Here is a 102,264-nt window from a genome sequence, read left to right as displayed (position 1 = left end):
GTAGTGATGAAGGTGTTTTTGTTGGTTATTCCGACCATAGTAAAGCCTACAAAGTTTATAACAAGAGAACCATGAAAATGGAAGAAAGTGTTCATGTAATATTTGACGAATCTAGTCTCTTTGTTTCAAACACTCAGGTTAATGATGAAGATGATGAGGATGACGATGATTTCGAAATTGGAATGATACGTCATGACATGGATCTAGTCGTGGAAGAGGCCGAGCAACAGTTGGAGCCACTGTTGCTTGATGAGGCTGGCCAAAATTCAGGGGGAACTAACCCTCCCTCATCTCAAAATGGAGCTAGCTCATCCAGGGGGAATGAGGAGTGTAGTGAACCAACCACTAACCAAATTGAAACCAACCCACAAACACCCTCACACAATATTCCCCATGCAACATCCATCAAATGTTGCATCGTAACCAACCGAAACAAATGAGGCCTCTAACACTCTTGTTCCAAAGAAATGGAAGCATCAAGGTTCCCACCCTCTATCAAATTTAACCAGTGACCTTACCTCTGGAATGAAAACCAGATCATCTCTCCAAAATCACTGTGCTTTTGAAGCATTCATATCACAAATTGAACCCACAAATATCACAATGGCGCTATCCGATGAATATTGGGTCACGGCTATGCAAGAAGAATTGGAGCAATTTGAGAGAAACAAGGTATGGCATCTGGTCCCTAGACCATCTCAACGTCATCGTAATTGGTACGAGATGGGTCTATCGCAATAAGCTTGATGATGTTGGAGAAATCGTAAGGAATAAAGCTAGACTAGTGGTTCAAGGGTTTAATCAACAAGAAGGGATTGATTACGATGAAACCTTTGCACCGGTAGCTAGGCTTGAGGCCATACGTATGCTCATAGCTTTTGCATCTCATGTTGGCATAAAACTTTTTCAAATGGATGTTAAAACCGCTTTCTTAAATGGCTATCTTGAAGAAGAAGTTTTTGTCGAACAACCTCCGGGCTTTATAAACAATGAGTTCCCCAATCACGTATTTAAACTTGACAAAGCACTTTATGGTTTAAAACAGGCTCCCCGAGCCTGGTATGATAGGCTTTCCAAATTCCTATTAGAAAATGGTTTTATACGTGGTTCGGTTGATAAGACATTGTTTATCAAGTCACAGTCAGAGGAACTGTTGCTTGTGCAAGTTTATGTTGATGACATTATTTTCGGTGCAACTAACAACATTCTTTATAAGTACTTTTCGGATCTTATGACCTCTGAATTTGAAATGAGCATGATGGGAGAACTTGGATTTTTCCTTGGTCTTCAAATTAAGCAAGATGAAAAAGGCACCATGATCCACCAACAAAAGTACTTAAAGGAAATGATAAGTAAGTTTGGGTTAACTAGCTCGAATCCTATGCCTACACCTATGATTGCCAAGCTTAATCTTGACAAAGATGAAAATGGTAAGAGTGTTAGTGAAAGGGTATATCGAGGTATGATCGGTTCATTGCTTTATTTAACCGCTAGTCGACCCGACATACAATTTAGTGTGTGTGTGTGTGCTCGTTTCCAATCAAATCCTAAAGAATCACACTTCAAAGCCGTTAAACGGATTTTTAGGTATTTGATTGGAACGCAAGGTTTATACCTTTGGTACCCAACTCATTATGACATTGATCTTGTAGGATTTTCGGATGCGGATTATGCCGGGAGTTCGTTGGATAGAAAAAGCACCTCGGGTATTGCCACCTTCTTAGGACCGTGCCTTATCTCATGGGCTTCCAAGAAGCAAAATACCGTTGCTCTATCCACGGCCGAAAGTGAGTATGTAAGTGCCGCTCTTTGTTGTGCTCAAATTCTTTGGGTACGACAACAATTGCGTGATTACGGTCTTATTTTCGAAACTACTCCTATATTTTGTGATAATACAAGTGCCATTAACATCTCGAAAAATCCGATACAACATTCTAGGACAAAACACATTGACATAAGGCATCACTTTCTACGTGATCAAGTGGAAAAAGGAAATATATGTCTAACCTTTTGTAGAACGGAAAATCAAATTGCGGACATTTTTACAAAACCGTTAGAAAGGGAACAATTCGTAAAACTTCGGTTGGAAATTGGTTTGTTAGGCGACATGTGACATAAATTAAAATTATCTTTCCTACATGATTGACTAGAGACGAAATGATGTATATGTGTTCTCAAGTCTAAAGATGTCTAAATTACCATATAACAAGTGTACCGAAAAAATTGCATTGGAACTCCACATTTTGCATTTGAATTATTTTGCATTGAGCTTTGCACTACTTTATGTCCCATCTAGCACATCCTACACCTAGCCGCCCCCTATGCCATCATTACCCTCATTTAACACTCCACCTCAACCTTTAACCACTCCCTCCTTAATACTCCAACCGTCCATCAAACAAAACCCCCATGTAATAACCCCACTTTCCCATTTACCCACAACTCACTTCAAAATTCAAAATTCTCTCAACCTCTTTCATCTTCCAAAACCGTCAAACCCATCACCCACAAAATGGCTCCCAAAAAATCAACTAGAAGAGAACTTCAAAACCTTAGAAATACATTCAACCCCAAATATATTGCCCAACAAAAAATGGCTTCACAATCCGCTGCAAGTATTGAAAAATCTAACAAACTCACCCCGTCTCCTTCCAAGCCGCCAACAGTCAAACCAAATGTTGCACGAAAGAAATCCATGGCTGTCAAAGGCAGAGGCCGTGGTAGAGGAGGCCGTGGTGGATTGAAACGAAGCCCACCAATCTCTTTGTTGTTGGACTCAAATGTCGATGTTGATTCTGAGGAAGACGAGCCCACGCTCAAACAAATAGCAAGCAACATCCAAAAAGACAAAGAAATTGATGATGATGTGATTGTTGCTTCTATTGTTGAAGAAGAAAAGGATAACGAGGTTGTTGGTGATGTTGTTGAGGAGGAAAAAGAAAAAGAATCAGAAAAAGTGAATGAGAAAGATGTTGAAAAGAAAAATGAAATTGAAAAGAATGATGATAAGGAAGAAAAAATGAGTGAAAAAGATGAGGAAAAAGAGAAAGAGAGTGAACTCGAAAAGGAAAAGGGAACAGTGAGTGAGAAAGATGCTGAAAAAATTGATTCCCCAAATCAAAATTCAGAAAAAGAAATCCTTCATGAGGAGGAGGTCATTCCAAACATTGAAACCACCAATGAACCCACCAATGAAGACACGGTAGCTGATGAATTTGACCCTCTTTCCACCGAAAAACCCAAAACAAAATCCCAAATCAAAATCACCGAACTGTTTGGTGATGATGATGATATTATCATTGAAACTCCCACCAAATCAAAGGCAAAATCTAAGGCCGGTCTCAAAAGGAAGAAGGAATCAAAACCAAAAGCGGCTAAAAAGCCGAGGTACCCACGGAAGAAGGAGGTGGTCCTTCCAATGGAAGATGATGATGTTATTGAGGATAAAATTCCTCTCAATACATGCACGGAGTTGATGGTCACCATTCACGATGAGGCATTCAAAAACGAGGTTCTTGCTCATCTCAACTCTCTCGACCTTCCGGATGACACCCTCAAGCTATGTCACGGCATGCTTGCATGTTGCTTCCACAGTGGGAGGCGTTACAAGAAAATATGGTATGATTCTTCCCCGGCTTTTGCATTCTTCAAAGCTGCTATTTTTGGTCAGGGTTGGTTTAATCTCCTCGACAAATACTCTCCGGTTTACATGTCGGAAGTAATTCAGTTCTATGCAACAGTCAAGGTTGATGTTGCATCAGGAACCCTCTCGGCCTTTATAAATCAAAAACCCTTTGTCTTGACCATTGACCAACTTGCCTCTTACCTTGAGGTTGAAGCCGTGGGTCTTACCACCTTTCCTAAATCCACTTGGGGTGATATTGATGAAGCTATGGCTAGTGAGGTTATGAGAACCCTTCGACCCGACAATGAAAGTGGCACCACCAACATATATGCTCATGAACTTCAAGCCCCCCACCGTTTTACCTTTAACCTTGTTCACCGAGCCATCTTACCAAGCAATAACAGTAGGGGACGATGTTCCCTCCTTGAAATGCTCCTCATTCACCACATTCACAAACGCCGTCCCATCAATCTTCCCCAACTCATCTTCCACCGTATCAATGAGATTGCCCCCGACCTCCAAAAGGGGAAATTTGACAAGAAAACCGTGATCCCATATGGTATGTGGTTGTCCATTGTCTTCATGAAACGGAAGGTAGTCATGAAAGGTAGCCCCGGCATCGAAAAACTCAGTGATGACATGACCATGGGTTTGCTCTCTCAAATGACTTTGGCCATCAACAATGGAAAATTGACCCGCAAGTTCTCGGGTAGGGGTAAAGCGGTGCAAACAGTTGGTTCAACTGTTGAAATGGGTGTTGTTCTTGGTAAGTTAGACAAGCTTATGAACATGGTGTCCAAATTGGTCGTGGACAATGAGACTCTTAAGGAAGATGTTGCTGAGCTCAAAACCTTGAATGAAGATCTTATTGAGCGTGTGCAAGCTCTTGGTGGTCATGTGTCCGATGATGAATGAGGCATCCGTACCTACCCTTGCCCTCCTATCCTTTTGGCTCTTTGTTTTTAATTCTTATGCAAACTATGGGCTGTTTCTTTTCTCTTATTTTGAACATTTGTCTTTGGTTTAATTATGTACTACTTGAACATGTTTATGTCCTTCTCTTGATGATGTCAAGAGGGGGAAGTAGTTAAATTATGTGTTTATGTGTTAACTAACAACTCTTCGGCTAACGTTCACCGTGAATTTGTCTTAGCTATGATGATTAGATGTTCTACTTAGGCCAAGCATGTTGACCCCCATTCACCTTGATCATGTTTAATTGATGTTCTTATTATTTGGTTTAAAGACCGACTCACCATGGGCTTAGGGGGAACTTCACACATATTTAAAACTTGCCATCATCAAAGGGGGAATTTGTTAGAACACACTTGGTTGATGATGCCAAGTTTCATTATGATTTAATTGTTTGCCTCTTAGTAAATGTTTAGCAAATTGAAGCATCCCATGATTGTTCAAAGAAGTTCAAGATGATCAAGATGAAGGACAAGTCAAGCATGCCCATAGTCTAGAACAAATGTTGTAAACGAGGTAGTTCAACATATTTCTTTTACGCATAAGTTATGGCAAAACCGTGCAACAGTTCCTGAGACTGTTGCACCATGGTTTCTGGTACTAACGAATGGAGAATTTTCGGGAAAATTTACAAGTGTTTGAAATTCTTTAAAAAGCTTTTATATGTTCAAGAGGAACATTATTTCAAAACTGAAGAACAAAAAGAACAAAAGAATATGCTTGCACAATAATTTAAAAGATGCCAATCCCATTTATGCAAGTTGCCTTTCATGCTAAAAATGGGTCTTATGCTTTTTCCATTTGTGGCAAAATTGTGAGTTCCCATATTTTATGGGAAACACTCTTTCTCTTTGGAAAAACGCAGCCCCTTGAGCCTCTCAAACCTGACTGTTCTTTTATATTTTTTAAATGAAAATGCATGCTACTAACTTGTGGATATTAGATTAAAGTAGTGTTAAGAACCTTCTCTTACACACTACCTTTCTCTATAAATAGCCACTTCATTTTTCATTTATTGCAAGACTTTGAAAGAGCATTCATTGTAAACACTTTGCAAATCTTTTCAGCATTAAAAGCTTTGTTCTTCAATCATTTGCAAAACCGTTTTTCTGTTTTTCAAAAGTCTTCAATTGTTTTTCAAAGCTGTAAAATCTCCAAGTATCGATTCGTTTAATCAGCTGTTGCATAAACGAATATGTTCAATGATTCTCGTGTTTAGGTCTTAATTGTAATCTCCATGTTCTTAAGTGAACCACCGAGATTCGACTCAGTAAACCGTTGAGATAGAACCTTAAGTCTTGAAGCGGAGTAGCTTTGAGCAAGAGAAAGTCTTGAAGCGGAGTAGCTTTAAGCATTGCAACCGGAGTAGGTTGGCGAGTTGTTTCATTGTAATGGTTTAGTTAAGTTTGAGTAAATTTCTAAACAAGCAATAAAATAACGGTTGGACGTAGGCTCCGGAGTAGGAGCTGAACCAATTTTTAAACATCGTCTTGTTTGTTTATTTACTTTCACGTTCTCTTATCATTCTTCTTTTACACGTTAATCTCGCTCTCAGTGCTGTGCAACAGTCTCTCATACTGTTGCATAGACCTGCTGTACCGTTTGTGAACTTACAATCCATTAAGTTTCTCAAACTCGTTTTTAATAGATCTTACTTGTGTTAGTCATTAATCAAGTAAGGGAGAAAATTTTTAAAGGGTACACCTAATTCACCCCCTCCCCCTCTTAGGTGTCTATCGTTCTTAACTCTTCAATTGGTATCAGAGCCTCGTGCTCTTGATATTGGTTAAAACCAAATAGTTGATCCCATAGTTATGGACGATTCAAAACACACCAAGTATCCCATCTTCAAGGGTGAAAACTATGCCTGGTGGAAACATCGCATGGAGCACTATGTTAAAAGTACGGACTATGAATGTTGGTTAATCATTCAAAATGGTCCCCTCAAGATTGAGGTGACTAATGCCGATGGCACTAAGTCTATCAAAAGTGAGGACAAGTATGTTGAGGCCGATTATAGAAAAGTCGAGAAAAACTCTAAAGCCATGTCCATCCTTCAATATGGCATCGGTGAACAAGAGATCAACCGGATATCCGGATGTGACTCGGCAAAGGCAATTTGGGACACCCTAAATCTTGCTTATGAGGGAACGTCTCAAGTCAAAAAATACCGTGTTGATCTTCTCATGCAACAATATGAGATGTTCAACATGGGAAAAGATGAGTCAATTAATAGTTTGTCTTCTCGTTTCTCTAGTATTGTTAATGACCTCAAGAGTCTAGGTAGAAACTTTGAATCCGAGGATTTAGTACGTAAAATCCTTCGTAGCCTATCTGAAAAGTGGCAACCGAAGGTTACGGCTATTGAGGAAGCTAAAGACCTTTCTTTGCTATCCCTTGATGAACTTATGGGCTCACTCATGGCTCATGAGTTAACTCTCATGAAGCGTTCCGGTGAAAGCTCTAAAGGGAAAGGACTTGCTCTTTATGCTCTCTCAAGTGATGAGGAGGATGAAGATGACGAGTTTGCAATGTTCACTAAAAACATTGTTGGCATGATTAATGGTCGAAACTCACAAAGGTCTAATAACTATACTAGCAAACGACGCTTTCCCAAAAGAAAGTCTACCTCCACTATTGGTTGCTTCAAGTGTGGTGACAAAGGTCACCAAATCAAAGAATGTCCAAAGTGGAATGACATTAAGTCTAAAGAAAAGCGTGAGTTTGCTAAAAGAGAATACAAAAGCAAAGTAATGACTGCCATTTGGGGAATGTCTGATTCTGATGAGGACGATGTCCTTGAGGAAGAATTGGATGCCAAACTTAGCATCTCGTCTCAGTCAAGCAATGATGTTCCAAAGTCAACAAAGAAAGAAAGTGTCAAATGTCTCATGGCTCATTCCGTGGACTCAGATTCAGATTCTGACATTGAGGTAAATAAGCTCAAGAAAAAGGTTCGATCTTTCTCTAAAGACAAAATTTGTCATCTCCTAGACCAATTCATTGATAAGTGTCGTGTCCAAAGTAATAAATTAGAGGCTATGCAAACTGAAATTGAAGACATAGCCGAAGAAAATGTTGGTCTAAAAGAATGTCTAAATGAGGTAGATCAACCTGGTTCATCATCGAGTCTTGAAAAGGAGATTAAAAGGCTCCGAAAACATAATCTGTTTCTTGCTAAAAGAGTTGATGAAATACATGCAACAGATCAATGCAATGTTGCATCTGCGTCCAACAAGGGAGAAGAGTCGTTTGACAAAACTGTGTCCTCACTAACCAAAGAACGTGACCAACTGTTGATTGATCTTGCAACATGTCAAAATGAAAAAGAGGAACTTGTCAAAATTGCTGAAATGCTAAATGATGAGTCAAGTCATGTTAAAAGTGCATTAGATCGAGTGCAAAATTCAAATGAGGATCTTCTCGTTCAAATTGAAAGTCTGAAAAAGGTTGAACAAATCCATGCAACAGATGATGCAACTGTTGCATCTGATTCTATGAAGGAAATTGAGACTCTCACAAAACATGTGTCCTCACTAACTAAAGAACGTAACTCTCTGTTAACTGACATTACCTTGTTCAAAAGAGATAACAAGCAACTTGAGCAAATTGGCTTATTGCTTAGTGATGAAGTGAGACATGCTAAACATGCGTTCGACAAAGTAGGTCAACTAAATCTTAACCATCTTGCTAAAATCGAAAAACTAACCAAAGAGCTAGATGAGGCTAAGATGTTCTATTTGAAATGGGAAGGAAGTCAAAATGTCTTGGAGTTTCTTCTAAAACAATCTCAAGAATATGAAAACCGTGCAAAAAATCTTTGGACTTGGTTTCAAATGCAACAGTTCTACGACTTTGTTGCACTCGAAACCAAGACCCAAGCCGTGAATCGATTTTCGAAGAAGAAAGTATCTTTGGCCTTCCGAGTACATTATTTGCAATTCTTTGTGGTAAAACTGGTCATGAATTTAATGGTTGTGAAAAGAGAGTCCTTGACCTAGAAAGAAGTACCAAAGTGGCTAAACATGTTTGGATTAAAAATAAAGAAGTCAAAAAGGTTGTTGTCAAGAAGGAGCCCAAACTTGTTTGGGTTCCTAAACTAACTGTTTGATTTCTTATAGGCATTAGCGAAAGGCAGCAGCAATTGGTACTTAGACAGTGGATGCTCTCGTCACATGACGGGAGATGAAAACCAATTCCTTTCGCTAGAAGCCTACGATGGTGGCATGGTGACTTTTGGTGACAACAAACGAGGTGAAATCGTTGGTATTGGAAAAGTTGGTAAGTCAAAGTCACTATGTGTCGACAAAGTGTTGCTTGTCAAAGGTTTGAAACACAATCTTCTAAGCATATCACAATTGTGTGATCGAGGTAACATCGTTGAATTTCTTGCTAGTGAATGTAGAATAATTGATGGAAAAACTAGAGAACTCATTCTTGAAGGTGAACGTGTCAAAGATGTTTACATGACTAACTTACACTCATTGTCAAGTCAAACACTATCATGCATGAGTGTCCAAAAGAATGACCCTTGGCTTTGGCATAAACGACTTGGTCATGTGAATGCTAAAACACTTAACACTCTTAAGAAGCTTGATCTAGTTGATGGCATTCCTAACATCAAATTTGAATTCAAATCACTTTGTGACGATTGTGTTAAAGGTAAACAAGTAAAATGTTCTTTTAAATCCAAAAAGATTGTTAGCACTTCCTTACCTCTTGAGCTAATTCACATTGACTTATGTGGACCTATGCGTATTGTCAGTAAAGGTGGAAGTCGCTATATATGTGTCATTGTTGATGATTATACAAGATTTGTTTGGCTTCTCTTCTTAAGTTCTAAAGACCAAACTTTTGATGAATTCTTAATTTGGGTTAAAAAGGTCCAAAACAAATTTGGTTATAAACTTGTCTCCTTGAGATCCGACCATGGAACCGAATTTGAGAATTTATCATTTGAGTCCTATTGCAATGAGTACGGTATTAGCCATAATTTTTCAGCCGCAAGAACCCCTCAACAAAATGGGGTTGTGGAACGAATGAACCGAACTCTGGAAAATATGGCTAGGACAATGCTCATTAGCTCTAAAGTGCCAAGAAACTTTTGGGCCGAGGCCGTTAACACATCTTGTTATATCTACAATCGAGTCATGATTAGAAAAATCATTAACAAAACTCCTTATGAAATACTACGAGGAAGAAAACCTAACATCTCCCATCTAAAGTGCTTTGGTAGTAAATGCTTTGTACATAATAATGGAAAAGACAACCTAGGCAAATTTGATGCTCGTAGTGATGAAGGTGTTTTTGTTGGTTATTCCGACCATAGTAAAGCCTACAAAGTTTATAACAAGAGAACCATGAAAATGGAAGAAAGTGTTCATGTAATATTTGACGAATCTAGTCTCTTTGTTTCAAACACTCAGGTTAATGATGAAGATGATGAGGATGACGATGATTTCGAAATTGGAATGATACGTCATGACATGGATCTAGTCGTGGAAGAGGCCGAGCAACAGTTGGAGCCACTGTTGCTTGATGAGGCTGGCCAAAATTCAGGGGGAACTAACCCTCCCTCATCTCAAAATGGAGCTAGCTCATCCAGGGGGAATGAGGAGTGTAGTGAACCAACCACTAACCAAATTGAAACCAACCCACAAACACCCTCACACAATATTCCCCATGCAACAGTCACTGAAACTGTTGCATCAGAACCAACCGAAACAAATGAGGCCTCTAACACTCTTGTTCCAAAGAAATGGAAGCATCAAGGTTCCCACCCTCTATCAAATTTAACCAGTGACCTTACCTCTGGAATGAAAACCAGATCATCTCTCCAAAATCACTGTGCTTTTGAAGCATTCATATCACAAATTGAACCCACAAATATCACAATGGCGCTATCCGATGAATATTGGGTCACGGCTATGCAAGAAGAATTGGAGCAATTTGAGAGAAACAAGGTATGGCATCTGGTCCCTAGACCATCTCAACGTACTGTAATTGGTACGAGATGGGTCTATCGCAATAAGCTTGATGATGTTGGAGAAATCGTAAGGAATAAAGCTAGACTAGTGGTTCAAGGGTTTAATCAACAAGAAGGGATTGATTACGATGAAACCTTTGCACCGGTAGCTAGGCTTGAGGCCATACGTATGCTCATAGCTTTTGCATCTCATGTTGGCATAAAACTTTTTCAAATGGATGTTAAAACCGCTTTCTTAAATGGCTATCTTGAAGAAGAAGTTTTTGTCGAACAACCTCTGGGCTTTATAAACAATGAGTTCCCTAATCACGTATTTAAACTTGACAAAGCACTTTATGGTTTAAAACAGGCTCCCGAGCCTGGTATGATAGCCTTTCCAAATTCCTATTAGAAAATGGTTTTGTACGTGGTTCGGTTGATAAGACATTGTTTATCAAGTCTGATCAGAGGAACGTTGCTTGTGCAAGTTTATGTTGATGACATTATTTTCGGTGCAACTAACAACATTCTTTATAAGTACTTTTCGGATCTTATGACCTCTGAATTTGAAATGAGCATGATGGGAGAACTTGGATTTTTCCTTGGTCTTCAAATTAAGCAAGATGAAAAAGGCACCATGATCCACCAACAAAAGTACTTAAAGGAAATGATAAGTAAGTTTGGGTTAACTAGCTCGAATCCTATGCCTACACCTATGATTGCCAAGCTTAATCTTGACAAAGATGAAAATGGTAAGAGTGTTAGTGAAAGGGTATATCGAGGTATGATCGGTTCATTGCTTTATTTAACCGCTAGTCGACCCGACATACAATTTAGTGTGTGTGTGTGTGCTCGTTTCCAATCAAATCCTAAAGAATCACACTTCAAAGCCGTTAAACGGATTTTTAGGTATTTGATTGGAACGCAAGGTTTATACCTTTGGTACCCAACTCATTATGACATTGATCTTGTAGGATTTTCGGATGCGGATTATGCCGGGAGTTCGTTGGATAGAAAAAGCACCTCGGGTATTGCCACCTTCTTAGGACCGTGCCTTATCTCATGGGCTTCCAAGAAGCAAAATACCGTTGCTCTATCCACGGCCGAAAGTGAGTATGTAAGTGCCGCTCTTTGTTGTGCTCAAATTCTTTGGGTACGACAACAATTGCGTGATTACGGTCTTATTTTCGAAACTACTCCTATATTTTGTGATAATACAAGTGCCATTAACATCTCGAAAAATCCGATACAACATTCTAGGACAAAACACATTGACATAAGGCATCACTTTCTACGTGATCAAGTGGAAAAAGGAAATATATGTCTAACCTTTTGTAGAACGGAAAATCAAATTGCGGACATTTTTACAAAACCGTTAGAAAGGGAACAATTCGTAAAACTTCGGTTGGAAATTGGTTTGTTAGGCGACATGTGACATAAATTAAAATTATCTTTCCTACATGATTGACTAGAGACGAAATGATGTATATGTGTTCTCAAGTCTAAAGATGTCTAAATTACCATATAACAAGTGTACCGAAAAAATTGCATTGGAACTCCACATTTTGCATTTGAATTATTTTGCATTGAGCTTTGCACTACTTTATGTCCCATCTAGCACATCCTACACCTAGCCGCCCCCTATGCCATCATTACCCTCATTTAACACTCCACCTCAACCTTTAACCACTCCCTCCTTAATACTCCAACCGTCCATCAAACAAAACCCCCATGTAATAACCCCACTTTCCCATTTACCCACAACTCACTTCAAAATTCAAAATTCTCTCAACCTCTTTCATCTTCCAAAACCGTCAAACCCATCACCCACAAAATGGCTCCCAAAAAATCAACTAGAAGAGAACTTCAAAACCTTAGAAATACATTCAACCCCAAATATATTGCCCAACAAAAAATGGCTTCACAATCCGCTGCAAGTATTGAAAAATCTAACAAACTCACCCCGTCTCCTTCCAAGCCGCCAACAGTCAAACCAAATGTTGCACGAAAGAAATCCATGGCTGTCAAAGGCAGAGGCCGTGGTAGAGGAGGCCGTGGTGGATTGAAACGAAGCCCACCAATCTCTTTGTTGTTGGACTCAAATGTCGATGTTGATTCTGAGGAAGACGAGCCCACGCTCAAACAAATAGCAAGCAACATCCAAAAAGACAAAGAAATTGATGATGATGTGATTGTTGCTTCTATTGTTGAAGAAGAAAAGGATAACGAGGTTGTTGGTGATGTTGTTGAGGAGGAAAAAGAAAAAGAATCAGAAAAAGTGAATGAGAAAGATGTTGAAAAGAAAAATGAAATTGAAAAGAATGATGATAAGGAAGAAAAAATGAGTGAAAAAGATGAGGAAAAAGAGAAAGAGAGTGAACTCGAAAAGGAAAAGGGAACAGTGAGTGAGAAAGATCTTTGAAAAAATTGATTCCCAAATCAAAATTCAGAAAAAGAAATCCTTCATGAGGAGGAGGTCATTCCAAACATTGAAACCACCAATGAACCCACCAATGAAGACACGGTAGCTGATGAATTTGACCCTCTTTCCACCGAAAAACCCAAAACAAAATCCCAAATCAAAATCACCGAACTGTTTGGTGATGATGATGATATTATCATTGAAACTCCCACCAAATCAAAGGCAAAATCTAAGGCCGGTCTCAAAAGGAAGAAGGAATCAAAACCAAAAGCGGCTAAAAAGCCGAGGTACCCACGGAAGAAGGAGGTGGTCCTTCCAATGGAAGATGATGATGTTATTGAGGATAAAATTCCTCTCAATACATGCACGGAGTTGATGGTCACCATTCACGATGAGGCATTCAAAAACGAGGTTCTTGCTCATCTCAACTCTCTCGACCTTCCGGATGACACCCTCAAGCTATGTCACGGCATGCTTGCATGTTGCTTCCACAGTGGGAGGCGTTACAAGAAAATATGGTATGATTCTTCCCCGGCTTTTGCATTCTTCAAAGTTGCTATTTTTGGTCAGGGTTGGTTTAATCTCCTCGACAAATACTCTCCGGTTTACATGTCGGAAGTAATTCGAGTTCTATGCAAATGTGATCAAGGTTGATGTTGCATCAGAACCCTCTCGGCCTTTATAAATCAAAAACCCTTTGTCTTGACCATTGACCAACTTGCCTCTTACCTTGAGGTTGAAGCCGTGGGTCTTACCACCTTTCCTAAATCCACTTGGGGTGATATTGATGAAGCTATGGCTAGTGAGGTTATGTGAACCCTTCGACCCGACAATGAAAGTGGCACCACCAACATATATGCTCATGAACTTCAAGCCCCCCACCGTTTTACCTTTAACCTTGTTCACCGAGCCATCTTACCAAGCAATAACAGTAGGGGACGATGTTCCCTCCTTGAAATGCTCCTCATTCACCACATTCACAAACGCCGTCCCATCAATCTTCCCCAACTCATCTTCCACCGTATCAATGAGATTGCCCCCGACCTCCAAAAGGGGAAATTTGACAAGAAAACCGTGATCCCATATGGTATGTGGTTGTCCATTGTCTTCATGAAACGGAAGGTAGTCATGAAAGGTAGCCCCGGCATCGAAAAACTCAGTGATGACATGACCATGGGTTTGCTCTCTCAAATGACTTTGGCCATCAACAATGGAAAATTGACCCGCAAGTTCTCGGGTAGGGGTAAAACTGGTGCAACAGTTGGTTCAACTGTTGAAATGGGTGTTGTTCTTGGTAAGTTAGACAAGCTTATGAACATGGTGTCCAAATTGGTTGTGGACAATGAGACTCTTAAGGAAGATGTTGCTGAGCTCAAAACCTTGAATGAAGATCTTATTGAGCGTGTGCAAGCTCTTGGTGGTCATGTGTCCGATGATGAATGAGGCATCCGTACCTACCCTTGCCCTCCTATCCTTTTGGCTCTTTGTTTTTAATTCTTATGCAAACTATGGGCTGTTTCTTTTCTCTTATTTTGAACATTTGTCTTTGGTTTAATTATGTACTACTTGAACATGTTTATGTCCTTCTCTTGATGATGTCAAGAGGGGGAAGTAGTTAAATTATGTGTTTATGTGTTAACTAACAACTCTTCTTGCTAACGTTCACCGTGAATTTGTCTTAGCTATGATGATTAGATGTTCTACTTAGGCCAAGCATGTTGACCCCCATTCACCTTGATCATGTTTAATTGATGTTCTTATTATTTGGTTTAAAGACCGACTCACCATGGGCTTAGGGGGAACTTCACACATATTTAAAACTTGCCATCATCAAAGGGGGAATTTGTTAGAACACACTTGGTTGATGATGCCAAGTTTCATTATGATTTAATTGTTTGCCTCTTAGTAAATGTTTAGCAAATTGAAGCATCCCATGATTGTTCAAAGAAGTTCAAGATGATCAAGATGAAGGACAAGTCAAGCATGCCCATAGTCTAGAACAAATGTTGTAAAAACGAGGTAGTTCAAAGATATTTCTTTTACGCATAAGTTATGGCAAAACCGTGCAACAGTTCCCGAGACTGTTGCACCATGGTTTCTGGTACTAACGAATGGAGAATTTTCGGGAAAATTTACAAGTGTTTGAAATTCTTTAAAAAGCTTTTATATGTTCAAGAGGAACATTATTTCAAAATCAAGAACAAAAAGAACAAAAGAATATGCTTGCACAATAATTTAAAAGATGCCAATCCCATTTATGCAAGTTGCCTTTCATGCTAAAAATGGGTCTTATGCTTTTTCCATTTGTGGCAAAATTGTGAGTTCCCATATTTTATGGGAAACACTCTTTCTCTTTGGAAAAACGCAGCCCCTTGAGCCTCTCAAACTCGATCGTTCTTTTATATTTTTTAAATGAAAATGCATGCTACTAACTTGTGGATATTAGATTAAAGTAGTGTTAAGAACCTTCTCTTACACACTACCTTTCTCTATAAATAGCCACTTCATTTTTCATTTATTGCAAGACTTTGAAAGAGCATTCATTGTAAACACTTTGCAAATCTTTTCAAAGATTAAAAGCTTTGTTCTTCAATCATTTGCAAAACCGTTTTTCTGTTTTTCAAAAGTCTTCAATTGTTTTTCAAAGCTATAAAATCTCCAAGTATCAGTTCGCTTAACTGTTGCATAAACGAATATGTTCAATGATTCTCGTGTTTAGGTCTTAATTGTAATCTCCATGTTCTTAAGTGAACCACCGAGATTCGACTCAGTAAACCGTTGAGATAGAACCTTAAGTCTTGAAGCGGAGTAGCTTTGAGCAAGAGAAAGTCTTGAAGCGGAGTAGCTTTAAGCATTGCAACCGGAGTAGGTTGGCGAGTTGTTTCATTGTAATGGTTTAGTTAAGTTTGAGTAAATTTCTAAACAAGCAATAAAATAACGGTTGGACGTAGGCTCCGGAGTAGGAGCTGAACCAATTTTTAAACATCGTCTTGTTTGTTTATTTACTTTCACGTTATCTTATCATTCTTCTTTTACACGTTAATCTCGCTCTCAGTGCTGTGCAACAGTCTCTCATACTGTTGCATAGACCTGCTGTACCGTTTGTGAACTTACAATCCATTAAGTTTCTCAAACTCGTTTTTAATAGATCTTACTTGTGTTAGTCATTAATCAAGTAAGGGAGAAAATTTTTAAAGGGTACACCTAATTCACCCCCTCCCCCTCTTAGGTGTCTATCGTTCTTAACTCTTCACATCCCACTTCCGGTATTCTCATGTTTGTTTACAAATTAAATGATTCTGCTGTTCTACTACTTCTACCTGTTATTACAAAAATATCATTATGAATGGCTATACATACTTGATATGGATGTTTGGAATGCATCTAATTTTGACTCTTCAAACGTAAAATTGGGTTTACAAATTTGTTTGATATTGAGAGTATGACACTAACTAAGAAAGGTCTTAGGAAGACAAAAATACTTTTCAACTCTTCTTACTGCTTAAAGTACCATCTTCTTTTCCAAAATAAGATGAACTAACACTAAACTCCACTAAAAATGGGTTTACAAAGTTTCTTTGATATTGACACTAATCCCCTTAAACTAAAAGAATAAGAGATTCTCAAGTTTTCACGCCTAAATGAGTTGCTCTATATTGAGCTTTGAGCTTCATTATATCCTATCTTTGACTAGGTCATACTGATTTATTTCATACAATAAATAATTCTATGACATTTAATAAAAATGGAATAATATTTTTTCAACTTGCATTCCCCTTTTTATTTACTACTAAGAGAATAAAATATTGCAATAGTTTATAAATTGAAATCATTAGTTTTGTGATGAAAAATTTCATTAAAATATATATTTCATGAATTTACTTAATTCTTTTAATTAATTTTCCATTTCAATTTTTTATTCTTATATTAAAATATGAAAAATTAATAATACGTCAATTTTAAATCTTAAATAATACATTATAAATTAAGTAAAAGATCTATGGATACCGCGCATGTATGCGCGGGATCCATACTAGTTAAGTAAGAAAGGTCTTAGGAAGACAAAAGACTTATCTTTCCCAAAATAAGATGAACTAACTCTAAACTCCGTATGAAGTGGAACTCTCTCTTGTCGCTGTGGACGTGGCAAAGGGTCTTGGAAGTCATTACTCAGTGATGTTGTCTCGTATATATGAATGGCTATAAACACTTGATATGGATGTTTGCAATGCATCTAATTTAGACTCTTTAAACGTAAAATTGGGTTTACAGAGTATGACACTAAGTAAGAAAGGTCTTAGGAAGACAAAAGGACTTTTCAAACTTTTCTTACAGGCATAAGTACCATCTTTTTTACCCAAAATAAGATGAACTAACACTAAACTCCACTAAAACAGAAAATTCAATCTGATTTCCACTTAGTATAATGGCAAGAATCTCGTTTCTGTTTGTCATTCTTCTTTTGCAAATATTCCAATCCTCAGTACGTGTACATGCCAATGAACTTGAATCATTAGGCTTCATAAGGTGCAAAAAACATGAACTTGATGCATTGTTAAAGTTCAAACAAAGTTTCACCCAAGATCCTAAGAAGCTCCTTTCTTCATGGGTTGGTCAAGATTGTTGTCAATGGCACGGAGTCACCTGCGACAATGTTACTCATAATGTTGTCAAGTTGAATCTCCGTAGTCAACCACAACACTTCTATGACGTTGTCGGTTACTATATTACTGGTTGTCTGCCTGATCCTAAAGTTTCCATGGTATCTTCTGGAGTTAGTTTGGCTTTGCTTGAACTTAAGCTCCTAACTCACTTGGACTTAAGCGGGAATAACTTTTCGGCAAGTCGAATTCCAAAATTTATAGGTTCTTTGAGGCATTTAAGGTATCTAAATCTCTCTTCGGTTGGCTTTTCTGGCCCCCTTCCCCCTCAACTTGGCAACCTCACCAATCTCGTACACCTTGATCTTGGTCAGTGCGATGAAAAAAGTCTTGTATATGGTGAAGATTTAGGGTGGGTATCTGGTCTTTTTAAATTGCAGTCTCTAGACATGAGGGGTTGTGACCTATCCCGAGCACACGACACATTTAAAGTGCTCAATACACTTCCTTCTCTTTCAGCACTTGGCCTATCTTATTGCGTATTACATAACTCGCATTTATCAGAGGCATTAATAGGGAATACTTCCAATTCATTTTTCCCCACTCTTCAACATCTTGATCTTTCGTCAAATGCCTTTGAAGGCCCACTTCCATCTATTTTTAAAAATATGGTTTCTCTTCGATCCCTCTCTCTCTCTCAAAATAACTTTAAAGGATCAGTTCCACTCTGGCTTAGAACCATAAGGCATCTCGAAGTTCTTGATTTGAGTTACAATAGGTTTAATTATGTGGAAGGTGGGATTATGGGGATTATGGGAAATCCTTGCAACTTCAAATACTTGGATTTGTCCGAAAATATTATTATTACCCAAGGAGATATCATAGAGCCTTCTATGAGTTTATCTGGTTGTGGTGCTTTTGACTTAGAATACCTTGCTCTATCATATGATTATATGTTGGAATACATTGATCCACCTCATCCTAATGATATGAATATTAGTTTGCCGTCTTCATTGGGACAACTCACAAACTTAAATTACCTCGATCTTTCACGTAATGAGTTTAAAGGTCAAGTTCCAACATCTTTTGTGAATTTGTCAGCATTGAAATATTTGGATTTGTCAAACAATCAGTTGAGTGGATTGATTCCGGATGATTTTATTGGACAATTAAACGAGATAGCGCATATAGATATTTCGTCAAACTCCTTCCAAGGTACCGTTTTCGGTATTGGTAACCTCTCGAAATTGTCGTATTTGGATATGAATTTCAACCATCTCAATCTCAATCTTGACGCGAGTTTCAATTGGCAACCTCCCTTTCAACTTGGAGTTTTTAACGTTCATTCTTGTGGGATAAACACGGTGTTTCCTCAATGGTTAAGGAATCAAACTCAAATTAAAAAATTGGATCTTTCCTATACCAATATCTCTGGAGAATTGCCCGGATGGCTATGGAACTTGAGCTCTATTCAAGAATTACATCTTTCTGGCAATCAACTAACAGGTTTAATGTCAAGTTTTTCTTTAATCCATAATATTAAAATCGGTATTTACGCAAAGTAACGGCCATTATGTAAATGCCTAAAATTTTTTAAATTTCCACGCCAATGATTTATGATCTATAAAAATTGTCTTATATATAACCGATATGGTCTATAATTGCTAGATACATAGCTGATACAAGAACAATAAAGCCAAAGCCTAAAACTAGATCAATATAAAAAAAACGAAATGCTATTCGTGACTGATGCCACTATTTATTACTCCCTCCATAGTTATTTTCACCTCATTTCAATAAAATACTCCTCACATATATTTGAGAAATGAGATGAAAACAAATGTACGGAGGGAGTAATATCCTTGAAACCTAGGATGATTTTTCAACAAAATTCTCATAGTAACTTATCTTATAGGATCCTTGCCGCAACATGTAGCTTGTGATGGGCTTTATGGTTGTTTCTTCTGGCTGGACCTTTACAACAACTTTCTTACGGGGACAATACCTAAATGGGTGAGCAATTTACAAAATATTGTAGTGATTGATTTATCTTCCAATCTGCTAACTGGGGCAATTTTTGATGGAAATAATGCTTCATCACTTTTTAATATTGGATTCAGCTCCTTGGTGCTTGACCTCAGTGACAACATGTTGTCCGGAGAGATACAATTTAGAATGGTTCAACCGGATACTAATTTGGTAATCCTCAGTCTACGAGGAAATCATTTTAATGGGCCCATTCCCTCACAACTTTGTGATTTTAGGTCTCTTCTAGTATTGGAACTTGCTCAGAATGGTTTGACAGGGCACATACCTCGATGTTTAGGCTCCGTTGGTTTTAACAATAGTGAATTTGATTTTAGTGATACAAGGCTACAAATTGAAGAAATTGTCAAAGGAATAGTTGAAGTGTCCACCGGAACAAAAGGGGGTTCTATCATCGACCTTTCCAGCAATTATTTAGTCGGTTCAATACCCGAGGAGCTCACAAACATATCCGCCTTGTTTGCGTTGAACTTGTCGTATAATCATCTTACAGGACACATTCCAGAAAATATAGGCAACTTGAAGACGGTCGAATCTTTAGACTTGTCGAATAACCATCTTTCAGGGACTATACCAGATAGCTTGTCTTCCATACCATGGCTAAGCAAGTTGAATTTGTCCAACAACAACCTACATGGCCGAATTCCGACAGGTACACAACTCCAAACTCTTGACGACCCATCTATCTATGCGAACAATTCTGATTTATGCGGGTTTCCCTTGAACAATTGCACTGAATTTGACTCGCCATCAAGGCATGCTGCCGGAAAAGATAATGTTGAGAAAGAAGATAAATATGATAAGATGTGGTTCATCCTAGCCGTAATGTCTGGTGTTGCTACCGGATTTTGGGGCGTGGTTGGAACTTTGGTGATAAAGAGGAGTTGGAGAGAAGCTTATTTTCGGTATGTCCAGGATCTTGGTGATCGAATGTATGTACCAATCAAAGTGAGAGTAAACAGGTTTAAGAGGAGGTCTGACGAGAATTCCTAAAAATAGGTTGGTATGAATTGAGATACACAAGAGAACTCTGATGCATATATAATTGATCTTGTTAATGAATAGTGATTTGTATTATATTCCTTCTCTTGTTATATTGCATTATGTAACTTAAACTCTGTTTACTACGTATGTAATATACGGACTTGATGCTGTTGTAATATGCATTTTAGTGTTGTTTTCAATTTCAGATGAGTGGGGTGCTCTTGTTAGAATGGAGTTTTGGTTTTACGATGTAGTGACAATGGAGGAGGCCGTAAAATTGGTGATGATCCTATATATGCGCCTGCTGAAATGAAAGAAATAGTAGTGTGTATCATATCATTTCGGAATTGGGTTTGAATCAAGGTAGGTACTGGCACTGCTGGATGGTGCTGCTAGCTACTGCCTACTAGAATGCCTTTGCGTTAGTTCGGGACAGTCGGGAAAGCATTTTTGTCCTTTGAACACAAAACCAGCGATACGGTGATAGAGGCTGTGGTCTTGGTGTCATAGTTTGAAATCACAATGGGTGTGTTGAGGGCACACGAATTCAGCGAGGGAAACTTGGGACTTTGGGAAGTAAAACCAGCAGAGTGGATGATTAGAGTTACACAAATTACCATAGACGTGTCATTATTAACAATCCAAATCCTTCAAAAAAAAAAAAGTAAACAAATAGGAGTTATCCGCGTACCCACTTTCATCTCCACACTTAATTAAAATACTTCTCTGGTGAAATAAAAGAGTAAACAAATAATTTTGACGGAGGGAGTATAACAATAACATGAGCTGCGCGGCTAGGAGTGTTCATTCACGGTTCAGGCCGCTAATTTAATTCGGTTCGCACACGATTCGGTTTGGCAAAACTCCGAACCTAAACCACACCGTTTCTAACCTTGACCGAACCGTTTCCATAATAAAGTTAACGGTTCGGTTCTCCGAACCGCTTTATTGAAATAGTTCGGTTAACCGAACCTAAAATATGCACGGTTTTTCGGTTCGGTTATTGTCCGATTCGGTTTATTCTTAACACCCCTACCGGAAACCATAACAAACTCAACATTCACATTGTATTGAATTATTGATTAATATTGTCTTAACTTAATTCAACACCACAATTAGACCTAAAAATGGGTAAAACATGTTAAGTCAATTCAGGTTTACAAGAATTTAGATAAAAATCGAGTCATTTTAGGCTGACGCGTTTTCACATGTGTTATTATTATCAAATTATTTAGAGAAAGTACTCAAAGTAGTCTATATCTCTATATGCAACAATTAACATTCAGATTAGATCGGATATGGTCAGAACGATCCGGTTTCGACTTAATTTCGGAATGTAGTCGGGTTATTCTTAACGGGCGAGTTAATACAATTCTTACATGACGAAGTAAAGGAGACAAAAACAAATTCACGATTCTTCGTCACTGGCCATCATCATCATCATCATCATCATCATCATCGTCAAGATGAAAACCTTCCCAAAAATCTGTAAGTATAATTCTTCTTCACTACGATCTTATTCAACACACAAAACCCTTGATTTACCAAAACCCCAATTTACAATCTCCTATTTATATCCAATCTACACTTTTCATCATACAAAAGATGCAATTTCCCGACTGTCCCGAACAAATATGCTATTGATGTTAAAAATTCAACATTTATCTGCATTGGAATATTATGAATCAGCTGCCTGAAAAACAGTCTGGGTTGAATGCTAATGTTGATTCTTTATGTGTTTGATTTTGAGGAAATCAGTTGGAATTAAGTAATGCCCTGATGGCGGCCTGATGCTATAACTATGATTAATTGTGTTATTGATACTGGTTAAAGGTTTTTAATTATTTGTTGGTTTGTTATGCGAATGCTCGTAGAATTAATTTTGCAATTAGTTGTTTTAATTGGATGATTGAGAATGATTATGATGTATGCTTGTTACATGTCAATTTCCTGTTGAAAATGATAATTGGATGGTTGAGAATGAATTTAGTTGCATTTGCAACTGAAAGTGGTCTTGCGGATTGTATGAAGAAATGCTTGTGAGTGGTCTCTCTTCAGATGAAGTTACTTCTGGACTTTTGGTTGCATTTTATAGAGGTTGCATTTGCTAAACTGTTTGCTGGAAGCAGCTAATTTTCGACGATGAAGGCTGCAGCTTCCCTATAATGTACGCTTTTTCCCTGCTTCATCACAGGTAATTTCCTCAATATTTATGCATACGAGTACGACTCCCCCCGTTCCATTTTTATTGCTCCCTTCTAACGATTAACTTTTGGATAATATCATATTGTACGAGTTTCGTAGGATACTGTGAATAATTATGAATCCACTCGTCTGCACTGGACTAATGAAATATTAGAGGATAATGTTTTTAACATTATAAACTCTGTAGGCCTCAAAAGATGTTTCCCTACTTTATTTAAAAATTCATTTTAATTATTATGTTTGGAAACTTTATGCTTATAAATTACTGTCAAATAGTGGAGAAGCAAGTCAAGGTTGACAACTAAAGTGAAAGAGAGACGTTTGGAACTTGGCTAACTAGACAGACGTCTACACTCAACACTCTTCACTAGTTTGTTGAGGGTAATTTTCTTGTTTTTTTTTTCCATGGAAAACAACACCCACTTAATTACTTAACTACACTTGCGGCATTCGAAGAAAAAAAAACAATACTAGTAATAATTAGTTAGTTTATGTTCCATTTTCATGGAAATATTGCATAGTAAACTAGTAACCTTGATCCAAGGCAAAACCAATCTAACCCTCTGTTTCAACTAATAATTTACACTTTTTTTTTTTTTTTACTCCATAGAACGATCTCATCGTGTAAATCGTACATCTCACTTGTACCATACTGATTTAAGGATTTAGCACCCAAAAAAACAGTTTCACTTATACTGAGAATATGTTATTTTAATAAGGCAGCTTAGATAAAATAATTTCACTACTTAACTTGAAAGATATTTAAACAAACGCATCGGTGATTGACGCTTGAGGAGATGAGTATTCCTTGTTTTATCGTAATATGCCGAATTAGGCCCATAATGCTTATATCGAATTGGTTAGACTTGTAAAATTATGTGCAATAAAATATCAAAACTCTCAAGTATACCACAAAGCCACAAACTCATAACAGTTAGTCTTGCTGAAGACGGGTCGGAGCAAGTGACGGATAATGCCACTCACAAAACGGATAGGGGGGACAAGGTGGGGACACCCCCATGTGCTTCCCTCTCTCCTCTATTTAGGTCATTTGTGAGGGAAAATGATATCGGTCACTCCAAAGTGGCGGATACGTGCCGTCACAAATGAGATTTTGTGAACTCATAAATACCCCCCACCGAAACGGGTTTCAGATTATTATTGACTTTTATATTAGTATATCAAATCTAAATTTTTAAAACCTCGTATAAGTGTGTATTTTTCACTTTTGTAATTTTATCAACTATATATTCTTTTACAAGAGTAATCAAAGGTAAATAAATGATATTGTAGAAACGATGGAAATAGTAATAATCTAATGTGACCAAACCCAAATTATGCATGGAAATAATATGGATAGGGTATACAAAAGAAAAAGAAGAAACGGAAATAATAAGGAGCTATACGCTCGACTATGGGTTTCCGGATAATCTCAAGACATTAAACAAGCAAGCAACAACAGCTCATATCTAGCTATAAATAGTGATGCATAAATGATGTTACTGTTTGATACATATCCAATTCTACAAAACTTTATAGAAGATGATTTTACATGCCAGACCATCCCATTAACCGAATTTAGATCCTCTCTATTACCTTCTCTCCATTTCCTCTCTAATACAACCATATTTTAATATATTTTCTCTCACCTTCCATTAAACCTTTATTTTTATAAAATGATTACAAGCGTTGGATCATTACAATATTTGATCCGGACCGTTGATAAGAAATGGATGTCCATTTATTTTGAGGAAATGGAGAGAATCCGGACCGTATAGTTGGTGGTAAATAATTTGAAACTTGGCTTATTTCCCGTTCAGCAATTTTACTTCATGCGGAATAATACAGAAATTGCAATGCATCGTATTTGTTGGAGATCCTCTTATCACTAGCAAATCATTTTAAGACAGAGTATTACTCGGCATCGATTTTTACGACACTTGAAATTGATGCATAATGTTATAAATCAATTATCTGCACTTCAAACTTGATGTTACATTGCAATGCACATGTACGGTTCAAATTTCATCAGGTAAATAATCAGTTGGTTTTACGAGGAGAACTCTTTTCCCTTTGTGAAATTTTCCCCGACTCTTGTGAGTGCCTTTACAAAGGTGTATAGGAAAACAGAAGACCTTGACTTGTTAGTACTTATTTTATATGGATGGTCCTCGACGTCGGCAGCGCGTGAGTGGGTGGAAGAAGGGGGTGGGTCCATAGTGGCTGTGGTGTTTAGTGGGTCCATGGGTGGTAGGTAAAGAGAAAGAAGGGGAAAGGGAGTTTTAGTGGGGAGTTCTTTACTTATTTTATTTGCCTTGGTATATTTCCCGGAAATGAAAAATGGAGAAAAAAATATAAAGGAATTGATGATGGTTTTACTTTTAGTCGAGTAGTTTAAAAAGTTAACAATTATCCCCTTTTACATATCAGTTTTCTAAAATAAGTGTCTTTCATAAAAACAAAAAAAAAAAAAAAAATTACTCCCTCAAAATGCACTTTTATCTAAAATTGCTTAAAAACTCGAATTTAAGTGACTTATTCCGTCTGTTTTTGAAATTATTATCCATTTATATCTTTCAAAGTATAAATTGGTTAAGCCACAAACGTAATAAGTTCATAAAACCAAAGGCATAAGTGACTTAGTTGGAGTTTTTAGCAATTTTTGATAAAAGTGCATTTTGAGAGATTAATTTTTTAAAAAAAATTATAAAAGGGTTTTATTTTAGAATATTGATATCTAAAAGGGTGTAATTGTTAATTATCTATTTCAAATTGGAAAATGAGTTAGCGCCGCCCGGTGGCGCCCAATCTCGGCGCCACCCTCTCACATGCAATAAATGGAGACCCACAAAATAATGGATATAGACCATAGAATAAGTGGGAATCCCAATAACAAGGGGTGCATGTGAGATGGTGGCGCCGAAATTGAGCGTCATCCGGTGACGCCGTATCATTATCTTTAAAATTTTAGATAGGATATGAATATGTTAACTTTATGGATTATAGCTTGTAACCCTCGTAAGTGTCCACCACCACGTGGATACCCGAATTTGTTGAACATTTGTGTTGAAATGCATTTTATATTTGGCCTTGTTACATTGCAACGTTAGAAGGGGTTTAGGAAAGACAAAAGACTCATCATCTTTTCTCACATTATAAAGCACTAAACTCCACTAGAATTTTGAAGAACTAAGTCACAAAAACAAAACAAAAAATTCAATTTGATTTGCTCTTACTATGATGGGAAGATCCTTCTTTCTCTTTGTCATTGTTCTTTTGCATGTGTTCCATTTATCACTATGCGAACATGGCGAAGAACATGAATCCTTGAGCTTCATAAGGTGCAAAAAACATGAACTAGATGCTTTATTAAAGTTCAAACAAAGCTTTACCCAAGATCCTATGAACCGCCTTTCTTCATGGGTTGGTGAAGATTGTTGTCAATGGCATGGAGTTATCTGTGACAACGTCACTCACAATGTCGTCAAGTTGAATCTCCGGAGTCCGTCTCCAAATTACTATTACCATGATTTTATTTCTCTGCCTGATCCTCAAGTTTCCATGGTATCTTCTGAGGTAAGTTCGTCTTTGCTCGAACTAAAGCTCCTAACTCACTTGGACTTAAGCGGGAATGACTTTTCTAGGAGTCACATTCCAGAATTTATAGGATCTTTCAGGTATTTAAGGTATCTGAATCTCTCTTTTGCTGGCTTTTCTGGCCCCCTTCCCCCTCAACTTGGCAACCTCACAAATTTAGTTCACCTTGATCTTCATGTTTCTGGTCAAATAGGCATGAAGATGAGCGGCTTATATGGTGAAAGTTTAGGATGGGCATCTGGTCTTTTAAAAATGCAGTCTCTTGACATGAGCAGTTGTAACCTATCCCGAGCACATGATACTTTTAAAGTGCTCATGGCGCTTCCTTCTTTTTCAGCACTTAGCCTGTCTAATTGTGATTTATATAACTCACACTTATCTGAGTCTTTATTCTCGAATACTTCTAATGCACCTTTATCCACTCTTCAACATCTTGATCTTTCGTCGAATGCCTTTGAAGGTCCATTTCCATCTCTTCTTAAAAATATGGTTTCCCTTCGGTCCCTAAATCTGGCTGCAAATAATTTTAATGGGTCGGTTCCCCTCTGGCTTAGAGCCATGAGGCGGCTCGAAGTTCTTGATTTGAGGGAAAATGGCTTTAGTTATGTGGAAGGTGGGACTATGGGAATAATGGGAAATCCTTGCAACTTCAAGCATTTGGATTTGTCCAACAATAATATTTCCCAAGGAGATATCCTGGAGCCTTCTATGAGTTCATCCGGGTGTGGTGCTTTTGACTTAGAATACCTTGATCTATATAATAATAAGATGAACGGCAGTCTGCCGTCTTTTTTAGGACAACTCACAAACTTGAGTTACCTTGATCTTTCCTACAATGGGTTCAAAGGTCAGGTTCCTGCATCTTTTGTGAAATTGTCAGCTTTGAAGTATTTGGATCTGTCGAAAAATAAGTTGAGCGGAATGATTCCAGATTTTATAAGAAATTTAGCCGTGATAGAGCACCTAGACATCTCATCAAACTCCATTCACGGCACTGTCATCGGCATTGGTAACCTCTCAAAGTTGTCGTATTTGGATATGAATTTCAATAATCTTAATCTCAATCTCGACTCGAGTTTCAACTGGCGACCTCCCTTTCAACTTCATGTTTTTAATGTTCATTCTTGTGTGATAAACATTATGTTTCCTCAATGGTTAAGGAATCAAACTCAGCTCATGCGGTTGGATCTTTCCTATACTGGCATCTCAGGAGAATTGCCAGCATGGCTATGGAACTCGAGCTCTTTTGGGGAATTACGTCTTTCTGGCAATCAACTTACAGGTTCAATAATGCCAAGCTTTTTCTTGAAACTGTGACATTATGTTTGCCAACTTGCCATACATAAAACCATTTTCAACTTTTCTCACAGATATAAATGATTGCCAAAAAATTAACTTGCCCGATTACTAAAACTTGGGAGAGACGGTCTTTCAATAAGTTCTTGAGAGACTATTTTTTCGTACCCTTTTATTTGTATTTCGTGCCCCTTTTGTTGTTGATCGTGACATAGTAATTTTGTACCTATTTACATAATAAATGTACCTATTTTATCTTTAATCATGATTTGTACTATATTACTCCCTCTGTCCCGGTCATTTGTTGTCCTTTTCCATTTTGGGTGTCTCAGTCATTTGTTGTCCTTTCTATTTTAAGAATGAACTTGATGAGTAATTTGATCATTCTCATTCAATTTGTTCCACTTGTCATTTAGTTATTGGCCCTCTCCTCTTTCCTTGGTCTTTGTGCCAAAACGAAAGGACAATAATTGACCGGGACGGAGGGAGTATTATCTTTAGTACCACTTTTTCTTAAAATTATAAAATAGTCTCTCAATAAACTTATTAAGAGACCGTTTGTCAGGAGACCTACTCATGAGTCATGACTTAAGTTTCTACGTTTTTCTCACAATCACTCTTTTTTATAGGATCTTTGCCGCAAGAAATTGATTATTATAACCCTAACTTGTGGAGGCTGGACCTTCACAACAACTTGCTTTCCGGGACAATACCTAAATGGCTGGGTTTATCAGATATTCAAGTGATAGATTTGTCCTCCAATCTTCTGACAGGGGAAATCTCTGATGGAAATAATGCTTCATTCTTTTTAACTGGTATAAACGCCGTAGAGGTGCTTGACCTCAGTGACAACATGCTATCCGGAGAGATACGATTTGGTAAGGTACAAGAGACTTCTTTTTTGGAAATCTTTAGTCTGCGAGGAAATCATTTTAATGGGCCCATTCCCTCACAACTATGCGACCTTGGGTGGCTTTTAATATTGGAACTCGCACAGAATCGGTTTACAGGAGACATACCTCGTTGTTTAGGCTCTATTGGATTTGACAATAGTGGAGGACCCATTAGTGATACAACTCTACAAATTAGTGAAATTGTCAAGGGAATAATAGTTGAAGTGTTCGCCGGAACTAAAGGGCCGGTCATCGACCTTTCAAGCAATTATTTAGTCGGCACAATACCCGAGGAGCTCACAAATATGTCAACATTGTTTGCATTGAACTTGTCATTTAATCGTCTTACAGGAGACATTCCAGAAAATATAGGCAACCTCAAAAACGACTCGAATCATTAGACCTCTCGAATAACCATCTTTCAGGGACTATACCGGAGAGCTTGTCTTCCATATCATGGCTAGGCAAGTTGAATTTGTCCAACAACAACCTACATGGTCCAATTCCAACAGGTAGCCAACTCCAAACTTTTGTTGACCCATCTATTTATGCGGGCAATTCGGGTTTATGCGGATTTCCTTTGCCAAACGATTGCACTGAACTTCACTCGGCATCAAGTTTGACCAACAAATATAAAAAGACATGGTTTATCCTAGCCGTCATGTATGGTGTTGCTACCGGATTTTGGAGCGTGGTCGGAACTCTGGTGATAAAGAGAACTTGGAGACACGCTTATTTTCGGTTTGTTGAGGATCTTGCTGATAGAATTTATGTGCCGGTGAAAGTGAGAATGAACAGGTTTAAGAGGAGGTTCAATAAGAACTACTAAAAATAGATTGTATGAATTCCCTTTTAAATTCATTATGTGATGTTTTTATTTATGGAAGTTTTAACATTTAACTTACGCAAGAAGTGTTACTAGAATTAACAGACTTGTGTCATACTGTCATTCCATTATTTAAGCCGCGACTGATGAGAATAGCTTTGTATGGCACTAGTCTTTGTTTAGCCTTTGAGCTGCTTCACCCATGAATACCATCTTCTCCTGAAACCATTTCACAAAACTAAGCAACATTTTTTAACATGATCTTGACAATCATAATAATCGCTGTTGCCAAAAGCTCGATCATTTAAAACGCTAGAGGCAATACTTAAGCACCTCGCTCAGTCGTGAAAGAGTTAAGACAGATACCTGCATAACTTCACCCCTTTATAGCACTCAGTCACCCTTAATCCTCTAAACAAGCACAAATTACGCAAGTGCCCTCAAAAAACAGACCTCATAGCTCTAAACTGAATCTACTGATTGACTGTGTGTGAGCGCCTTACACGCGCTTGTGTACATGATACATAGTACAAGCGTACAGCATACGGAAAAAAAAAAAACATACGTTGAACCTCTATGGCACACTTCGGTAGTGTAGTCCGTGCCCAATCCATTCTCACCTATGGCTCGAAATGTTATAGAGTAGAGTGCCCCTGCAACACCTTGAACACCCAATTTCACGACCGGTACTGGCCCCACGGGAGGACTATCCTGTTAAACCAAAAACAGGATGCAAGGTATAAGTTATTTTGAAAGACGTAAAGAATCCAATTGGAACGGAATATTGTTATAAGGCCGAACATTAAGATTTATACTTGTACCATCTTATGTTTATGTGTATCCTCCGCCATTTTGTTAACAATACGTTGAGCCTCTATCCAAAAAGGATCATTGCGGCCGGCCTTCCAAATTCCCCCGACACTCTGCCTCGCAGTCCTCCTACTCATTTTAAAAGAGACGGAATAAATTGCACATAAAAAGACACGGATATTTCACCAGTCTAGGGTTCATACTTTAGTAGTGTTAAATAAAATCTCAAACGGTAGCGTAAATAATAAATGACACACCCAGATAAGTAAAATAACGTACAGAAATTACATGACTTATGAGGTAGAGCCGTAGAGAGTACTATATACAGATTTTGTGTAACTCGGAGAAATCTGCAAATTGCCATTTTATTTTATCAAATGGGCCACAACTTTTTTACGCCCACCTTTATAACTATCCACTTTACTTAGAATTTTTTTTTTTTTGGGTTTTCTATGGAGTATCCCTGAACTTTTCATGTTTCTAACCTATACTCTCGCGTTTTTCAAATTATCAGTTGTACCTCTAAACTCCATTAATTAGTCTCAAACATGACCCTTACTTTCTAAACCGTCAAATAAGGACGTCAACTGCTTATATGGCGTGATGATTTGGACGACTTATTTTATGTGGGTTGATGACTGAGCTATGACTAGGATAAGTAAGACTTCCTCTATACACTTCTCAATTCTCATATAAGTTTGATCAAACTTAACCTAACCTAATTAAGAAAACTCTTAAACTTCCTCTGCTTCTCCCTCATTCAACTTCATCTCCCTCAATCAACTTCATCTGCATGCCCTAAATTTCGTCTCACCCTCTACTGCTACTTCATCTATAACAAGGGCACACTAATTTCATCATCTAAAAGTAAGTTTTTTGTTCTTATTTTGTATTGTTACAATGGTTTTATGCCTTTTTTTTTATGGGTTTTTAAATTTTCTGGATTTTTTAGTCAAAATTTTTTTTTTTGGGTTATCCGTTTAGATTATATTGTTTTTTAATCCAAAGTTTTGTACTTTTGTAAGTTTTCATTTGTTTAACTGTGTTATTTTTATTTTATTCAATTAGTTTTGATGTTTATGTGAATTTTGTGGGAGTTTTTTTTTTTTGAGGTGGATTATGATTTATTTGCAGGATGCAGAATGTTAAGTTAAGGATGAATTATATGGGTCAATCTTTTAATCTTATGATAGAAGATACCGATAGGGTTTTATTAATTGATCTGTTGAATGATATGGTTGACGAGGCAAAAAAGCAGGGGATACCTCTGCCAACTTATCCTATTTTAACATATAATTATGTGTTGAGGCATGTGGAGATAACTGATGATAAAGGGCTTTTGAAATGTTTGATAGATTAAAGGAGAGGAGGGGATTTATCAATATTTTCATTGCTAGTCTGAGTGCTCCTAACCATGCTTGGTTAATGGCTAGACAAGTTGTGGCAAATAGGAATGCTGATGTGAATGCAAGTATTGGGGATGTGGGTATGAAATATGAATGCTGTTACCACAGAGAATGTTGTTAATAAAGGAAAGGAGAAGTTACCAATAAGGAGAGCAACAAAGGCAATACCTAGTCATGTGACTTCTCAAGTAGTCCTTAAGAGAAGTCCAAGGAAACCATTAACCCAATCATCAGAAGTTCAAGGCCCTAATCCTTCCCCAACAACCCTAATTGTTGTAACCCAATCCTCAGAAGTCCATGAAAATATTCCAATCCAACTAAGTCGTCATTAAGACTTTCCTTGCTTGAGACTTCATCAACTTCCCACTTGAAACCTTAAAAGCTCTTGTTAAAATGACATGCTCTTCCCCAACCCACCTTACAAAGTAGTCACATTCAAGACACTTGAAATATGCTTTCCTTGGATTGTTTGTAGATCCAGATATCTTAATAACCGTATTTCTGTCCCAACGAGTACAAGCTTGTGTCTTAAATTCAAGACCCGCAATAGGAGTGTTCCTCAAACTAGTCGAATAAGACATCAAAATTTGGTGGAAGGTAGTATGCAAATAAGATTAAGAGAAAAGAGAAAGGAAATGAAAATAGTTGAATATAGAGAGAATGAGAAAGTAACATATAAATAGGAGATTGGAGGAGGGATTTATAAAATTGAAGTATAGAAGCGAAATTTTCAGAAAAAATGGAGGGAAAAAGGGAGGGAAGAGGGAAAAAGGGAGGGAAGCCAAAGTTATAGTCACATAGGATAAGTAGTTCAAGTCATAAGCCAAGTAAGCACTTAACGAACCTATTTTGACGGTTTAGAAAGTAAGAGTCATGTTTGAGACTAATTAATGGAGTTTAGGGGTACAACTGATAATTTGAAAAACGCGAGGGTACAAGTTAGAAACATGAAAAGTTCAGGGGCTCATTATAGAAAAACCTTTTTTTTTTTTCAAAAAAAGATGGTTTTTTCTTTAAAATCAAAAATATATAAGATTTTGTCTCTTGAAATACGGTCTCTTAATAAGTTTATTGGAAGATTATTGTATAATTTTAAGAAAAAATGGTACTAAAGATAATAAAATAGGTACAAATCATGATTAAAGATAAAACGGGTATATTTATTAGGTAAAGAGTTACAAAATTACTATGTCAAGATCAACATTAAAATAAATTATTTTGGAGGGAAAACTTTAGAGAAGTTTATTCTCTTAGTATATAGGGAGATTATGTATACATTAACTATTAAGGTAACTAATAATTATAATAATTTATTTCATTAACTTATTATCTTTTTAGTAAAATTAATCTTTTCACTAAGTTTTATTTTTTGACTAAACTCTAATCTATATTCTTTTAATTAAAATATTTTAATAAAAAAATTGTATCAAACCATGATTTACTAATATTTTACTGATTCTATTATTTGAGAATGAATTGACTCATACTATATACTCCACAAAACAAAATTATAAACCGTTTTAATTACTTTCGAGACAAAAAAAATTGAGAAAATAGAATAACTTTGTCGTATAAAAAAATATTATTTACAAAAATACATTTCAACATACGACTCAATTCTTTTAATTAATTTTCAATTTCAACTTTTTATTTTTCAAAACAAAATGTGAGAAAAATGAACAACTTATGAGATACCACTATTATAAATCTAATCTAATTTAGTAGAAATTAAAAAAAAAAAAAAAAAAAAAAACTTTATAAGCCGTGCATTATTTAATACACGAGGGTTAACCTAGTTGAGAATTATTTAGGGAGAATGATCAATATTCGACCATCAATATTTAGATTAGATCGGATGTGGTCGTAAAAATTCGGGTCTAGCTTACCTTCGGAATCTAGTCGGGTTATTCGGACGGGTGAGTTACTGCGATTCTTTGATGACAAAAACAAACAAAAAACACAGATTCAGGATTGTTCTTGACAACCCAGAATCATAAATTATTCAGAATCATCATCGTCATCAAGATGAGAACTTTCCCAAAATTTGCAAGTTCTCCTTTTACAATCTCCTTTTTATAACTTCCCAATTACAAATAATCATCCAAAAACAAACCAATTTCTGTAAACCCTCCATTTTACAATCTCCTTTTTTTATAATTTCCCAATTACTCACTTCAAATAATCATCAAATAAATCATCTTTCTTTTGAATTAGATGATATAATTGACATGGTTATTGAAATTAAAGAATCAACCTTTAGCTGCAATTGTATTGGAATGCCCTGATTTTATAAAAATGATTGATAGTGGTAAAAGGGTTGATTTTGCGATTGATTCTAGGGAAATGTGCTGGTTTCAGAGGAAATTAAAAAAGGGAATAAGATGATCAAATTAATGTCTCTGACAAGCAGGACTGGAGTGCTCTCGAATGTTTATACAGGTAAAACATCCCACTTCCGATATTCTCATGTTTACAAATTAAACATCCCAATTACTCACTTCTACCTGTTATTACAAAAAATATCAATATGAATGGCTATACATACTTGATATGGATGTTTGGAATGCATCTAATTTTGACTCTTCAAACGTAAAATTGGGTTTACAAAATTTGTTTGATATCCAGAGTATGACACTAACTAAGAAAGGTCTTAGGAACACAAAAAGACTTTTCAACTCTTCTTACTGGTTTAAGTACCATATTCTTTCTCTAAAATAAGATGAACTAAACACTAAACTCCACTAAAACAGAAAATTCAATCTGATTTCCACTTAGTATAATGGCAAGAATCTCGTTTCTCATTGTCATTCTTCTTTTGCAAATATTCCAATCCTCAGTATGTGTACATGCCAATGAACTTGAATCATTAGGCTTCATAAGGTGCAAAAAACATGAACTTGATGCATTGTTAAAGTTCAAACAAAGTTTCACCCAAGATCCTAAGAAGCTCCTTTCTTCATGGGTTGGTCAAGATTGTTGTCAATGGCACGGAGTCACTTGCGACAATGTTACTCATAATGTTGTCAAGTTGAATCTCTGTAGTCAGCCACAACCATTCTATGACATTTATGTCGGTTACTATGTTACTGGTTGTCTGCCCGATCCTAAAGTTTCCATGGTATCTTCTGGAGTAAGTACGGCTTTGCTTGAACTCAATCTCCTAACTCACTTGGACTTGAGCGGGAATAACTTTTCTGGAAGTCGTATTCCAGAATTCATAAGATCTTTGAGGCATTTAAGGTATCTAAATCTCTCTTCAGCTGGCTTTTCTGGCACCATTCCCCCTCAACTTGGCAACCTCACAAATCTGATACATCTTGATCTTCATGATAGATATCAATGCTTTGAACACACTCTTTTTTATGGTAAAGATTTAGGATGGGTATCTGGTCTTTTAAAATTGCAGTCTTTAGACATGAGCGGCTATAACTTGTCCAGATCACACAACACTTTTAAAGTGCTCAATACACTTCCTTCTCTTTTATCACTTACCCTATCTCATTGTGGATTAGATAACTCGCATTTATCAGAGGCATTAATAGGGAATACTTCTAATTCATTTTTCCCCACTCTTCAACATCTTGATTTTTCGTCAAATGCCTTTGAAGGTACACTTCCACCGGTTTTTAAAAACATGGTTTCTCTTCGATCCCTCTCTCTCTCTGACAATATCTTTAATGGATCAGTTCCACTCTGGCTTAGAACCTTGAGGCATCTCGAAGTTCTTGATTTGGGTAGCAATCAGTTTAATTATGTAGAAGGTGGGTTTATGGGGATTATGGGAAATCCTTGTAGCTTCAAACACTTGGATTTGTCCAACAATAATATTATCCAAGGAGATATCCTAGAGCCTTCTATGAGCTCATATGGGTGTGATGCTTTCGAGTTAGAATACCTTGATCTACATAATAATAATTGGATGAATGGTAGTTTGCCGTCTTTGTTGGGTCAACTCACAAACTTGAGTCACCTTGATCTTTCAAGTAATGACTTCAAAGGTCAAGTTCCAGCATCTTTTGTGAATTTGTCAGCTTTGAAGTATTTGGATTTGTCGAACAATAACTTGAGTGGATTGATTCCGGATGATTTTATACGACAATTAAACGAGATAGAGCATATAGATATTTCATCAAACTCCCTCCAAGGTACCGTTTTCGGCATTGGTAACCTCTCTAAATTGTCGTATTTGGATATGAATTACAACCATCTTAATCTCAATCTTGACTCGAGTTTCAACTGGCAACCTCCCTTTCAACTTCGAACTTTTAATGTTCATTCATGTGTGATAAACACGGTGTTTCCTCAGTGGTTAAAGAATCAAACTCAAATTGAATACTTGGATCTTTCCTATACCAACATCTCTGGAGAATTGCCCGGATGGCTATGGAACTTGAGCTCTTTTCAAGAATTACATCTTTCTGGCAATCAACTAACAGGTTCAATGTCAAGTTTTTCTTTAATCCATGATCTTAAAATTGGTATTTATGCAAAGTAACGACCATTATGTAAATGCCTAAAAAAAATTTCAATTTCCGTGCAAATGATTTCTGATTTATAAAAATTGTCTTATATAACCGATATGGTCTATAATTGCTAGATACTTAGCTGATACAAGAACAATAAAGCCAAAGCTCAAAACTAGATCAATATAAAAAAAAACGAAATGCTATTAGTGTGACCGATGCCACTGTTTATTACTCCCTCTACAGTTATTTTCACCTCATTTCAATAAAATACTCCTCGCATAAATTAGATAAATGGGATGAAAATAAATGTGCCGAGGGAGTAATATCCTTGAAACCTAGGAGGATTTTTCAACAAATTTCTCACTGTAACTTATCTTATAGGATCCTTGCCTCGACAGATAGTTTGTGATCGGTTTTACCGGGACGATAACTGTAACTTGGAGTGGCTGGACCTTCACAACAACTTGCTTACCGGGACAATACCTAAATGGCTGGGCCTTTTAGAAGATCTTCAAGTTGTAGATTTGTCTTCCAATCTGCTAATAGGGGAAGTCTCTGATGGAAATAATGCATCATCACTTTTTAATATTGGAAACTCCTTAATGGTGCTTGACCTCAGTGACAACATGTTGTCCGGAGAGATACAATTTGGAAAGGTTCAACCGGATACTAATTTGATAATCCTCAGTCTGCGACGTAATCATCTTAATGGGCCCATTCCCTCACAACTCTGCAATTGTCGGTATCTTCTAGTATTGGAACTTGCTCAGAATGGTTTGACAGGGCACATACCTCGATGTTTAGGCTCCGTTGATTTTTACAATGCTGAAAGTGATATTATTAATGCAAGCCTACAAATTGAAGAAATTGTCAAAGGAATAGTTGAAGTGTCCACTGGAACAAAAGGGGGTTCTATCATCGACCTTTCCAGCAATTATTTAGTCGGTTCAATACCCGAGGAGCTCACAAACATATCCGCCTTGTTTGTGTTGAACTTGTCGTATAATCATCTAACGGGAAACATTCCAGAAAATATAGGCAACCTGAAGACGGTCGAATCTTTGGACTTGTCGAATAACCATCTTTCAGGGACAATACCAGATAGCTTGTCTTCCATATCATGGCTAAGCAAGTTGAATTTGTCCAACAACAACCTACATGGCCCTATTCCATCAGGTAGTCAACTCCAAACTCTTGATGACCCATCTATCTATGCGAACAATTCTGGTTTATGCGGGTTTCCCTTGAACAAGTGCACTGAATTTGACTCGCCACCAAGGCATGCTGCCGGAAAAGATAATGTTGAGAAAGAAGATAAATATGATAAGTTGTGGTTCATCCTAGCCGTAATGTCTGGTGTTGCTACCGGATTTTGGGGAGTGGTGGGAACTTTGGTAATAAAGAGGAGTTGGAGACAAGCTTATTTTTGGTATGTTGAGGATCTTGGTGACAGAATTTATGTTCCGGTGAAAGTGAGGGTGAACAGGTTCAAGAGGAGGTTTAATAAATTCTAATTCACAAGAACGCTATGTAATGTGTACCGTATGGACTTTATATATGTTGTAATATGTATTTTAGTAATAATTTGGACAAAACTATTCTTTGTTTGACCTTTTAGCTGCTGCTTCAACCATGAATACAATCTTCTCCTGAAATCATTTCACAAAACTCAGCAACGTTTCTAAATATGATCTTGACAGTCACAATATTAATAAGAGCGACAAGCGGTTTCAAAACGAGAATTTTGACCTCCACAAGCTACTCGGGATACAAAAATCATTGCTTGGTTATCCTTAAGATCACCGCAGCAAAACAAACTCATGGCGCCAAACATAAGTTAATTGCAATTCGACATATTATGTACAAGCGAATACGTGTGAAATAATTTATGTAGAAGTTAAACTTACAGGGGCTTAGCAGACAGTATACAGGAGATACAACTCCTCATATCTGTAAACTGAATCTAGTGACTGTGTGCGAACGCTTCCACGCGCTAGTGTTTGTTTTACAGGTAGACAGTGCAGCGTTAAATTGTGCACCAATTAATGCAACTATCAGTGACAACTATTATATATACATATACATGTAACTTTGCATTTAGTGTCCCCAAGACCAAAATTTGTGTTGTATCTCCTTGAGCCTTTGATTATAATTTCTATTTGCTTCAGATTACGAACTCTGGTACATGTGCAAAAGACATGGATTAATACTGTAAAAGTCTTAGTCTAGTGATTGAGACGAAGGTACTATGGACAATAGGCCGTAGGTAACTTATACTCACGACTTTGAGTAAAGACTGAGTACAGCATATGAAAAAACAACTTACATTTTCTGAAAAAAAAAACATTAACGAATTCAGGAAACAAGTCATTATGGCGGATTTGATCATCAAGGTAACATTATTACTGACCAGTGTTAAGATCAAGTCCCTCCTTTCCCTTACTCGACTTCTTTTCTTCAAATATCTCGCTGCTACCTGTCTCTAAACCTTTTCCCTCTCTTCAAGCAACAAATATCGAATCTCTTAGCAAATTGTATAATATATATACAGAATACGAGATAAGAAAAACACACAGAAAAGACTACCAGGTTTATAGCCTTCAGTTGGAAGAAAACTAATGCTTAAGGTAAGAATTCAATAGAAAACGGCTGCATTTATCCCGTACAGACGCTACCATCCAATGGTAAAGCGATGAATTGTTAACTTGAGCCCCTAACTTTGGCAAAGGGGCGGATTTCAATGCCCTCAGAAGCAGGTTTACTCCACACTTCGGTACTGAAGTCCGTGCTCAAACCATTCTCACCTATCGCTCGAAAAGTTATGAAGTAGAGTGCCCCGGCAACAGGTTGAACACTCAATTTTATGACGCTTACAGGTCCCACAGGTGGACTATCCTGTTAAACCAAAAACAAGACGAATATTATTATAACTTATAAGATTAAGGACGAACAACAATACGAATAATGTTAAGGAAAATTGTACCATCATGTCTCTATATGAATCCTCGGCCATATCGTTAACAATACGTTGAGCGTCAATCCAGAAACCACCATTGGGGATAGCCTCACGAATTCCCCCGCAGCTCCGTCTCGCAGTCGTCCTAGTCGTTTAAAAAAGACGAAACAAATTCAACATAAAAAGAGACGAAATAACTTGCACACATAAAGCATTTAAACATGCGTAGCGCTTTTAATTATAATTTTATCAGTCTAGGGTTCATAATTTAGCAATGTTAATTAAATAAAATCCCACACAATCGCTTAAAAAAATGAATGACGCACCTTCGCACCCAAATAAGTAAAATAACGTATAGAATTAACAGAAATTACGTGATTTATGCAAGTTAACTAACAACAATGATTGATGTAACGAATATACGTAACTTCAACTAACACTTTTCCTGTGATAAAATCGTTTTACACAAGGTTAATTGATATAATAATCTTATAAAATCGATAACTTACTAAACCGCCAATAATGAATTTATGTTGGTGTATGGGGGAGTATAGGAAGTAGAGTGGAGATTAGTTGTTAGTTTGGTTGATTAGTTGAAGTTTAGTTTGAAGGAATTAGTTTGTGTATTATTTGTTTGTGAAATTCAGGATACACCTTGTTCCACTTGGGTTCATAGAAATGGGAGGGGAGGTCCTCTATTTATAGAGCTCCTCCTCCTTCTCATACATCCTAAGAACACTCTAGATTAGGACATTCTAGAGTGGCCTAGACACGGAACTCTCTAGAGTTCCTTACCACTTATACACACGTCTAGAAGGTTCTAGGTTGTTCTACATAAATCTAGGACATACATGACTCTTCTAGATCCTTCTAGACTCTTCTAGACTCTTCTAGTTGTTTCTACATTATTCCAGGACATTCCGGATAAGTCTAGAATATTCCGGAAGCTTCTAGAATACACTAAAAGTCTCATACTTCAACACTCCTCCTTGAGACTTTTGGTGTAACACTTAGCTTGATCATTCCTCTTCTTTTTCTTTTTTCTTTTGTAACGCCATACTCGGAGGTTGCTCGATGTACGTCTCCTCCTCGAGATGGTAGCATGACGAACAACTGGAGCAAATGTATCTTCGTAGTGAATTCCATCTTGTTGGGAATATCCTTTGCCGATCATTCTTGCTGTGTGCTTGTTGATAGAGCCATTAGGATTCAACTTAGTTTTATAAACCCATTTTACACCAATTACCTTTCGATCTCTTGGCTTGTCAACCAACTCCTTTATCATATTTATCTCCTTCTCCATAGGTTCTTGCCACTCCTTGTGTTTGAAAGCCTCATCAAAGTCTTTTGGCTCCTCAAAAGTGAAGTAGCATCTTTCGCACTCTTCTGTATCTTGAATGGAGGGACATTCTACATAAATTTCAGATAGATTTCTCTTACATTGTGCTCCTGTAACATTCTCCACATTGTCATTCGAGGATGGAGAATGTGCTTTAGGAGTTGATGGAGGAATAGGAGAATCATTGTTGTTGGTTGTGTCAGCATTACCTTGTGGATGCTGGGGATGATCAGGGAGTAAGGTCACATTTCTTTCAACCCTCTTTTCTTCCCTATTCCAGATTGCATCTTCGGAAGAAGATTCTTGAGTCTTGAATTTCTGATCCTGGGCGTGTAAGAGTCCAATTAGCTCCGTCAGAGTGAGTTTCGACAGATCCCTTGATTCTTTAATAGCATTGACAATCATGTCGAATTTTTTTGTCAATGTTACGAAAATTTTCTGCACAATCCTCGTATCGGCGACATCTTCACCATATATTTTCATTTGGTTAACTGTTTCCATTACTCTCCAAGTGTAGGTTTTTATGTCTTCATTCTCCCCCATTTTCAAATTTTCGAAATGTTTTCTTAAGGCAATAAGACGTAATGCCCTTATCCTTTCATCACCATAGAATTCTTTTTGGAGTAAATCCCATGCTTCTTTTGCGGTAGAAGCCCACATTATTTTTGGAAAAATGATCTCCGAAACGGTATCAAAGATGAAACACAGGGCTTTGGCGTCATTTATTTCATCCTCTTTTATTTTCTTTAAGGTGGCTTCGGTGGTTGGAACACCTTCTTGTTGTTTTTGGGGACCATTTTCCACTATCTCCCATAGTGCATTTGCTCTTAAAAAGAGCTTCATTTTAATGCACCAATGGTCGTAATTTTCTCCTCTAAATAAATCTAGAAAATCTAGAGGAGCGGGCAATAGAGTGTTTGATGCGGAAGCCATAGTTTTATTTTGTTGCCGTAAGATCTTTAGAGCTCTTGATACCACTTGTTGGTGTATGGGGGAGTATAGGAAGTAGAGTGGAGATTAGTTGTTAGTTTGGTTGATTAGTTGAAGTTTAGTTTGAAGGAATTAGTTTGTGTATTATTTGTTTGTGAAATTCAGGATACACCTTGTTCCACTTGGGTTCATAGAAATGGGAGGGGAGGTCCTCTATTTATAGAGCTCCTCCTCCTTCTCATACATCCTAAGAACACTCTAGATTAGGACATTCTAGAGTGGCCTAGACACGGAACTCTCTAGAGTTCCTTACCACTTATACACACGTCTAGAAGGTTCTAGGTTGTTCTACATAAATCTAGAACATACATGACTCTTCTAGATCCTTCTAGACTCTTCTAGACTCTTCTAGTTGTTTCTACATTATTCCAGGACATTCCGGATAAGTCTAGAATATTCCGGAAGCTTCTAGAATACACTAAAAGTCTCATACTTGAACAATTTAAATACCCTAAAAACATACAAAAGTTACCAAGCATGTTGTGATCAATTACCTATGCCTTCCCATATATGGTGCGGGTATTTGCTCCGTCCCAAACTCCCAATGTAAACAAATGACTGAGACTAAAAAATCGATACTAGAAACTTGGAATATATGGGAAGTTTGAAACTGTAATAGTTTTCTTTTAGGGTAGTGCCGGAGAGACTATATATAGATTTTGCATAACTGTAATCGATCGAGCCACGACTTTGTTTGGGCCTAGATAAAAGATGTAACGTGGAAAAATCTATAAGGCCTTCTTACTGACATCATGTCAATGCGATTTTAATCAGTTAATAAACTTATACCCTCTGTTGTTTAGTGTTATTATACAATTAAGGGTACTTTAGTCTTTTTCTTTTTATAATTTTGGGTTTTTCTACATGTTAACCCTATATTTTTTCAAATTCTACTAACCATACTTTTCAGAGAACACACATGGTAACCCTTAACTCTGTTAATACGCATTGCCGTGACCCTTAACTTTTTTTCCGTTAGTTTTATCCGTTAAGTATGTGACGTGGCCAATTGAATTTTGAGATTTTCTATAAGGTAATCCTATATTTTTAAAAGTTCTACAAGTTAATTTCATATCCTTTTTATTTTATTTTGATTAAAACATTATAATTATAATTTAGAATTTAATAAAAAAATCATCATGCTTTAACTAAAAGATAATGGTTTAATGATAAAAAATGTGGTAAAACTGAAAGCTCAGCTGCGCAACTCTCTAATCAGAAATTCAGAGAATGGTGGCGGACCCAAATCTGCCACAACTGCGCTGAAGTCATCACAGCTTTCAGAATGCACCAGCCGGGAATCAAACCCAGGTCTGTACCGTGGCACGGTACTATTCTACCACTAGACCACTAGTGCTTATTGCTTTCTCAATGCAAGTACCTCTATATATTGCTTTCTTTTAATTATTTAACTTATTGGAAAGTATCTTTGAATCTAAATGCCTTGGCTAGTTGATACTTCATAGACAATAAGTCACTCTCTTCACTGTTTCGAGCCGATATTTTCTCGACATGAACTAGGAGATCGCAACATATAGTGCGCTTTTACATTGATTCAATCTCATGTACAAAAGTCTAGGCTCAATGAGAGAGCTACAAATGATTTTGTGAGTTAAACCCGCTCATCTTGTAGATGTGCATCCGCTCCTCGAGTACAATAAAGTGCAAGCCTATAATTCTTGAATCGACCTAAAATGAACCATCTCGTACAAGATGGATATATAATCAGATATAGAATCACTTGTAAGTTATAACTCGTGGAGTAAGGGTTCTCTCAATTTCTAAAGAACAAGACATCTATATACAGAGTATACAATTATACAAAGAATCTAAGAATGCAATGTACCTCAAGTTTGATGCAACACATAATAATAATAATAATAATAATAATAATAATAATAACTACTGTTTGTTTAGCCTTTTAGCTGCTTCACCCATGAATATCATCTTCTCCTGAAACCATTTCACAAAACTCAGCAACAATTCTTTTTAAGAAAAGATCAATTCATTAATAAAACGCTAAGGCACGTAACAGTCATAACTCATAATCCCCTGTTGTTGCCTTCCTTCAAAACAATCTTAATAAGAAGAATCACAAGCGGTTTCACTATGAGAATTTTGACCTCCACGAGCTACTCCGACTACTCGGAAGGATGGCATTCGCGAGAAAATCCCATTTAGACAAACAGGCAGATTACAGCATACGAAAAAAGAAACTTACATTTTCTGAAAGTTTTCTCCAAGAGGTTGACGCCCACTTCCTCGCCTGATTTAATGTGAAAACAAATTAGCGAATACAACAAACAAGAATAAAACATGGCGGATTTTTATCGTCTTACTAACCATGGCATATTTCAAGCTAGGTCTCTGGCTCCTGATTTGCTCCCTGCAAGTTTCGAATAATAAGCTAAACATTAAGTGTCACACACAAAACAGAGAAAATTCGTGTCACGTACAATAAAATGTGGAAGCCATGGATACGAAGTTTGCTGGACTCGTTGTTCCTGACAACATTAACACTGTGGTGAGTAATCAGTATGACGACAAGCATTACTGATTGTTTCTACGAAAATATAACCTACCCCTGAATTACATCAGTGTTACCGGTTTGAACTGGTGTGCTTAGTCCCTTGAACAGATCAAGTCCCTCCTTTCCCTCACTCGACTTCTTTTCTTCAAATATCTCGCTGCTAACTTCCCTCTCTTCAAGCAACAAATATCGAATCTCTTAGCAAATTGTATAATGTATACAGGATACGAGATAAGAAAATATAACACACAAACGACTACCAGGTTTATAGCCTTCACTCGGAAGAAAACTTACAATACATTCACCCAAAAGACTACTCGATTTATAGCCTTAACTCCGACACAAATCCAATTAAATCACGTCTCATCGTAAAAGTTCAGGACTTTCTCGAGAAAATAATGCTTAAGGTAAGAATTCAATAGAAAACTAATGCTTAGCTGGTATACCAATCTAACCTGAGCCCTCAACTTTCGCGAAGGAGCTGATTTTTATGCCCTGAGAACCAGGTTTACGCCACACATCAGTAGTGTAGTCCGTGCTCAATCCGTTCTCTCCAATTACTCGAAAAGTTATAAAGTAGAGTAACCCTGCAACACCTTGAACACTCAATTTCACGACCGATACAGGCCCCACAGGAGGACTATCCTGTTAAACCAAAAACAAGATGCTAAGTATAATATGTTCAGACGAATAATGTAATGAATATTGTTAAATGTCCTAAAGAATCCAAGGTTAAGGAATATTGTTATAAGTTATAAGATTATTAAGGACGAGCAACAAGACGAATAATGTAACGAATATTGTACCATCTTGTCTTTATGTGAATCCTCGGCCATATCGTTAACAATACGTTGAGCCTTGATCCAGTACCAACTATTGCGGCTTGCCTTAACTATTCGCCCGCAGCTCTGTCTCGGATTCACCCTGCTCATTTAAAATACACAAAATAAATTGAACATAAAACAAGCGCTTTTTTTCTTCATCAGTCTAGGGTTTATAATTTAGCAATGTTGAATAAGATCTCACACTGAATGACGCACCCAAATAAGTAAAAAAAAAACGTACAGAATTTATATGGCTTGTGATTCCCCTATATACTAAAAGATTAACACTTCTTGGAAATTCCCGCTCAAAATTCCCGCCCATGTACTGAAAAATTGCGCTCGATGTTATATTCTGGCTAATTCTTATTCTCTAAATATATTCTAGCCAAATCTTTCTAAATATACTCACCCTTAATTGACTCCACTAATTAGCTACACTAAAAAATATACCATAAATAAATATATGCTGAAATGATTTACACAATATTTATCAATCTTTACCTTCTTAATATATGTACATATATTATTTTTACCGGTGAACAAAAAAAAGTGGAGGGAGTATAATAATTCCAAGCTCCTTATTTTCTCAATCTCTACCATAAATACATATGTACATATATTATTTTTACCGGTTTTCTTTACGAGCCTAATACGCGTTTAATTAGATATTACATCTAACTTAAATGTATTATCAATGTCAAAAAAAATTCTTAATAATAAACTACAATAATATTAGTACTGCAAAAATAACTTAACTTAAATGTCTTTTAACGGTAGTTATTTTCTTTTCTACCTCTTACTAATATTATATTAGTACATTATAACATTAAATTGAAAGTACAGTTAATTTATACAAATAATTTTTATTAAGAGCGCCTCTTTATAAATCAAATCTATAAAATATCGCGCTGTAGCGCGGGATCTATACTAGTATTTAGCAAGTTAATTAACAACCATGATTAATGCAACAAATATACACTAATTAGATTTACACTTGAAGTAAAACGGTTTTACACCAGATTGATAAAATCCAGAATTTACTGAACCGCCAATAATGAATTCAAAAACCCTACTGAAAATACAACTATGCATTGTTGTGATCAAATACCTAATTCTTGCCATATATTGTGCGGATACAGGCTCCGTCCCAAGGTAAACGAATGACCGAGACAAAAATAATAGAAGTTTGAAACTGTGATCGTTTTCTTTTGGGTAGAGAGACTAGTGGCTATATATATACGGAGTATATATATAGATTTTGCGTAGCTCAAAAAATCAACAAATTGCAATTTTATCAAATGGGCCACGACTTTGTTTGGGCCCAAATAAGATGTAGCCATGTAAGGTGGAAAATCCTAAGGCTTTCTTATTGACATCTTGTCGAGGCGATTTTAATCAATTAAATGTGGATTTAGGTCGGATATGACTTATGAGTCGACACGAATAGATTTTAAGACTGATATCATTCGGGTTAACGGATATAAAATGGGTTAGTGGATTGTACTATTAGGATTCTTTGAAACATATTACTCTTGTTTGCCTCCTTGGTGAGTCGAGTTAATATGATTTGTTGACTAGTGGCGTAAGGGGTGTGACTGTACTTAGAGCTAGCAAGTCTGACCCATTCTAAGAGGACCTGAAAATATTGCGACCCGAAACCCACCCAACACGACCCGATTATCAGTGACCCGAACCCGACCCAAACTCAATCCGATTAAATGGATATAATCTTTTGTAACTTATTGATAACAATTTATTGACTTTTTATGATAAGAAGTTGCGGCTAAAAAATATGATATTAGTAAATATTTGATCAAATTCATTGACTTTTTATAATAAAAATTTGCAGCTAAAAAATGATATGTTATTAGTAAATATTTATAAATTAACATCATTAATTTCTTGGTAAAAAAACAAAAAAAAAATTCAAAAAAAAGTAAAAAAAAAAAAACAAAAAAAATTCAAAAAAAAATACTCATTTTCTCACTTCTACGATTTAAAATTGTATTTATTTCTCTAATCAAAATACATTAAGGAGAAACATGAAAATTAAGTGAATTGTCAATTTAAATTCTATAAATAATACACAAAAAAATATAAAACTCTATAAATACCGTGCATATATTGCATATGGTCTATATTAGTAACTCTATAAATATCGCGCATTCATTGCGCGAGATCTAAATTAGTGAAGTAATTAAACCAAATAATAGGTTAAAAACTAAATTTAATAGTCAAAAATTGTAGTAATGCAATTAAGTAATCGGAACCGATAATGACCCGACCCAAACCCAACCCGACCTGATACATCATTTGACCCGAAATGGCCCGTGATGCAGGAGCCAGGGGTTCACTCAACTACACGGGAAACCACCAAGAACCAGTTCTGACCCATCAAGAGAATTGGCCTGAATCCTTAAGGCAACTGTCCAACCAAGAGCTCCAACTTATTTTTCGTCCATGATAAGGTCCTAAGCTATAAAAAAAGTCCAGGAGAAGTTTTCTAAATAAAGTTCAGAAGGTCCTCTAATCAGCCTCACAAATCTGAGTACTTGTCAAGGGGTTAGCTGAAATGAGCATACAATGTTAATGCTAAAACTCTTTGCTTTTGTATGAGTTTACTCCAGGTTAAATAAGGAGGTTGAGAGGTTCATAGTAGTCCCTTTCAAGCCAGGAAACAAGCATCTTAGAAGCCAAGCACAAACCCCAAGGAGCCTGAATTGCCTAGCCATTTCAGGAAAAGAAACAAAAGTACTTTATGCTGTTTTTTCTGATGTTGTTTCAGCCTGTGTGTATCAATCTTGTATCCGTCCTCATTAGGAGACCGTTGTGATATTTTCAACCACTTTTGTAAGTCCTTTTGAGCCCTTAGATGTTAGCTTAAATCAAGGGGAGGGATCAGAATTGTAAGGTCTATATAAAGAGCCTTTTGTCCATTGTAAAAACCAGACTTGAATGAATGAAAACCCTACTGCTCTTTAACCTGTTAACTTGTGCTCTGCTTAGTTAACATCCCTCAACAGCTTGTGCTTTGCTTAGTTGTTGGCTCAAGTTCAGTTGAATCCCTTGTGCTTTGCTTTGCTTGAGACTTTAAGTTCAGGGTTTATCTTGTTTCCATTGTTAAATTTTCTGTGAGTTCCACACAAACAACATTGACCCCTAGGTTGGTGTATCAACCCGACTCGACCCAAAAGGGTATGTTGACCCGATATGACCCGAACCCGATATAACCGACCCGACTTACCCGATTGTCACCTCTAACTGTACCTCTTTATGTTAATTTTGTACCATTTATTATTGATTGTACGTGACTCAAAATATCTTTTATGACCTTCATGGGTAAAAGTCTAAAAATTGACATACCAAAACTATGCCAAATCGAATACATTGTTCATAGACGTCTCCAATTTGAGTTCGAGTCATACTTGATATTCCATCCTAAAATGGCTTAACTGAACTAATGGGAAATAAACGGAGTAAGTAATAACTAGTCTTTGTTTAGCCTTTGAGCTGCTTCAGACATGAATACCATCTTCTCCTGAAACCATTTCACAAAACTCATCAACATTTCTTAACATAAGCTTATAATCCCATGTTGCCACCTTCCTTCAAAACAATCTTAACAAAAAGCTAAGAACGACATACGGTTTCACTACGAGAATTTTGACCTCAACGAGCTACTCCAACAACTAAAATCATTGCTTAATAGGTCATTAAGATCGTCACAGCAAAACAAACTCATGATGCAAAACATAAGTCTCAATTCAACATATACAATCAAATGAAAAAAATAAACTTACATTTTCTGATAGTTTTCTCCATTTGGTTGACGCACACTTCTTCGCCTGATTAAATGTAAAAAAACATTAACGAATCCAGGCAAAAAGAATAAATATAGCGGATTTGATCATCAAGGTAACAACATTACTAACCATGGCATATTTCAAGCTAGGTTTCTGCCTCCTAATTTGCTCCCTGCAAGTTTACAGTAAATGTAAGTAACTCCGCAAAAACAGAGAAAACTCTCCTCCTATAGAACATCTATTAAATCGTGTCACGTACAATAAAATGTAAAAGCCATGGATACGAAGTTTGCTGGACTCGCTCCTGACACAGTTAACATCAGTGTTACTCATCTGAACTGTTGCGCTTTGTCCCTCCTTTTCCTTACTCGAGTTACCGTTATCAGAAATCTTGAAATCTTTGACTTCCCTCTCTTCAAGCCACAAAATGTATACACGATACGAGATCAGAAAACATAACACACACAAAACTACCAACAGTTCATAGAAACTCTGTCAATCTAACCTGAGCCGTCCACTTTCGCAAAGGAACGGATTTCAATGCTCGAAAGGTTATAAAGTAGAGTGCCCCTCCAACACCTTGAACACCCAATTTCACGACCGGTACTGGCCCCACGGGAGGACTATCCTGTTAAACCAAAAACAGGATGCAAGGTATAAGTTATTTTGAAAGACGTAAAGAATCCAATTGGAATGGAATATTGTTATAAGGACGAATAATATTAAGATTTATAATCGTACCATCTTATGTTTATGTGTATCCTCCGCCATTTCGTTAACAATACGTTGAGCCTCTATCCAAAAAGGATCATTGCGGCCGGCCTCCCAAATTCCCCCGACACACTGCCTCACAGTCCTCCTACTCATTTTAAAAGAGACGGAATAAATTGCACATAAAAAGGAACGAATATTTCAGCAGTCTTGGGTTCATACTTTAGCATTGTTAAATAAAATCTTAAAACGGTAGCGTAAATAATGAATGAGACACCAGATAAGTAAAATAACGTACAGAAATTACATGACTTATGATCGATTTATGCAAGTTAATTAACAACCATGATTGATGTAATGAATATACATGAATTCAATTAACACTTTTACCGTAATAATACAGTTTTACACAAGGTTAATTGATGTGAAAACCTTATAAAATCAATAACTTACTGATCCGCTAATAATGAATTCAAATACACTACAAAAATACAACCATGAATATTGTGATCAAATACCTGTGTCTTGCCCTATATTGCTCAGTCCCAAGGTAAACAAATTACTGAGACGAAAATAGTAAAACCTCGGAATATATTGAAAGTTTGAAATGTAATAGTCGTTTTCTTTTTGGCTAGAGCCGTAGAGACTATATATAGATTTTGCGTAACTCGGAGAAATTATACAAATGGCAATATTATCAAATGGGCCACGACTTTGTTTGGGCCAACCTTTATAACTATCCATTTTACCTTGAAATTTTCTTTTTTTTAAAAAAAAAAGATGGTTTTTTTTATTTAAAACTAGTTTTGGAACCCGTGAAAATCACGGGATCGTTAACAATTGACTGTGTTTAAGTGTTTAATTTGTGAATAACTTATATGGAGTAGTCCCCCTCTCTCAATCATTTGTTTAATTTTAATTAAAAAAAAAGTAAATAAATGAACATAACTGAGGGAGCGGTATTTAAAAAAAAAGTTTTATACACTCCAAATTTTTGATTCGGGATGATACACAAACCAAAATGTGAATAGGTTGGTTGTCTTGAAGCGAGGACACAATCCCTCAAATTGAATTTTCTGGTACTTCTGGTCTTATGGACAATCTTGACACCATAGAAGTATTGAAATATGAATTTACGCTCTATTGTCGTCCCCTGTTTTCAAAGGATTTAAAAATATAAAAACAAGTTGCTACCAATAAAACAAAACATTAAAAGAAGTCATCCTTCCATATATGAACAAATTGCATTAAAATTTATTTTCTACTTCATATGCAGTTAAAAACCTCCTAACTTCGTAATATATAGTGTGATTACTTTTCATTCATTATCTTTTCTTTCTCTACAAAAATATAATCTTCTTATTACTTCACTTATAGTAAGTACACATATAGATATAGAATTTAAATAAATACTCCCGTCAAAATCTTAAGACTCGTACGATATGGATAATTATGCTAGTCTCGTAAAAATATTTCTTATTGGGTATGCAAAATAATTACGTGAAGTTCAAAGCACATCCATGTTAGAATCACATTAACATATACATACCTCCTACAATAACATCATTAATTAAATTATCAAGTTAATTAATTGAATTGACACCTCTAATTAAGACTATTAAATATAAATACATGAACAAAAATAAAAGGAAAAAGGAGACACAAAATTCCAATAAAATACTCTAAATTACAGAGAGAACAAAAAAAAAACTAACTTTTGTAAGGACGGGTAATGTTGGTTTGGACACCTGGTATCAAATAAAACAATATGAATTTGTATTTTGATGAGATTTTATAGAAAGAAAATCAATGTCTCTCAATTTTCTCGTTTGAGTTGCCAATGATTCTTCAATTGCCTGTTTAATTAATGGTTCTTCAATTGCCTCTTTAATTAGTGATTCTTCAATTGTCTCTTTATTATTTGACTATTGCTTTGATCGACTTAAAGATTATAGAATATGAATGGTTTTCTTCACCAACAAACATTGCAACTTACCTCTTTATTGCTTGAATGAAGATATTGTTTTTATTGTCGTTTTGGTGCATTTTAAAGTATTTGGCCCTATGTTTATCTTGCAAAGAAACGGTCGTGAACTTTTATGTGAGCAACTTTAACAACTATTCCGAATAATTCCAAGGAAATGTTACATATATTTAAAATATCACATTTTTTGTTATAATAATATATTCTGTAGTATATATAAGATTAGATTTGGGACAAAAAGTAAGAGAGTAATGTAAGAATCAAAACTTTATAGGTGAACTCTAATAATTGTTATTAGTAGTATAAGATGAGCAAAACTCATTACACATTTATCGGAATCGCGCAATAAATAGAGATTTATGCATATACGATTCTAAACATAGCTTCTTCATATTCGATCATTCATCAAAAATTATAACCAAAACAATACTATTATACTTCATACGAAATATTAGCCTTTCCTAAATCATGAAAAAATAAAATATAAACAAATCATTCAAAAAATATATTTATCCAAAAAATATTATGAGTTATAGAATAGTATATTTGATAGAAAACAAAAAATTATTTAAAGGCTTGAAAGCATTGGAATTGGGACAATGAATTGGAGAATAAGAATCGGTTTCTAATTAATTACTATTTATGCATATTATAACACTATGATAAGATCAAATTGACATATGTGCATCGTACTTTAACAATTTGGCTAAGCATTTTGATTTGTAACCTGTTTGACAAAATATAAATAGAACATAAGTGTTACAAAAGAGACTAAATTGTAGGAAATTAAAGAGTGAAGGACAATAGTGTAACAACATGTCAACAACTTATTAAAGATTTGCTACCATTCGATATTTCAAATATACCATTGTAGAAAAAAGAAAAACTGACAAAGATGAAAGAGTCATCCAAACCAAGAAAAAATTCTGTAAAGAAGATTCATAGCCATTATTTCGAATCTCGTGCATTGTTATTGATTTGTGAGTATGTCATTCTCCTATAATATTAATACAAACACACACACAAAAAAAACTAATAAAATTCTAATTAATTCAAAACATAATAAAAATAAAAAGTGAATTAATTAATCTAGTTCTCTATAGTTTAGCTACCAATTTTTTGAATAAAGTTGAAAATTCATTCTTCTGCAATATTAATATAAACAAAAAAAAATAACTAATAAGATTCTAATTAATTCAAACTATAATAAAAATAAAAAGCGAAATAATTAATTTAGTTCTTTAGCTATACCTTACCTACGAATTTTTTGAATAAAGTTGGAAATTCATTCTCCTGCAATATTAATACAAACACAAAAAATAATAATAAATTAATACAAAATATAAGAAAAATAAAAAATGAAACAATTAGTTTACCTTTCTATGTAGAATTTAGGTGCTATTTTTTTGAATAAAATTGAAAATTAGGGTGAATATAATAGTTTTATATATGAAAAATTCTATTAACAAATTCTCTCAAAATTTTATGAATGAAAGAAAAATAAAAAATATGGTACATAAATACGGAGTATATATAGTAATGATGAAAGGAAAGTTAAAAGTTTATTTCATTAAATAATGGTTAAATAAATAACAAAAATTATGAGAGGAGATCAATGGTTTACCATTCTTTTTTCTTTCTTTTTTTGTGTTTATACCTTATATATTTTAAATTTTTTTACCTTATATTTTAAAATTTTCTTAAATTGGTAATCCATTTCACTTTTTTTTTTACCATGTCACATTAAAAGCTGCCACATCACAACTAAACTTGCCATGTCACATTTCTTAGGTTAGCCTTTTAATAAAATTTTATAGACATAAACTATTATAGGTATTATAAGTTTTATAGTCATTATACAACCATAAATTCCAATATTTTAATTTTATTTTTAATTTATTTTGTGGTATTATTTAATTAGATAATTGATTGCCGAGAAACTCAAGAGGTAAATTAAATAGGAAAAAATGTTAATGAAAATTATGGGTGTTAACTGTTAAGTAATATAAAGAGTTTTAATCAATTTATTAACATATTATATTATAAAAATTAATTAAATAGGAAAAACTTTTAATTAATTTGGTGGGTGTTAAGTATTATGAAGAGTTTTAATCAATTTATTACCATGTTTAATTAAAAAAAATGAATTAAATAGGAAAAAATGTTAATAAAAATGGTAGGTGTTAAGTAATATGAAGAGTTTTAATTAATTTATTAACATGTTTAATTACAAAAAAATTAATTAAAATTTAAATTTTAATTATAAATTATAAATTTTATTAACATGTTTTATCACAAAAAATTCAATTAAAATGTCAATATTAATTATAAATTATGAATGTTTGCGTGACTTTTTTTATCCTACGTGGCATTGTCTACATGGACTTAATTGATTATTTTAGGGTAGCTTTTTAATAATATTTTATAGATAAAAAAAATAGAGAAGATTTTGAATATGACGATAACATAATCAAAGAAATCGTAACCATGAATTTACCAAATTAAACCAATCGTTTGTTACGAGTTTTTGCAACTTCCAATTAAGACAGTTTTCATTATGTTGGCCGATGAGCTAAACAATGACGACGTAAACAATGATCAAGATAGTAACGATGTTGAATAAGTACGCCTGCGTTGAAATTACGTTTGAAATAAGTTACGTAAAATTTTTTAAAAAAATGACGATATAATACATGTCGAAACCTAGGCTTGGATGTGTACTATTCACGTCTGGTCCTAACATAACAAACTTAACCTTCACTTTTTATTGATTAAACCATCCTAAGTCGACAATAAACGACACTTACCGGTTACACCTAGATCTGAGAAATGGGTAAAACGGGCGGGTTGGTTTAGGTTTACAAGAACTTATATCGGATCGGGTCATTTCGTGCTGAAATATTGTAGACAATTTGATGTAATTTGTCGACGATATTTAGTAATCCCCTATCTACTAGAAGAATAGGTGTATTATCAATTTTTGAACTAACTAAAAGTTCAAAAAACCTCCATTATCATGTCATGAATCATAACAGATGTTTTTAATAGTAGTTGCCGCTTATTTGAAAGTTATTTGTGATGTTTCTCATATAGAAGGGTGATACAACATTAATAAGTCAAGATAAAGGTCACAGACGGTCGTTTGATAGTGATAAAGTTAATGAAGAGTTAAACAAAGTTATGATGGAAAAATAAGTAAGAAGTTTAGAGATACAATGTAGAATTAAAAAAAAGGTTACAACATAGAAACCGAAAAAGTCAGGATAAGCCGTAGAATATCCCAAAACAAAAAAGTAAAGTAGACAAAAACAAAAAATCACAGATTCACGATTCTTCTTCACTACCCAGAATCATCATCGTCATCAGGATGAGAACTTTCCCAAAATTTGTAAGTATGTTTCTACAAATCAATTTCTGTAAACCCTCCATTTTACAATATCCTTTTTATAATCATAATTCATAGTCAAACCACGAAGTCATGCTCATGTGAACTTAGATTTATTAATAATTCATAATATTGCTCTTAGATACATACAAACTCGAAAACTTTGTTTGTAAGCTCATAAATTTTTTTACAGAGCTCGTAAAGTTTCTTACACTACTCGAAAAAAAATTCGCGCAAGCTCGGCATATATCTTCAAAAGCTCGAAAACGGAGAGAAAGAAATGGAGAGAATCCTAATTGTTTGGTCACCTCTATGATGTTTCGCCAAGGCTCTACTCTATAAATTCTTCCGCTAGTTTATTCATTTGTCACAAGTAAATAAGTAATCCGTAATCTCCCAAAAAATAGTCTCTTGAGCGAGTGATGATGAATATACGATCTAAATTTTAAAAAAGTAGAAAATAAAGGAAGTGTAAACATCTCACTGGAACGGAGGGAGTAAAAAAGTGAGGTAAAATAATGAAAGCTCAGCTGCTCTTTTCTCATCTCGAAAGTCAGAGAACAGTGGCGGACCCAAATCTGCCACAACTGCGCTGAAGTCATCACAGCTTTCAGAATGCACCAGCCGGGAATCGAACCCGGGTCTGTACCGTGGCAGGGTACTAATAATCAATACTATATATTAATTCCAGAAACCAAGGGACTTCAATGTAATTAAAGAAAATTATACAAATTAATTATACTATATAGTTTTAAATCGATAGCACCGTGTGATGGACCTGATAAAGGGACCTCAATGTAAATATTATATAGTTTTGGTTAAAAGTATAATATAAAGATGTCTTGATGAAGAATATTTATGGAAATTATATTAAATTAAAGTAATTAAATTTAGAAAACACAATAATATAGTGATTTTCCTTAAAATTAACATGCTCCACTTATGTAATTAATTAGTATCATCATAGAATTATACATTAAATTAAATGTAGTAAAAATAATAGTAGCAGCAACGAGATTAATAAAATTAACGGTATTAATGTGGGAGCAGTGACAGTTATAATAATGACAGTGGGAGTAGTGAAAGTAACTACGAATGTAGTGAAAATAATAGGGGTAACAATGAGAAAAAGTATGAACAATTAAATAACCAATCGACTCAAGGAAATATTTTATTTATTGAAATATAGGCCGGATAAAATTAACGGGAATAATGAATTTAACAAAAAAAAAAATAGAGGAATTGGTAAAAGAAACAATAGTAACCACGGGAGTAGTGAACGTAATGATATTAAGAAAGAATGTCGTGAAAGTAATAATATTAATAGCGGGGTAGTGAACATGTCTCATAATTTGAAAATAAATTTTACATTTCATTATAATTACAATTACAAGATATGACGTAGAAAAATACTCGTATATTACTAATAGTAAACGTTGAGTTAGACAACTCCAACATACTCCCTCTTATTCACCATTTTCTTCCCCTTTTCTTTTTGCACAAGAAATAAGAAATTGAATTTGGACCACATAAAACACACTACCCTACATGCTATTGAATTTGGCGGACCACACTAATCAACCTACAAAAAAAATAGGGAAGAAAACGTGAATAATCCGTAAAAGGAAATAAGGAAGAAAATGGTGAATAGGAGAGATTAGTTTATTTCATTAAAAATAATTAAAATTTAACGGTAAATAGAGGTAGCCCGGGCGAAGCCGGGCACCAAACCTAGTAATAATAATAATAATAACTAGTCTTTGTTTAGCCTTTTAGCTGCTTCACCCACGAATATCATCTTCTCCTGAAACCATTTCACAAAACACAGCGACATTTTTTTTAAGAATAGATCAATTCATTAATAAAACGCTACACGACACGTAACAGTCATAACTCATAATCCCCTGTTGCTACCTTCCTTCAAAACAATCTTAATAAGAAGAACAACAAGCTGTCATTTCACTACGAGAATCTTGATCTCCACGAGCTACTCCGGCTACAAAAATCATTGCTTCGTAATCTAGTGATTGTCTGTAAGCGCTTACAAGTGATTGGGTATACACCTACTCGGAAGGATGGCATTCGCGAGAAAATCCCATTTAGACAAACAGTCAGATTACATACAGCATACGGAAAAATACTTACGTTTTCTGAAAGTTTTCTCCATGAGGTTGACGCCCACTTCCTCGCCTGATTTAATTTGAAAACAAATTAGCGAATACAAGAAACAAGAATAAAACATGGCGGATTTTTATCGTCAAGGTAACATGACACTACTAACCATGGCATATTTCAAGCTAGGTCTCTGGTTCCTGATTTGCTCCCTGCAAGTTTCGAATAAGAAGCTTAACATTAAATGTTACAAAACAAAACAGAGAAAACGTCTCTTAAGTCCTGTCAGTGTGTCACGTACAATAAAATGTGGAAGCCATGGATACGAAGTTTGCTGGACTCGTTGTACCTGACAAAATTAACACTGTGGTGAGTAATCAGTATGACGACAAGCGTTACTGATCGTAACTACGAAAATAAAACCTACCCCTGAATTACATCAGTGTTACTGGTTTGAACTGGTGTGCTTAGTCCCTTGAAAAGATCAAGTCCCTCCTTTCCCTTACTCGACTTCTTTTCTTCAAATATCTCGCTGCTAACTTCCCTCTCTTCAATCAACAAATATTGAAGCTCTTAGCAAATTGTATAATGTATACAGAATACGAGATAAGAAAATATAACACACAAAAGACTACCAGGTTTATAGCCTTCACTCGGAAGAAAAGGATTAGCAATAAGAAAACTTATAATACATTCACCCAAAAGACTACTCGATTTATAGCCTTAACTCCGACACAAATCCAATTAAATCACGTCTCATCGTAAAAGTTCAGGACTTTCTCGAGAAAATAATGCTTAAGGTAAGAATTCAATAGAAAACTAATGCTTAGATGGTATGCCAATAAGAACCAGGTTTACGCCACACATCAGTAGTGTAGTCCGTGCTCAATCCGTTCTCACCAATTACTCGAAAAGTTATAAAGTAGAGTAACCCTGCAACACCTTGAACACCCAATTTCACGACCGATACAGGCCCCACAGGAGGACTATCCTGTTAAACCAAAAACAAGAATATTGTTATAAGTTATAAGATTAAGGACGAGCAACAAGACGAATAATGTAACGAATATTGTACCATCTTGTCTTTATGTGAATCCTCGGCCATATCGTTAACAATACGTTGAGCCTTGATCCAGTACCAACTATTGCGGCTAGCCTTAACTATTCGCCCGCAGCTCTGTCTCGGATTCACCCTGCTCATTTAAAAAAACACAAAATTAATTGAACATAAAACAAGCGCTTTTATACTTTAGCAATGTTGAATAAGATCTCACACGGTCGAGTAAACAAATGAGTGACGCACCCAGATACTCTAACAATTCTTGAATTTGTCATGCAAGTTAATTAACAACCATGATTAGTGCAACGAATATACACTAATTAGATTTACACTTACAGTAAACCCGTTTTACACCAGATTGATTAATATAAAAACCTTAATAAAATCCACAATTTACTGAACCGCCAATAATGAATTCAAAAACCCTACTGAAAATACAACTATGCATTGTTGTGATCAAATACCTAATTCTTGCCATATATTGTGCTCCGTCCCAAGGTAAACAAATGACCGATACGAAAATAATAGAAGTTTGAAACTGTGATCGTTTTCGTTTGGGTAGAGAGACTAGTGGCTATCGGAATATATATAGATTTTGCGTAGCTCAAAAAATCTACAAATTGCAATGTTATCAAATGGGCCACGACTTTGTTTGGGCCCAAATAAGATGTAGCCATGTAAGGTGGAAAATCCTAAGGCCTTCTTATTGACATCTTGTCGAGACGATTTTAATCAATTAAATGTGGATTTAGGTCGGATATGACTTATGAGTCAACACGAATAGATTTTAAGACTGATATCATTCGGGTTAACGGATATAAAACGGGTTAGTGGATTGTACTATTAGCATTCTTTGAAACATATTACTCTTGTTTGCCTCCTTGGTGAGTCGAGTTAATATGATTTGTTGACTAGTGGCGTAAGGAGTGTGACTGTACTTAGAGCTGGCAAATCTGACCCATTCTGAGAGGCCCGAAAATATTGCGACCCGAAACCCACCCAACCCGACCCCTAACCTAACACGACCCGATTATCAGTGACCCGAACCCGACCCGATTAAATTGATGATCAAATAATAATTAAGCTTAATTTTGATCAAAATGAAAGTGATTTTTTGTTTAGCTTGATACATTTGACTTAATAATCCCCTATTTACTAAATGAATAGGCGAAACTCCAACTTTTTCCGCCTAAAACATATTTCCTAAAATAGTGCTTGATATTTTTAGCATATACTATATGTGTGGACGTGATAAGTTATAAATGGATATAATCTTTTGTAACTTATTGATAACTGTTGTGAAATATAGAGTATGAAGAATTAGAGAGAGAAACTCAAGAGAAAGTAAGGGAGACAAAACTGTATACTTATTCCATTAGGAAAGGTATATATATACAATACAATGGGAGAAGGTTTCTATAAGACAATATATTATAGAGTATTCTAAGATATGGACATCCATATAATAATATTTCATAACACTCCCCCTTGGATGTCCATTACTGAAGAAAATGTCTCGTTAAAAACCTTACTAGAAAAACCTCATGGGAAAAACGCTAGAAAGGAAAAAAGTACAATAATCTTCAAACACGCATAATAATAGCTGCCTCGTTAAAACCTTTCTGTGGAAAACCCAGTGGGACAAAACCATAGATAAGGAAAAAGAGTACAGCACGTGTTTACTCCCCCTGATGATTACATAACTGATGTATCTTAAAAATGATCCATGCTTTGACATTGCTTCTTGATGATCGTTGAAGTAGTACCCATTGTGGTTGATAAACTTGAATCTTAACTCAATAGAAATTCATGACCGCTTCGATATCATATTTCTTTAAGATTTCACAGTCTGGATATAATCATTTCATTATCTCTTGGATCTTCATTTCAATTGATACTTCTGCAATGGTGATATAGTTGCTCCTCAACAAACGACATAACATTATATGTCTAAAACAATTTGTCATCTCAATCAATAATGATGATCATGACTATAGCGTAATAATGCGCTTATAGTCCTACCTCGTTAAAAACCTTGCTAGGAAAAACCCGTTGGGACAAAAAACCTAGTCGAAGGGAAAAAGAGTGTAGCCACCATTCCTTAATCCGTGTCTTAAGAAAAATCAATCCAATAATTATTGAATAAATCATTTAATACCTTTGAACAATTTTCTTTGCTAAACCACATATGTATGGATTGACATTCTCATTGTAGACTTTGACTACATTTAATCGTCATGGTACTTCTGGACCATAAACTAATTTCATATGTTTAGCAAAAGCTCATTCAATGTAAATTCAAATATGCTCAAACTTTCAAGTTGAGACAATAATTTTTCAAATAAACTCTATAGGAGTTTTGATGTTCCGTTTTGGAACTAATCACGATATCTTTCAACCGTGTAGTAGAGGTTTATATATCATGAGTTTTCAATAACTCAATTGATCAACCATTAACAATTGATGATCATGTATAAGAGGCTCCTACAGGGAGCTATCCTCATAGGAGTAAAATATATTTCTCCTTTCCATCATTATCCATTCAAAATTATATATTATTAAATTATTAAATATGTGCATGCATATGATATGAAACTAAGTTCTAAATAACATATTCTAATAACAATGCAATAATAATGTATATATTAAAACTAAGATGCAATGATGAACTTACTCTCTATATGCACATGATGATGATTACTCTCTATATGCACATGATGATGACTCAAAATGCAAACTGATCAGTTTTCTTTCCAACACTACTACAAATTTAGGCAACTACAACGCCCCTTTAACAACGAATATTCATGAAAATCACAATAAACGTTGTAGAATGCATGGCGCGAATTTTACTAAAATAAATTACAACGGGTATGGTTATAAAAACCGTTGTTATTAGTTTTAACAACGGGTCACACATTAACAACCGTTGTTAATAATTTGGCGCAAAATTGGCGCAAAGTTAGTGAAAAGTAATAACAACGGTTATTTTTGAAACCCGTTGTTAAACCTTATTTAACAACGGGTGTTTTCTACAACCGTTGTTAAAACATATTTCACAACGGTTGTTGTTTAATAACCGTTGTCAATACCTTCCATACTATAAACCACACAAACACAAGTCTCTGCTGACCACAAAACACAAACCTTAATACACAAACACAAACCCAAAGAAGACCAAACACAAACACAAAACACACACTTTCTCATCGTCTCTTTCTCTCTTTCTCATCGTCGCTTTATCTTCTCGCCGTCACTGTTGATTTCATCGTCTCTTTACGTACGTTCTGTAATTATCAGGTTTGTTTCATCGTCATTATTTTATTGTTCTAATTATTTCATTTCAATGTATGTGTTTTTATCGACCATTAGGTTCCGTTAAGCATCTGCTAATTATTACATTTCCATGTATGTGTTTTTATCGACCATTAATTAGGTTCCGTTAAGCATCTGCTAATTATTTCATTTCCATGTATGTGTTTCTAATTATTTCATTTCCATCTTCTTTGGCGTCCTTCAGTACGGATCGAGCATGTTTTAGCAGTTAGGGTTTGGAGAATATATTGAGATAATGGAAATGCATGTTAGTTGAGATAATGCAATGTATTTATACTAATGTGTGGGTTGAGTTGTTTTTTAATTAATATATATGTTAGGAAGTTGTGCCATATATGTTAGGAAGTTGTGCCATAATCAGATCTTGATGATGACTGATAGATCTATGGAGTTGAAAAAATGGAAGCAAATCAAACAAGCATAACTCAACACTTTCAAAATGATCATTTCATTTAATTTTAAACCAAATACATTACAGCAATTATCAAAAATCAAAAGATGTATAATAAGCCGGAACAACCCCGGTTAAGCGTAAAAAACGCTTCTCAACCTGCCACCAATCACGTCACTCTGGTATACCGCTAACTTCCGGGTCATTGGCTTCATATTTTGCAATAACAGATTGAATATATGCAAGGACACGACTTGCATGTGGAGATAAGGTTGGAAGAGTACAACTCAACATATCTCTGGTGCAGCCAAGTTCATGAGTATCGGCCGACGAGGGTATGAAGAAGATGATGATGATGATGAGGCTTTGTTGACAAGCCGGATTGCTTCACGCCTCTTAATCCAATAATTCCGTTGATGTTCAAGGGATGCTTTGATTAATGGGTGTTGATCGGCGGGAAGCCCGGCGAGAACCTTCCCATCATCTTCAATCGTTTGTGTAAGCCATTTTTCGTTGTTGATAAAATTAGGGTTCGTTGCCATGTTGTTTCAATTAATGAATGTTAGTAAAGGATGCTTTAATATGTTAGTAAAGGATGCTTTAATATTTATAGCTAGTAATATTTAATTTATTTTTTTTTTATTTTTTAAGAACAAACAACAACGGTTATTTATAAATAACCCGTTGTTATAACTTTCCCCCCAAAATTGAGTCACACTTTCCACAACGGGTTTTTATACTTAAAACCGTTGTTAATATTTTTAACAACGGTTTCCTTAAAAAAACCAACCGTTGTTAAAACCTTTTACAACGGACGCTTTAACAACGTCCGCTTTTTTATATAACAACGGTTTTTGACCGTTGTTATAGGTTGTATCTGTAGTAGTGCAATTTTCATAATTTGGATTGACTTCAGGTCAATAACTGGACTTCTAGTCCATGAGCTCATTTATAATCATTGATTATATGTCGACAATCAAAATGGACTTATATACGATCCCTATCATCGAGTCCACAAAATATCGCGCGCAAATGTATGTAGGTTCCAATAAATATATCGATATAATTTCATCATCGCTAGATGATATCAGTACTGTTTAATGATATCTGAATCTGAATATGTATGTGGTACCATTATATTCATTTAAGCCATCTATTATCCTTCAGATATCGTGTCACTTCAGGGACACTTCAAATATAGCAATTATATGTCATACCAACTACTTAAACTTGCTATTTCACATTCATTGGAACCGTCAATTCATATTGACTTTTATTATAATACACTTCAAATGTATATACTTGTGTTAATCTGGTAAAACATATGGTTATATCAAATTCAAAAACCTCTACTCAATGAATTTAACGTATAACCTTTTGAACTTTTGGTTCAGTATGAGATCAATTTTGTTTTTACCAGCTTTAACTCACTTTTCTCCCCCTAAGGTGGTAAAAACTATAACCAATGTATAGTCTAAATATTTATCATAACCACCTTAGATCTCAATTTCTCATATCATCGATGAGAATTTATATGGGCATCTTTGTACAATAACAAAATATTTCTGGAAGAAATGTATAATGCAGTTGGATTTTAATGTGCTGATTCACAATGCCCAGTTTAAGAGATCAACGATTTTATATAAAAATCTGAATGTGATTTTTAATCACGGGAACCACTCAGAAAAATCATTATTGTAGATATAGTGTCAATCCATACACGAACATTTAAGTTCTTTATTGAATATCGAGTAGTTTAGATCTCCAACATCTTATATATACTCAATCGCAGTGTAGTGTCTTGCCTTTAATAAAATTTCTACACGAGAAAATTTCAGCACTTACCTTTTCTTGAAGATAAACTCAAGGTTTATCAAAACGGGTATAGTAAGAACCCGGATGGCTTTAATTTGTCACATCTGAATAATTTCATGTCAACTTTCTTAGTTTGCCCACAATTTATGACAATATTTTATAAGCACTTGGCTGTCTATAGATAATTTAATTTATCACATGCCACTTTCTAGTTGACAATTCATCATGCTAAACTTATGGTTAGCAATGTCATATCACGTGCAAATTTGTAGTTGACTATAATTATAGTGCTAAACTTCCAGTTAGCAACATTTCATCATATGAACTCAAATTAATTCTTTTGTAGTCAGCCAGATAAAAAATAGATGTGACATAAGACGCTAACTGGTGTCTCATTTATATTGGCAAGACTATGGCAATATTCCTTCAGAGATTATAATACATTGCTCTTTCTTGTAGTATGAACACAAATCATACATCAAAATTCCTTCGAGGAATACAAATAATCATAACTAAACTGATTATTTGAATAATCTCTGTTCAACCCAATTAATGATTCATCCGTCCCTTCAGGGGAGGTGGTGAATTTCAACGAATTCCGGTGATCATTCTCTTCATAATATTAAATAATTTGATCACATATCACTGGGATTATTTTCATATTTATCATCGTATTAGCCACACCGCTAACCGTGGATATAATAATCCTCAAAATATACACATTGATCTTGTCAATGTTTAAGTCCACGCACTTAATAACTTCAAGTGGTATAATATTCATCCAACCAAATGTAAGTATCATCGTATTCAATTCGGAGAATATTGACTATTTACCAATCAGATGGAATCCACATTTTTCAAATAACTCATTACTTTGTCAATCAACTGAGTGATTAATATCAATTTAAATAATTGTGAATTCCTTTATCACGCTATATTATCTACCTGACAATAATATTTGCGTTTAAGGGAGACCTTTTTCTTCCCTTACATCTTTATGTGAGTTATAATCACCCACATAATTCATTTGTAAATACTATGGACTTCAAGCCATAGTGTGAATGCCAATATCTCCACCCGAGAATTTTTTTATTGAACTCTTGCATATACGAGTCTTACGAGGATTTCTATGAGATATTCAGTTTCATGAGATATTTTCATTTCTTTCAATGAACGAATTTGGCCCAATAAGGCCACATCATTAAGCTCAATTAAGCCTCCTTTATTTGGCTCATTAAATGCCACATTATTAGGCCCAATTAATGCCGCGATATTAGGCTTATCATAACGCCATATTCTCGATCTCTGCTACAGAGAGAGTCTTTATGAGATGTCACATTCACTTCAAGGAATGGATCAAATTTCATATCTCATTATACTGTTCAACTTTAGGTGAACAAGAATCAATTAGCAAATAAATTTGCCTTTCATAAAAACCGCTTTAAACTCAACAACGGTTCATATTCTCATAGACGTGGACTTCTGGCCACTTCCACTTATACAATATGAATATATTGTACTAATGAGACGATGTTAAATTATTACACACCTTTAAAACTTTGAACTTCAGACCAAAGTTATAATATGGACATATTTGCTCATCTTTATAATATAAAACCTTTTGAAATTTCAAGTCCAAAATTATATGATATGTCCTTTATTCAAAATTTGTTGAACAAGTTCTCTCATAAAATAGTACTCTATACTCATCATATGTGAAAACACTTGAAACATACGTATAAATGTTTTAATGTCAAAAAAAAAAATCGTAGCTCATCATCAGAATTTTACGGTCACGGTTCTGATTAAGTTAGAGTTTGCAAATAATTAAGACTACATACAATGCTCACGCAAACAACTTAAAAACTTTGTCACAATATATAATTCACAAGCCAATAAATTATCATCACAAATTCACAATACCCTAAAAGTTTGTCATCCAGAAATTAAGTTCAATCATTGATACTACAGAACATGTTTATAGTCAAAGATTAAAGGTAACAAATATTTTATAACGATATTCAACCTTAGAAATTAAGAATTAACACATCAATTATATTGGCTAATGACACATGCTACACAAATTCGAGTCTTTTGTGATTTTGGCTTTCTCGCACGTTTCTTCACAATAAGCTAATAAGGTCACACATAAAACAAACCCAACAAACCAAACGCTATGATTAACAAAGAGGGTATTCATTAGACCAATTACTCCGTAATAAACAATGGTTATAGCATTATCCTTATTATTAACCGTAATAGATATAGATATAGATATTACTAACAAGTCAAGACTTTATCTCAATTTATAAAACACAACTCAATTGACTAGGACTCCGGTAAATTTAAAGCAAACGAAAGTGGCCGGACTACAAGTTACTTCATGAATATAATAAGTACGAGATAATTATTTCATAAAGAGATAGATTTCCTATACCAAACAAAAAGAGATTAACACAAACAATGTTATTGCATGTTATTATTGACGTACCTTCTGTTTAGCTACACAAACAATTCAGTAGATAAATCACAGCAAGTCAAACGTAAATGATAAAGATGGATACGAAGACTTACAAATTTAATGCGGGGTAGAATTTATCAATTATGGAGTAAAGAAAATAAGTAAGACCCAATAATTCTTTTGCAATTAAATCCAAAAGTCCTTGATCAGCGTAATAAAAGAATAAGATCTAAATATTTATTTTCATTCGCCCAATCGGTTAGATTCGTGCTGATAACGTGTTGTGAAATATAGAGTATGAAGAATTAGAGAGAGAAACTCAAGAGAAAGTAAGGGAGATAAAACTGTATACTTATTCCATTAGGAAAGGTATATATATACAATACAATGGGAGAAGGTTTCTATAAGACAATATATTATAGAGTATTCTAAGATATGGACATCCATATAATAATATTTCATAACAATAACAATTTATTGACTTTTTATGATAAGAAGTTGCGGCTAAAAAATATGGTATTAGTAAATATTTGATCAAATTCATTGACTTTTTATAATAAAAATTTGCAGCTTAAAAATGATATGTTATTAGTAAATATTTTTAAATTAACATCATTAATTTCTTCGTAAAAAAAAAAAAAATACTCATTTTCTTACTTCTACAATTTAAAATTGTATTTATTTCTCTAATCAAAATACATTAAGGAGAAACATGAAAATTAAGTGAATTGTCAATTTAAATTCTATAAATAATACACAAAAAAGTATAAAACTCTATAAATACCGTGCATATATTGCATATGGTCTATATTAGTAACTCTAAATATCGCGCATTCATTGCACGAGATCTAAATTAGTGAAGTAATTAAACCAAATAATAGGTTAAAAACTAAATTTAATAGTCAAAAATTGTAGTAATGCAATTAAGTAATCGGAGCCGATAATGACCCGACGCAAACCCAACCCGACCTGATACATCATTTGACCCGAAATGGCATGTGATGCAGGAGCTAGGGGTTCACTCAACTACACAGAAAACCACCAAGAACCAGTTCTGATCCGTCAAGAGAATTGACCTGAATCCTTAAGGCAACTGTCCAACCAAGGTCTCCAACTTATTTTTCGTCCATGATGAGGTCCTAAGCTACAAAAAAGTCCAGGAGAAGTTTTCTAAATAAAGTTCAGAAGGTCCTCTAATCAGCCTCACAAATATGGGTACTTGTCAAGGGGTTAGCTGAAATGAGCATACAATGTTAATGCTAAAACTCTTTGCTTTTGTATGAATTTACTCCAGGTTAAATAAGGATGTTGAGAGGTTCATAGTAGTCCCTTTCAAGCCAGGAAACAAGCATCTTAGAAGCCAAGCACAAACCACAAGGAGCCTGAATTGCCTAGCTATTTCAAGAAAAGAAACAAAAGTACTTTATGCTGTTTTTTCTGATGTTGTTTCAGCCTGTGTGTATCAGTCTTGTATCCGTCCTCATTAGGAGACTTTTGTGATATTTTCAACCACTTTTGTAAGGCCTTTTGAGCCCTTAGATGTTAGCTTAAATCAAGGGGAGGGATCAGAATTGTAAGCTCTATATAAAGAGCTTTTTGTCCATTGTAAAAACCAGACTTGAATGAATGAAAACCCTAAGAGTTTCAACTCTTTAACCTGTTAACTTGTGCTCTGCTTAGTTAACATCCCTCAACAGCTTGTGCTTTGCTTAGTTGTTGGCTCAAGTTCAGTTGAATCCCTTGTGCTTTGCTTAGGTAATTGAACTAGACTTGAGATTCACTGCTCTTAAAGTTTTCTGTGCTTTGCTTGAGACTTTAAGTTCAGAGTTTATCTTGTTTCCATTGTTAAATTTTCTGTGAGTTCCACACAAACAACATTGACCCCTAGGTTGGTGTATCAACCCGACTCGACCCAAAAGGGTATGTTGATCCGATATGACCCGAACCCGATATAACCGACCCGACTTACCCGATTATCACCTCTAACTGTACCCCTTTATGTTAATTTTTGTACCATTTATTATTGATTGTACGTGACTCAAAATATCTTTTATGACCTTCATGGGTAAAAGTCTAAAAATTGACATACCAAAACTATGCCAAATCGAATACATTGTTCATAGACGTCTCCAATTTGAGTTCGAGTCATACTTGATATTCCATCCTAAAATGGCTTAACAGAACTAATGGGAAATAAACGGAGTAAGTAATAACTAGTCTTTGTTTAGTCTTTGAGCTGCTTCAGACATGAATACCATCTTCTCCTGAAACCATTTCACAAAACTCATCAACATTTCTTAACATAAGCTTATAATCCCCTGTTGCCACCTTCCTTCAAAACAATCTTAACAAAAAGAACGACATACGGTTTCACTACGAGAATTTTGACCTCAACGAGCTACTCCGACAACTAAAATCATTGCTTAATAGGTCATTAAGATCGTCACAGCAAAACAAACTCATGATGCCAAACATAAGTAAGTCTCAATTCGACATATACAATCAAATTAAAAATAAAACTTACATTTTCTGATAGTTTTCTCCATTTGGTTGACGCACACTTCTTCGCCTGATTAAATGTGAAAAAACATTAACAAATAAATATAGCAGATTTGATCATCAAGGTAACAACATTACTAACCATGGCATATTTCAAGCTAGGTTTCTGGCTCCTAATTTGCTCCCTGCAAGTTTACAGTAAATGTAAGTAACTCCGCAAAAACAGAGAAAACTCTCCTATAGCACATCTATTAAGTCGTGTCACGTACAATAAAATGTAGAAGCCATGGATACGAAATTTGCTGGACTCGCTCCTGACACAGTTAACATCAGTGTTACTCATCTGAACTGTTGCGCATAGTCCCTCCTTTTCCTTACTCGAGTTACCGTTATCAGAAATCTTGAAATCTTTAACTTCCCTCTCTTCAATCCAAAAAATGTATACAGGATACGAGATCAGAAAACATACACACACAAAAGACAACCAACACTTCATCGCAACTATGCTAATCTAACCTGAGCCCTTAACTTTTGCAAAGGAGCGGATTTCAATACCCATAGAACCAGGTTTACGCCACACTTGAGTAGTGTAATCCGTGCTCAATCCATTTTCACCAATTGCTCGAAAAGTTATAAAATAGATTGCCCCTGCATAAGCTTGAACACTCAATTTCAAGACGGGTACGGGCCCCACAGGAGGGCTATCCTGTTAAGCCAAAAACATGATCCAAAGTATAAGTTCAGACAATTTCCGCTTACACATTTTAAGGACGAACAAGAAGATTTATCGTCATACCATCTTGTCTCTATGTGAATCCTCAGCCATTTCATTAACAATACGTTGCGCCTCAATCCAGTAACCATCATTGGGAACAGCGTTCCAAATTCCCCCGCAACTCTGTCTCGCAGTCCTCCTACTCGTTTTAAAAGAGACTAAATAATTGCACATAAAAAGTATTTTTTAAATTTTATCAGTCTAGGGTTCATACTTTAACAATGTTGAATAAATCCTAAAAAAAATGAATGACGCACCCAAATAATTAAGTAAAAATAACTACGAAATTACATGAATTATGCAATGACAACAATGATGATTCATACAACGAATATTCATGGATTCGATTAACACTTGCTGTAAAACCGTTTTACACAAGATTGATTAATGTAAAAACCTTAATAAAATCGATAACTTACTGAACTGCCAATAATGAATTCAATAACCCTAATGAAAATACAACCATGCATTGTTGTGATCAAATACCTGTGTCTTGCCATATATTATGCGGAAACTCGCTTCGTCCCAAGGTAAACAAATGACTGAGCCGAAAATAATAATAGTAGAAGTTTGGAATATATATTGGACGTTTGAAACTGATCATTTTCTTTTGGGTACAGCGAGTAGAGACTATATATATAGATTTTGCCGTAACTCAAAAAATCTACAAATTGCAATTTTATCAAATGGGCCACAACTTTTTTTGGGCCCAAATAAAAGATGTAGCCATGTAAGGTGGAAAATCTTACCTAGGCCTTATTGACATATTGTCGAGGCAATTTTAATCGATTAAATGTGGATTTAGGTCGGATATGACTATATGAGTCGGCTTGAATAGATTTTAGGATTGATAACATTTGGGTTAACGGATTTAAAACGGGTTGGTGGATTGTACTATTAAGAATTTTTGAAACATATTACTCATATTTGTCTTCTTGGTGAGCCGAGTTAATATGATTTGTTGACTAGTGGCGCGAGGAGTTTGGCTTGCAGCTTGCTTGCCGGTGTTAAGAGAAGTTGGCCCGTGACATAATGTTCAATACTAGAAATGTAATACATATACAATAAAATTTCCAAAACTTTCGATCTAATTTCAATATAGTTACATTCTCGTGTATTTAACTCGAGAATTCTGATTAAACTAAAACAATTCGCACTATTTTCCCCCCAAGTACTCGAATAGGTCGACTGTCGACGTACTTGTTTGTAAGTAGATAAGGATGGGTCAGAAAAAATCAATAAAAAGATGTATAGTACTAGAAAAAGAAACTTCATATGTTGAGGAACTGAATGTTTTAAAGCCCACCATACTTCAATTTCTTCTTGTTGTCTTTCTCAATTATCACCCTTATCACCTGCCTTGCCCTCTAGTTCAGGGACCACCTGAGATTATATCAATATCATACATTATAAATACACTTTATTGTATTAATTAGGTAATTAATGTATAAGTACAATATAATAATAAAAAAAATTAACAAAAATAAAAGCCAACATGTTTTTGATCACTTATGCATATGATTTATAATGTTTTATGTTTATCATATTGTGAGACCGTTTTATTTTAAAGAATGTTCGATGTATCAGCCATTATATATGTCTTTCACAAGACAAGTAAAAGATAAATTGATTTTATATTTTTGTGAGACGAAGATAAAAAATAATGTATTTGCCTATCATTTTTATGAGATCTATATATAAAGCAAGGAAGACATACTATTATACTAATGTAATACATTCATTGGTTAGTAGTTAAAAGTGCATGTATAATATACTTTAATACTTTAATGTATAATAATAATAATAATAATTGTCATTTTGATGACTAAATGTAGTGATAGGATGGTTGTTGCCAACCAACTTTAAGTAGATAATATTTTCTAACTAATTGTTATCTACACTAGTTCTCAATTCAATGGGTCACAACTCACAATGTCACATATGCCCCGTTTGAAGTTTTCATACGAAAATGATTGAAAAAAGACATTATATATTATCTAAAGAGCTAGGTGTACAAATTCCTATGTGTTTTGAGAATTTGATTGAAAGTTTTTATTGAATAACTAGATTTCAAGCCAGAGTATTAATCGGATCATATCCAATTAATGGCGTTAAATTATTTATTATGATAGTAGTTGATTCAAAATGCAAGCCCATTAAAATCACATTTATGAGTTATTTAATCAACACTATCTTAAATAAGAATTTGTGATCGCCTTATTTGTATTATTATCAAATCCACACCATCTTGAACTCTAACCCATATTTGGAGTTTGACAATTTCAATTAACCACCCGTTATCGACTTATTACGGATCCTTAAAAGGGTCCGAGCTACAAACGACTAACTCAATCCATACCCTTAAATAATCTAAATTTGGGTCTATATTCACGTAATTTGCATTCATTTATCCGATTCAGATCTCTTTTGCCAAGTCTAAATAAATTCAATTCCGATTCGATAATGAAAAGAAATTCTACCTGATCATGCGTTACTTTGTAAGGATGAAAACGACGTAGTCTTTGCCTTTGTGTGCTACGAGTTGTTGTTACTGCACCTAATACACGCATGGCAGCTGCAAAGTGCAAATTGAAACATAATTGTAAGCATTTTGCACAATAAAAATGTTTTTTTTTCCAAGTGTTACAGTATATATTAAAGTTTACGTAATCAATCATTTAGCTCAAAATATCTTCCAATTTATAAATTTATAATAATGTGTATTCTACAGATATTTCTGATTTCCTACTCTTCACCGTTCTTAATTTACAGCTAGTCTTGCTTATGACGAGCTAATTCCGTCACAAGCTTGTGACCTCTCACAAAAAGGGAGAGGGGATAAGGTGGGGCACCCCCATGTGCTTCCCCACTCACTTCTCATGGGTCATTTGTGAGAAAAAACGGTATCCGTCACAAGGTTGTAACGGATATTGCCGTCACAAATGAAAATTTGTGCTTAATTTATTACTCACTTCTTCGGGATCATTTGTTTATTACCTTATTTTATTCTGGACAGTGTCGGAGCCAGGATTTGAACTTAGGGAGGCGAAAAATTTTAGTTTTAGGGGGGACGAACGACTAATTCCATAAGGTATACTCGAAATTTTATTGAAAAAATTAACTAAAAACTTTGAAAATTTAATCCGCCGGGGGCGACCGCCTCTGCCAGCCCCCTAGCTCCACCACTTATTCTGGGTGGAATATCTTAATCAAAGATAAACAAATATTAGAACGGATTATTCAATCGAATCATATAAAGTGCAAAACCAAAAACAAATCATGTTAAGAATTCATCAAATCAACCAAAAAATAGAAAATTTGGGTGTCTCAATATAACACCTTTTACTACGTAATAATGCAAACCCATTTGTAATAGAAAAAAGCATACACCAAATCACCAAAAATTGCACCTCTACAAATAATTTCACGATCTAACTAATTCCAAGTGGCAGAGTCAGGATTTAAAGTAATAGAACCGAACAGGTCAACAATAGTACAATTACAATACGTAAATCGTTCCTTTATCGATTCATCAATCCTCTTAGCTCCCTAATTCCGTCACTGCTTATCCTCGACTACAAAAATTCATATACATATAACCAAAATTGACAATATCAAAAGAAATTACCTTTAGTAACGGATTTCCTTGACCCCAAATCAAGGGTAGACTCAGCCATATCAGGAACAAATCGATCAAGACGGGTATTATTAATACCCGTCTTGATATTATTACTAGATTTACTATAAACATAGTTTTTCTGAAACATAGTTTTAACAAAACTTTCTTCCATTAAACTCAAAAAATTTGAATGACTTTGGTTGGTCCATTCCCTTTCTTTACTACAAATATTTTCCATTTTAATTTAGAAAATATTATATGGGTTTATTTGATCTAATTAAATTAAAATTACTAGAAAATTTTGGATTTTTTTTTTTTTTTTTATTGTTGAATTATAAGTGGGGAAAATATCGTTGTATGCTATGGGTTTTATATATACATGTCACGTAGATATTTGGATATTTTTATTTAAAAAATCTTTGATCTTTTTGGGGCACTTTTTTTTTTATTCTTTTTTAAGAGGTGAGGATGTGGAATCAAAGAACAAGATGCGAAATGATGGACGTTTTGTGTACTCGCCAACAACCTTATGTATGTTGAATTGGTTATGCATGTGGTTTGGTTAATATCCGGATATTTTGTAGTTGGAGAAACTAGAAGGTATGAGGTGATGTAAATATCTAAAATACATTATTCGACATTATATTATAATCAGTTTTTTTACGTAGTTGCTCATTCATGGACGATATTTACTCTTCCATGTACTTTTTTTCATTTTTTTCCCCTCCCCTACCCTTCTTACTCAAAACAGGAAAAAAAAGAAAAGAAAGACATACTCCCTTTCTCTCTTCCTCTCAAGATTACCAAATTCAAACTAAATTAGTCAATCATGAATCTTCCGTTCATATTAATCAACTACTAATTCAAAATTCATTAATATTATGTATCAAATTTCTATATGAATAAAGAGATGTAATTAAGTTAGGATTATAAAAATTAGGGTTATGGAGAAATGGAGGCTGGGTGGTAGGGGATGGGTTAAATGTCGGGTTGTGATGGTCGGCGTTCAGGGAGGCGAGGGAGAGGGGCGGCGGATGGTCGCACGACATGGGTGTAGGTGAAGTCTAGACGGGTCGTCGTTGGTGTGGGTTGGGTAAGATGGGCTCTTCTAGGCGTGTGGGGGAAGGGAGCGGTAGGTCTAGGCGGGTGTCAGGGGCGGTTTTGGGTGGCTGTCGAATCAGGGGGAGGGGCAGGTGCGTGGCGGTGGGGGCAGGGGTGGTGGTTAAGAGGTAGAGGGAGAAGATAAATGTGAGTAAAATGGAAGATGTGGGAGGGGTAAAATGGTCATTTCCGTCCATGAATGAGTAAAATCCGTCCATGAATGAGCACCACCCTTTTTTTAACGTGGGTCCGAAGCCTGTGTGAATGAATAATAGATCTCACAATCACAACATTGAAGTTGATATTGTACATACGTATACACATTATTAAATTGCATTATCGAAGTGTAGGCATCAACATTTGCATGGAGAATGAGGTTACATTATTATTAGAGTGTAATTCTAATAAATGCACCAAAAAAAAAAGTGTAATTCTAATAATATGTTATAATTTTCTTTAATTTCAGCGGTAAAATTGATATTTTATCAATTTTTCTTACCGCGTTCCAAAATTGAAATTAAGTCGATAAAATTAAGGTAGGGAAGTATAATTTTGAGAAATAGTTCTCGAGAATAAATGTGAATGTTTATGTATATATTACCGTACAATGTACTCCGTATTTCATAGAGAACTGCAACAAATAAATCCTATTAAAACAAAAATTAAACTCCATATAAAATTAGTAAGTACTTTTTCCTCTTCAAATCCAATTACCATGTAGCTTTAAAATCTCGCTCACAATAAATAAATAAATAAGTGAAGGTTCTAAAATGTTTGAATTTGAAGGGATACGGAGTATAATTTATTTCACAAAATCTCATTGAAGACGGCGATATTCGTTACAAGCTTGTGACGGATACCGTTTACTCTCACAAAATACCCATGAGAATTAAGAGGTGAGTGGAGGAGCACATGGGGGTGCCCCACCTTATCCCCTCTCCCTTTTTGTGAGACATCTTCAACTTGTAACCGGATTAGTCCGTCGCAAGCAAGACGCTTTGAATTTATTTAGGAATGATTATCATAACGGTTTTTCTAATTTGTGTTTTAAGAGTAATTCATGGACTATACAACCAAATGTATATGTTGTACGGTGTAGAACCTGAGCTTTGTGTCAAAGTATCCGAGTTTTATATTAAAGAATATGAGCTTTATTAGAAAGTATTGAGTTCATTCATTTACACATTAAAAACATGAAATTTAAATTAGCTCAGAAAAAAATACACGTAAGCTCGAATTCTTATACTTGGTTGTACCATACTTATGGTACAACTGGATGTATAATCCTATTTGTGTTTTAAGAGCACACATTAATAAGCTTAATATGAAATGATTTACAAGATATTCTCATTAAAAATGTAAGTATAAATTTACTTTTATCATAATTAATAAAGATATCTATCTAATAACACTTTTTATATTAAACTTATTAATGTGTGTCATTAGGTCACACGTTAGAAAAACGAATATGATACAAATTATTCCCTTTGTCCCAGCCATTTGTGTACCTTTTCCATTTTTTGTGTCTCAATCAATTGTTTACCTTTCTATTTTGAAGGTACTTTTAATGAACAATTTGATTCACTTATCATCAAATAATTATTTATTTCCGCTTTCTTTATTATCTTTGTACCAAAATTAAACGTAAACAAAGGACCGACGTATGAAGTACATGCAAAGAACGCCTAGAGAAAAAGGGAAAAGCCAAAAGGCAAAAAGGGCTTGGAGAGTGGGGTCAAAAGAGAGTGAACAAGTAGACAAGTCATTCATTCCATACAGCTGAAAACGACGTCGTGTATACTATACTATACACGCTTTTAAAATATCTGAGCAACTTAGAAAATCTAAACCACTAGTAGATATTTTTTCCGTGGTCACCGAGACTGCGAGTCACCGTAAGAATCTACTCTGGATTTTTTGAACGACCATCAATATTTTAAGAATATCACGATTTAAAAAGAAGGTAAAAGGAAATATTATTAGTGGAAAAAAGATCTTCGGATTTTGGACTTTGATTATTGGACTTTTTCAACCAATATCATTCCTAGACTAGGTAAAATTGATCCGTATAATCTGATCTGACTTCTAAACTTACCCCAATTCGAATTGACACGAACTTATTCAAGTCAATCCGAATGTTTCTTATCGGAAATTGAATGTTATCTCCAAACAACTTGAAAGCACCTCACCCAACCCGATCTGAATTCTTGCAAACCCGAACAACTTGAACCCGAATTGACCGGACCCGACTAACCCGTTTACCAGGTCCGCCTTATTCTCCTTACAGATGGAAGTATAATTTATGAATTATTTATCGGCTTCCTTATAAATTTATGATCGTGATCAAATACAAATCAATTAGATTTTGGTTGATACACGATTCTCGCGTTTTAAGATTGAAATTCTTAAGATTCAGACGAATTGATCTATGCTTCTTGGATTGTTCTATGCCAGAATTTATTGTCTCAATTAATCAATTAAGAGGAGTCATCGAAAGAACAGAATTAAAATCACGATCAATTTCTTTTTCAAATCCTGCTACAACAGCACGAGTCCTTCTCATATCATCATTTTAAAAGTTAGGAGTACTTTTTCTTGTGTTATTATATGAAAAATAACATCCGCCTAGCAAATTAACCTTTAGATTCAATGACTTATAACTAGACCTGGCAAAATGGGTCAGACCCGAATGACCCGACTCGAAAAAGCTGACCCGAGACCCGAAAATGACCGAACTTGCTTTACCCGAAGCCCGAATCGACCCACCCGGCCCAGACGCCCGAACATTGTCTGACCCAATGTTGACCCGACCCGAGGTGACCCAACCCGAAAAGACCTGACTCATAATTGACCCGATCCCAAATGACTTGAAGTGACCTGAAACGATAGTGCTAAGTGCTTAGACATTAAATTTGCAAAATAGTACCGAAATGATCCAACCCAATCCGACCCGATCCGTACCCGACCCAATTGACCCGATTTGCCAGGTCTACAGTCATAACTAGAGGTGCCCGATGTGGTGGGCTACTCGGCTTAGCCCAACTCAGCATGCCACATCGACCCAAATTTCACAGCAAGCCCTGCCTTGCATAGCAACCAGGCCCAGTCCAGATCTCCACAAGGTTTGAGTCCTGCCACAATTTCGCAGTCCGGCCCAACTGAGCCCATACAAAAACCGAAACCGTTTTTTTTTTTTGGAAATAAAAAAGATGTCGGTCCAATTCAGCCCGACCTGTTTCACCCTTTCACAACACAGCCCACTTCTAACCGGACCGACCCGCACCATCCCATCCCATCCCGATGGCCACCTTTACGCACAATACGAAGGAATCACTCCGGCCATGGTGATCAAGTCTTGTCAACTAACTATAGGACTTCAATAATAACTTCACACCAAAATTTGTATCTTCGATTATTATTTTTCGTGTAAAACTGTTTTAGACAAAAACAAACTCACGCAAAACCACCTTATGAATTGCCCGGATCAGTCATTTAAAGATATTTGTAAATTGTACTTCAGCCTCAATCCTTATACCTAAAAAAAATAAACAAATAACCGCAACAAAAGTCGTACAAGTTATTCAATTCGCAAATTTCCAGGCTCCCTATTTTTGATAAAAATAATATCGATACACATACGGCAAATAACAATGTCACAATCATATTTAACAAGAAATATAAAAAGTGAAAATCTTGCATAAGAAACTGTATTAACCAAACTATATTAACCAACAAGCTTAATTAATTCATAAAAAATAATTAAGAATAATCTTTAACCCTAATAGAAAGATTAATAATACCATTACGACGAAATTGACGATCTTTTAACCTATAACTTAAAAGATGTAAACAATGTGGAGGCACATAATCATCAAAAATATCTTTCGTAGGAATTTTAGCTTCACCAATTAAATTATTGTCACAACAAACTTGTACAATAATTTCTTTCGCGTAACCAGAGATCTTGAGATCGAACTTCTCTTGCCATATAGGGTTACTTCCTCCGTCTTTGTTAATTGTAGTAGACAATGACGCTCCTTCTGTACCGGTGTTTGTATGAACGTACGCAATTGCGTTTTTCTTGATTGGACGGTCTTTTATACGTAAATCCTCGGCTGATATTACGTTGATTTCTAACGTACATTGTTGGAAAATTTGCGATGGCATTGTTGGATATCTAGAAAATTGAAAATGGTTTTTGGAAGGTTTTTTGTGGTGATTTTGTTCGTCAAGTTTTATTTTATAATAAAACAGATTTTTATTTTTCTCCGTGAAATCAGAGTGTGAGATTTGAATTGTGATTCAGGTATTATAGAACGTGTATAATATATATAGGTAAATAAATGAATGTTCGTGGAAGGAACGAGGAAAGTGAGAGGTAATTGTACGGAAGATGAATAGTTGTTAGTTGTTACCCATCTACTGTAGAAGACGTACGTTGTAATTACGGTGTAATTAAATAGGTGGATGATTTTTAAGTAATCCTACCAAGTTTAGAACTTGGAAAGTTGGGACTCTTAACAAAATTAGATAATTTCGTCGTTGCACGTAAAGAGCTACACGGATTGTGCATGTTGCATGTACGCGTGTATCGTTGTATCATGTGCGGATAGTGTGAATCATAATTATAGCTTAGTTGCAATATTATCAGTAAAGAATTTGTAAGCAAGCAGTGGTGGAGCGAGGAGGGGGTTAGCACGGGAGGTCGCCTTTATTGCCCGCAAGTCTCTTGAACGATTGTCTCATACAATTTATGTGAGAAACATAATTATGGATGTGAGATGGCAATCGGGTCAGTCGAATCGGCTTTGGGTTGGAGTAAGTCGGGTTGGGTTATATCTGGTTCAGGTCCTATCAGGCAGCATACCCTTTCGAGTTGAGTCTGGTTTGGGTCGGGTCATTTTAGGTCAAATGATGTGTCGGGTCGGGTTTGAATCGGTTTACTATCTGGTCTAGCGATTTATCGCATTACTTCAATTTTTTACTATTAAAATTAGTTTTTCGACCAATTAGTTTAATTACTTCATTATTAAGTCAAGTTTATCACCCTTTCAAAAAAAAAAGTGAAGTTCATCAACCTAAACATTAAATCGCTTTCAATTTGATCAAAATATAAAGCTTAAAAATTATCGGATCATCAATTTAATCGGGTCAATACCAGGACGAGTTCATTATCGAGACAGGTCAGGTCAATTTCGGTTTGCAATATTCTCGGATTCTAATGGGTCGGGTCAGACTTGCCAACTCTATTTATGGCAATTCATTGTAATTCATTAGAAATGAACTGAAAAACGGGTATTAAGAACTAATTCATTCAATATCATATGTTTGTCTTTTTTTATTCCCCGTTAGAGATATTTTAATCAAAGAAAATAAATAATTGAGACGGATGAAATTACTGATGTCGCAAAAAGTCTCAGATGAGAATTAGTAATTTCATAAACTATAATGGGCTGAGGTTATAGGCCCAAAATGGGCTACAATTAATCATGCCCAATAGTCCCAAAATTTTTAGAGTGAATTCACGAATATTGGTATAAGTTAGGACAAATACCCCTAAATATACAGGATTCGTAAATATCGACGACGTTTTTTAAAAAAAAAAGACGCTCACTACCCCTATTCTCTCACTAACCATTCTTCCTATTCTCTCTATTCTCTCTACTCAAACTCAACCTCCAACTTCCACCACCACCACACTGCCACCAACACTCAACCACCACCACCACACTGCCACCACCACGCCGACCACCCCGCCTCCACCTTGCAGCCACCACATTGCCTCCGACATCACCAACAAGGTAAGTGCCTTTTTTTTTTTTGTTAAATTAGTTTAGAAATTGAAACTAATTGAATTAAACTATGAAATTAAATAGTTTTCTTTCCTTTATTGTTATTGTTAATCGATTAAATTGATTGGATTTTGTTTTATAATTGAATTAGTTAGTAAATTAGGTTATGTGTTAGGTTTTTATTAAAATTAATTGAATTAGTTTAGAAATTGTTAGTTTTTCTATTAAAATTCATGTTAATTAGTTGTTATTATGTAAATTTTGGTATTGTTATATGTTGTATGCGCAATATACTTGATTGGGAGTGATTTTTGAGTCGAATTTTGTTGTTGTTAATCGGATTGGGAGTGAATTTGAAGCGTTTTAAGGCCGACACCACGGGCAAACGTAGGGAAGGGACGTTAGGCCATGGTGAAACGTGGTAATTCCACGTTAATGCTGTGGTAAAACGTTGGGAAGGGACGTTTGGCTGCGGTCAAACGTGTGATTCTCACGTTTGGCTGTGGTCAAACGTTGGGAAATCTCGTTTGGCCATGGTCAAACATCCAGTTTTGTTGTTTGGCCGCGGTAAAAAAAAAAAAAAAAAAAGTTTGACCATGGTAAAAAAAAAAAAAAATGTATAGCCACGGTCAAGCAAGGGGTTTTTTTGTTCAACCGCGGTCAAAGAAGGAGTTTGTTTTGTTCGTCCGCGGTAAATTAATTTTTTTTTTTTAAAAACCGTGTTTTATGCTATTATTTGCCGATTTTTGTTACTTTATATGATATTTAGTCGATTAACATGTTTTCTAACAACTTATAATTTGCTAATGCAGATGGCAGATCGAAATGAGAGAGGAAAGGCAATCATGAATGCTCCGCCTCCGCCTAACGTACACGACCGTACCGTTGGGCGTAATGTTACGGGCTCGAAGCGTCGTTTGCGAGTTAAGCAGGCCCACAAGCAGCCACCCCCACTTCGAGAGACGTCTCGAATGGTTATGATGCCTACTCCCGGTCATGTCGTTAGCGAGTCGGAGGAGGCGAGGTCACGGGAGGTTGCTGGTAGTTACCAGCATGATAGAGAGGATGAGCCGTCGGATGACGGTTCCGGGGAGGAAGAGGAGGATGCTAGAGAGTATGTGGTCCAACCGAACCCGCCACCGCCGAGAGTGTTGAGTCTGAAGTTGGGCCGGGATAGGAGTGGACGTTATTCGAGTGTTAGAGAGTCCTCTAGCACCGATAGGTCGAGGAGGCCGAGGAAGGATAGTTCTTGGATCCTGAGAGAGCCCGTTCCTGGTGGTCCTAAGAACATTGACATTAAATTTGCAAAATAGTACCGAAATGATCCGACCCAATCCGACCCGATCCGTACCCGACCCAATTGACCCGATTTGCCAGGTCTACAATCATAACTAAAGGTGCCCGACGTGGTGGGCTACTCGGCTTAGCCCAAATCAGCATGCCACATCGGCCCAAATTTCACAGCAAGCCCTGCCTTGCATAGCAACCAGGCCCAGTCCAGATCTCCACAAGGTTTGAGTCCTGCCACAATTTCGCAGTCCGGCCCAACTGACCCCATACAAAAACCGAATTTTTTTTGGAAAAAAAAAAGATGTCGGTCCAATTCAGCCCGGCCTGTGTCACCCTTTCACAACACGACCCACTTCTAACCGGACCGACCCGCACCATCACATCCCGATGGCCACCATGGTGATCAAGTCTTGTCAACTAACTATAGGACCTCAATAATAACTTAACACCAAAATTTGTATCTTCGGTTATTATTTTTCGTGTAAGACTGTTTTACACAAAAACAAACTCACGCAAAACCACCTTATGAATTGCCCGAATCAGTCATTTAAAGATATTTGTAAATTGTACTTCAGCCTCAATCATTATACCTAAAAAAATAAACAAATAACCGCAACAAAAGTCGTACAACTTATTCAATTCTCAAATTTCCACGCTTTCTATTTTTGATAAAGATGACATCGATACACATACGGCAAATAACAATGTCACAATCATATTTAACAAGAAATATAAAAAGTGAAAATCTTGCATAAGAAATTAAACTAAATATTAACCAACATGCTTAATTAATTCATAAAAAATAATTTAACAATAATCCTTAACCCTAATAGAAAGATTAATAATACCATTACGCCGTAATTGACGATCTTTTAACCTATAACTTAAAAGATGTAAACAATGTGGAGGCACATAATCATCAAAAATATCTTTCGTAGGAATTTTAGCTTCACCAATTAAATTATTGTCACAACAAACTTGTATAATAATTTCTTTCGCGTAACCAGAGATCTTGAGATCGAACTTCTCTTGCCATATAGGGTTACTTCCTCCGTCTTTGTTAATTGTCGTTGACAATGACGCCCCTTCTGTACCGGTGTTTGTATGAACGTACGCAATTGCGTTTTTCTTGATCGGACGGCCTTTTATACGTAAATCCTCGGCCGATATCACGTTGATTTCTAACGTACATTGTTGGAAAATTTGCGATGGCATTGTTCCAATATCGTAGAAAATTGAAAATGGTTTTTGGAAGGTTTTTTGTGGTGATTTTGTTCGTCAAGTTTTATAATAAAACAGATTTTAATTTTTCTCCGTGAAATCAGAGGGTGAGATTTGAATTGTGATTTAGGTATTATAGAACGTGTATAATATATATAGGTAAACAAATGAATGTTCGTGGAAGGAAAGAGGAAAGTGAGAGGTAATTGTATACGGTGTAATTAAATAGGTGGATGATTTTTAAGTAATCCTACCAAGTTTAGAATTTGGAAAGTTGGGAAGTAACAAAATTAGAAAATTTCATCATTGCACGTAAAGAACTACACGGATTGTGCATGTACGCGTGTATCGTTGTATCATGTATTCATGTGTGGATAGTGTGAATCATAATTATAGCTTAGTTGCAATACTATCAGTAAAGAATTTGTAAGCAAGCTGGTGGAGCGAGGAGGGGGTTACCACGGGCGGTCGCCTTTGTTGCCCGTAAGTCTGTGGAACGATTGTCTCACACAATTTATGTGAGAAACATAATTATGGATCTGAGATGGCAATCGGGTCAATCGGATCGACTTTGGGTTGGATTAAGTCGAGTCGGATTATATCGGGTTCAGGTCCTATCAGGCAGCATTCCCTTTCGAGTTGAGTCTGGTTTGGGTCGGGTCATTTTAGGTCAAACGATGTGTCGGGTCCTGTTTGAATCGGTTTACTATCTGGTCTAGCGATTTACCGTATTACTTCAATTTCTTACTATTAAAATTAGTTTTTCGACCATTAATTGGTTTAATTACTTCTTTATTAAGTCAAGTTTATCACCCTTTAAAAAAAAAAGTGAAGTTCATCAACCTAAACATTAAATCGCTTTCAATTTGATCAAAATATAAAGCTTAAAAATTATCGGGTCATTAATTTAATCGGGTCAATACCAAGACGAGTTCATTATCGAGTCGGGTCAGGTCAATTTCGGTTTGCAATATTCTCGGATTCTGATGGGCCGGGTCAGACTTGCCAACTCTATTTACGGCAATTCATTGTAATTCATTAGAAATTACAAATGAACTGAAAAACGGGTATTAAGAACTAATTCATTCAATATCATATGTTTGTCTTTTTTTATTCCCCGCTAGAGATATTTTAATCAAAGAAAATAAATAATTGAGAGGGATGAAATATGAAATTACCGGTGTCGAAAAAAGTCTCAAATGAGAATTAGTAATTTCATAAACTATAATGGGCTGAGGTTATAGTCTCAAAATGGGCTACAATTAATCGTGCCCAATAGTCCCAAAATTTTTAGAGTGAATTCACGAATATTGGTATAAGTCAAATACCCCTAAATATAAGGTAGTTTTTGAAAAAAAATCCTAACTTATACCAATATTCGTGAATTCACTCTAAGAAATTTTCCCCCTTCTAATACAAATCTTGGTCCTACCGTTGGTTGTAAGGACCAAGGAGTATAGCCTTAGCCCATTATGGCCAGCCCAACTACTACAACCGTTATGGATTGCCTGAACTAATTGGGCATTATTTTTTGTGAGCCCAATATATATGATAAGGTTTTTGAAAGCTAGTTCTCCTTGTAGACCATTTGGGCTATAAGAATACTTTCCAAATTATATAGTCAAAAAAAAAAAAAAAAAAACTTTCCAAATAATTTATGCAATCAATATCAATCAATCAATACTATATATTAATTCCAGAAACCAAGGGACTTCAATGTAATTAAAGAAATTTATACAAATTAGTTATACTATATAGTTTTAAATCACTAGCACTGTGCGATGGACCTGAACAAGGGACTTCAATGTAAATATTATATAGTTTTGATTGAAGTATAAATTTAGAGAACACGGAATATGATAATTTTCCTTAAAATAAATATACCCCACTTATGGTATTAATTAGTATAAAGATGTTAATTATTTTAACATAAACAAATATGATATAAGTATATTATATTTTGGAAACTATTAAAAAGTAAATAAATCAAGCTAGATTTCCAAAAAATATAATATTCCATAATTATTTCTACTTAATTAATTTAATGTATATATGTAATATATTTAAATGCATATATGTAATATATTTTATTTTGAGTAGTGAGAGTAATAAAAGTAACCTTAATTGGATATAGTAATCACTCATTGGATACTTAAAGAGTAAAAGTAATTCTGTTAGTAGTGAAAAGAATTGTAATAACATTCGATATAGTAATATGATAGTAATCACTCATTATTAACAGCGAGCGGGAGTAGTGAAAATAACAGAAGTAACAACGGGAGTAATGAAATTATCAATATTAATGTACAAGTAGTGAAAGTAACAATAATTACGGCGGGAGTAGTGAAAGTAAACGTAATAATAATGAATGTAATAAAAGTAACAATTCTAAGAACAAAAGAAAGTATATATGAAAAATTAGCTAAGCAATCGATTTAAGTAAAATATTAATAGCGAGAGTAGTTGTCTCATAATTTATTTCACTGTAATTTTAAGATATACTCCGTATCATAGAAAAATATATTAATGGGATTTATGAGTTATGCAACTTTAAAATAGTTTTAATTAATTGAAAATATATTTCAATGCTAAATACAGGTAGCCCGGGCGAAGCCGGGCACCCATACTAGTTATATATTAATTACAGAAACCAAGGGACTTCAATGTAATTAAATAAATCTATACAAATTAATTATATTATATAGTTTTAAATCAATATCCATGTGCAATTGACCTGATTAAGGGACTTCAATTTAAATATAATATAGTTTTGGTTGAAGTATAAATTTAGAGAACACCGGAATATGGTGATTTTCCTTAAATAAACATGCCCAACTTATGATATTAACTAGTATAAATATGTTAATTATTTTAACATAAACAAATGTAATATAAGTATATTATATTTTGGAAACTAATAAAATGTAAATCTATATATATATATATATATATATATATATATATATATATATATATATATATATATATATATATATATATATATATATATAAGAGAGTTTTTTCGAGCGATCCGAGAGCGTCCACATCATCAAAAATCAATTTAGGAAAGTATAATTTTTGATGTAAAAAATAAAGTGGAAAATCTTTTAATTATTATAATATGTATATTTCCTAAATTATATTCAAGTGATATTTCCAATTTTTATATCAAACTTTTACATTTCATTCGGCAAAAAAATATCGTTAAAAAAATTATGAAAATAATATAATTAGCTTTGTGTTAAAAAATGCTATCATTAGAGTATAAATTTCATATTATTTGCACATGTTAAAGATGGTGTACTTCTTAATACGTAAAATTGTATAATTTTTAGTATGTTTTGTCCCACATTGGAAAATGAGTAGGTGTGGTGAATATACTACATATAAATAGTAGAATTGTCCCACATCGAAAGATTAGTATAAGGTGATGTGATCTTATGATTATAAATAGGATGCATATTTGGAACTTATGTATCCACCAAAAATTTTTGAGTCTCATAAATATTGTTTTAAAGAGCTCTTAAAATTTTCTATCGTTACCTACGATATGATATAAAAATAAAGTGGAAATCGTTGGGAATTACTCGGGAAAGAGTTAAGAATATGAACAAGAAAATCAAAAAATAACTAAAGGTTGAACAAGAAAATAAAAAAATAAAAGGTTTTAATAATGGTAGTCTCCTGACACAATACAAAACTAAAGATTTTACTAATGGTTGAGTAATAGAGCTTTAATGAGTCGTTATATGTACGATGTAGAGATCCATATCTAATGATCGAGACTAAGTGGTTTTTACCTTCAAAGAAAAATATGTATACAATAGTGGTTTTTTAAGAAGATACATGTATTTCTTGGTATGTTATATCTTTCACATTGAAAAATAATGTAGGCATTATGAACATACTACGTCTAAATAATTAAATTATGTATCTCACATTGAAATAATAGTATACGGTAGGGTGATTCTATAAATATAAATAGGAGGCACCCTTGAAACTTAGGTATTAATCCAAATTTTTTTTGATATAAAAGATATAGACTTTTTAGTATGTTATATGTCTCACATTAAAAAATAATGTAGGTGTTGTGAATATATTATGTATAAATAATAGAAATGTCCCATATATATACATTTTCTATATTATATTAAAGTGATGTTTATTATTTTGATATAAAAAATTTATATTTCATTTGAAAAAAATATCGTATGAAAATTATATAATTAGATTGTGACAAAAAAATGCTATCATTAGAGTGTATATTGTATTGTATTGTATTGTATTTTCTCATTATTAAATCGGGTTGATCTCAAAGTAGGTACAAAAAAAATGGTGTACTTAGTAGTTAGTATGTTATTTGTCCTACATTGAAAAGTAACGTAAGTGTGGTGAATATACTATGTATAAATATTAAAATTGTCCCACATCGGAAGATTACCGTAAGGCATGGTGATCTTATGATTATAAAGAGAAGTCATAACCCAAAATCTTTTGATTCCCTCAAGTATTGTCAGAGATAACTCTTAAAAGAGTTTATATTACTGTTTCTACAATAATGATTTCTAACCTAAGTTAATGTTTGGAAAATCTTTTAGTTATTATAATATATACTATGTATTTCTTATTTTATATTCAAGTGATGTTTCTAATTTTCATATAAAAACTTTTAAATTTCATTTGACAAAATAATGTCGGTAAAAAAATTATAAAAATAATATTATTAGATCCATGGTAAGAAATGCTATCATTAGAGTATATATAGATTTCATATAATTTGCACATATTAAAGATGGTGTATTTCATAGTATGTTATTATATCTCCCACATTGAAAAATAATATAGGTGTGATAAATATACTACATATAAAAAATAGAATTTTCCCACATCAAAATATAGCATAAGGTGGGTGATTCTATGAGCATCCTTAGAACTTAGGCATCAACCTAAAATCTTTTGAGTCGCTTAAGTATTGTCTTGGAGAGCTCTTAAAAGTTTATATCATTATATTTTCTACCTATAGAATTTATATGTCCCATATTGAAAAATAATGTTGGTGTGGTAAATCCGTAAATATACAATGTTTAAATAATATAATTAGAATTGTGTTAAAAAATATTCTATCATTAGAGTATAGGTTCTTATCATTTGCACATATTTTAATTATGATAAAAAAAATAGAAAACAAACGTCAATGGTAGCATGTGTAATCTATCAAAGTTCAAGGTTACCATGAGAAATTTCCAATATTATAATGATATAGTTAATTAAATTTGCATTTAAAAGAGAGATATCTGTACCAATAAAACAATAAAGGGGGTATTATTTTTTAATTGTTATTTTATTGCCACGCCATCAAACTTAACGTCCATTTAACAGCCTTTACATTAGAGGGTACCATGGGCAAAAAAATGGAACCTCAAGGGTACCATGGGCAGATTTTTAAAAGTAGGGGTAACATGGAAAATCTAACAAAACTAAGGGGTACTACAGGAAATTTTCGTATCTCAATTATTTTAATTTTTTTTTTTGAAGAAAAACAACGTACAAATATTAATGGAGAGTACTTGATCATATTATTAAATTTAAATATAACTATTAGATATAATGAGTAACAATTGTCTGTATTCGGTATTCGAGATCTGGTTGGATGTCGAACTAAGTGCAAAAAAGATGGTGTAATTCTGAGTATGTTATTTGTCCCACATTGAAAAATAATACAGGTTTGATAAATATATATTACGTATAAATATTAGAATTGTCCCACATCAGAAAAAAAATCCAATTTTTGTGAATATATTACTTATAAATAGTTGAATTGTCCCACATCGAAAGATTAATATAAGGTAGGGTGATTATATAATTATAAATAAGAGTTAACCCACGTATATATTAATCTTTTTTTTTTTGAAAGAGATATTTTAATAATATGTAAACAAATCATTAGACATATAATGTAAACATTAAACGCTTATAACGTTTTTTTTTCATTATAAATAAGTTAATTACCCCGTTGCAACGCACGGGCATTCAAACTAGTAAATTAATAAATCAAGCTAGATTTCCAAAAAAATTAAAAATTCCATAATTATTTCGATTTGATTCATTTAATACATACATGTAATACATTTAATGCATATATGTAATATATTTATTAAAGTAATAGAAGTAACATTGGATATAGTACTATGATAGTAATCATTCATTGGATGCTTAAATAGTAAAAGTAATTATGTTAGTAGTGAAAAGAATTACAGTAACATTAGATATAATCAAAGTAACAATATTAGCCGCGAGCGGGAGTAGTGAAAGTAACAGAAGTAACAACATGAGTAGTAAATTATCAATATTTATGTACAAGTAGTGAAAGTAACAATAATTACGGCGGGAGTAATGAAAGCAAAAGTAGTAATAACAAATGTAATAAAAGTAACAATACTAAGAACAAAAAAATGTATATACGAACAATTAACTAATCAATCGATTTAAGTAAAATATTAATAGCGGGAATAGTGAATTTGTCTAATAATTTATTTCATTGTAATTTTAAGATATACTCCATATCATATAAAAATATATTAATGATAAGTTAATGAGTTATGCAATTTTAAAGTAGTTTTAATTAATTAAAAATAAATTTTAATGCTAAATAAAGGTAGGCCGGGCGAAGCCAGACACCCATACTAGTTACACTCAATTTGTTTGTTTTTACATACTATCGTCTCCTACACTAATTTTATTACAGCGTTTTTTTCCCACAATATTATCCATTATAACAATTCACGATGTTTGACATCTCTCGCACATTTATAAGCTTTTTTTTTGGTGGAATGTAAGTAAATCGTATTAAAAGAAACAGTCACCGAATAAAATTAGTTACGCCACAGTTTATCTTAACATGAGACAATTCCTAAAAAAACCTAATTAGTTTAATCTCTTTTTTTTTGGACAATAATAAACTGAGATTAAATGAAAGAAAAGTCAGTTACAGAACAAACCCCGGAGTACCGGAGCCTTTTAAACTACTAGAATACCAATTACCAACTAACCGAACGAAAAAGACATGATAATGAAGTAGAGACATTAAGACGACATTTTTTGCACGGAGGATGATGACAGGCGTCAAAAGTTGAATAGGTCTGCCTCCTTTCTTTTAGGCCGCGTAACCACTGCATCTGTCTTGCTAAACCTGTGAATAAGAAGAGAATATTCTACAGAAACAGACGATCTTTTCTTCAGATGAACACGAGCTGCAATCTTCTGACTTCGACGATGGGAATAATCCACCTTACATCTGCAACTCTTATACTTACTTTTTATTTGTAGCTAAATAGTTCAATTGTTTTTATGATAAAAGAAGCCGAAGCCATTGACATAATCATGACGGATTTAAGGGAGGTAGCAGCGTAGCAGGGGCGCTCATCCCCACTTAACATTGAAAATTTTAAATTTCTTAGTTAAATTTTTGATTTTTTTTCGAAGTTTACGTTATGCCATTACCAGTTTTTCCCGCTGAGATTTTTCGTCCCTCCTAACAGGAAAATCCTAATTCCACAACTAGACATAATCATGTATTTGAGTGACACTTATGCCTCAACCTATAGAAACAAGACACATGTTGACTCAGTTAGAAAGTTCATTGGTTTGTAGCAGTATTGTTTTGTGTTATACTACGTTTTTGCCTGAAATTTGGCTGATCTCTTTCGAGGAAATGACAGTCATGGAATTTTTAAAATAATAAAAAAATGTATTTAACACAAAAGACAAATATTAAGCAATAAAAAAAGTTGATTTTGTCAATAGAAAAGTAAGTACGTGTCAAATTATGAAGAGTTTGTCCCATGTCATTTCAGTGAGACCAGTAGATAAGTGGGTGCACCCTCTCAAAATTCCATATTTTTGTAAATTTATGTTATTTTTGTCGCAATTTATACACTTTTTTGACGTAACGTATCGTACATACATGATACATGCAACCCTGACATACCTATGAATCTATGGTCCAACGATAGACACTAATACATGTACGGGTTTTCGATACCATATACGACTATACGAGCAATTAAGGTTCTTTTATTTAAGAGTAATTTACTCTTATAATCGATTAACCGGTATATCCGTTATTAGTTTGTGACGAGTCAAATATCAGCTTCTTCCCTCGGACCGGGCTAGTGCTGTCATTTCCTTGGCCTGACCGGCGACCGGTCCTAACACTAAAAAAAATAAAAAAACAAAGCGACCCAGTCCGGGCGGCGGGTGCCCTAGCCCCCTACTTAATGGGTTGGGCTCAGGTTGAAAGAAGCCGGGATGACATTGGTCCGGCCCAACCCGATCTCGTGTTTGGGTCAGGCCTGAGTTACAACCTTCCAGCCTGGACCGTCCCACAGTTGAACAACCCTACTTCTTTTTATACTACCTCGTATTTATTTGTGTTTTTATAATAATGATTTGATATTGATTTAAAATCTCGTTAATTGTGATCGTGATATTAAGAAAGATAATGTTTAGGAATGTAGTTGCTGGTTATATTGCTCCTTGGTTTTACATTGTCCCATATGAATAACTTATATTATAAGTCGTTCAGTTAAACATTGTTCTGCATATGAGATGCCTAGCAAGTATTGATCGACTACAATGTAATTTCGTACTAAATTGACACCCTTTCGAAGATGTCAACATATGTGATAATAAGTGTTAACATTTCAACATAAGTTCGTTCCAAAGAAAAAAAACATTTCAACATAAGGGGTATTTAATTAAAACGATAGGATGAAACTTAAGAGTGATATTTAATGATATTCCGTATAAATTTCATAAACTTTTATTAATTTAAATTTAGAAACTTAACTAAAAACGAAATAATCTTATCTTTATTAATTCAGAAGACAATGCTGAATGGAGAATGCGCCACCTCATTTGCACAACCTTTTTTTTTTTGGAAATTCAGATTATGGTGGGTCTCGTTGGTGTGCAAAGAATTTATTTCTTCAAATTGTCTGCCAATACAACCATGCGATAATTTTCGCCTCAAAAAAAATTATGAAATAATCATACACTTGGAATAAATGAAATTACATAATTAATAACAAAATTACAAATCGGAATAAATGAAATAAATTACATATAATCGGAATGAATTACATAATTAATAATAAAATTATATAATTAATAATAAAATTACATATAATGGGAATATATTACACAAACTAATGAAATTAATTTCTACAAACAATGCGAATAAATTAAATAACTTAAATAATTTTAAAACTAGATAGTACGATGTTGTTGAGCGCTTAGTGAGAGATTTATGTGCCGAATATGGTGAAACTCTTACGGATATTCTGTAACTAGAAATGAACATTCTCCCGGTAGTTGTTTGGTTTTAACACATCCAATTTAGGTGGAGAATGTTCATTTCCAATTAGATCACTGATATAGAACTATTAGATAATTGCAATAAAAATATAAAAATAAATATTCATCAAAAAATATTTATACCGTTCTAAATACAAGCTCGTGTAATTTTACGCGTGTTTAAAACTAGTTGAATTACTAATGTTTAAACGGAGAGGTTGTGCTATATTGACTTTGGCCATGCACGATAAACGTGTTATGGGACATTATATTCTCTTAATTAAGTTTACGTTGTAATTTAATCATAGTAATCCAAAGTGCGTTGCTGCTGGTTTATTGGGCAGCTAACTTGGTCATTTACCTTCACTTCCTTGTCTAATCATTACTTTCTTTATGTTCATGACTTTTAATTTGCTTAATTGCTTTTTCTTAATTAATTCATGACTTTAATTTAATAGCTTTGCTTAATTCATTGGATCATAGTGGAGTTAAGAGAATATGTCATTTAGTAGGCCGCCGGTTTTTTATTAAAAATGAGAGTGAAGTGACATTTACCAAAATCAAATAAAATACATATTTATATATGGGAAAGTATATTTTGTCAAATCGATAGAAAAATTAGCCTATAATCCATAAATTGTAAGTAATGCAACATCTACTTAAATATCTTATAAAATCGACTAACTCTATATGTCAAAATAACCAACGTAGTTACTTGGTTGTTTGCTTGTACAATCGATTTGATCTCTAAAACAACATACTCCGTACATCTTTCCAGCTAGACTTAGCTAGCTAACTTAATTTGGTAAATTATTATATTATTATTTTTATCGTGACAATTACTTTGAGCTTGCTAAATCAAAATTTCGTGTTATTTGTTTTTCTTTTTAGTATGTTTGAATTGATATAAGTCAGGCTGAACTTAACTTATACAGTATATAATAACATTACGTTTTTATTTGTTACACTACTCCTTAGCATATACTAGAAGGCAAGCACTAACAAATATATGTCTTTCAAATGTTGGAACACTTTGAGACCTAAGTTTGTGCTCTTAATGTGGAATTGTTAGGGACAAAAAAAAAGGTGAAAGAATTAGAGAGAACAAATAAGAACTACTCAATGAGGAAAAGAGTGTATAATGGGATTACCAATTAAAGAGTGTACAAACTTAAAAAGAGATTCAAAGTTCACAACTTCTTATTATATTATCTAGAAATTTGCTTACTCATCAAAGTTCACTAGTTTGTTAAGAATAACATCACAGTCAACAGAATCATTAGGAAAAAGCCTTTTCTTTCTCTCTTTTTTTTCAAGTGTATTTACCATTTGAAGGTTCCACTAATTCCCTCTTTTCCATAAATGAAAAACCCTTGTCACACTAATATAAAGGGTAACCTAAAATTAAAGTCCGCCGAAAATTTTTTACTCCTTTCGTTCTGATTACTTAGTTATCTTTTTTATTCTTTGTGAAAATAATAATATGATAAAACTAAATAAATAATTTAGATGGATAAATATTTTTTCTTCTGATTCTTATATTAAATATAATTTTTTTACCGCAACGACTAAGAGTAGGAAAACAAGAGCATCTAAGTGAATTTTTAATAGTTTTAATAAACAAATTTTGTATCATAATTGTATGGGAAAATAATCGATAATATCCAGAAATATATACAAGTACAAACAAAATGATAACTTTTAGGTCATGTTCTTTTCGGCTGAAAGGGGCTGAACTCAACTCAACTGAATTGTATGAAGTAGAGCTGAACTAAACTAAATTGAATGGGCTAAGTAGAACTGAAGAAGCTAAAATAAGAGTTGATTTGTGAAGAGATGAGCTGAACTGAAATAATCCCCCATATACTAAATGAATAGAAAAAACTTAAAGTTTTTATGCCTAAAATATTTCCCCTATTTTGATATAATTTCGTATTTTCTTTCCTATTTAAATATAGTTCCCTCTTTAAGATTTGCGTCTAGGCTTTTTGATGATAAAAATTTCGTAAAGATAAGCTATGAAAAAAGTTGTAAAACAATATCATTAAATCTGTGTAAGAATTTTTTTTTTTTCATTAAAATACACATTTCATGTTATAAGTATTGCTTAAATGGTTTTTTTTCTCTCAAATCAAAATACAATGATGAAAAACGTTAAAAAATAATGAATTGTCAATTTACATTCTATAAATATAATATACTAAAAGGTAAAATTCTATAAACACCGTGGATGCATTGCACGGGGCCTATACTAGTTTAAAATTAAATCAGAAATAATTGAGCGTTAACATAGTTGACATGTGGATATTTAAAATGAAATCGTTAAATCATTGTTCTGAAACGAAAGAATAATTTCTCCAAAAATATATACGTACAAGTACAAACAAAATGTAGAACATGTTTGATATTTTAAAAAAACTTTTTTCATATTTTTATGATTTTTAAAAAAATCTGAGATAATTTATTATGAGAAAGTGAGAGTTGAAATTGACATACTCCATTTTTTCACTATACTTTTTGTTTTTGTTTTATTTCACATTTTGAAAATACGTGTCATTTGAGAATCACGACACGTATACAAATGAATTAAGAATCTATTCACCTAATGTCGTGGAAAGTTTTAAATTATGATGGTTTGATTGTAGGACACTCGTGTAAAAATGCCTTGTTATTAGTCGATCATCAAAAACTACTTTTTAAGTAGATTCTTTAAATTATTTACTGTTTTGACTTATTATGATGAAAATTACATATGTTGATGCATTAAAGTTAACGACACGTAGAAGAATGTTACTAATACCGAATAATAGCATTTTATGATACCTAGAGTTTAAAGAAGAGTGTTATTCCCTCTGTCGCAATTAATAATTATTATTGTTGAAATATAATAAATTAACGAATAATTATTTTGACAAAAATATGTGAGAAAATTTGAACAATCGGTATTTTGATAACACTATGTTAACAATACACAAAACATAAGATTGTAACTCAACGGTAATAACATGATCAAAATTTAAAAGCTTCTATACTACGAGTACAAAGTAGTAAGTTTTGTATTGAGACATGAAACGAGATTGCAAAATTGTGATAGATGAGAGTCCTTTAATTAGTTGAATTTTGATGATAAACTGTGACTACTAAAACTCAAATAAGATTGTGTAACACATATAATGATTAATAACCTTCTTTTGTGTTACATAGCTTGTATAGATGTAATATTAAGACTTATGTATTGAGATTAAATCTTGAAATATTGATATTGCATGCATGTGTACTAATTATTGACAATTTGATTGACCTTTGAGAATCAATAAGCATGGTAGCTACATAGTAACAAGAGGTAGTAGTAGATCTGTCAAGATTCGACCCGACCCGAAAACTCGACCCGACCGACCCGTTTTTTCAGGGTTGCAAACCCGGTTTTTTCGACCCGTTTGACCCAAACTCGAAATGACCCGTTATTTTAGGGTCGAGACCCGACCCGAACGGGTCGACCTGTTGGGTCAAGGGAAAATCATGAATTTTATTAAAAATATTAATATTTATATATTATATTTGAAAATATAGTTAAAAAATTATTTTTTTATTACTTAAAATTAAAAATTCAACCAAAATGTCAATTTTATATAACTTTTATAATATTTAATAATAAAATAATTATTAAAAAAAACTTTATTTTAATAATTATATCAATATAATAATTGTATATGATGAATATGATTAAAATAATAATTTTAAATATATTTTACTTTTTAAAATAATATTTTTTAAATTAAAAAAAATCGTTTAAAAAAGACGTTAAAAATGATTTCTTGACCCGCATTCTGATCCTAACCCGACCCGTGACCCATATGACCCGACCCAGGACCCGACCCGGGACACGACCCACCCGACCCGTTTGACAGGTCTAGGTAGTAGTGAGCGCTACGCCAAATCCCAAAAAAATAAGTTAAAAATATTTGTTTCTATACTACACAAAAAACTCTGAAAATAAGATTTTCGTAAAGATATTAAACTACATAAGAAATTTCGTTACCCTAAAATGTCGTTTATGGCTTCACCCCTGCCAATAAGGCCGAACATAATTAATTATGTGACCCTTACGTATTGCATGACATATTCAACTTCATTAATTAACATTGTATCAACACAAATCCGATTTAACAAATAGATTAATTAATTGTATTGTCCTAATTAAGGAATGGATTGATTCGATCTCCTGAGTTTTTGCCCTCAAATTCTTACAACAATAAAAAAACAAGTGAATGCTGAATAAATATGCCTTATCTTTTCTATTTCAAGTAAAGCACCCCTTAATAAAATAAATAGCTGTCTCTGTTGTTCTTTTTGTATGAGTAATTAATAGAATTAATAACATAATTAGTCATTAATTACTTTATTTTTAAGAAATAAAAAACATAACCCATACTTGTGATAAGATATTTGGGCATAGAAAACCATGTGTAAGGAGAGGAGCACCACAAAAGCTGAATTCCTATTCGTCTAAAGATATGTTATTTTATTGGATTAAAGATAGATTCTCCACTCTTAGCAGCCAATAACATTGAGACAAATAGATTCTTGCACTGTGCCTACTTGTATTATATTAGCGATCACTTCTATCTCTTAAGACGGATATATTCGTTTTTAGGTTATGTTATTTTCAGCGAATAGAAGCTGAATGAATCTAAATTGAACGAAGCTACAATAAAAGTTAATTTGTGAAAAAATGAGTTGAACTGAGCTGGATGAAGTTGAAATGAACCGAAGTGAAACTGAGCTGAACTGAAATAAACTGAAATTAAGCTAGAAAGAACATGACTTTAGTGTAAAACAGATCAAATATTATACTACCCTATATAGATAGAACAAAAAGAATTTGTCATTTCCTAGGTATTCTGTGTTCTATCTCATTTACTCCTATTATTTAAGACGGATATATATATATATCTTAAAAATGAATTTATGATTTGTAACTCATTACGTAGAATCATTTAATTCTTTACGTTTTACTTACTTAAATGTCTAAGTTTGTAGAGTACATTTTACAAATGAATTTATGATTAGTAGATATAACTCATATAAGAGTAATTAAAAAAATCATTTTATGATTATATTATTTATATATGTACATAATTTTGTATCACAATTGATATACTCCCTCCATACCAATCCAAAGGTAACATTGACTTTTTCACACTTGCCGAGACACGTTTTGCAACGTGAATATCTTTAGTTACACATTATTAAAAATTATAAAAAATTGATATTCTTATTGCATTCATGACGATAAATCTAACAAGATCTCACATGACTATATTTTGTCTTATAGATTAAGAATAATATCGAAGATTCCCTACGACCATGAATAGTGTCATTTTGGTCAATGTTACCTTTGGATTGGTATGGAGGGAGTATGTTACATGATCACTAGTAATGATCGCGGGTGTCAACAGATACACCTATTAATAGTTTATCTATTAATTTTTATTTTGACATATATAGCATTAAAACATGCATTTTATTAATTTTATTTCTATCATTTGGAATAAATAGTTGATCAAATATATTGCCAAATATACATCTAAAAAAATATTTTTCATTTGAGAAGGTGATATCGACTAGCTTATATAACTAAAAACTCAATAACTATATAAATAGTAATCTAAAACAATTAACTTAAGAACATAAAAAGATAGTGGCATCTCCAGCTTACACATGCATTGTCCATCCACCAACTAGCTTATGTTGAAACTTTTCAAACATTTTTGCACTTAAATCCATATGGTACGTCGAAATTACTTTATTTGCCTTTTTCATTATCATTTTTATAAAATTATTATAACCAAAGTACATACTACTTCTCCCTCAAACTTTTGTCCTACACATTTATATTTTCTCATATTTGTAGGACTTGTCTATAAATAGCCTTACATGCATGTAGTTAATAACCATTATACCAAACACAAAAAACTTACAATTTCTACAACACTTACAAATTATTAAATTTATCATTTTATTTACATACCTTAAGAAGTTTAGTGATCATGGCAAGAGGAATTGAACCATTGATTGTTGGGAGAGTTATCGGTGAGGTGGTTGATATATTCAACCCGACCGTGAAGATGGTTGTTACTTATAACTCAAGCAAGCAAGTCTCTAATGGCCATGAGATTATGCCTAATGTCATTGTCTCGAAACCTCGTGTCGAGATTGGTGGTGAAGATATGAGATCAGCTTATACTTTGGTAAGTTTCACTCTCTCGAGTCTTAACTGATCTCTGAATACAAATTCTTGTGTAAAGTTGTCTTACATATAGTCTTATACTCTCCCATCTCAGTCAGTAGTTTACATTTGCTTTATTTCCCCCTCATAAAATAAAGTAAATGTAAACTATTCACTATAACAGAGAAGCATGCAGCTAGCAAAACATTTTTTCCGATAATTGTTTTTTTTTTTCCCAAGGCATAGATTAAAAGAGTCATTTTCTCCTTGTACGCAAATGTGGTTCTTGTATGTAACGCAATAGCGAATCCAGAATTTTTTTTTTTCCGGGGTCCGGATTAATATTTAAAATCTATATACACATAAAAAAATTATAAATTTATTTTTTTAGCTTGAAAATTAGACAAAATACGCAAAAAAATATCTGTTTCCAGTATCCGCGCACCCCGGAATGTTGTTAGTAGATCCGCCGCTGATGTAACGTACAACTTCTTGTATGTAACATTTGTAGCATATAATGTGGTTCTTGTACATAATTCATCTTCGAGTGCACGTATAGTAAAATCACATCCTCTAAAGTCCATGCATTATGTATTTGTACATATTTATTAGGCGTATGTATAATAGATATATAAATTTATACTGTGTATCTTTTTTGGTGTATACCATCCGATTTTTGGTAATTTATGCTCCTATTTCAGATCATGGTAGATCCGGATGCTCCGAGCCCAAGTGACCCATACCTAAGAGAGCACCTCCACTGGTTTGTATCACTTACTATAAGTTTTAAATTAACTTAATTAAGTATTTTAGTAGTTTTTTTTTTTTTTTTTGACAATTAGTATTTTAGTAGTTAATTAAGTCTTGATAATAACTTCATTTTTTTTCTGTCTTGCAGGATTGTTACTGATATCCCTGGAACAACTGATATTTCCTTTGGTAAGTTGACAAATCAGAGTAGATAAAGAGTAAAACCGTCTTTTACAAGAATTTGTGTACAGAGTTTTAAAACCCGAACATTCCAAATGAAATTTTTTTCTTAAACTTTTTGTGATCAGGAACATTCTTTTTATTTGCTACCTTGACAACTAATCTCTATGTGTCTTAATCATACAATAATATCTTCAATAAAGAAATTCCAAAATTATTCCAAAAGTCTTCAAATCAAAATTGACATTCCACCTAGTTAGTGATCACTACATAATAATCATCCACTTATGACGATCACATAAATAATTTGATTAAATCACGTCAAAACATATTTACTTTATTTACGCGTTTTCAAAATTATATTTAACAATATCTTTCGTATCATATATAAACTTTTAATTTAGTCAAATTTGTAATCATGTGTAAATTATTTATGTTTTGACGATATATGTAAATATTTAAAAACCGCTCCATATTAGAAGAACATGGTTAGCAGACTGCAGAAGTAATGAGTATTATACTTCCTTTGTTTCATTAAATTGTTTATTATTTTGAAATTCTCTTAACATATTTAGAAAAACGTAAACAGATCAATGGAACATAAAAAATATATTTTAATCTAAATTATTTAATTGAAATATAAATGTAGGTAAGGAAATAGTGTGCTATGACACTCCAAAGCCAGTGATAGGAATACACAGGTATGTATTCCTACTATTCAAGCAAATAAGAGGAAGGCAAACTGTGAGGGCACCTTCATCAAGAGACCATTTCAACACAAGGAGGTTTGCTGCTGAGAATGGCCTTGGTCTCCCTGTCGCGGCCGTCTACTTCAATGCTCAAAGAGAGACCGCTGCAAGAAGACGATGATCATCTAATACAATCTAATTAATTACCAATACAAATAATGGAGTACTCCGTCCAATATCCCTAAGAAGAAGCTTAATCCAACCAAGAAAATGAAACAATGTCACATTATGGATTCAGATATCAAGTATGTGAGAAAGTGGTTTCGAAATTAAGCTATATGTAATTTGTTGTATCATTATTATTCCTTATATTATATTACCTGGTCACGTGTAAAACTGTTGTATGATGTACAACGACTTTATAATAGTTCATGCACCTCATTTAGTGAACTATTACAAAGCTGTTATACGACATACAATAATCTTATCTTATTCAATTACATAATTAAAACCATTATGGTATGTTCTCATTAGTCATTGTAATCCTAGTACTATATAAAATCTTATGTAATTCAGTTGGTCTTGCTTAAGTCCCTCTTTATTTTAATCAGGTGTGAAAGTCGTTTTAACTTAAGACGGTTTTTAGCTGATTCCGTACGTTGGTCCAAGTTGGTTGTCTTATTGAGTGTAATTACCGTACAATTACTAGACTTTTGTCTAGGAATGGGTAGTTAAATATTAGACTGTAGTTGGTTTGTCTTTTAAGAAGTGGAAACTAGGTTTTTATGTCAAATATCAAATGTGTTGTTGTAGACTTGTTCTAGTGAATGTGGTCCTCTCTTTACTTTACTTTGTCTTTTCTTAGGATTATTATCCAATCATATCATTTGTTTTGATTTGATTTGTTTTCTTTGATTATCATCATTAAATTAAATTGTAATTTTAATCCAAGAATTCAACCAATCAAGAGCTAGCTAGAGGTGTTATACGTGGCAATGTGGCATTAAAAAAATTTGAGTACAAGGGCCCCTACTCTTGTTCACTAACTTTAATCATATCTTTAAAGACATTTATCCCAGATTTGAACTCAAGAAAAGTGAACAGATAATAGTATATACAAAGTCGAAAAAAATTGAAAATTCTAGCTAAGAACGTTTAAATTTTCATCCGCGAGCTGATCCCCCTAGCTCTACCACTAGACAATTGACACTACAAATTGTATCAGTGCAAGGGCCCCGACTATTGCTTAGAACTTGGCAAACCGGTTAACCTGGTCGGGTGTAGGTCGTGGGGTTTGTAAGAATTCAAGCAAGGTGGAGTCACTTTGAGTTTGGTTCAATTTCGGGTCAATTATTATCGTTATTTAAGGATGAGATCAATGTGCAATAATTAACATTCAGGTTAGGTCCACTCAGGTTTGGGTCAAGTTCGAGTTCTCAATTCAAATGTTGGATCGGATACGAATCAGGTCAATTTTTCATGTCTTATCGACCATTATTAGAAGGTTACCGTTGTTACTCAAATCAATTCAGGATACTAGTAGACTAGACACCATGAAAAATAAGTCATATGTACGTCCAACCGTTCAGCTATATTGTCACGTATTCTTCTTTTTTAACATGTTCAATCAATTCTTTCACTTCTTTTAAAAGATCTTTTACATTAACCTATGTTTATCAATCAGAGAAAAAGGATTGTACATCAAATGTACTACCTCACACTTAATGAGTTTTTGTGTATTTTTTTTAGTTATATAGAGTTTATAAATAAATTACATTTTAGTTTTATGACGTCAAAAATCAAATTAACTTTATCATAAAACTCAAAAAATTTAAATTTAAATTAAAATTCAAAAAATTCTATCTTAATACTCAAAAACTATACCATCTGTCATCTGATGTAATACATCAGATATATAATCCACTTATTGTGTTTATAACACCATGTCACCCTTCCTATGACAACATGAAATACATGACCCAGCCCTAAATCTCCTTGTCCATTGTCCTTGGGCCATAAAATTCATGTTATGTCCGTCCTGTCTCAGACCCGATCCCATGTTCGATAACCTCTACTAATATTGTTGCTCCCCAGAACATACTCGAACAAATGGTTATCCTGAGCCTTAGACCGTCCATAGTCGTGGTGCAAACAGGAACAGCTTAAGCAGAATTAGTATTCTGTTTCCGAATATTATGTACAGCATTTTAAAAAGTTTCATTGTTCGTGCCATGGATGCGACTCATTAGAGAGGCCGCTTTACCCGTGATTTGACACGATAGTTAAGCAAATTAAAACAGCATGGACATAATTTATTGACAGTTATACTCAAGAGAACAGGAATACGGGATTAAGGACTACTGGTTAAACACTAGTTCATCTCGAGTAACAAGTATCAACTGAATAACATCTTGTATGTATGAAGCGCGTTAAGAAGAAAGGTTAACGAAGTTAAGCAAATAGCACTAGGACGAATCACGCAAAGGAAAGGAGGCTGGTAAACATAAGACGGGAAAGAGCGCAAATATCAATTATGGCAACCGGAATTAGCAGGATTTTTATGTAAACAGTGTAAGAATCCAGTATGAATACCATATTCCAGATTTATGCAAGGTAAGGTTTCGGAATCAATAATATATCTGGAAAGTGGAAAGGCAGTTTACAACAAGTCATATAGTTAAACAGGAGGATGTAATCTGGCAGAAAAAAAATAGAATAAAATCCTACAAGAATAAGTTTTTGATCAAATTTGTCCCATGACTCCACGAGTGCATTTCGATTACCAATCCTAATCTTATTCCTCACTGATCTTTCTCGACCAGCGACCAAGAGAAAACTAGATGACTCAGATATTCACAATTAGGTTCAAAAGTGATTAACATTTCTACAGGAAACATATGATTCTTAATAGCACAGGTTCAATATGAGGTGGATTTTAATGAGAAATGTCTAGG

General features: G+C 34.3%; 9 protein-coding genes, 2 long non-coding RNA genes and 2 other non-coding genes across 13 annotated transcripts; 4 read left to right on the top strand and 9 right to left on the bottom strand.

Moving 5' to 3' along the window:
- Nucleotides 1–17,145: 17,145 nt before the first annotated feature.
- LOC141606736 (receptor-like protein EIX2) lies at nt 17,146–20,820 on the top strand. Its single transcript, XM_074426009.1, has 2 exons — nt 17,146–19,091; nt 19,501–20,820. Exons 1-2 carry the CDS (start codon nt 17,411–17,413, stop codon nt 20,622–20,624), a joined length of 2,805 nt encoding a protein of 934 aa, XP_074282110.1. The 5' UTR covers nt 17,146–17,410; the 3' UTR covers nt 20,625–20,820.
- A 982-nt stretch (nt 20,821–21,802) lies between these two features.
- Nucleotides 21,803–28,970, top strand: LOC141609494 (uncharacterized). The gene is made up of 3 exons (XR_012527438.1): nt 21,803–22,103; nt 22,711–22,809; nt 28,343–28,970. It is a non-coding gene; the product is annotated as an uncharacterized LOC141609494 (long non-coding RNA).
- A 4,525-nt stretch (nt 28,971–33,495) lies between these two features.
- LOC141606735 (receptor-like protein EIX2) lies at nt 33,496–37,732 on the top strand. The gene is made up of 2 exons (XM_074426008.1): nt 33,496–36,084; nt 36,496–37,732. Exons 1-2 carry the CDS (start codon nt 34,428–34,430, stop codon nt 37,626–37,628), a joined length of 2,790 nt encoding a protein of 929 aa, XP_074282109.1. The 5' UTR covers nt 33,496–34,427; the 3' UTR covers nt 37,629–37,732.
- A 4,858-nt stretch (nt 37,733–42,590) lies between these two features.
- LOC141609954 (small nucleolar RNA snoR114) lies at nt 42,591–42,679 on the bottom strand. The gene has a single exon (XR_012527855.1). It is a non-coding gene; the product is annotated as a small nucleolar RNA snoR114 (small nucleolar RNA).
- Nucleotides 42,680–43,007: 328 nt separating this feature from the next.
- Nucleotides 43,008–45,946, bottom strand: LOC141609493 (uncharacterized). Its single transcript, XM_074428543.1, has 8 exons — nt 45,862–45,946; nt 44,736–44,853; nt 44,385–44,574; nt 43,982–44,102; nt 43,856–43,903; nt 43,743–43,785; nt 43,621–43,665; nt 43,008–43,352 (listed from the first exon to the last, which is right to left on the bottom strand). Exons 1-8 carry the CDS (start codon nt 45,873–45,875, stop codon nt 43,302–43,304), a joined length of 630 nt encoding a protein of 209 aa, XP_074284644.1. The 5' UTR covers nt 45,876–45,946; the 3' UTR covers nt 43,008–43,301.
- A 1,971-nt stretch (nt 45,947–47,917) lies between these two features.
- On the bottom strand, nt 47,918–49,409 carry LOC141609492 (uncharacterized). The gene is made up of 6 exons (XR_012527437.1): nt 49,298–49,409; nt 49,062–49,184; nt 48,816–48,969; nt 48,686–48,728; nt 48,554–48,598; nt 47,918–48,291 (listed from the first exon to the last, which is right to left on the bottom strand). It is a non-coding gene; the product is annotated as an uncharacterized LOC141609492 (long non-coding RNA).
- A 5,749-nt stretch (nt 49,410–55,158) lies between these two features.
- Nucleotides 55,159–55,246, bottom strand: LOC141609952 (small nucleolar RNA snoR114). The gene has a single exon (XR_012527853.1). It is a non-coding gene; the product is annotated as a small nucleolar RNA snoR114 (small nucleolar RNA).
- Nucleotides 55,247–56,041: 795 nt separating this feature from the next.
- Nucleotides 56,042–58,362, bottom strand: LOC141609491 (uncharacterized). The gene is made up of 8 exons (XM_074428542.1): nt 58,273–58,362; nt 57,824–57,941; nt 57,649–57,739; nt 57,176–57,296; nt 57,050–57,097; nt 56,918–56,960; nt 56,782–56,826; nt 56,042–56,440 (listed from the first exon to the last, which is right to left on the bottom strand). Exons 1-8 carry the CDS (start codon nt 58,284–58,286, stop codon nt 56,390–56,392), a joined length of 531 nt encoding a protein of 176 aa, XP_074284643.1. The 5' UTR covers nt 58,287–58,362; the 3' UTR covers nt 56,042–56,389.
- A 9,497-nt stretch (nt 58,363–67,859) lies between these two features.
- Nucleotides 67,860–69,661, bottom strand: LOC141609490 (uncharacterized). Its single transcript, XM_074428541.1, has 7 exons — nt 69,572–69,661; nt 69,107–69,224; nt 68,827–69,016; nt 68,580–68,733; nt 68,453–68,495; nt 68,336–68,380; nt 67,860–68,075 (listed from the first exon to the last, which is right to left on the bottom strand). The coding sequence occupies exons 1-7, from the start codon at nt 69,583–69,585 to the stop codon at nt 68,025–68,027; spliced, it is 615 nt and encodes a 204-aa protein (XP_074284642.1). The 5' UTR covers nt 69,586–69,661; the 3' UTR covers nt 67,860–68,024.
- Nucleotides 69,662–70,143: 482 nt separating this feature from the next.
- On the bottom strand, nt 70,144–73,044 carry LOC141609489 (uncharacterized). Its single transcript, XM_074428540.1, has 3 exons — nt 72,714–73,044; nt 71,566–71,660; nt 70,144–70,468 (listed from the first exon to the last, which is right to left on the bottom strand). Exons 1-3 carry the CDS (start codon nt 72,940–72,942, stop codon nt 70,421–70,423), a joined length of 372 nt encoding a protein of 123 aa, XP_074284641.1. The 5' UTR covers nt 72,943–73,044; the 3' UTR covers nt 70,144–70,420.
- Nucleotides 73,045–76,838: 3,794 nt separating this feature from the next.
- Nucleotides 76,839–77,972, bottom strand: LOC141608790 (BON1-associated protein 1-like). The gene is made up of 2 exons (XM_074428134.1): nt 77,606–77,972; nt 76,839–76,936 (listed from the first exon to the last, which is right to left on the bottom strand). The coding sequence occupies exons 1-2, from the start codon at nt 77,970–77,972 to the stop codon at nt 76,839–76,841; spliced, it is 465 nt and encodes a 154-aa protein (XP_074284235.1).
- A 3,707-nt stretch (nt 77,973–81,679) lies between these two features.
- Nucleotides 81,680–82,303, bottom strand: LOC141609488 (BON1-associated protein 1-like). Its single transcript, XM_074428538.1, has one exon. The coding sequence runs from the start codon at nt 82,100–82,102 to the stop codon at nt 81,695–81,697; it is 408 nt and encodes a 135-aa protein (XP_074284639.1). The 5' UTR covers nt 82,103–82,303; the 3' UTR covers nt 81,680–81,694.
- A 14,859-nt stretch (nt 82,304–97,162) lies between these two features.
- LOC141609487 (CEN-like protein 1) lies at nt 97,163–99,962 on the top strand. The gene is made up of 4 exons (XM_074428537.1): nt 97,163–97,713; nt 98,393–98,454; nt 98,590–98,630; nt 99,271–99,962. Exons 1-4 carry the CDS (start codon nt 97,513–97,515, stop codon nt 99,489–99,491), a joined length of 525 nt encoding a protein of 174 aa, XP_074284638.1. The 5' UTR covers nt 97,163–97,512; the 3' UTR covers nt 99,492–99,962.
- The last annotated feature ends 2,302 nt before the right edge of the window (nt 99,963–102,264 follow it).

Source organism: Silene latifolia, chromosome 10 (assembly GCF_048544455.1).
Source record: "Silene latifolia isolate original U9 population chromosome 10, ASM4854445v1, whole genome shotgun sequence".
Lineage (NCBI taxonomy): Eukaryota > Viridiplantae > Streptophyta > Magnoliopsida > Caryophyllales > Caryophyllaceae > Silene > Silene latifolia.
Note: the sequence above shows the minus strand (reverse complement) of the source record. Positions and strands in the feature narration are given on the sequence as shown.

Coding starts and splice junctions, on each gene's coding strand:
- LOC141609490 (XM_074428541.1), bottom strand. Junction 68,496..68,579: donor CATGGCTTCTACATTTTATT/GTACGTGACACG, acceptor GTAAACTTGCAG/GGAGCAAATTAGGAGCCAGA. Junction 68,381..68,452: donor CTAGCTTGAAATATGCCATG/GTTAGTAATGTT, acceptor ACATTTAATCAG/GCGAAGAAGTGTGCGTCAAC.
- LOC141608790 (XM_074428134.1), bottom strand. CDS start 77,972: ATGCCATCGCAAATTTTCCAACAATGTACGTTAGAAATCAACGTAATA. Junction 76,937..77,605: donor TCGTCAATTTCGTCGTAATG/GTATTATTAATC, acceptor AAATTGTGGCAG/GACTCAAACCTTGTGGAGAT.
- LOC141609491 (XM_074428542.1), bottom strand. Junction 57,297..57,648: donor TATAACTTTTCGAGTAATTG/GTGAGAACGGAT, acceptor TGTTGATTGAAG/AGAGGGAAGTTAGCAGCGAG. Junction 56,827..56,917: donor CTAGCTTGAAATATGCCATG/GTTAGTAGTGTC, acceptor AAATTAAATCAG/GCGAGGAAGTGGGCGTCAAC.
- LOC141609493 (XM_074428543.1), bottom strand. Junction 44,103..44,384: donor CGCGAAAGTTGAGGGCTCAG/GTTAGATTGGTA, acceptor TGTTGCTTGAAG/AGAGGGAAGTTAGCAGCGAG. Junction 43,353..43,620: donor GGAGAAAACTTTCAGAAAAT/GTAAGTTTCTTT, acceptor AAATGGTTTCAG/GAGAAGATGATATTCATGGG.
- LOC141606735 (XM_074426008.1), top strand. CDS start 34,428: ATGGCAAGAATCTCGTTTCTCATTGTCATTCTTCTTTTGCAAATATTC. Junction 36,085..36,495: donor TTCTGGCAATCAACTAACAG/GTTCAATGTCAA, acceptor CTTATCTTATAG/GATCCTTGCCTCGACAGATA.
- LOC141609489 (XM_074428540.1), bottom strand. CDS start 72,942: ATGGAAAATATTTGTAGTAAAGAAAGGGAATGGACCAACCAAAGTCAT. Junction 71,661..72,713: donor AAGGAAATCCGTTACTAAAG/GTAATTTCTTTT, acceptor TGCACTTTGCAG/CTGCCATGCGTGTATTAGGT. Junction 70,469..71,565: donor ACAAAGTAACGCATGATCAG/GTAGAATTTCTT, acceptor ATATAATCTCAG/GTGGTCCCTGAACTAGAGGG.
- LOC141606736 (XM_074426009.1), top strand. CDS start 17,411: ATGGCAAGAATCTCGTTTCTGTTTGTCATTCTTCTTTTGCAAATATTC. Junction 19,092..19,500: donor TTCTGGCAATCAACTAACAG/GTTTAATGTCAA, acceptor CTTATCTTATAG/GATCCTTGCCGCAACATGTA.
- LOC141609487 (XM_074428537.1), top strand. CDS start 97,513: ATGGCAAGAGGAATTGAACCATTGATTGTTGGGAGAGTTATCGGTGAG. Junction 97,714..98,392: donor TGAGATCAGCTTATACTTTG/GTAAGTTTCACT, acceptor CTCCTATTTCAG/ATCATGGTAGATCCGGATGC. Junction 98,455..98,589: donor CTAAGAGAGCACCTCCACTG/GTTTGTATCACT, acceptor TCTGTCTTGCAG/GATTGTTACTGATATCCCTG.
- LOC141609488 (XM_074428538.1), bottom strand. CDS start 82,102: ATGCCATCGCAAATTTTCCAACAATGTACGTTAGAAATCAACGTGATA.